Source organism: Haemaphysalis longicornis, unplaced genomic scaffold (genome assembly GCF_048455015.1).
Source record: "Haemaphysalis longicornis isolate Haplotype H1 unplaced genomic scaffold, Haemaphysalis longicornis Haplotype H1 scaffold_5, whole genome shotgun sequence".
In the NCBI taxonomy this organism is placed as follows: Eukaryota; Metazoa; Arthropoda; class Arachnida; order Ixodida; family Ixodidae; genus Haemaphysalis; species Haemaphysalis longicornis.
In genome coordinates, this window is record NW_027526385.1 from 176,368,752 (window position 1) to 176,512,930 (window position 144,179).

The window sequence follows — 144,179 nt, forward strand, 5'->3', positions numbered from 1 at the left end:
CTGGTGCAGAGATCATAAGCCGGACGGACTCAAGGTGTCCTGTAATAAGGACTCTTCTCCAGGCCTGACTGCTTTAGAAACACGTTTATTCCTCCTCCTGCCACCTCTTTTTCCATTCCTCTAGCAGACCAACGTGTAGACCCATTGCTATTGAACTTATGTTATACAGCAAACATATCGTTGTTTCCCGCAATTTTCTGTAGTACAGCAAGAGAATGATGATAAGGGCTCCTCAATAACGTCATTTCTAGTATGAACAGCCCATGATTCCGCTCTGTATTACGGACAGAGGATAAGAACGTTGATTCAGAAGTGATGGAGAAGGAATATGAGGAGTACATAGAAAAATGGCCGGAGACCAGGGATTGGTAATGCCCCTTTATGCAACATCCTCTGACGACGGACATTGCAGAGGTAAGGGCGTATTTTCGCTTGCTGCACGTCCGAAAGCAGTTGCAGTATGAGCAAAACTAGGCGAAGCAGTGTTTCGTAGAACTGCTAATTCTTCCGAGACGAGCCCATGTCCTCCGGGAGCGGGGCCAGCCGACTCTGTGGATCACCCGTACGCTCCACCCCGCGATGGCCCTGAATTGGCAGATGTCGAAAGTTTGCGACAGTTTCCGTGCGGGCCGGGATAAGGTCCATGAGCATGGAGGCACCAGTGGGCCGTGGCGAATCCAAAGTGGATGGGTGGATGGGACAAGTCTTCCCTCTCAAAAGTACCTTCAAAGCTATCCCTACCGAGAAATCCCCACCGCGGTGTTTCAGTGGTTAAGAGGCTTTGCGGCTGAGCCCAAGGACGCGGGTTCGATTACGGCTCTCCACTACGGCGCGCCACATAGCCCGGGTGTAGCTCCGACGGGTTAACCCCCAAAATTTGGATTTATTAAAACTGCCGCGTGATTCTGTTCCCTTGTGGGTATAAAAGCCCGCCATTTCCTTTACGCACCCAGCACCACCTACAGGTTTGCTTCATGCACTTTGTATTCTTTTGAACAACTGCTAAAACTACTTCCGTTTTGCCTCATTAGCGAACAAGTTGAACCGCGGATTTTGGTGCGAAAGACCTAGGATCCAGTCGCAGCAGTGTCCAAATGTTTGGAAGGCGTGTGATTTTTTGTCGTAAATTATTCGTTTAGCTCAATTATACGCACGCATTCTGTTGGCGAATTAAAGTTTTTTTTAATATCTTTTCGGTCGGTGAAGGAGCGGATCACGGCATATCAATACGTTTAATGTTCCGTCTGCATCACGGTGGGAGTACCTGCCTTGTACCTATTTCGGAATAAAAAAATTTACTGTGGCATTCAACGCGCTCAAGCTGCACCTGGGCTACGAAGCGTGCCGTAGTGGAGGGCTCCGGATTAGTTTCGACCACATGGGGATCTTTACGTGCGCAGACATCTCAAAACACGAGCGTTTCTGATTTTCGCTTCCATCAGAAAAGCAGCCACCGCGGCCGGGATCGAACCCGCGTCCTTGGGTTCAGCAGCACAACGCCATAGCTCACTGAGTCCTGCGGCAGGTTGGAACAATATATCCCACCAATACCAAATCATAATTCCACGCTTGCAGTGCGCACCATCTGGCTGTTCCATGACAGCCAGATGGCGGTCCTACGCGCCTTCTGGCTGTTCGACCACTCTACACGGGCGCGAAGGGTAGGCGTTCTTTACACTGAATAGGTAGTAAAACTTTGCCAGTACCTCTGTACCGACCGCACCAGAAACGGATGAAAGTCTGCCACAAGAGCTGAAGCGGCATGCCTAAGTTTTTATGATCACTGGAAACTCTAAATCGCCACGTCTTTACCGCAGGGCTTGGCAGCAACATTTGCAACAGCAGCGAAACCCTGACAAGTTTAGTTACACAACGAGTGAAAAGAATTAGAAACATTAAGGCATTTGGTCGGGGTACCTATTCAAGTTATGCGTGACCTGGAGCCCCTACAGCGTTCTGTCCTTCAAGGACCTCCGCACAAGATTCGCCAGTCTCTCCCTGTTGTAGGCATCCGGGACTGCCTCCAGCGCGGTCACACGAAAGACGCCATGAAAGGCCTTGCGGACGTCAAAGTACATAGGCGCCAGAGCAGGTACACGCCATGGGATTCAAAGTTGGGCCTGACTCCTTCATGGGTGGAAAGTCAGACGCCTATGCTCCCCGGAAATCTTGTCGTAGCCTTTGTCCCAACTACAGACGGCCGGTGTTAGTCGGTTGGGTCGGAAGTTAACTGGCATTGTGGCTTCCTTCGTTAGCTTGGATGTCGGGGTTGCCGCTGTGCGTTTTATAGCCGTACGCAGCCACACAAGACTTATACAAGGGGCAAACAAAGCTTCTTCTACACGCGCATAATGAGACCTTTTTATGGAAAGGTGCATATTATAACAGGGTAGCCTATACTTCGCGCGAAAAGCTCAATTTAGCAGTGGATATAGGCATCCCGCATTTCAGCCGGAATACCGGGACTGACTGAACTACTACACATTTGTTGTAGCACTATTCACAACGCAATAAAAAAAAAGCGCGCAATCGGAAGCCACTCGAAAACAACGTTATCTGCCGTATTTGAATGCCGTGCAGTACCTCCTAGTGTCACCTTATTCTATTAACAGAAAACTTCTCTGACATTCCGCCCCGCGAATGTGGGGGCCAAGCTCTAACATCATTGCCACTTAGTAATGACGTTCACAATGGTTTTGTTGTTGCTATGACATACACTATAGAAGGAAACTTATGTCGGCCCAACGGGCCATATAAGGATAATGCTAGGGATAAGAAACTAGCTGCATGAATTAGAAAGTAGACTGGTGTGGAAGTAATTCTAGGTGAAATTAAGAGAATAAAATAGGCACACCTCATGCGCATAGTGTCAACAGGTGGACTATCCATCTAACGGAGTAACCGCTGTTGCGAACCAGGGTAGCCTGGTCGAAGTGAACCGTGGTTGGTGTCGTGCCGGGGCAGTCATGATGACGAAGTCGAAGGAGAAGAAAACTTTATGTACACTGCGCGTCAGGCTTGTCTAGGGCAAGCGAGCGCGCGGCTTTGGAGCATGCTGGCGACGTCTGCTGATACCCGCTGGGTTAGAGATAGCTTGCCTTTGCGCGTGCGTGGATTCTGGACAGGCTCAGGCCGGTCATCGTTTAGCTTGGGCCTCTCAAATTTGCAGACGCCCTCACTCGCGAGGTGCGCTTCTGTGCTGCAGTGCCAGGCGTAAGCGGTGGCACCGGGAATAAGCGCGTAACTTGACGCTGTGCATTATCACACCAGGAAGTCGCGTAATCGCAGAAAAGGTTTTACCGAAAGCACTGCAGTGCATTCTTGTTGCGTGATTTTCTTTTGGTGCGCGTGTGATTCAGCAGATACGTAACTGCCCGCGGTGACATACTAGCACCCCGTCAAACGACACTTCCATCGGCCTGTCACCGCTCACAGCCGGCACTGTGGAAGATCAGCGCCCCTCGTGGGTGGTGGCTTCTGCAGATTAGAGTGGCCTATGCGAAGCAACGACCAGCCCGACCCTGCTCGACATCCACGCACGCGCAATGGCAAGCTATCTCTAACCCGGCGGCTATCAGCAGATGTCGCCAGCACGCTCCGGAGCCGTGCGCTCGTTTGCCCTAGACAAGCCTGACACGCACTGTACAAGTAGTTACATCTCCATCTCAGAGAGCAGGCAGTGCGCTCCTGCGCGCGAGATTAAATAGGCACGTTGGGTACGTTCCCTTTCGCCCTTTTTCTCGGCTGACGTCAGGGCGCACCAATTACAACATTCATGACGCTGATAGTAGCGCCCCCCCTCGCCCCCCCCCCCCCCTCTCTCTTGCACAGGGGATTTTAAGGTTGCCTCCGCTGGGGCAATCCGCGTGAGGCACGAGACCTCTTTGTCCTTTCGATGTCGAAGCTCCGGGATGACGTCTGTCGGGTAGCTGGTTGAACACATCTCTAGCGTCCTCGGACGCACCACAAAATGACATAGCAATGATGCGCAGCACGCCGCCGAAGCTTGCCGTGCGGGGCGCCAAGCGATGCTATTGTCAGCTACGCCGCTGGCCAGTTGGCGTTTTAGGGGTCGCGAGGTCACTGAAAGGGGTATTTTCCAGTGGCAGCAGAGTTCACCGCGACGCCATCATGAACACACGGGGCCGTAGAACGTTATAAGGGAAGGCACGCGGCCGACGGCAAGCTTTGGTGCTCGACCCTAGAAATATCTAAGACGGGTTTTAAAACGCTGCCAAAAGACCGTATATGCGATAAAGGTCGGCCAAGCCTCGATGGAGGGATGAACTACAAAAGTTCGGGGCAAACAGTGTACTCAGCTGGCGCACGATAGAGGTAGTTGGCCATGTTTGGGAGAGGCCTTCGTTTTGCAGTGAACACTGCCAGGCCGTTTTGATAATGCTGATGATTATGATGAAGATGATGATGTACACTGATCTTCATACTCGCAGTGGCCGACCCATCATTGGATAACGCCCAATCGGTGCACAACGCCGCTCGGTGGTCGGTTGAGCCGGATTGGTGTGGCATCGCAAGCCAACTATCACCAGCAAGAAACGCGTAAGCAACTGCCTTTTCAGTCTCGACACGTCAATATTTAAATCACTGACCACGACCGCATGGGTAGCGTCGTCGCAACTAACCAACGGTCTGAGCATACTCCGAGGACACTTAAGCTCCTTTTAAGTGTTCTTAATGCGAAAGAATCAATGTCAAATTGCATTCCTGAGAAGCTGCCATTCCGCCAGCGTTCTCGAACGCCTGACACGATTTGCTTTGACATGATTTTCTCCTCGTGACCCTGAAGACTAGTTGCTTCGCAATAAGATTCCCCAAATGCTTTCGAATAGCTTTGATCAGTATCCTGTACGTTGTGCTGCCGCTCGTTCTCTTCCACTGTGCCGGGTATCCCTGGTGTATAATGCCCATTAAAAATCCTCGCACTTCCAGGTAAAGTAGAGCCCCGCGAGTTTAGAATTTGGAAATCAAAGAATATATGTAAACTTATAACAGCTCCTCTGTAAATAAGGAGTCGCTAAGTTAAACCTAATTACAACATAATGAATAAATGGCCGTCAGATCGGTCGTTGACCGATGACGCCCGGTTGACCTCATTTGTGTACAACTCATTGCCGTTTTTTAAAACTTTCTCGTGCCTGTTGCTTTGTTAACTCCTTAAAAACTCTGCCTCCCTTGCCTTTTCTGTACGATTTCCTCCTCTGCTCACAAATCGCTAATTAGATGATGTGCGCTATATATAACGTGCGCTTTGGCTATCTGCTATCGATAAGTTAGTTTGGACTTAACGTTTTTGAGGACATTCTGGCGAAATTACGAGGGAAACACGAATGCAGTTTTGTCGGCAGCTTACACTGGGCGGAAATTGCATGCAAATTGCAAATAAGCTGAGTAACAAGCAAAAATATTTACAGAAATTTTAATAACTTCTTAATGCACGTTCACATTATGAAACTGGGCCGGTTAATGAGTATAGGTAACTGACACAACAAAAATAATTAATCGTTCTGGTGGCCAGAGGTAAGATTTTAAAATTGGCCTACAATACGTGTTGCCGACTTTGTTTATAAGCTTCCGATATATGGCTCAAGAGAAAGTGGGTGTAACAAAAACATACCAGAAATAATTCAACCCAGTGCACTAATTCAAGTACAACGATCAGCTTCTTTTATTGTGAAATCATTTCATTAGATAAATTGCCAAGATTTTTGTCGTTGCCGGGAAATATATGGCATCACTATCATCGTATTGAAGCTTATTAGATGCCAAGCATCTCATGCTCGGGGCTGTGTCCCTCCCTCCCTTGTTGTTGTCCGCCATCCGCACTCTACTGCGCATGCGCGTCTCTTCAGCCCCGTCAGCGTTTGGCCTGACGTCAGCGCAGTCCACTATAAAAAGAAATAGTTAGGCGGCGCCCGGTTTCGATCCCACGACTCTCTGGCAGCAACGGGAGGTACGTGGCGCTCTTCCCCCTGCGTTACTAACCGAGACGGGAGCATGTGCTACGAACGCGCCTTGTGTCCTTCACTCATTCAAACTACGTCAAGAAGCTACTGATACAACGAAGGCACGCGAAGCTGAACATCAACGGAAACGACGAGGCGAAAACTAATGGAAACTTGGGGCTCCCCTCAGGGTTCCCCTACGGGAAGATGGTGTAATTTGTTTGCACGTAGCGATCTTGCGACGTCACAGACACTAAAGAGTAAACAAGAAATTTCCTAATGTTGGGCTTACAATGTCTGAGAAACCAAAGCGCTTTTTACGTGCGGTAGATCCAAATAATGAACGCCCAATTGAACGCCTGTGGTGCTTTTGAAAGGCTTAGATCTGTGTCGTGTCCTACACGTTACGCGACGGCCCATTTTTCCCCCGTGTAAATGGACAGTGTACGATAGTGAGTTTCGCCGCCTGCATATTCGCCTGTTTGGTAGCGTTCCTCCGACTTTTGACATCATCTTCAGTCTACCTGCATGGACGGCCACCTCTCGCTACTGCCGTGTTTAAAAGCACGCGCTATGGAATGCCTCGCGCTATAGAACACTTACTAAGGAACCCTGTCACACGTCTTCCGACACTGACGTCAGCTCGTTGCTCAATTTCCCGTTAGCTGCTTTCGCAATATTTTATTCATGTGCGTAAACCGATCGCATCCCCCGCCCCGGACCTCATCTCGCCGCTGAAATCGCCTCCCCTGACCTCTTCCAGAATAAATCGAGCAGGCCTGATGCGTTGCCTGTCCTCGCAACCCTGACTGCATCTCCCTCCCTATCGATGAGGGTGTTCAGTCGCTGCGCCTTCTCGCGATTCCCGTGGCGGTGTCTGTACGGTATTTCATCGCTTGTTTCAGTTGTATCATTTTCTTTCAAGATACAATACATACATACGAACTACTACTTTGCTCAACTGCAGCTGCACAGACATCATTAGCGAAGAAGTAACGAAAACATGGACACGAAGAACGGCTGCGAAAGTTTCCATTACCAGCTTTCCCGTCAACAGGCTACTATAAACTTTACGCGTCTGATCATAGAAGTGTTACCTCTTTCTATGCGAGGGATGAATCGTCAAATCACTGGCCATGCCCAACTGTTATTGGCCCGTGGTCGCGTGTAAAGCCGCGTTCAGCGAATCTAACCGCCTCAACTTCTCTCCAGTAAAATATGCTCTTGGGCTAGTTGGTGCATATTCCTTCAAGAAAAAGAGCACTACAAACCACGCCTGAAAAAACGAAGAACGATGAGACAGGTGCGCATCTGTCTCGTCGTACTTCTTTTTTTTGTCGTGGTTTGAACTTCTCTCCCCAAGAACATTTGTGTAGCAGAGGCCGCGTTTCGATGACCATGACGCCACGCAGCTCAGCCTAGGAGCAGCTGCTGGACACGCATGCGCCCTGCACACGGCAACAACCACACGCTGCTACAAACCACAAAACATTTACAGCGGCCACAGGCAAGGGCATTCCTTCGTAAGATGCGAAGTTAAATCTTTGCGTTAGTGATTGATCATGCCCACACTTACGTATCACATTCGCCTGTTGAGAATCCCTGACTATACTTGGGTACGGTTGAAATAATTTTAGTGCGAAAACATTAAATCAGACGTTCAGCGAAAAAGCCGACGTTGGCGTAGGTGTTGGCATCGGAAGCCACGAAACGGCTTCTTCAGAAGGGTGCTATTGCGCGAGACGTTCCATAGCACGAATTCAAACATGGCAAACGCGCGAGGTGATCTTCCATGCAACTACACTGCAAATGAAGGAATTTGTGTTTCTGGGCACGAGGTCGCGGGTTCGATTCCCGGCCGCGGCGGCCCCTTTTCTGATGGAGGCGAAAAGCAAAAACGCTTGTGTGTACGAGATTTCGGCGCACGTTAAAGATCCGCAGGTGGTCAAAATTAATCCAGAGTCCTCCACTACAGCGCCTCGTCGCCTGCGTTGCGTCGGCGCGTCAATCAATCAATCAAATGAATCAATCAATCAAATGAAGGAATGGAGTAACAGAGCGCCGCCAAACGAACCAACACACCTAAATTTACCATCGTCGTCCACTCTACCGTTTCACGCCGGCCGGAGCGAACAGCGGTGCGAAGCGTAGGAGACAGATGGAAGCCATTCGAAAGTGTTAGAGCAAATCGAAAAGCAAATCGCCTTAAACGCAAGATTAGGAATCCCTTCGTAAACGCTAGGAAGCAGGGCCTCTGAGGCATTCGTTTCGACATTAACGCTTTCGGATTCACAGGACGTAAGAAGTGTTTAGATGTCTGCGGACTTATCTGCGTAAGATCGTAGTTATATGTTTAATGTGGCACCTTAAAGCTTTTGTCCCTGAATACCAAGCTGGCGCTGGAGACGACCATCCAATGATTTCCAATATAGTTCTACTATCAAACGGCTTGTTAATGTTAGGCCTAGATGCTTACGCTTATTGGAATGTTGACTTGGACTGCTATTTATGGCGTGAGATTTGAGTTCATTACGGCCATCAATCGATGTAGCTTTGGTGAAATTATTTTCATGTCCAATTTATTGCACCGCTCAAATCGTTTTCAGAAACTGGGTAACAAAGGCTGTTTTGGGGAATGTAAGCGCAAGAATACTTTAGTTTAAACTCTACAATTTTTACGAAACAGTATCAATGAAATTCACGCATTACTAAAGCAATATGTATCATAAGAAGGAACCCCGCACGACTCCCTATAGGAGAGATGAAAGCGACAAGCGTTCCCTGTCTGTTCGAACAAACTGAGGTGTACTTCTAGAACAGCAGCAACATATTCTACAGCTGGTGTGTTGTGCGTCACAGTTAGCATAATTTATCTGAACGTTTAGCGCAAAAAACTCAAACGAGAGTTTATTTGAATAAAATTACTGAGATACATTTTCCCATTTTTATTCATTACGAATGCAAAGTTGTTTCCTTTAAATACGTTGCTATTTGCTCTGAAATTAATCGGATGTAAATCTACCAGCTGTGAAAGATTACAATTTTAATATTTTACCGCGGGACACATATATATATAAATCTATGCCAGGGCGATGTTAATCCACATGTCACGACTGCGATTGTTAGAAAAAACAGCGGTAAACAGCAACGTAGCCTGAAGAGTTATTTCTCACCAGCTTAGTGCTATGATAAATATCCTATCCCACTTGGTGATAGGGCTGTTCACTGCTGTTAAGTAAACAAGCCCGTGTCTGTGTGAAAAAGAATTACTAGCGAAGCTGAGTGCAGTCAAATGCGTTAACTAAGCACGCTTTTTTTAATGTGCGATTGAGCATACCTCCTAGTTCATTAGCTGAATGAAACTTGCTATGACTCGACTAGAGTTTTATTCTAGCGGAAAAAAGCGTGGGGCTTTTCGCCACCCGCATGCTCCCTAAGGGTTTTACAGTTTCTGTAACACACCAACCCAAAGCGCTCGACAACACAGGACAGCATTCAGTCCGAATCGGTCTCTGAGACGTCCATTTTGAAATCTCCCATCAGCACAACGGACAGGTCATCGGAGGGTGTGTAAAGCCGAGCTAAGAGTGAATGCCTCTACCAGTGCACGCACAAAGGGGCGCCCTGTGATGTGCGCGCGCTTAGAGTGGAAAAGCAACGGCCAAAACTCCAGAAGCCATTCAAGGAGGCCGCACACAACACTAGCTCTGGAGACTAAACACTTCCGTACTACACGATTTTTCTTGCCTACACGACACGTGGAAACCAAGACGTTGACAGCTTGACTATTGTATAAACTGCGAACTCCAGTCCTTTTATATTGTACACATCTTCTGGTTAAACATATTTCATCTGTCCATCCGTACCTACCGGTGGGCGCAGACATTCCACGTAATATTCTTTTTGTGCTCCTACGAGTGGGCACTAACTTAGTGATTTTCCAGTTCATCCTATTCTTGTGTAGATTGCATCTGAACAAATACGGTAGCCACGCGTCACAAAAACAAAGAACCTGCTGCATCTGCCAGGCAGAGACTTGGCGGGCCGCTGCGCCTGTCGCGCCGCTGCGTCGCTGTCGCCGGCAGGTTGGGAAACCGGATACGACATGACGGGTGTCTTTACTCTTTCTAAGCGTTCAAATATATACGCCTGTACTCAGTGACATCGTTTTCACCAACCACGTGCGTTATAAGGAAAACTGGCAGCAAAAAACAATGTCTGTGTGCTTGCGTGCAACGGCTGATGAGCATTGGAAAGACGCTGGAAAACACTGTGCACATATGCAGTCTGTGAGAGAGATGCGGGTAGGGAGAGAAAGTTCTCAGTTCCATAGACATGTAGAATCATTGTGAAGAAAGCTGCCGGCTGCCATGCACTTTTTCAAGGTTTGAAAGTCAGCCCTGGTGCCGTTAGATAGTGTCGCAACAGGGCAGATCCGGTAAATATTGGCGATGTGCTTAGGTGGAGTAACAGGGCTCATTCGACATACATTGGTTTCACTCCAAGAAAAATGATTATGCTTCGTTTGAACCAAGCAAACATATAAAGGCTACAAAATTGGTCAACAAAGTGTTTCGTTCCGAAGCGTATCGGAGTTCAGTTCGCAGAGCTCAGTTTCCCTTGCGCGAAATTCTACCGCCAAAGTTCAAGCGTTCATTATTCCCAAGGGTCAGGTTGTTAAATAGCTTAAACTGGAGTGTCAAATAATGACACCCGGACTGACAATTCACACGCTCAAGGAACTCTCATAAGCAGCGTGTGCAGACAATATGTATGTACGATGCTTTTAGGTAACAAGCTCCAGAAATTAACTGCACTTGTGCAACACTGGCTTACGGATGCGGTAACTTACGTTACGCGACCTGCTTTCACGAATTACCCTTAGATAAAAGTAGCACCGATCCAAGGTACCAGTCTGGCCCTTCGATTGTGGCAGTCCACTTCCTTGCAACGTGTAAAAGGTCGTGTTATTTGCACAGATAATACATTTCGATCAAACAATGCACAGGGCTATATGAATTAAACATCGAAAAGCGCGCAAATGTTTGTCAGGTTGTTACTAAGCCTTACCTTTCCACAGGTTCTCGTGCGGCTCATGAAAGGCGTTCTTTTTCATCCAACATAAGCATCCATAAACAAAAGCTATGCGACGTTCTTTGAGGTTGAGCTGCAAGGCCCCCAGACACCCCGAAGCAGGCCAAGCAGCCCAAAATGTGTAAACATGGGTCTATTCCGTGCTCTAGAGGAAATCAGTTAGTACTACAGCAAGCCAGCAGTGTAGAAATTTTTTAAAGCGGAACTATCAGCCTCTCACTGATGACGTCTATACTCCAGCCAACATGCCCTGCCGGAAAGTCAAACAAAACCCAACGTCGAAGCATCTTCTGTTTTAGGCTCCTACATGCGTGGCCTTTTCACTGTTGACGATGCGTTCAGCAAAGTTTTAGCTCATTTGCAACAAGAGTATGCCACAAACAAGTTATCTGTGCGCTTGTAATTAAAAAAATAACTACAAAAGATCAACAACATATAATATATAAGAGCACACGTGCTTTGCCGCTTTCGTAATTAGTACGACCAAATTACCCGTGTGGGCCTCACGAGGTGGAACAGTGTCCTCTCACCACCATCATCAAGGTCCGTTTCCCTTCGCGCTTTATCTTCGGTTTCTTCATTTTCGAGTACTCGCCAGTACCCACGAATGGTGATTGTTTGCTTCTTCATTTTTGTTTCATTCTTCTTTGCTGGTGTATGCCCTACATGTTCCCAATAACCACAAACGGACTCTGCTACTACAGTAATGAGCATGCTCAAATTGCTCCTGTGGGAAACAATACGTCTCTAACAGACGTCTCGAAGTCGAAATCCACCCCGAATTCATAAGGCCCACCTTTGTAAGCTAAACAGAAAGAGAGCAAAACTTTATTCGAGTCACTGGTCAAAGAGGCATGGTGGCCGCCGGCCGAAGGCTGTAGCCGATTTACGTGCTCTTTTGACCACAGATTCTTGTACAGTCCGGTCTGAGCTACCCAACGCCGCCCTCCACTGTTCGCTGCTGGTGAAAAGAGCGATGAGTTCATTCTCGTATGCTCCCCACAAATGCGGCATGCTGATGATAGGACTTATGATAGATGGATGTGGTGGCGGCGGGCTCTGCTTGTGAAAGCGAACGTTTGCAGCAGCCGCATAATACGCGCCTTGCGTACTGTAATGGATGGATGAGCTCGAGTGAATGGTCGACGTCAGAGGCGGTGGCGCTCCGTTATGTCATTAAAGGTTGTTTGTCTGTGCCAAAGCAGGCCCGTAGAGCCACGGACTCTAAACTGTTCGCCTTGTGACCTTGCTGTACTCGAGGCCTTTTTCTACCTGAACTGGCTGCGCTGGTTCAAGTTAGTGCAAGCGGTGCAGCATAGTGTTCATTTTTTTACTAGTGCAGGAAAAGCGCGGCTTCATCCACCTACAGTTTTATATTTTTTAACCAAAAGTGCTGCACAGGACTGCACAACATTGCATGCTGATGTTTTTAAAAAGATCACGGAAACAGGTCACAAAAACACTGTGGGCACCTCAAATATATACCGCCATTTCGTCTTGCGCTGTGTGATGCGAGCACACGCTACGAAGGCGGCCGCGAGAAGTCCTTGAAAGATGGGATCGTTTACTGTGTGCACAAAAACCGCCCAGAACTGGAGAGAGAGGGGAAAAAATGTTTATTTAAATCAACAGGGCCTAATAGCACTGCAGCTTGAAGGAGGCGTCCTCACTCCAAGATTCCTTGAGCGCGGGCAGCATCGACAGGCCTTTGAGCCAGCCGAAGCTGGTCTTCCAGGCTGTGGCTCGCCAAGCCGGTCTCCCGAAGCTCGGCGGTAAGAAAGTTGCAGGCTGGGGGGAATCAGTGGTAATTGGTCACACCCGCCGACCCTAGCGTTCCGGGTTCTCCGCAAAATCGGCAAAGCGAGGAGTTATGGCGGTTAAAGACGTGGAGCCGGATCGGATGGGGAAATGCATTCGTGCGAAGAGCACGTAAATGTTCGTGTTCTCGGGGTAGACATTTCTCGGGGGTGGAGCGAGTGTCTGACGTGACAGCCTGTAGTGCTGCGTGATCTCCACGTAAGAGGGCAAGGGCTGCATTCGCTCGGGCTCGGCAACGCTGCTCTCGGCACCCGCTCGGTGGGTCAATTTTCGAGCGATGGCGTAAGCCGCCTCGTTTCCAACGAAACCGTGATGTGCCGGAGCCCATACAATCCTGATTAGCCTCCTCGGGGGCTGCTGCTAGGTGATGCTTAGTGTTGTTGTGTGCAGGCGTTCCCTACCGAAATTCAGACAAGCCTGCTGCGATTCATAGACAATGACCGCTGCATTAGTTTGTACAACGGTGAGAACGATGAACAGTTCCTCCGGTTGTGCAGTATTGTCGCCGACAAGAAAGGCTGAAACGGTGCTTGTTTTTGACGACTACGGTGGATACCATTGCGGACCTGCCCGGATAAGACGCCGCATCCGTATACGCCGTTGTTGATTGGTTGGTTGTTGGTTGTCAGCCTATCATTGTTAAACTCGCCCATTACAAAACGAAAGAACGCATTCTGGGATGCGGACGCTGCTAAAGGACACATATTTTGCAATTAGAGAGGACTTTGCAGCTGCAACCCGCATTGCGAGGACAAAACTGTTGCAGTTTACCCGACCCCAAAAATGCGCACCCAAACTAAGTCTTGACAACCTTCACGTGGATAAAAAGTGCTACATGTACGATCAGACTTGCGACAAAATTGTAGAAATCAACAAAAAACAGGCTATGCACGCGATAGTTGGTGAATCATCTGGTGTGACCAGCAAACCCGGCGAATGACGCCCCGCTGTCCATTGTATCCCTTCATCAGCGCTAAATATAAATGTTGCCTTCACGAACATACGAAGCATACTGCCTAAACGCGCCAAGCAGCATAGCTTTTTCGAAGATGTAGAAGCAGACATTGTATTACTAACAGAAACATGGTTACACGAAGGCATACTCGACCACGAAATCTTTCCGTCCAACTTGAACTTCACTTTATACCTCCATGATCGCACTAATCGTCGGGGTGGAGGTGTTATCATCCCCATTAAAAACACCCTATCATCCTCGCTTATCATTCATGCCGACAAATTAGAACTAACCTGGCTGCGAGTCTCAAATGTTGGCCTAAAGGCAATTTTCGGCATCTGTTACCAGCCGGCTGACTGTGAACCTGACTTTTGCAACCTCCTTTCCAATTTACTCACACGGATTAAAGAGAAGTTCTCGGAAGCCCCTATTTTCCTTTTCGGTGACTTTAATTTCCCTCAAATAAACTGGCCTGTACTGTCAGCCCCTAGTGCATCCCCGTCCAATGAATCCAAGGAATTCCTCAATCTGACGCTAGACCCGCCGCGGTGGCTCAGTGGCTAAGGCGTTGCGCTGCTGAGCACGAGGTCGCCGGTTCGATTCCCGGCCGTGGCGGCAGCTTTTCTGGTTGATGCGAAAAGCAAAAACGCCAGTTTGTACGAGATTTCGGCGCACGTTAAAGATACCCAGGTGGTTTAAATTAATCCAGAGCCCTCCACTACGGCGCGCCTCATCGCCTGCGTTGCGTCGGCGCGTAAAACCCTCAAATCAATCAAATCGATCGATCTGACGCTACATTTCAACCTACACCAAGCCATATCGTACCCCACAACAGGCAATAACACTTCAGATCTTCTTCTAACATGAACGCCCGATGACATAAAGTGCACGAAAGTAGTTCCCGGATTCAGCGACCACAACCTTATCCACAACTGCATTCTGTACTTCTGATTAGAAGGCCACCAACTGAAAAATTCATAACTGATTACAAACGAGGTAATTTTGACACTATTCATAACAAACTTGGTGGTTTTCTTGACAGTTTTCGTGCATCATATCAAACCCGTGCAGTAGATGCCAACTGGCAGATATTCAAAAACACAATAGTGAACTTAGAAAAACAGTGTATTCCAACAATTCACGTGAAATCGGATTCCAATAACCATTGGTTCAACAAACAAGTAAACAGTCTCGTTAATCGAAAAAAACGCCTTTAGGAGCGCCAGACAAAGCAATAGCCTTGTAAAATGGGAAAAAATATCATCTATGCGCCAAGAAATACATTAAGGAACTACAAAACGCTAAAGATAAATATTTTTCATGTGACCTACTGTCTATCCTCCGCTGAAATGCGACTAAATTCGGTCCTTACAAAAATCGAAGTAACAGCATAGAACATCTAGACAGACGGCGAACCAATAGACACAAAACACGTTGCAGCCGCCTTAAATGACTACTTTTCTTCTGTCTTCTCTACCTCTAACATTACCCAGTCAACACGACTACCTACCCGTCCCCCCCCGCCGCTGGTGTAGCCTCCGAAATAGCATTTAACCCTGACGGAATCGCTAAACTAATCAATGCTCTTAAATTATCTTTAGCGCCAGGATGTGACCAAATAACCACTAAACTTCTAGTAAACACCGTCGCAGTAGTTAGTCAGATTCTTTGCCTAATCTTCATACAGTCCATTGAAACCGGTGAACTTCCAGAGGACTGGAAGATAGCCCGAATAGTTGCTATTTTCAAACAGGACAACGAGCCAATTCAGCAAACTACCGCCCAATTTCCCTGGCTAGCATCCCCGCTAAATTACTCGAACATATTATTTCTTCTCGTATCGCGACTCACCTTGAGTCAATAAATTTCTTCTACACTCACCAGCACGGTTTCCGAAAGCACTTTTCACGCGAGAACCGATTAGCCGAATTTACCCACGACCTACCACAAGGCTTCGATGATAACCTTCAGATTCATGCCATATTCTTAGACTTTTCGAAAGCTTTCGATAGCGTACTTCATAATATATTACTTTGAAACCTTCGTTCACTTGGCATTGCACCGAATATTGTCTCCTGGCTTGAACATTTCCTAACTAACCATAAGCAATTCATCACTGCTAAAATCATGACTCCTCTTTAACTAACGTATCATCAGGCGTTCCTCAGGGCGCAGGCGTATCACCTCTTTTATTTTTAATATTCATTAACGACCTGCCAACAAACATACAAACAAAACTTAGACTGTTTGCAGATGACTGTGTCGTATACTCCGTCATTCAAAACATTGAAAACAGTGCTAAACTGCAGAAGACCTCGCCAGAGTTGCGGTATGGTGGCAAAACTCATCAATGCCATTAAACTTAATCAAATGCAAATCCATGTCATTCTCCCGTAAGCGCGCTACTGTTCATAATACCTACTTCATCAATTCACTTCCTCTCGACACGGCTACGTCATATAGGTATCTCGGAGTGCCCATGTACCCATCTCTTTCATTTGCGCCGCAAGTGCAGTCCATCTGCTCAGACGCTCTGTGCACACTTGGATTCCTGCACCGTAATCTAAAATCTGCGTCGCCTGAAGTTAAAAGACTAGCACCTAATATATAGGCCTCCTGTGCTGCCCAGGGGGCGCTGCGCAAGCGGCTTCCGGGCAGTACTTCCGGGTAGTACAAAGCTGCGCGGGTCCCATTGGATCCCGTGTTGACAGAAGCAAAATAAGCTCGATGCTCCCGATTGTTTTGCGACAAGGTCACCAGCCCATCTCCGACACGTCCGATCTCTTCCGGCGATCAACTTGGCATTAGGGAAATAAGCTTTCCAGCGCTAAATACGTTTACAACGCCGACGAAAGTGCCGGGACGGTGACGGCGCTCGTCAACTCCCAGGTTCACAGATCGATGGTCGTATGAAGTGAAATTTTCCGTGGAACTTCTTGTTTAAACTAATCCTCTAGGGGACAAGGATTTTTAAACAAGACCCGATCAAGAAAGAAGAGTGACGCAATCGGCGATGATAGCGCTTTAAAAAGCCAGCGAGTCCAACGGACCGCTGGCTTTTTATCGGGTGGGAGGGGGAGGGGGGCTTTGAATACAAAGAGAAAAAATACCGCGAATTGACAATAATATTTGACAATAATCTGGCGAAGTGTCAAGATGGGGGACAATTCAACTGGAAGCGACCAATTCTCTGTTTGTGTCTCGCTGTCTAACTCCATGGTGTGTCGGCGTTCAGATTGTTAGCGACGACCCCTGCATTAGAAGATACCCAACAGAGTCAGTGATGATAGTATGTAAATATTCGGGGCCGCGCGCCCTGTACGCGGCTGTGTTATATTATGCAAATATAGAAGTACACACCTTTGCAGGCACCGGGTGTGCGATTTGGTGCTTGTTTTGCGTCCTGTAATGGCGGTTCATTTGTTTATTTGACGCTATTGCCTCACCTACTCGCTAGTACACATAAACCCGGCTGTTCGTAAATAATGCAGCGTGAAACGTTACGCAAGAATCATTTAGTTTGTGAAAATACAAAACAAAATTTCCACTCGTTTTCAAGGCGGTTCCAGGCCAGCAGTGTCAGCTGAGTCGGCTGCGCGGTTCTTTCGTTCGCTTGCATTCTCCCGCTGAAGCAACCTTTTGCAGTTACCTCAGGCTATAGGACGAGCAGCGTCCCGCGTTTATGCTACTCGTGAACTTTCTTTTGTCCACCGCACGCAACAAGAAAGAACGGTAATTGTCGTCATGAAGTTAGACCACCCGACCTGGGGATACTGTCCCTAGCCGCGACGACCGCGACAGCGCGCTCAAAAGAAAGCTGATAAATCGGCTTGTTTTAGCGGATATTATTTTGTTTAGCCTCTGCAACTACTTTAAGAGCGATTTCATACAGTAGGCAGCCATTTAAACGTGCCCAAAAGCGATTAAACAAAGTACAACCAACGTTCACTCTGGCTTGTAATTGAAAACACATGGAGGGCGGCGAGGGTCGTCTGCTTTTGTACTACCCAGAGGTGTCGGCCACTACGGCCAGAGGGGCGCTGCATGTCGCCAAAACTCCAGCGCAGGGGCCCTAGGCACGTCGAAAGCTCGAATACGCATCGTCCCTTTGGAATCCATCGCAGGCATATCTCATCAACGAACTAGAGTCAGTCCAAAACCGCGCAGCTCGCTTTATAACCTCACACTTCTCTAGAGAAATCACGTCACCGCCCAAAAACAATCAATTGAACTGCCATCTCTCGCGTCACGCCGCCTCATTTCACGCCTATACCTCCTGCACAGTTTCTTTTTCCGCCCACAATTAAGACACGAACTATTAAAGCCCCCAAACAGAACGTCTTCCCGCATTAACCATTCCAACCCCATTGCACGAATCAACGACCGTACATCCGCAATGAATGATTCCCTTTTCCCCCATGCAATTAACCTTTGGAACCACCTCCCCGACACCATTGTTGCCACACCTGACCGTACATCGTTCCGCGTGAAGCTGGAATCACACTTCAAATAACAGTGACTGTAGATATGTTATACCAGCATTCTGTGCGCATATTTTTTTTTCCAAGTTGTTAGTGCCCTTAAACCTCTAATTCCCAGTTCAAGCGTTTTTTTGTTTTTTTGCTGTTCGTTTGTTTTGTTGCCATTGCTGACCAAACTACCACATGCGCGTTTATTATTGTAATTCATATAACTTGTTCACATTGAATTGTACACCCTCACAGAGTATTTGTTGCCCCCCCCCCCTTATGTAATACCCTCGGGCCCTAAAGGATACAATAAACGAAATGAAATTAAATGATTGCCGTATACCTTGTATATGGCTTTTGCTCTGGCTTCCCCCCTGTCGACGTGGTGCACGGGGTGCATCACGGGTACCGTGATGTTTTTACGGACTTTGTGCGATATGTTTCCCGTGAGTGCAGGCGGGTGGTAGAGTGGAGCCGAGAGTCCCAGGCGTGAGAGGATCGCCCTTCCCGTTTGTGTTACCCCCAGCCAGTGTTACGAATGCTGAGCCACGGCAGCTGGATGAGAGCGCACAGCGCCTTTCATCCAGCGGCCGTGGCTGAGCCGAAGAAGTCTTCGGTGGAAGTGGAGACCGGAAGTCCGAGTGCTTGTTTATAGGCTCCGGAACGATCGCCGGGTGGCGCTGCACTCTCCCCTCCGCGGAAGTACGCGGTGGCTGCCGCCGCTTCGGCACGTGCTTTTTTCGCTGTGCGCGAGCTGCATTTATCGCGCTACGGTGAGGTCCGGGTAAAATTTTCTTTCGACTTATGAAAGCATACACGTTAGCACGTGTCGAGCTAGTTCGGTTTACACGTAGTGTAGTTACTGGGTCCATTTTTGCCGGTGCTTGTCTTGTCGTCTGCTAGAGACGCGTCGTCTGCTACGCGCCGCTCGAACGGCCGAGCGCCCCGGCGGTTTCACGGGATAAAGCTTGCTCTTGGGTGGTCGTCAGCTGCCGTTTTTAGGGGCCAAGCTCCTTAAGTCATGGGTCTGTCCATCCCTTGTGTCTCGTGGTACGTGACCGCCGCATGCTTTCGAAGATGTCGCAAAGTGGTCCGCGTTGCACGCGCAAGAACCAGCTGCAACCGGCAGCGCAAACTCGGCACCGGGAGCGCGAGCTTGTCTGTGTTCGCCAACGGAGGCGCGAGCGCACGTGCACTGCGAGGGGGAGATCACGCAAGAGATCACGCCACGAACGCAGGCAGTCGTTCTCGGAGATCGAACGAGACGCAAGGACCTTTGCTCGTTTCCTCTAGTCTTGTTCGGGCACAAGTTCGCCCTAAATAAAAGTTTTTTCTTTACCGTTGTGTCCCATCCTACGTGACAAATTGTACTGGAGGTGCGGGGTAGTCCTCGATGGCGCGGGGTCTTTCACCAGGTCTGGGCCTGGGAGCATTGACTCCGAAAATAAAAGTTGATTTGTACAATGTACGCACACAGTCGTACGTCTTTCTTAATGATGTAATGGGCGAACTTTCAAGGGAGAGTTACGGTTACCGATGATCTCCCCCTCTCGAGCTTCGCCCCACTTATCATCATTCATTCCGTGGATATGGCGTGCTTTTTTTTTTTGCCGTCCAGGCGACAGCTGTGCAACTTGTCAGAGCGCATTTTTCTCTTGTTTGCAAGTTTCTTCACGTGCTCCTACTTTGAACATCCGGTTTTTATGGACGACAGAAACATTGAAGCTTACAAGAATTCCCGTTAATTCATTGTTATTAATCCTTGAAATGATCGGCTGCCTCCTATGAAAGACGCATTAAAAAGGCACATGTTGTTAAAGGGGCGCGCTGACAACACCGCATTTCTATTTTGCTCATCTTTGAAGGAATTTTGTTCGCAACGTTCGTCCCACAGATTGACCCGCTGGGAGTGAGGGTGATACTTCGGCGGGAACAACAGAACACCTTGTCAGGACTCGGGACTCCGCCAACGTTCCACGCCTGTTTTCTGTTATGTTCCCGTGTTTTATGACCATGTAGACACTGCTGCGACAAAGCATGGTTGCCTTGTGTGCAGTAAGCGGGACTGCGATAAGCTGGGACGGATTCAGATATATTTTTGCCCTTTTGTTGTTCTCGCCGTCTGCCCAAAAAAGAAAGGCAGAAGGTGCAGCTGGTACGAGGGCGATGCATTTGCGCCTGTGCAGTGTTGCCGCGTGCATAAAGGAAAACATGTGGCCCTTCAGTCGTGCACGGCATCGACCAAAGAGTAGAGAACAGCTGTGGCGCGTCCAGAACAGCTTGGCTCCCAAGTCTGCCTCCGCTGCTTTTGGTGCCAATCAGAGGGGGAAAGGTAAATGAGAAAAAAGGGATTTTGCAGAAGAGAACACTAGTTCTCTGTTGCTCGGGCTGCCTGGAAATAGATAGGGGTTGGGGGGTCCTCCCCTCCACACTTTTTTTAACGCATGCTGCCAATGATTGTTTTCCGCTATAATAAATGAACTTCAGTTGTTTAGCTGGTGCCGTTCGATATCGTCCATATATACACAATTGGTTGACATTTTGCATGGGTTAAAAAAAAATAGTTTCTGGCGATTTACCTGGCTGTAGTAGCTCTGGTCCGTCTTGACATTGTGACTTGTGCTCTGGACGTTATTGCTGCGCTGTTCGTTTTTTTTCCCACATTTACAAATACTGGTAAGTAAAAGAGGTATACGCCAAATTCTGTATATTAATACTAATTAAAAGTTATACGCCACAAGCTGTTCTGTTGTTTCCGCGAACTGTCACTCTAATCCATACTTGTACACCAAGCGGGTGACAAACATTGCGAACAAAACTTCCTCCAAGGACAAGTAAAACGGAAATGCGGCGCTGTCAGTGCACCCCTTAATTAGCGTGTGCCTTTCTAATGCGTTTTCATAAGATGCAGCTGATTGTTTCAAGAGTAAGAAATAACCCACTACCATAATCAATCTCGTTTATCTTACATTTCTTGCAAGCCTCAGTGTTGCTGCAGTCCAGAAAATCCGGATGTCCGAAGCGCGAGCACGTGAAGGGAGTAACAAACGAGAGAAAAGTACTCTGTGACAAGCTGAACCGCTGTCGCCTTGAAGACGAAAAGAGAGCAGCCGGCGACCGCCGAACAACGCGTTTCCCCTCTTAAATCGTCGGGGCAGTCTGCCGGTCAATCGGAGGGTCTGTAGCAGACGACAAGACAAGCGTCGACAAAAGCGAACTCATAACGACTCTACGTTTAAACCGAACTTGCTGGACACGTGCTGACGCGTATGGTTTCATAAGTCAAAAGAAAATTTTACCCAGCCCTCTTGCTAGCGCGAAAAACTGCAGCACGCGCGCAGCGAATAAAGCACGTGCCAAAGCGGCGGCAGCCACCGCGGACTCCCGCGGAGGGGAGAGTGCAGCGCTGCGCTCGCCCGGCAAAATTTAGCTTCGCCTCCCTATATGCATTGCGGATCATCGTGTTGACCTTCTGTGCCTGGGTGATGCTGAGCAGAGCGTATGTTAAAACGTATATATTCCTCGACAAGACAAAGGCCTGGAGGAGCCTAACAAGGTGCACCTCTCCCATGCCACGGGTTTTTGTGGCAATCCGGCGTATCATGTGCGTATCCTGATTGGTCATTGTCGTGATAAGTTTGCTAATGAGTAGTGAGTTGGTCTTGTTTGCTTGAGAGGTCATTCCGAGAATCTGTATATGCTGAGATGGAGTGAGTGTGTTGCCATCCAACTTGAGGCAGATGTTTAAGAAACTTGTCCCAGGTACACCCAGAAGTGGAGTTGCACCCGATTACCAGTGGGGCTGGTGGGCTGATATGGCAAGGAATGGAAGTCGCTTTTACAAGAGAAGGTGCGTTGCTTACGTTCGCTATGTGCGAGTCCGCGTGGTTTGAGCTAGGTGACCGCTTCGAATATTACAGCAAATTGATTTTGCTTGAGTAGAAATTGAAATGGGGCTCCCCACTCCGCAACACCGGTATGTGTGTACGTGCGTGTATGCAGTGTCTATGTGTGCGTATGTGGGTGTGTGCGCGTGGGCGTGTGCGCGTGGGCGTGTGCGCGTGTGTGCAACGACATTTAATGGTACCAACAGAGATAGCGGACGGGCTGGTTCTGTGCTGCTCAGAAAAATAGCCTGCCCGCCAAGGAGGCTCCCCAATGATGCATTATTTGCAAACGAGGCGCAGCCCTTCACTGGTAGCGATAGGAGTGGAGCACAAGGCGGCGCAGCCGCGGCTACGTAGACCCATTGTTGTCGTTTGTGGTGAAACTACGGTTTTATGAGCGAGGAATAAAATAAACTTTAGTGCATTATTGAACTAAAATAAATTAATAAATCTAAACTTGTGGCCATAAAGAGTAATTCTCTCGCACCCACACATGTAGGCAGCATTCATTGTCCCTTATAGCCTTTTATTTCCCGTCAGTTAATGTTGTAATCATTGGCCCCCATCGAAAACATTTTGCACTTTATTGTAGTCAAGCTGGCCGAGTCAACATCTGTATAAAAATACCTGCATGATGAATTTGTTTTCATACCGACAGAAACGACAACGTAGCACTCAAGAAGTAAAACGAAAAAAAAATTGGCCGTGTATCTGCTCCTTTCATTGCTAATGTCGTCAAAAGATGATAGTCTTTGTAGACACTTGACAAGGAAATGCCCCCTTTTGCTTTACCGCTCAACTCTCATGATGTTCCTGTACCGTCGCCCTCATCCCAAGGTAAACACATCCAGGATTTGCTCAAGGCAATTTGAATTTACCGCGTTCCACTGCTACAGGCCGGGTTCCTCGATGCCAGCGCTGCAGTATGGCGGTGACGCGCGTGAATCGAGGCGGCCGGCTTCAAGGTTTATAGAACCGCGTGGCCGTGCTCCACGTGCATTCCAAGCAGAACGTGGAACCTAGCTAGTGGAAAAACCGGTTGAGCCCTGCCCAATTCCTCTTATGGGTGCGTGCCAAAATCTTTGAGGACATCACCACCATCTTTCGTTGCTGTTGTCGCGTGATTTTTCGAATGCCGCCTGGAAGTGGCGCGGGGAACAGCAGACGGTGGTTTTCTGCAGTAGGTGTAGAATATCATTTGGTATCGAAAAACCAAGCATCCATGAATTTTTTAATAAAGGAATACTGTAAATATACCTTGTGTACTAACTTCCTGTCTTATAATTGCGTAATGTCTTGTTCTTGTTCAAGAAAGTTGACAAGTATGAACATATAAACCGGGCTTAGACGTTTACCTTTGGCTGTGAGTCTATAAGACTATCGCGCAATATCTACTTTGCATTGGCCGGGAGGCTCAATCGAGTCACAGAAAGACAGGCAGTCAGACAGACAGACAGAGAGACAGACAGACAGACAGACCAGACTTTCTGGGTTTAAGTAGCCCATGGAAGACTATCGTCTTTAACAACACGTTCGCATAATGCATTAACGATGTAATTCTACTGTTCTGTCTTGATGGTCCTATTGATGCCTCAGCTGCTTTTTTTCTTTTTGAATTCTGTTTGCTGACTTCACTGTTACTTTGGTACATTTTTTTTTAATTTTTACTTAAGGTATTCTTTGTTTGTATTTTCCTGCCTTCTTGTTCACCTTTTTGTTTTTTTTTTGTTTGTTCAATTGTACTCCTGCAAACCCTGTTACCCCCCCCCCCCTTTCTGTAATGCCTCCGGGCCCTTAAGGGTATAATAAATGAAATGAAATGAAACTTCTTTTCCTCCGAACCCGTTTCAACCCGTTCGAATCCGACCGGAGCGGATGGATTCTTGGGTACCGAAACAGGAACCGTACCCGCAAGCAAGTCATCTTTCAGAACAGAAACGTGACTAGGGTTGTCTATGCTGAGGCTAGAACTGTGCTGGTAATGAATATGCTACCGAGCTTATTTGCAGGACACGTAGAAAGGATTCCATGCTTGTCGCATAATTACATTTTTGAACATGGGTCATATGGACTGAGAAATAAAACATGAGTTGCATGCTATTCAGAAAAAAAACTTTTAAAATTAACACAGGGTAATGCTTAAGATGAAGTTATCGTGTTCCCTTTACACAAGTAAGAACAAAATGTTGAAAATTCCGCATGTATATATACTACCAGGGGACAATCAAGCATTGTTACAAGACACACTAGACGGACCAGGCAGATGTCTTTTTAGCCATGGCATCTTGTAACAAAAAACTGTAAAAGCACTGAGCAGCCGGTCCGTATCAGTTATTATGAATGAATATCAAAGTTTCTTTAAACACTGCACAAGAAAATTGCTCTTGATAGCCCAAAGAATTCATTAAAAGTAGTTTAATGACTTGATTGCATTAGCCTCCTTCCCAACTTCTAAAGGTAAAGCACTGCACTTTGCAAGCCTGGCTGTTGCTCACAATACTGTAAAGTGGTCAGTTATAATTGTAAGCCTCAACTGCCGACACTTTCTGCCCTGAAAATATCCTCGTTGTCCTCCCCTGGTTCATCCTCTAGGGCACTATTTACTTGCGTCAGGATCACATGATCTGTAAGGTCTTCAGAGTGCAGGAAATCAAACATCTGAAAGCACAAATTCCTCAAAAGGTTGAAAAGCTCTGCTACTTTTTAAATGCGAAAGCAACCTTCATGCTCAAGGCCATATTCCAGAAGATCTTCCACATAAGGCCCCTCTCGCATCATGCCTCTTCTAAATAGTGAACAATTGCTATAGGGAGCTAAACAAGTTGTACTTAGTTACAGGGGTGTCTTTTATAACCATGTCTATTATATGCAGTGTTGCAAACATGACGAACATAGGGAAATCAACCAACATTTTCAAATGTCTCTTTTAAACAAATGCCTCTTGCAACAGTATCTCTTGTACTGAGGTTTTACAGCGGCGTCCACACAACTCACAGCGTTATAACTACAGACCGGAACTTTAGGCAAGAAAAATCCAGGTTTTAGGCGCCTATGATAGGCACTGAGTTGTGCCATTTAGGCATATATAGGCCCCTAATACTCCCGTTTAGGCATATATAGGCTCAATTCCTTTTCGCTTCAGAAGCATATTTTAGCACCAATCTTTGACTTGCAGTGAAACCATGGACACATAATGTGCTGCGAAAAAGTAATTTTATTTTCTTCCGTAAAATAAGAAGCAGAAGGGTTATTTTAAAATTCACGCTAAATTGACGGCGATTCAACACCAAAAGACAAAGTTGAAAGCCACGGAAAGCCACACGAATCTCAATGATTTGCTGCCTGAAGTTGTACCCCCTTTCAGTCGATGATTGTGAGGGAAAAACAACGCTCGACGTCCACTCAAGTTGGGGGAACGTACTTGTACTTGGCGACGCTCCGTGATATAATTTCATTTAGAATATCACAATGTTTGCTACTTAGAACGTCCTGCAGTTATTTTAGTACGTGGGATCAAGTGAAGTGAACTGAAAGAGACTTTATTGATCGCCGGCAACAGACGTAATATCTCCACTGCGCCCGGACGTAGCCACTCATCGATCGTGTTGGCATTCTAGTAAGCAATATTTTCGCTACTCACTGCGGGGGTGGACACCCTTGTCTCCGATGGTAGGGCGTCAGCCCACAGCTTTCTCTCCGGCGCTGCCATTCGAAAGCCGTTAGGACTTGTTTGACGGCTGAGAGTTGAAGGAATCCAGAAATCGCATGTCCGGCAGATTTAATCAACCGGCCCTTCGGGGATGGTGGGGGATTTGTCCTGGACCTCCCAAATGAACTCAGCATTCTTAAACAGAGGGGCGCCAAATCTCTCAGCTGGTGAAATGCTTTCTGCTAAGAATCCTAAATAAGCACACGAATGCGCCCTGTCACGTTGAAGTGTAGCGTGGGGGCAAATACTTTTGGCTGCGATGCACTTGTCTATAGCAAAGGTGTTGATAAAACCGGAGAGTTTATGGTATAGTTTTCCGCCCTTAGCCGAGTTGTTTAAGGGGTAACGACGGGCTCTGGTTGAAGAGGTGCAGGTACCTACCTGCTGCCTGAAGACACAACTGCGCTTCAAAGAAGGATTCCGCGCGGCTGTTGAACGCGAGCTCATTTGGGCGCCCGGAGGCTGCCAGGGGCCTTAGCCGGACTTTTCTTCGTTCCGTCTGATTTATGAGGTGCACGTTCTGACCAAGACTGGCTTAGGTCAGAAGGATTCGTTGACGGAGAAGAACGAGCTCCTCAGCTCTTCACAACACAGATGAATCCCATGGATAGTACAGGGAAGTGAAATACTTCTGTGGAAATTACTGAGCTATTCTGTTCTGCAGAAGGGGATGACTTGTGAAGCTGCAGGAATAACATTATTCACTAATTATACGCTATATTCCTATTATCAACATTCGACAGCACGCAAGATTCTTTGGAACTAATTCCCTTAATGCGAGGTTCCCAGATGCCATTAGAGATTGCCCCGGCCGCGGCAGATGACGGGTGTCACGACAAGTCTACCTTGTAAAGTGGTGAGAACCCCATTCCTAAGCTCTGTTTCTTGTTCCTTCTTCGTGCTACGCGTACTGCATCATGCTAGCCGGCGGTGTACGTGTTATTGGCGGCTGACAGTGCACGTGTTAGTGGCATCACCTTAAAACTTTGATGTCTGAGATCTGCACGGGGTTTCCCGAAGAAGGCGTCTTTGAGCTTGAGAGGCATGTACGCGGCGGTGCCGCGTTAATTTTTTGTTTGCTGTCTTTTTATCCCGTTAGCAGTAGACATGGCACGTGGGCAGAAGTTTTCCCTATTAGTCCGTGGACACAGCACGTCAGCAGGACATAGAACGAAAGGGTTTGCGCGGACCGGGGTGACGTCGATGAGCTTAGCTACTGTGTCGCTGCGCACGGGTTTCTGGCGGCTCGGCCGAGGTTGCGAGTTTGAGGTGGTGGCGGGTTGGGCATGGTTTGGGCTTCTGGACGTGTTTGGCACGACGCGCGGATTTTTCACGCAATCGGCGTGAAACAAACGACCATTGCGGGCTTCTGAAGCGATAACAGTGCCGGCACAACATCGACTCAGAAATATCTAAAAGAGGCATTTACAACACAAAAAAGGCATTTTTGGGCGCCAAAAATCCCATACAGTCAAAATAGGCACGAAAAAGCTCATATAGTCAAAATAGGCACTATAGGCACAATAAACTATTGCTTAAAATGCTCCCCTTCCCTTAGTTCGCTCTTATATGTATATAGGCTTGATACGGACTGAAGGAAAAAACTGGCATTTTGCCTAAAGTTCCGGTCTCTCGTTATAACTATGCACGAACACAGTACAGGTATAAGTGCAAGGTGAGCTTGCATGTGAAGGGAAATACGTAGCGAATAAAAAACTAAATGTCTTGTGAAAGCCAAGAGCGAAAACACTTGTTTATCGAGATTTCACCGAACTCTAGACATCCCCAGATAATCGAAATCGATCCACAGCCATCCACTGCGGAACGCCTCAAAGCCAAGCTGTAGCTTCTGTGGCTTGTAAAAGCACCAAACTTGCCCTTTTGAATTTCAAAACTATGCACGTTCGCAAACGTTATTAGAAGCGGTCAGGCTTACCATTAGGCAAAGTGTCGCAGTTTACAATCTACACAAAGACACACAAAAAAGAAACAATGCTTGTCAGTATATATAGGCGCGACACCAAAAATAATTAGTGCCCTTCCACTCTGTGAAGAAGGGTGACCTGCAAAGCTGGACACAGTCCACGGACTGCACCAAACAAAACACGTTTGCAGTAATTTGCGATAGAGCATACATGCTAGCCAATTAGCTGAATGAACCTCTGAAGGATCCAAGCTTTGTTCTTGCAGACATACATGGAGCTGCCTGTGTCCCTGCCTGGTAATAATCATCTTACTGTTTCTGTAACACGAAAACCCAATCCGCCGCTCTACCACTACGAACTCTGGACAGGTCCCTTCGCGCCGTTTAACGTCCGCGTCTAAACCTCGCACCAGCACACCAGACGTGCCATTCATAATTAGGGGAATGAAACCTATTGCTGCTCGTGCACGACCCCCTCCTTCTCCCTCCTACAAACCTGCGCACGCATAAACCGGCAACCGGTCATGCGCGCGTGCTTAGAAGTGACAGACGCGGTCGAAAGTATCCACTGAAAGCCCTCTGAAAAAGTCATAGCTCACGCTGCGTTCCAAGCGGGTCAGTTGCTGTTCATCCGGGAGAGATTCTCCGCTGCTCCACGAGCTGAACTTGAGGCAGTAACGGCGGCTCCAGCAGCTTTCCGTTGTTTTTGCGCCCGTTCGCGCTTGTGTTCAGGTCAACGCTTCAATACTTGCTCGTTTTCCTCCATATGAACGGCATGCATCCGTTACACAATGATTTAAAATCTGAAAGCTCTTGAGCTCTATTCTAGCGTACAAACATGTGCAGGCCCGTTTCCCTTCCCCCTCGTAGGCATCTTAATGTCTGTGTAAGGTGTCTGTGTAACACATCAACCCACACCCGCGACAGCCGACTAAGCGCATTGAGCCATGTAATTTCTACATCTAAATCTCCCACCAGCACAACCGGTATTTCATCGGTAGAGGCATGAAGCCTCGCTGCGCGTGCACGCCCTCCTTTCTCCACCCACAAACCGTGCACAAATAAACCGCTAACCGTTAATGGCGCATACTTAGGTATGAAAGACACGGGCGAAAATATCACTCGGAAGGCCTTTTAAGCCGAAAACAAAATATCGGCTCACGCCGTCGTTCCAACTGGGCGTTTATTTTCAATCGGGAGGGGTTCGCAGCTACTTGGCGAAATGGAATTTCACCGCAAACGGTGACGGCGGCTTTCGGTAGTTTTAGGGGGCAGGCCTTTGGCAGCCGTTACCTGGGCTTCGCGCGAGCGGCTTAGGGCCGCTTAATGGAGTGAGCGAATGCAGCGGCGACGTAAGAAAACTGAGAGGAGCCTCTAAAGAAGGGTGAGGTGTAATACGACACTTGCGGCTACTGCGTCATCTTCCCTCGCACGTCTCATGCGTCCCCACCAAGGAGCGCCCTCCCCCAGACGCTGATCCATTCTACGCTAATCCAGACCGCGTGACATTTGCGCGGGAGGTCCAAACACGATTTGCAACAACGTGCTCGATGCTCCTTTGTGCGGGGCTAATTCGAACCGCGTGACGTTTGCGCGCGAGGTTGAAACACGATTTGCAGCATGCTGGCCGGCGGCAGCCACGCGCTGCGAGCTAGCAGCAGCGTAACGCACGCGGCCGGGCGTTCGCTGATCACGCGAACACTTCTTGAGACGCACCAGAAATGCGCCGTGACCGAGAAGACTGTAGCTCGCGCTCCGCACAAAATTCTATAGTGCATTTTTGCGCGCATTCGTGCTTCCCTTTATTTTCCGCCATCATCAAATCGCACTACCACCGTTAGCTGCCGACTGCGCAAGTCGCCAAAGGGGCATCGGTGCAGGCGAGGGGGAAAATAGTTGTGAAAGAGTGCGAGCGGTGGTGAGGAGGAGCACCGGTGGCGCCGAGTAAATCGATGACACAGAAATTAAAACTGGGGGGGGGGGGGGGGGGGGTTACACATATACTTCTTTGGAGTAAAAAAACGAATATTACTGGTACCTTCGGCTACAACAACCAATTTGGTTACTCGATCTCAATATGCCACTAGCCAGCACCTCCCGCATTCGTTGGCGACTGGGAGACGTTATTTGGTATCGAAGGTGCAGCAGAGACGCCACAAGGGAAGACATGAAAAACGTTAATGAAAATTTGTTTATTCAAAAACAAGACGCTTTGGCCGCCCTTGCGCCGTCAATTTACAGGCAGTGCTTTCACTTTTGTCAGCAGAAGAATTTCATAGAGTAATAAGGATAGCGCCACGTCAGACAATAGAGTAACTTTCCGCCACGTCAGACAATAGACTAACAGTCACGTTAATTTGACTAACATTATCACGTTAATCGTTAAATCCTTGTAACGTAAGGTAAACACGAAACAAGATAGCTGTAACAGAACCATAGTTTTGATAGAAACAGTGCGGGGTCCCAATTGAAGATCACGTGTTTTCAATCCGACTGTTCCAACTGCGGTAACGGGGACTCCGCTTAACGCTGATGGGGAACCGGCAAAAACCGTCTCACACAACACATTGCAGGCGCCTCCATCACAAGTATAAAAAATACAACCTTGTCTTTCTTCAAAATTCACCTGTGCTTCGGGGGTAGAACACAGTAGAACTTAATATCTGGTTCCAATTAACGATTTATGACATCAAGCCTCTGGGAAATGTGGAAAAAAAGAGGTGCACTCACTAAAGTAATTGCTCCACGTCCACCCAAAACACAAACGCATTTATATTTTGAAGCCCGTCGCGGACGGTAACGTCAACGGTTCCGAAGAGGTCCCTTACATAATATGCTGGGGAGCACAAAATGAACGTGATAACCAAATGGCCAAGCAATGCGGCCAGGCAATAACAGCCCTTCGCGTCAGTTACACAGCTACATGCGCATTTGGCACGTGAGCGATCCTCGCCCCGCCGGACAGCACTTCTCAATCCCGTTCCACAGTGGGCGTGAAATCACTGCAACGAAAACTAAACGCGGCAATCTCGTTTTTCGCGCAGCAAAGTGTGCGAAGGCCGCCATATATAGTTCCACTGGAACATATTTTAACAAGAAATCATTTAAAGCCGTAACGATCACAATCTCACTTCGAACCCCGTAAAGGAACACAGATAGCCACCCTCGCGTAGCCTCCCAGCCTTCTTCGCAGCGCGAACAAAACTGTAGCAGGTAAGCAGTGAGATTGTGTAAGAACTGAACTATAGCATACAGCGGAACTAACGCCTTACTGAAAATGTTGGCGCAACAAATTTCTACAAAAAGGGAGTGAAGCACAGGCCCAGTTAGCAATGGGCGCCGAATACAAGTTTTTAAACCCTCCCAAAACGCGGGATGTCCGATGCTCCCGGGACCTCAAGGCTTGAGCTCCTAACAGCCGCCTTCAGCGCCGCGCCGGTTCGCAGCGACCAGGTCGCGTAGCTGCTTTATTCCAGGGCAACCAGTCGGCGACAATTCCCAGTGCAGTCTTGCCAGCTTCCTGAGCGCCGGCGTCACGCCCTTGAATTTCACGCGCCGGCGTTCCACGGCTTCGCCAGACAAGCGGCGAATCTCATCAGCGGCGCGTTCTGTCGCATCCAGGGCCTTGCCCCAAGTGTACAGCTCGTGTGCGCGCTGCCGTCGTTCCGGGTCTCCACATAAGTCTAGCAGACTGAGCGCGCTGTATGACTGGAATTCGAACCTTTCCTCCTGAAGGCTTGGGGGAGCAACCGCCGAGACATTGGCAGCCAACTGCGATGGCGTGCCCTCAGGTCGCACGCTCGTTGGATGTCGGCTTGCCGTCTCTGCTCTGTAGGGCTCCTCATCGAAGCGGCCACGCGGTTCGGGCGGAACATTGTCAGGAATACTTGCGCTATCGTCGTCGATGACGATCACTTCGGGAGCGGGGTCGAGAAGGCCTTCCGGGAATGTGAGATCTGAAGCAGAACGAGCTGTCTCCTGTTGGTCGACACGCTGTTGTGCTGTTTCTGGAGGGACACTTTCGCCAACTGCGGTTGAGAAACATGAATTCAACCAGTCTTCTATGCGGGAGCGTATCTCCTGGATGGCACCTGCAGGCACCGTATCGTTGGGTGGACAAGTTGTGACATCTGATCGAAGAGGGTACTCGGATGGTCGACGTGATGCGTCACTGACGCCTGCCTGTCTCGTTTCCACCACCTTCCGTTGTCGACATTTGGAGTGGGCAGGGTTCGGACGAGATGACGAAGGCACCTTATCGACGTCGGGTCGGATTTCGTCGTCTTCCACTTCGCAAAAATATTCCTCCGAAAAAAAAGGTTCGGCAAATATGTCTCGGTCGTCTTGCATATTGTACGTAGGTGCGTAGCTTGTTGTCGAGACGCCGCGAGTCGTCATTTGTGGTTGGGCAGGCCGTGATAGTGTTGCGGATGCAGGAACACCCCGCTTTTCTTGATTACATCCTGAATTAGATAGCCGTCCGCCTTTCTGGGCGCGAACACTACCCGTCTGTTGGATTCCATTGTCGGTGGGGCTGCCATCCCCACGAGCTATTCCTAACGTTTTCAGTGAACACATACCGCCTTCAGCCACCACGGTAGAAGAGTCAGGGCTCCTGATTACGGTAGTACGTTTTGCCAATAATTCGCACATTGGGTGTGCTTGTTTAGGATAGGAATCGTTAGCGGAGCTCAAATTTGCCGGCATTTCTTTCGCGCGGCTTTGTCTTATCCCTAAATCTTCTAAAGGCGCTGTCGTGGTAACCGTTGACGCAGCGCATTCAGGCGTTTGTAGCCGAATAGTTTTCTTCTGTCCAGATTCGCTGCTAGACGCTCTTCCACCTGCTTCTTCTAGATTGGCAGGTCGCGCAGCCACAGTCACCGTCCTGCGGCGAACCTCAGAATGCAGCGCTGCCTTGGCATCAGTAACACTCCCCCTCAAGGGTACTGCTCCTTCGTTTTGTTTTATCGAAGACCTGAGCTCCTTGTGGGAGTTATGTGTCTCAGCCGATGCGGAGTTCTGTTTCTCAGTAGAAGAGTCCATACCAGAACCGCATACAACATTGGTCCTTGGAATCTTCGCTTCGGCACCGAATCTAAAGGTAGCGTTTTCCGACCTAACGGGTGCTAGGTTCTTCAGCTTTTCCTCGCTGGTGCACGGCCGCGGCTTCGGCGCAACTTTGCCGTCTGGAACAGGATTATTTCTCTCCTGCACGGGAAGTTTCGCCACAGGTACAAACCGCGGGAAATTGCTTATTTCCTCTTCCCTGCGCGGCAACGCATTCTGCGATGTTGCGAATGCCGTAGCATCACTAGGGGAATCCAGAACAGGTCTGGAAGGTGACGTTTCACGAGCATTCGGCTTTTTCGCGACTTTCGCCCTCGCAGGCGCATAGCAATCTTCAGCAGACTGTTGCCGGTCTTTCCCAAGTGGGACCCCGTAAAAACCGTGGTATGCCGATTCGCACGCATCATTTGTAGTTTCCCGATCATCACAAGGGGAGTCCCATTCAGGACAACACCGTGCGTTGCCTGGCAATGACGGGCTACCGAGGGAGCCAAAGCCACGATCGCTTCGTTCATAAGGGGGGTAAAAGCACGGCCGCCGACAAGGTCCTTCAAGATTTGCCCCAGCATGCCGACCACCGCGAAAGAGTGCCCGAGGCGGTGTGGGCAGAAGCGCTGGTTCTCGGTGGAAGCGAAACCGCGGACTGTCGGGAAATCTCGCTGAGAATCGGAAGTCATCCGAGCCCGTGAAAGGCGGCCCCCCGCGACGGGGACCACGTGGACGCCAGCAAAACCTCTTGCAGCGTTCATTTCCACTTCCACGGCCAAAACCACCGCCGTAATCTCTTCGCAGCCCGTCGTCTTCACAGGCCCCAGCGAATGAGCTTCTCTGGAAATTACTGGCCCCATCGCCACCCAAGGCCCATTCGGGTGTCCGCCTCAAGGATTGGTCTGGAGCAGCCGCTGCAGAGTCACTTGAATGACGCCGACCCTGCGAAGAAGAAATAGCATTCAATGAGGGTTTTTGAAGCGCTTGCCTATTATTTCCTGTAACTGGGAATGTCGCACGCATGGAGTGTCACAAACTCAAACCACCGCGCATTGTAAATTGATTGTTTCAAAAAATTTATCATCACAACCCTACTTTAAAGGATCAACTTATCACTCCCCCCCCCCCCCCGTTACGTGTCGTCTCGAATTGACAATTTCAGCAAAGTTGGTCTACCATATGGTCGTACTGATGGAGGAGGAGGAATAAATGTTTATTCCACGAGCGCTGGTGCTACTGATGTGTATCATAAATCACTTATCCCAAAAACCAGTGTAGTATGAACCACCTCTTTCCAGCCATCACTGCCATCGTTGATGCCACTCTCTTCAAAGCAGCCCTTCACAACGCTCCTTGTTGAATCGCTCTTTTGTAATTTCTTCGTGATTTGTGTATGTATGCTGTTTTTGTAAAACAACTGCTGCTTATGTATGTATCTTACCACTCTTTTCTGTTATGCGCTACCTGCCTTGAAAGTATTTTCAATAAATTCAATTTCAGCAGGCGAACGTGTAAGCGCTCTTACGCTCTACTTAGGCCACTCTATGTCACTGGCCTCCAGGCGCGACGCTTAAGCCTAACAGGCTAGTTTCCCCGTTTCCACGTTGACTGTTTTTCTTGCCAATTCAGTTCTCATTCACATGTTCAGTTCCCACTGAACCAGTGATTGGGAAATATACTGGGCAGTTGAATGCAAAATGATTAAAAAGGGAGCTCTAGCTTGTTATGCACAACTCCCGGACTGTTTCAAAACCAACAAGCTGTCTCAACACCGAAGCCAAAAATCGAGGTGATTGCGGGACCTACTCTAGTAAATTTGACGTTTAACATTAAAAAAAAGCTATAGTGAATGGAGGGGGTGAGTTCTGAATGTTAAACGTGCAGGGTATATTAACTACCACACTTTAATCTCTCCGCATCAGCTTAACATTGCGGAACGCCATGGTGCTACAAGCCGACAACACTGCAATCGCCCTGGCAGTTGCCCAAACCCCAGCATCCACTATCATCACGGACTACCAAGCCGTGTACAGAAAGAATTTCCAGCATCCTTCAACGCCCACCTCGGAGAAGCATAACGACCGTCTCGGCCTTAGCCTCTCTGCGGAAACAAGGCACCGCACGCCTTAGCTCGAGATTTGGTCAGTGGAGCACCGCTACAAGAAGCGGAAAGGACAGGTTACATCCTTCTCACGTACAAGGTCATCACAGAGCATTACAGGCTAGGCCAAATGCGATACCTCCAGTCTCTGAGCAACTTTCGAGGCCCCAAGATACTCCTCTTCGTCAACTCCAGACCAATACGTACCCACACATTACGAGCTATACATCCCACCGTCTACGATCCCCTGTGCAGACACAACGGCTGTGCAGACACAACGGCCTCATAAACTTGCATGGCAACTTCAAATATGAGCTAGATTGCTTCGCATACGCCTTTGAAGCAAATGGTGTTCTTCCAGAAAAACGAAGAAAGGTTGAGAGCCCAGGTACGGAATACGTGGCTGGAGTACCTGTAAGGGGGGTGGAGCGAGCCAAACAAGGGAATACTCTGTTGCCATACATATGTGAAGTTACAGCCGTAGAGGTAGCCACACGACAGCAAAGTGCTTGCCTCCTTTGGCGTACATGTAAGGAGGGTCTGATCACTGCGGCTATAGCGCACAGAGTGCACGCGTTGGTCGCGACGGGACAAACCAAGGTGGGGCCACATGGTCCCCGACATTTCATCCCGGCAGTGGGCTAACGCTTGTGTGCTGTGCGAGCTTGACGCCACACAAAAATTTCAGGGTACAAAAATGACCGCCACGTGAAGCTTCATGTGACTGAATTTTCTCCCTTGGCGATTTTCATGTTCTCTTTCTGTGTCTTTCTTTCTCAGGCGAAGTGAAGTAATTCTCTCGCTTTCAAAATCATCTTGTTGTGGTAGCCCATTTCCAGTAACAGAGGGTTAGCACCTGCAGACAGGGGAAGTAGCTGCCTATTCAAATTAAGGACAACCTACATAACAATGCACAACGCTTTTTAGCATACCCCTTACAGGTATGGAGTGCTGCCTACTTTGGAAGTAACCATCATTGCGGATACCTGAGGCTAAAGAATATAGGTCAATAACGCTAGAAATGCTCTCAGGAACACAAACAACACTGCCTCACCAAAGGCCTGACCACCCTGGTGCAGTAGTTGGATTCCACTTCCTATGACTAAACAATGAAGGCTAGCCCCTCAGTCGCCAGCAGCTGTAGAGCACCTGACCATATCGGCGGCTAGGCTAGGGATACAGCAGAGGGTGCTAAGAATCTCTGGGCCCGGACAGGCCACCATTAGAATTTGACCCGGGAAACGTTCAACGCGCGCACTTTGTCTAGCGAGGGAGGCTTGGCTGTAGCACTGAGAAGCTCCAGGACATTAAGTGGGATATTATAGCGTTAAGCGACGTCAGAAGAACAGGAGAAGGCTTCATGGAGCTCACTAGCGGGCATATTCTGTGCTACCGAGGACATTACAAAAGCAAAAGCACAGGGCGGGATTCTTAATGCACAGAGGAAAGAAAGGAAGTCTTTAGAACTAATGAAAGGGTCCCAGTGGTTGTGATCAAGCTAAGGAAGCGACACACGCTAAAAATAGTAAAATCCTATGCGCCAGCAGCTCAATACAATTATCAGGCCGTAAAGTTTCTACGAGAACGTCTAATCATCTATAAACAAGGGAACACCATTCACGGTTGTAATGAGACGCAAAGGTAGGTAAGCAAATAGGAGAAAGGGCACTCAGAAACTTTGGAATAGGCAGTCGCAACAGTCGGGGAGACACTTGCGGAAAGAAATAACTTGCAGTTAATGAACACGTTCTTCTGAAAACGAAAAAATCGGAAATTGACAAGGAAAGGTCCAAACGGTAAAAAAATATTCCATTCCTTTTAAGTGACAACCTATGTATTGTGCAGGAAGTGAAAGTGCTCGGCAAAATTCGGGGCACCAATCATAGGACGGTAAGATGCAAAAAAGGCACAGTATCAAAGAAAAAGAAGCAAACTTGTGAAAAGTAAAAACAAAGAATGGAGTCAGAGCCACAATACGGGACTTTAAAAGAAAACTTCAAAACTACTTCGCGCTTTTAACCGGGGAGAACGAGGGTAGTGTAGACATGTCAAATGACAACCTAACAACGGCAATAAAAGAATCAGCAGCATCTGTGGGAGAAGTAGCCTGGAGAAAACAAACTGACAACTCAGAAAACGAAGGAACTGATTGCAAAACGTAAGAACATGAAAGGTTCGAGTACGGCAGATCAAGTTGAATTTGCAGAGCTTTCGAAATTAACAGAAATAAAACGAAACTACATTCGTATGTGCAACTCGGCCGTAATGAAGTAAACGCTGGATATAGGAGGAAGCTTAAGAGCAACTAAAAAGAAGCAATCCATTGTCAAAGACAGAACGTAAGCACTCACAGACGAGCAGGGTGACATTACACACAAGATGGACGAGATAATAAAAGTAGCTGAACCATTTTACACCAGGCTACACAGCAGCGACATTAGACCAAAGGAAACTATACTGAGCGTACGACCTTAGCTCGTGATGTCCCACTAGTAATCAAAGACGAATAGAAAACGCTTTCAAGGCCATGAAAAGAGGAGAAGCTCCAGGTGACGGCAGTATAACCGTAGATATTTTAGAGGGAGGAAATATTGTACTGGAAACACTTGCTGCACTATTTTTAAAATGAGCAAAGACTGTAAGCGTGCCCCTACCCGGGAAAAACGCATACATAAAGGGCCGGACACATGTCCGTCTTTGCAGCCGGTTTTCGGCGCCGGTAAACGTTCCGGAAACCGCTCCCCGCCGCCGTTTGGTGGAATTGGAGACACATGGTGCACGGGTGCCGTCGACGCGTCGGGCCGCTCAGCTCCGCCCCGTTCCGTCGTGCGTGCATGCAGCCTTTGGCAGCCCGCGCAAGGGCCGCATTGACGCCTGACGGAGTTCTCCTGGGTGCCCCGCGATGCTCGTGATTTCCTCTCGTAGGAGATTGTTGCTTTAAGTAATTAGGGCCAATTATATTCATTAATAGCGTAAATGGATATAATTGGCCAAGCGGAGTTTTGAGAAACTAAAATGTACTACAAAAATAGAAAAAATAAATAATCACAACAGTGAACTTACCAAAAAAATATGTCTTACATCTGCTCGAAAACGAAGACGTAACTGAAAAAAGCCGACAAAAGAACGTTGAAATTACGAAAAAAAATTGCGGAGACGAGCCAGTCATGTAACGCCCTGCAGTTCCACAACAATGCATAACTGGCGGAAGTAACGCATTTAATCGTTGTGATAGCGTAATGAAGGTAAATGGCAAAACACAATATCCCCCCCCCCCAAATACACAATATAACCATTTCGCAAAAATGAAGACGAAATTTAAAAAAATGCATCTTATGCATGTCCTCTCAAAAACGAAGACTCAACTAAAAAGGCCCGGAAAAGAACGACAACACGAATAAATAATCGCGCAAACGGACGAAACCAGCACTACGCCTGTCATCTGCGGAAAAACACACTATTGGTCAAGTGCTTAATCAATATAATGGTGTAATTTAGATCATTGGCGAAAGGAAACAAAATAAAAAATCAAAATAAAATACCCCAACGTATTAGGCTACTCATAGCCAAATCTGTCTCTAAAAAACTCAATGAATATTAGCGGCGTAAGAATGCTACGCATTATCGACAATTATGTGGATTTCTGCAAATGCTTTTCTCATTCAATGTGGCAAGAATATGGTTTCGATGGTTGTTCTTTTCACATGAAGTTGTTCTTTTCACATGAATCAGCCACGATAAAGGAAGCCTTCGCTGACTACACGGAGAAAAAAACACTGCAATGCCGACACTTCTCAGAGATGTTGCTCTTAATTTTACTTTATGCAGCGTGGTCTTTTGCAGTTACAAGGCAAGCGAAAGCGATACGGAGTTGTTTTTTGATCCCATATATTTGGTTCTGCTCGTACCAGAGATATCAGCAGATCGTTTTCGGCTATGCGGGCCGCCCTTGAGCTGCTCATGGCTGCGGCGCAGGAGAAAGCCACCTCGCGAAATCCAGGAGCGGAGACTCCACTTTGAAACCCGCGCGAAACGTCATAAATGACGCTTACGCGCCTCGTGCTGTTATTGGCTGCCGCCCCCTGCAGCGGCGGAAAATATCTAGCAGGTTTGACGCATGCGGAGACCCGGTGTTGGGTGCCAGGCGGGGGCCGTTCCGGCTACCGGAACGGGGAATCGCGTGCACAGACGCGTCCCTCCCCGCCCATGTGTTCCCCGCTTAATCCTGATTCACAAGGAGGGAGACACCAAAGACCTTAAGAACTACACACCCTTCAGCCTACTCTCAGCTGCATATAAGCTGTTCACTAAACTAACAGCTAACCACACAAGTGACAGCCTAGATTATCCACCCAGATGGCATCCTCAGTTTTGGAAAGGATACTCAGCAATGGATCACATCTATGTCGTCAACCAGAAAAATCCGCAGAGTATAACAACAATCGTTTTTACAAGGCATTCATAGAATATAACAACCGTGTGATTCAACAAGCACACGCAAGAGTGCTGGAGGCATTGGAAGACCAGGCATATTAGGAGAATGCATAAAACTCCTAGATGACATATATGAAGGCTGTAGGGCAAGATAATCCTTCACAAGCAAAGCGACAAATTCCCGGTCCGAAAGCGCGTGCGACAGGGAGATACAAACTCGCCAAAATTGTTCACAGCATGTATGGAGGGGGTATTTCGAAAGCATGACTGGGAAACACAGAATCACGGATAATCGGACAGTACTAGAGGAACTCGATGTTTGCAGACGACATATTCTAGCAAATTGAGTGGAGAACGCCTGCAAAAATATGCTTCAGCAACTATAATCATAAAACGTGGCGGTGAGGCTCAAACTGAATATCAATAAATACCAAGTAATAATAAATATACATGCTAAAAGCACCATGCTCAGCATATGTAACGAAACACTAGAACACAAATTATATATACCTCCGACATGTTGTCTATGCTGATACCAACCACGAAAAAGAAATCCGGCGCAGAATAGGTGTGGGCTCGTGTGCACTCTGTAAACACTTTCAAATAACGAACAGTCACCACCGTTTTTTACTGAAAAGAATATACAGACAATGCGTCCTGCCGGCGATGACATATGGAGCGGAAACTTGGCGCCATATTAAAGTAAACTTAAAGGGAAAGACAACCGATTTTTGTCGAGTATATATTCTCTATCCCAAATGAAAGGGCATCACTTAAAGCACCTTGACGAGAAACGGTTTTGCTGATAACGCTCTAGAACTTTTTAAATCGAATTTTTTGATCTACGGACCGTATGTGTCCCTCCAAAAACTAATGCTGGTAACCATGACATAGAGTAGCTCGGCAACATACTTTTGTCTGTATGCGAAATAAAAAACGATATTTAAAAACTGGTTCTCAGCTAAAAAAGTTTGAATCACAGGCTTTCCTGTTCCTTTATGTGGGTTTTTAATGCAACGGTCTATTTTGCACGAATGCGCCATCTGTTGGGATAGACGATAGGTAGAATCTGGCTTCACGTTGTGGAGGCGCGGGAAGTTCGATTCTCCCCAGGCGCGATGTTTTTTTTTTTTTAAGCTGCCGTTGGCGTATTTGGAAACTGGAATCAAATATTTTGGCAGAACAAACGCCCCTGACTCGGACAGAATCGTCAAAGCTCCTTCGCTGGGTCTGTTTACTGAACGCTGCCGTTGATTCTGGGCACGGTGGCTCAGTTAGCCACGCTGAGAGCAACCCAGCGGCGGCGGGTGGCGTGTCTTTAGAATTTTCAAAGTAATGTTTAGAAATACATATACTATTTAACCTTGTACAAATACTTGTGTTAAAAGGTTTCAATACGTAAATAAACGTTTCAGCAGTTACAGTAGCTGCTAGCTTTGCAGGTCACGTGACAGGGACACATATTGTAGTGTCAAGTTTCGACACTACGAACCGCCACCCTTCCGATTTCAGGAAGTTTGCTGCCAAATTAAAATTATTTCCGCCAGTTTGTTTAGAAATTGCTTGTGGTTACCGGGCTATATAAAACGCTGGCTTTCATATGAGCTAGAGAACATATACGCGACAGAAATCGGTTGTCTGTCCCTTTAAGTCGGCTCAACGGGCAATAGAAAGACGAATGATGGGAGTAACGCTAAGATAGATCGAGGAAACGAATTTCTTCGGTACGAGAACAAACTCGGATAGAGGATATCGTAGAATAAGAAGAAATGGATTTTGTCTGGAAATGACAACCGGCGGACAATTAGGGTACCACAGTGGATACCAAAAGGTGGGTCTACAAGAAGGGCAAGGCCAACAACAGGATGGAAAGATGAAAGGAAATTCGGAGGCAAATAACGAACCCGAGCAGCGCAGTACAGGAGCGGGTACTAAGTCCACTGAGATTACTTTCATGCTCAGCAAGGCCCGGGAGGCGTGAAATAAATTGCCCGGACGCTCAGACGCGAAAGGGAGAAAAGGAGGAGTGCGAGTGGGAAAGGCGAAGGGCGCTTGGCTTTTCCGCCGTTGTGCACACTCCCCGCGCTGTGGGACCGCCCTGCCGGCGTTGAATATCGCCGGAGAAGTGTGCGCTCTGCGCTAGCCTCTGCTCGGGCACTTTCGTGAAGCGACAAGTGTATCAATCGGCGTGTTTTATTTCGCTCTCTGAGACGGCCGCGCTTTGGATTTAACGCTTAATCCTTCGTATTGTAGCGAAGTTACGAGTGCTTCAACCATGCCTGTGTTGGATATTTCGCGTTCTCTTACGTGAAGCGGCAACTGTTTGGATACGCAGTGTGCGCTCTACTGTATCCTCTCCTCATGCTCTTACGTGAAGTGCTTCAACCGTGCCTCTGTGCGTGATTTCGCGTTCTCGGGTGTTGGCCGGCGCTGTAGATTTCGAAGTGCCTCAACCGTTCGCCAGTCGCCGCGTAGTTGGAGCGGCTGTTTCTCAAACGTAGATCTACCGTTCACCCTACATGTGATCGGCTCAACCTTTGGCCCAGAAATTGCATTTTGTGCCCCGATGTTTTTCTGTGATAGCGCAAACGACCATGTTGCTTTCGTTCTTTTTTTTTCTTCACTAGCGTTCCGTGCTGACGAAACGGCAGGTGTAACTCGCTAAAGTTTCGGCAGGCGCAATGATAACTGGCCTGAGTCTTTCAGTGATTTACTACTGCTCGGACGATTTCCTCAGTCAGACAGGATGACCCTTTGGTGTGCGCTTCTGTTGCTAAATGTGTTGTTCCAGGGTTCAAATCTCTTGTGACCCCCCACCCCCCTTTTTCTTTGTCGCTGGCGACCGCTTAGGAAAGTGTCTGGTGTGCAAATTCAGTGTACAGCTGACCAATTGCAAAGCGTGGGTGTTATTAAGCTTGTCACAGAGCCTTTGAAGTGATGACTATTGCATTCCTAATGACCAGTTTCCCAAAAGACGCTTCCAGAAGGAGCATATTTAAGCAGTTCTGCTCTCACTGTGTGAATTGCAAAACAGGTGAAAACAATGTGCTATGGTGGCTGTATTTGGCTTAAGAGTTAAGTGTACATTGCATGTGTTGCTGCGGACCAGCTTATTTATTTATTTATTTATGACATACTGCAGGCCCCACACAGGACCCAAGCAGGAATCAGTCAAATATAAACAAACCGACAACACAGGGTAAAATACAGTAACTTGTAAAAACATACTGTCTCAATTTTCAATATGTTCAATCCCATCAATGCTGCAGACAACAGATACAGGCAGATTATTCCAGTCGGATATGGTGTGTGGGAAGAAGGAAAATTTGAAGACGTTTGTCTGGCGCTGCAGCATTGAGGCATATATTGACACGGCTAAGACAGCAAAGATATTTAGATATGTCGATGATTACATGATTGTTACTAGGTCGGTGAAGCCAGAAGAAGTAAACCTTTTAGTCAAGACAGTTAAGAAAACATTTCTGGAGTGCTCTGACGGCTTGGAATTCACTCATGAATTACCAAATGATGGGTCCTTGCAGTTCCTTGATGCGTGTTTTAATTTCTGTGGAACACGCGTGTGTTGGGCGTAGTAGCCCCGGTCAAAAAAGGCAATTTTGGATTATCGTTCAGCGCATTCGAAGATAGTGAAAAGGGGTATTGGCGTTAGCTGTCTTCGCGGTGCCCTCGAGAAGTCTTGTCAGCACCAAGTCGCCGATAGTGTTCAGCACCAAGTTGCACGTTTGAAAGATGCCGGCTTCCCTCAGGAAGTAATAGCAGCAGTGGTTGAAAGCCTATTGCGTGACGTCAAGTCAGGGGCATGGCGTCAAGGGCGAGATGAACCTCGCAAAGAAAGGAGGCCTGTAGTCGTCCCTTACGTGCACAATTTCTCCAACCGCCTTAAAAAGGTGGCGGGGAAATGTGGTGTCGACGTTGTGTTCTCCGCCCCAGAAAAACTAGCACGAATGTGCTCTGCTGTGAATGGCAAGAAGAAGGGTAACCGAAGAAGAGGCATGCCACTCTGTTTGTTGGTTGCAAACAAGGTGTTGTATACGAAGTGCCTCTATCTGGTGGAAAATGCTATATTGGGCAGACTGCTAGGTGCATAAATGACAGGCTCTGGGAGCACCGTACAGCTGTTCAAGCGCTCGCTGCGGGGGGCCATTTAGCTGACCATTGCCGCCGCTGCGTTCCACACTGTGTTCCAATTTACGAGAAGACAGTAACATTGTGCTGTTTTAAGGACCAAGCCAGCCGTGAATTGTTTGAAGCGTGGTGCATCATGAAAGCCGGTGAAAAGTGTGTAAGCACGGCATCTATTAGTTCATCAAAAAAAGAAATAGATTATCTGGATGCGAACTTGCCACGTGCGTAACAAAATGCACCACTTGACCTTGTCTTTTTTCTTTGTGCTTTGAGCATGTTCACGCATGCGCCCTTCCTGTATATCTTTTGATGTGTGTAGTAAAAATTTCAGTTGATGTCTAGCGCTAGTCCTGTGTGGTCTCTACTTTTGTCCCGTCTTTACTGCGCTACTCACCTAGGAAAAGCTGCTGAATATGCATGCGCCATTGATCAAAGCATTTGAAAGCCGTCCTGCTTCGTGTTGATTGTGCTAATTTTCCTGTTTCCACTGGCTGCTTTATCTGTATGTCACTAGCTAGGTACAGTACTACAGTCTCTAGTGCACCCACATGCATGTATTTTTGTGGCTGTGTTTCTAGGCGAGGCAAAACATTCCCACGAAATCGACATTGCAAGAAAGCCTGGGATGAGGCATCATATTTTATATTTACTAGCTGATGTTTGTGTCTTTTAAAATGCTCATAACCAGGAAAAGTTCTTGCACACACTCATTTTAAACTTTCATAACCCTGCATCACTGTTTGCTTCAGAAGAACACTTCGACTAGTTCCACCAGTCTTGTCTTGCCATTCGCAATCAGTGATGCCACAAGTTGTCTGCAGAACAATGTACAGGGCAGCCGTGCCTGTTTTCACGACGCTTTGCGAATTTTCATGCACTAATAAAGTACTGCTGCTGCAAGTCGCATATTATTTGTATTCACAACACTGCAATTACCGATGCTGGCCAACTTGCTTTTGCACTTTAGTGTCTCTTTAGGCGTCTATAGTGTACCGTAAAACCATTAGGTCCCTCCTGGGCAGATGTACTGAACTATGCTCCTGTGCTATGTCACTTGTGCATCCCAGTAGATTTACTTCCTCATTCTCTTTTTAAGCATAGCAGCAATTTTTGAGGTGCAAAAAGTGTCGAAACATGAAAAAGTTCAGTGTAGTTTTTTGTGCTTAAAATGAGAGCTACTGTATTTACTCTCATAATGAACCCTCCCCCCACTTTTCTTGTTGAGAATTTACTTTTTTGTCACTGAATAAAAAATGCAGCGGGAATATGTCTTATTTTAAGCATGGTTGATGATGCTGTAGGCGATCACAGTAACGTGATATCGTGCTACAGTACGCGCAGAAATGCTAAAAATGCATTCCAAGAAAAAGAAATCTCATCCGCAGCCGGAGACGTGAGCGCGAATGCCGCGGCTTACAATTTAAAAATTGCGCGTTTGCGGTGCGCCACCTGTTGAATGCAAAACAAACCTTGCGCCATAAAAACGTTGCGGTGTGCGAAGTTCGAACAAAGCACCAAACGTACTCCGCACTGCTTCCCTGCTATTTGATGTTTAGGCTGGTTCTGCCGGCGTGCGAACAAAGCAGTAAACGTACTCCGCACTCCTCTGCTCTTGTTTAGGGCTCGTTCACGACGTTCACGGCACCAGCAGCATCAGTGGCGTAGAGTTTGCTGCAATTTTACGGTTTTTATCTAGTTCGATGACGAAGTAGCAGTTAATTTCTTCAGCCGTTGTGACATGTGCGGGCGCGACCAACCTTTCGAGTTAGACTTAAGGCACATTCCCACTGGCGATGCGCCTCGTCGCGCGACGAAAAGCGACGTCGCAAAGCGACGAGCCGGCCGTCGCTTTTCGGCGTTTTGCGACGGCGGAGCCGGTCGCTCTCGGTCCGAATTCCCTCGTCGCGCGACGGCCCTGCAAAACCGGTAAGCCAATCATGGCCGCGGCGTAGGCTGACGTAGCCGGAAACGAAACGTTTCTTTACATCCGGTATGCAAACGCTACGGGCGGGCGGGGGAGGACGAGCCGCCGCCTCCACCGCCGCTGGCTCGCTCGTTCAGGCTCTTGGCCCGCTATCGCTGTACCCGCCGGGTCGGGCCGGCAAGCAACTTCCCGTGTGCATCGGTTCTTTGGTCAGTGGCATCAGCGTACGCGTGCACTAATCAACGAATAGCGTGGAACTCATCAGTGTGGAGAAGCGTGTATGGATTGTAAAAGCAAGTAATCATCGTATAGAGCTAGGTGGACAGCGAGACGGTAGGTTGACTTGCAGCCTCATCGTTCTATCGGCGACTGGTAAACACGCGTAGAGTTCGGTGGCGTCAGAACTTTGCGCCTGTGAAAAGAAGCGACATTTGTGGGCCGTGATGCGGGTGTTGTGGCGTGAAAGCAAGCGTGGGCATTTCTTCGTGCAATAATATGTTGAAAAGAGCGTTCTTGAGTTTGTTATTTTCTGCTCCTCCCGCAACCCGCAAATGTTTTCGGCATTGCTCCAGGTTAGTAGCATGTCTTTTAGTTTGATTTCTACCTGCTTTTGTCGCGTAACATCATTTTCTTTGACTGCGAATGGTTGACGCACCAACGAGGTCGTACAAGTCGGGAAGCAGCTGCGCTGAACGTAGTCGCATCATCGCGCATCGCAAGTGGGAACACCACCTCAAGGCCTTATCGCGCGACGCGCGCCGTCGCGCGACGAGACAAATCGCCAGTGGGAATGTGCCTTTAGACTGCAAAGCCAGCGTCGATAACGTGGACGTGCTTCGTGCGGGGATGCGTACGCATGGCTGACTACTACGGCGAGGCAACCGTGCCGTGCGTCGTGGATCGTCGACTGGGAGCCCCCAACCCAACGAGGTACCATAGATGCTCTTCGGCAGTGTCTTTATTTATTGTGGCAAGGTCCTGGGAGGCGTTGCCAAATCACCCCCCTACCCGACCTGGTAAAATCAAGACAAACTGATCAGTTGCAGTTGCGAAGCTACACCAGCGAGTTTTTTTTTTTTTTTTTTTTGCTACGCATTTATTACAGTAGCGGTGGCTTAAAAATCTGGTTACTACTGATCACACTTGCTTCCGTCACGCTGAACAACGCCACGGGTCAATCATCGATGCCGCCGTCTTTCACGCTCAATTTCAAAGGGAAGAACAGCTGAACTTCGTCGTTGTATGTTCTCTTGGCCGAGGTGAAAGAACATATAGCTTAAATTACATTACATTGAGTTGGGCTGGGATTTTTTGACCACGATTTGAAGCACCCGTGCAAAAACAATCCGCATTTCACTTCATGTTCAAATTTATTTATTTTTCCTTACGTAAGATTAAACAATATCAGAATAATGGGTAATGTAATTCTAATTCACAAACAAATAACGCTTCATAGTATGGTCCGAGCAAAAAGAGTCAAGCATGTGTGTCATGCTTTTAACATTTTCACATATGAATGATTTTTAGGCAATTATTTCCTGCCCCCTTCGGTCTATAAAGGGGCACCCCTTGCTGAGGAGGAAAAAAAGACCAACTGAAAATGCTTTAAAAGAGGCTTTAAACGTGTCGTGTTATTACGTGTTCAGTGGATTTAAACGTAACCGAAATGTGGGAAACATATAACTGTCCTATTTTGGAGAGAATTGTGTTATATGCAAGAGCATAACATGCAACTGTTCCGCTTCGATTTCGTGAGCGATTGAGCAAGTTTTTTGTTTTTTTTGCTTGGTACCAACACAAATTTTCCTAAAACGCCATTTTTCATACATGGGAAAATTAAGTGAAAGGCGAGTGCTAAACCTGTACAATTTCTTATTCCGCGAAGTAGATCAGAACATGACTTGGAGGCACATCTTTAATACAGTATGCGCATCACCTTGGAACTTCAGCATTTCTTAGTTGTCTGATTGTGAAACTTGTCAGATGAAGTGGGTAATTGAAGTAAAAAAAACATTTGCAGGTTACAGATTGCATATCTGGTTCTCAATAATATTCTCACAACTAAAATAATTCATAATATTACCGTTTAACACGTTTGTGTTTCATAAAATTGTAATTTAAGTAAAAAAATATATTGCAGGTTATGTATATCAAGCTTTAAATAATATTTTGAGAATTGAGATAATTTGTGATATTCTCTTTTTACAGGTTTGTGTTCCACAAGGAGTGAAGGTGTCAGCACAGAAGCTTGAACGAAACTGCCGGAAAGCATTCTACTACTGCTAAGCATTTGTAGATGTCAAAATTAGGAAGTCACAAAAGCAACTCAGCAGAACGACCCATTCCTCAACTGGCCAGTCTCGCCGACTGCTGTCATCAAGCTGCATGAGGTGCTCAACCACGAGCTCGACTGCGCCGATGGGCTTCGCCTTCTAAAACCCACATCGGACAAAAGTGCCGCATTCTTCCGCTACTTTCAAGATGATACGACCCCAGCAGCCGCACTAGCTCCTCATAAAACGAAGCTGGCAAGGCAGGAGGACGGTGAGGGCCTGCTCGCTAGCACCACTGTAAATCCCCCAGTCAGCACCGTCTACCACTGGTTCTGCGGGTGGCGGAGAGGGCAGTATGGCGACGAAGGAGTGAGCCCCCTCACTAAGCTGGACAGAAGAGCACCAAATCACGTTGAACCTTGTAAGTAGCTATGTACCCCAGCACACTCCATATATTGCTACTTTTATGTGACCTGTGCCAACGTTTATGCAAACATGGTATCTCTCTCAGTTTAATTTTCAGCTTCAAGCAAGCTATCATGCAGTGTAGACGGAAAGGTATCGCAGAAACTCTGTTCTGCAGTGTTGAATTCTCTAATTCGGGAGAAAGGCAGCGATGAGCACATGCACAGCCACGGCGCACTTAACTAGACTTGTCTGATGCACCTGTCCTAATGAAGATGGCACAGCCTGACTGTGAAAGCCTGTGCTTGTAAAACTACTTTTAAATTATGGCCCAGACGTTCATATGTCTCAGTACATACCTTCGCTCTACTATTTTTGTTCCACTTAGAAGGAATAAATGGGCGTGTGGTATTCGCCACAACAGTGCAGCTCATAATACATCTTTATACGTGGCACAGCTAACAGCAGCCTGGCGTGGGAGCAATGCGCAATTTGAATCAAATTCAATGTGAAGTGAATTTTCACTATTCACATTTGAAAATAATTCATTTGCAGTAATCTTTTGCCATTTACATTCGAATATATGTACTTCGCGGTTGGTTTCTACTATTCGTATTTGAGAATATTCGATCTGATTCACAGTCAGTTTTCACTATTCCTAACTGTTCACAGCATGTCTGGAGGGGGCATTCAGGAAGCTTGACTGGGAAAGCAAACACAGGACAACTCCCAAGAAGCCAGCACCAGCACACCCACAGGGCAAGGCCAACCGGTGGCAGCAGAGCCTGAACAGCAGCAGCTGCCTATGGATACCGAGCCACAGCTGGAGGCCCAGGGCTCAACTGGAAGCAGTCACCAACGTGAGGTGTTGAGGTGTGGCTTGTGCTCGTGCATTTATTTTAGCAAAGCCTTATAATTGTGACCATTACTCCAGTTACTGGACACCTTGGTAGCAACTAGACACCTGAACAAGATCTGTTTCTCAGCAACACACTCCACTTTTGGAAAGAGCTACCTATTTTATAACCACGTGCATGCATTTTTTCAGGGGTCTCTTGTAGTAAAATTTATTTTTACGAAGGTACAATTGCAGGAGCTAAGTAGAAGAAGGCTACAGGATGCCAAAAAAGACACTCCAAAAATTAAGGCAATCCAACATGACTGCGTAGCATCATAGCAGAAGCAAGACGAACAAGTTTTTACAATGCATGTAAAGGGGAGCAAGAATGAAGTAGTATTCATATGTCACAGCTAGTGTGAAATTTTGTATGCTGGCTGTCGTATGTCTTCCGAGGACCTTTCTGACATAGGGAGGGTGCTAAGAGGAGGAGGAATAAACTTTCATTAAACAGCACTGTGCTGGTGTTAGGGGCCCCCACCAGGTGGGACAGTCTTCAGCCCAGCTTAAAAGAAGAAGTGTTAAACAGACTCTGCCAGGATCCAATCTCATACCATTAGATACATAGTCAGTTGCACAGTGCAAGTTTTTGAGATGTAAAATTTTACATTCTGGTCTTAATGTTTTTTCTGTGTGTTTCCCTGAATAGTCCTTGTATGCCACTAAGGCCCTGTGAATAAAAAGGTGCCTTGCGAAAGCGCTAGGTCAGGGGCTCTCAAGTAAGGCTTTGAGGAACCCTGGAATTTTGAAGAGGCGTTGCTTGGGTTCTGTGAGACTAAAGTGGCTATGGTGTCGTGCTGCTGAGCCCAAGGACATGGGTTCGATACCGGCTGCGGTAGCAATTTTCCTGACAGAAGTGAAAAGCGAAAGCGTCTGTGTGTCGAGATTTCGGCGCACGTTAACTCTTCCTAGCTGTTCCTAGGTGACCAAAATTAAACCCCAGCTGTCTCCACTACAGCGCGCCTCATAAGCAAGGTGTAGTTTCGGTACTTTAAACCTCGCAGTCAATCAATCAATCAGTCATTATTATGTAACTGAACATGGCACTAAACAAAGCTTTTTCTTGTGTTTTATTTTAGTTCAATGAATGCATTAAAGGGACGGACAACCGATTTTTGTCGCGTATATGTTCTCTAGCTCATATGAAAGCCAGCGTTTTATATAGCCCGATAACCACAAGCAATCTCTAAACAAACTGGCGGAAATAATTTTAATTAGGCAGCAAACTTCCTGAAATCGGAAGGGTGGCGGTTCGTAGTGTCGAAACTTGACACTACAATATGTGTCCCTGTCACGTGACCTGCAAACCTAGCAGCTACTGTAACTGCTGAAGCGTTTATTTGCGTATTGAAAACCTTTTAAAACATATATTTGTACATGGTTAAATTGCATATGTATTTCTAAACATTATTCTGAAATTTTTAAAGACACGCCGCCCGCCGTCGCTGGGTGCCTCTCAGCATGCCTCTAGTGTGGCTAACTGAGCCTCCATGCCCAGAATCAACGGCAGCGTTCAGTAAACAGACCCAGCGAAGGAGCTTTGACGATTCTGCCTGACTCAGGGGCGTTTGTTCTGTCAAAATATGATTTCAGTTTCCAAATATGCCAACGGCAGCTCAAAAAAAAAAAAGAAATGTCGCGCCCGGGGAGAATTGAACTTCCCGCCTTCACAACGTGAAGCCAGATTCTACCTATCGTCTATCCCAACAGATGGCGCGTTCGTACAAAATAGACCGTTGCATTAAAAAAAACACATAAAGGAGCAGGAAAGCCTGCCATTCAAACTTTATTAGCTGGGAACAAGTTTTTAAATATCGTTCTTTATTTCGCATACAAATAAAAGTATGTTGCCCAGCTACTCTATGTCATGGTTGCCAGCATTAGTTTTGGAGGGACACATACGGCTCGTAGATAAAAAAATTCGATTTAAAAAGTTCTAGGGCATTATCAGCAAAACCGTTTCTCGTCAAGGTGCTTTAAGTGATGCCCTCTCATTTGGGATAGAGAATATATACTTGACAAAAATCGGTTGTCTGTCCCTTTAATGTTTGTGAAACTAATCTGTAAATACCTGCGTAGTATTCTCTGGTCCAAACTGGTTATCTAAGCTTGGCAGGGGAAGGTGAGTTCTGTGAACATTTTTCTGTCCTAATGGGTTTCCCGGTAGGCCCATAGTTGAATACCTACGGAACACCCTTATTACTTCAGCAGTGCAAAGAAGACAATAGTAAAGATAGGAGATGCAACAAATTTTGAGTAAATCTGTGGTATATCCTGAACAAATTTTACGTAGGACACTGCGGAGCTGCAGAAGATCTACGAGGAGTGGTGGCGCCAGCCTTCCCTAGCTGCTGGCAACCCATATTATGCCACTGCCCTTCAGCAGCTGCTGCGGCAGATGTACAAGATCAGAAAGGAGCCCCAGGAAGGAGCCTGCCCATGAAGGCAGGCTTCACCAGCGCCCGGAGGTGCGGCTGTACCGTCAAGGTCCAGCCCACAAGCATTGCCAGGCGTCGCCCTGGGGTCAACCGGGGACCAGGTAGAGTGCCTGCTGGCCAAGAGCTCGGCTAGCAAGAAGGTCAAGCGGTCCTCACGCCCTGAACCTCAGCGTCAGAGATGGGGTGCCGCACGCCAAAGCTCTCGGACTACAGAAGGGACAGAAGGCACCTAATACGGTGCCCCTTGTGTGGGCCTCTTCATTTAGGGTTATGTTTTCTCCGGAGGTGTGTGAATGGCACTACAAGTCGTAAATGAATAGTGAAAACTCACGGGAAATCAAATCCAATATTTTGAAATGCACATGTCTCAGCATTAAAGGCCAACTGCACTCAAATTTTTCTTTGTCCAAATAAGCAGTCTAAGCTCTTAAAATCACCTTGGCGAAATCCTGAGCTTCGCAAGCACACTGCACACTAGGTACCATCGTTCAAAGTAGCTCCATGCAGACGACGTTTGCACCTGGCGGAGAGTTGCCGAAACAAGTTCCGAGCAGCCTGTGACGGAGGTTGGGGAACCTGTCCCGTGAAGCTCGCATTTCTCCGGCGACTTGCAGGGCGCTCCGCCAGGTGCAGGGATGTGCTCGCCCGGGGTTTCTCTGCTACACCAGCGCGCTGTACCGCCGTCGCCATCACATGTTTAAACTAACCGCATAGGCAGGCGTATCCGCCATTTTTTTTTTCAATGTAAAAAAAAAAGAAAGATGAGAAGCCTACAAACTATTCACGCCCTTGCGAATGTCTTGGTGTTAGCAAACCTTTTTACTTAAAAATAAAATTTTTACTCAAAGATAAAAATAGCGCGAAATGAGCACATGCCTTACATTTCTCATTCCTATTGCATTTACCACAGAAAAAAAAAGATATTTTATAACTTTTTGGCCGCTTGCATCCCGCGTCCAATATGGGCCATATTTGGGCTGGCCCAACGCCACCTCCATCCTTTAGACCTTTTCAAAAGTTTGACGACCTAAATAGAGTTGTTGTACACGCGGCTATAAACGCTTGTGTGACTTTTGCCTCACTCGCTAAGTGAGCCAAAATCAGCCTTTCTCTAAGTAACAAATACATCAGCACAAATATCGGCCGTCGTCTTCGTCAAGTGCGAAAACTAAGGAAACTTCTCCTCTCCTAAATAATAGACTAGATTTTTAAAAGTTCAATTCCCAAGTGAAGTATTTACTTTGAGCGTTAGATTTAGTTTATTTGAAAGTAAAATGTTTTCAGCAGCACCTGTCTCTGGTTAAAGTAGAAAACAGTGGCAGATAGGAAATGTTTTCGTGCTTTAGTGCATCATTTAGCTGTGGAAGCTGGCTTATCGTTTTAGATCCGTTTTATAATTCGTTTCCCGATGGGCAGCAAGGCAAAAAATACTGGGTTGATATCCACGAGGCTGTTTGCACATAATGTATGGTAAAAATAGTGATCGATCGCAGCCCGCGTGCTGTTTGTTCCCTTCAAAGAGAGAGACGTGATAGCTGAAGCATCGGCTATAACAAAAGCTCCTTTTCGAAATCGTACGGGCAAGTAGCGTTGTAAATCAGGGTCCGCTGTTTTAGTAAAATATGCTGTTGGGCTAGTTGGTTCATTGCTTAAGGAAAATCGAGCGCTACAAACGAGGACAGAAAAAACGAAGAACGACGAGACAGATGCGCTACTAACAACTGATTTATTCCAAGGAAAGACAGCGATATAAGTAGCTTGTCTACAAGCGCACAAACATACACAAAGGATAATAGATCTGAAAAAGATACTATGAAAACAAAATAGCCACAGCTGAAGACAACAATCACACCTTTTTATCGCATGTTGTCTAGGATCCGGTACTCCTTCGAAAACAGGGATAGCGATGCTTCACTGATACAGCCTGCGCTGTTTTTTTTGGGGATAAAATACGCTTCGCGCCGTTCTTGCGCCACGGTGTCACGACTCTTTCCGATAATGATTGTCTCTGTCAGTCTCGGAAGGCATCCTTTGCCACACTCGCGGCAGTGATGAGGCAAATGCGACCCGGTGCCATTCTTCATGGAAAGATCATGTTCCCTGAGGCGGTCATTTACGCATCGGCTGGTTTGTCTGATGTACACCTTACCGCAGAAGCAGTCATCGAAGTATGTCAGGAACACCTTGGGTATCGGCTAAAATAATTCCAATGCCTTGTTTTAAATTGCTTCCATTGTAATATTTGCAGTCGTGACTGAAATAGATGCCCCCATAGCGGTACCGAAAACTTGCCTGTATAATTCGCTTTTGTGCGAGAAGCAAGTGTTAGACAGGCAAAACCGTAGCAAGGTGCAGAGCTCAGTGACATCGAACGGCGTGCGATACACTAATGTCATGTCCTTGTGGAGGAACTGCCTGGAAGTGGAGCCCTTGCTCGTGTCTTCAGAAAACGTGGTGTGCAGATCGCGCATGTGCAAGCAAGCAAGCTCACGGGTGACTTGCTTAACATAAAGGATCCTCCCTCGGCAACGTTTCCCTGGTGTGGTCTACAAAATCCCATGCGCCGACTGCGAATCGGTATACATTGGTGAAAGCGGAAATTTCTGCCGGCGTCTTAAACAGCACAAAAATGACGTCACCAAGGGCCACACCGTGACGAATGCACTTGCAGAGCATGCCGAGAAGATGGGCCACAAGATAGAGTGGGACCACGCGCGCATCATAGCCACGGAGTGGAGTGGATAAACTTTATTAAGACGAGCTTCAGGTGCCCGCCAGGTGGGGGGCCTCCTGTAGTCTGGGAAGCCCTGGTCCGCGCTGGCTGCCCTAGCCCTCTACACCAGGATACGCTGGACTGAGAGGTCGGAGCTGGCCAGCTGGTCCGCCCACTGCTCGTACGTTGGGTGAGGATTTGGGGACATACTCCCATACCATGTGGTACAGGGTGCCTGGTTGGGGACACAAATTACACGTTGAGTAGTAGAGGGAGGGGTACATGGCATGGAGGAAAGGCAGTCGCCTGTGCTCTGTATAAATGGGGATGTGGTGGCGGGAAGCGTCGTCGTTCGTGGCGGTAATGGGCGCGGATGTCTGCGTATGAATTCAGAGTAGCGGGCTTGGGAGAGCGAAGGGGCTGCGTGACTTCGCCTTCTTGAGAAATAGCCCGGTGTGTATGAACGCGGGCAGCGGCGTGTGCCGCCTCGTTCCCCTCGAAGGACTCATGTCCGGGGGTCAGATGATGTGCATTTCCGGGAGCTGGTGCACACTTTGCAGAATTTTTAAGGCCGTGGGTGTTATTCGACCTAGCAGGAAGTTGCGGCAGGCGGATTATAGTGAAGTAGTCGTTTCCAGTGGTGGCGGCTAGAGCGATGGCAAGTCCTTCTGCTGCCTCAATAGATGTCGTGTGTAGTGTAGCGGCCGTCAGTTCTGCACTGTTGGCTCCGGTGACACTCACGGCATGTTCCGGTTGTTGGTGGTATGGAGAGGCATCCATGTAACGAGTACAGGGAGAGTTGGGGAAGCGTTTTCTAAGGGCTCGTATCCGGGCTTCTCGGCGTGCCTTGTTATAGATGGGGTGCATATTTCTGGGAATGGGTGCGATTGTGATGTACTGTCGGATGGTTAGAGGGATGCGTTGCCTCTGTTCGCATTTTGGGGGAGGCCTGTAGCCGAGCCGGGTAAGTGTAGCCCTGCCGGTTGGCATGAGCTTAAGTCGCGTGAATTGGGAGATGCGATGAGCTTCTTCCAGTTCCTCCCATGTATTATGGACGCCGAGCTGTAGAAGTTTTCTTGTTGCTATTTTTGGAGGCAGTCCAAGGGCGGCCTCGTAGGCCTGGCGTATGGCGATGTTTAGCTTTTCTTTCTCTGCGGGTTTCAGGGCCAAATACGGTGGCGCAACCTGGCTAATAAGGAGGGCGTGAATGATGCGCAGGGTGTCAGCTTCTTGTAGCCCAAGTCGCTGATGGGAGATCCTGCGGATGAGGTGAATGAGCTGGTCAAGAGTCCGTTGCAAGGGAAGGATTGTCTGAGCGCCTGAGCCATCTTTTGGTATGGTGAGGCCTAATATGCGTAGGAGTGGGACATTGGGGACGCGTTGCTCATTAATGGTAAGTTCTGGATCTGGTATGGGATCTGGACGCTTCTTATATGTCCTTTTGCACAGGGTTAGAAGGGCAGATGTTTCGGGGGCACAATTGAGTCCTCGGGCTTTCAGGTATTGTTGGGTGACCTGAATGGCTGCTTGAAGTGCATCTTGCTGGTCGCCCGGAGATCCAGTGGGGACCCAGAGCGTTAGGTCGTCCGCGTATATTGCGTGGCGAAGATTCGGGATGGCTTTTAGTAGGGGTGGCAAGTCTTTCATTATGAGGTTGAATAGTATTTGGGATACTACCAACCCCTGCGGAGTGCCCTTTGGCAGGGTTTTAAATGCGTCGGATCGACGGTGCCCGATGCCCACTGTTGCTGTGTGCTGGGTTAGAAAGGAGACAAAGTATTGGAATGTGCGCTCGCCACAGTTTGTAGATGCGAGGCCTTGAAGGATGGCTTGGTGAGAAACGTTGTCGAATGCCCCCTTAATTCGAGGGCCAAGATGGACCGCTTGCTGTGGCTATTAAAGTCGTCCAGCACTTCCTCCTTAAGCTGAAGTAGTATGTCTTGGGTTGACAGATGTGGGCGGAAGCCCTACATCGTGTCAGGGAAGTAGCCGTTGTCTTCAACGTGGGGCGAGAGCCGGTTGTAAACCAGGTGTTCAAACAATTTGCCGACACATGAGGTCAGAGAAATAGGCCTCAGATTCTTGGAGTTCAAGGGTTTGCCGGGCTTGGGCATGAAAGTGACGTCTGTGTGTTTCCACTGTGGGGGCAAGGAACCCGCCAGCCAGCACTCATTGATGTAGACTAGAAGATTTTCTAGGACGGCATGGTCGAGGTTTCGCAATAATTTGTTAGGGATTTTGTCTCGACCCGGAGTGGTGTTTCGGGTGAGGTTGTACGCTGCCGCCTCGATTTCAGCAATGGAGAACGGCTCGTCCATTTTGGGATTCGGATCGCCTGTGTAGTCAGGTGCCTGGGTGGGTTGGACGTGAGGTGGGGGCGCCAAGGCTTGCTTAATAAGTTCGTCCAACAAGTCTTCTTCTGTACCCGGGTAATTGTGGATTAATCGGCGAAGCTGGTCTGCTGCGACCGCCTTATATTCACCGGGGCCCATAAGGGAACGGAGCAGGTACCATGTGCGGCGGGTTCCCAGCGTTCCTTGCAGCTTGTTGCAGAACTGCGTCCAGTTGTGCTGGCTCAGCTCACGGGCGTACACTTCAGCTTCTGCCGTAATTTCCGCAATGCGGATCTTCAGCTTGCGGTTCGTCTTGTTCTTTTTCCACCACCTGATTAGCCCTCTACGAGCGTCCCAGAGGTGGAGGAGATGGGCATCGATGGCTGGGTTATCCTGCGTAAGGGAAAGTTCCTTGGCGTGTTTTCTTGCCTCGTGAATGAGCTTGGTAGTCCATTCCTCGAGACTGTTATCCGATCAGCGGGGGTGGTTTCTCGGAAGTTCTTCCAATTTGTTATGCACGCAGTGCCAATTTTTTGGCTGCTCGCTCTTTGATGGGAGATTTGTGACTGAATTATGTAGTGGTCGCCGGGAAAGAATTTCGCAAGGAGGCTCAATCTTGAATCGCTAATAATTCAGACAACAAGCAACACAATCAACAGATCATCTGGCACTCTAAACCATGTGTACTCCCGTACATTACGTCATGCGCTCAACGCTACGTAAGAGCCTGCTGCTAAGCCATCAATCCATTATGAACAAGGGATCCATACGGATCCCGAAACGTCAATTTTGTTGCAACATTTATACAAATGCCTTTACCTGACCAGATGGCATTCCGTCGAACTCTCGACAAAGACAGAGATTGGCTTATAGGTTTATAGATGACGCAGCTACACTCTCACACCTACCGACAGTGCTACTTGGGAATGCCACATCAAAGGGAACATTAAGGCGTCTCTCGCAGCAGAGCGCACATGCAGCAAGCTACTCTGTGAAGCACAGCTCAATGGGTAGGCCACGCATCACACATAAAACAGCAACTGCATGTCACAGCTTTGCTTGTTAATCATCTGTACGGACTGTGTAGGTGAATTTTTTTGCCAATGCACTTAGTGAGAGATGTTGCTGTGCTTTGTTTGTGTGGGTGCTGCTACAATTGCTGAAGTTGTTAATGTGAATGTACTGAGTGATAGGAGTATGCATATGACTGAAGTTGTGTTTTTATGGTTCGCATAATGCCACCTTTTTAAGGCTAGGACGCAGGCTCCTGCTTGTGATTCTTGCTTTTGATGTTTTGTACTTGCATATCTTTGTGGTGCAAACAAATAAACTTTGTTGCAAGTCAAGCACTTGTCGTGTCCTTCTTTCAGGCCTGTTGGCAGCAGAAATGCCACAAGGTGTAATATGCGCAGAATGTAGCTCACTCATTTCAAGCACGAAGAATTACACTGAACTTTTTCATGTTTCGACACTTTTTGCACCTCAAAGTTTGCTGCTATGCTTAAAAAGAGAGAAAGAGGAAGTAAATATATTGGCATGCAAAAGCGACATAGCACAGGAGCATAGTTCAGCACATCTGCCCAGGAGGGACCTAATGGATTTACGGTACAATACAGACGCCTAAAGAGACACTGAAGTGCAAAAGCAAGTTGGCCAGCATCAGTAATTACAGTGTTGTGAATACAAATAATATGCCACTTGCAGCAGCAGTACTTTATTAGTGCATGAAAATTCCCAAAGTGGCGTGAAAACAGGCACGGCTGCCCCATATATTGTTCTGCACGACAACTTGTGACATTACTAATTGCGGATGTCAAGACATGACTGGTGGAACTAGTCGAAGCGTTCTTCTGAAGCAAACACTGATGCAGGGATATGAATGTGTGCAAGAACTTTTCCTGGTCTTGTGCTTCTTAAAAGACAAACACCTCATCTAGCAAACATAAAATATGATGCCTCATCCCACGCTTTGTTGCAGTGTCGATTTCATCAGAATGTTTTGCCTTGCCTACAAGCATAGCCACAAAAATGCATGCATGTGGGTGCACTAGAGACTGTAGTACTGTACCTAGCTAGTGACTTAGCGCATACAGATAAAGCAGCTAGTGACAGCAGGGGATTATGAGCACAATCAGCAGGAAACAAGGCGGCTGTGAAATGCTTTGATCAATGGCGCAGGCATGTTCGCGTAGCAGCTTTTCCTAGGTGGTGCCACTGCGGGCGTTCCTAGGGAAGCTTTGCCCATGTCATAATGCCCTGCCAGCAACGAGATGGGGCTGGGTGGCCTATTTTGCTGTACGCCGCCACACCAAGGTAGCATTAGGTAAAATGTAACAGAATGACAGAACGTAACTTTGAAAAGTGAAGGGCAATCAGAAAAGTTTTTAAGAAGGCGGTAACAACTGAATAGTCGGGCTTGGCTTGCTCTGGGCGCTTTGTGACGTGCCCTGATATGTTTCCAAAAAGCGAAAGAGAAAAAGCCAGTTCGATGAATAAAAGAAAAGGCTTTGAAAAATTGTGGTTTTTCTGGCAGACCAACTTTTACAGCCAGTTCAGCACTGTTAGCTGGCCTGCAGCAACACATGCATGTACACTTCACTCTTAAAAGAGTGTCTCGTGCGCAAATTCAGCGAGCGTACAGCAGACCGATTGCAAAGCGTGGGTGTTAGCAAGTTTGTCACATAGCCTTTGATGTGATGACTATTGCATTATAATGACCAGTTTCCCAAATATGCTTCCAGAAGTGAGCATTTTTAAGCAATTCTGCTCTCACCATGTGAACTGCACGACAGGTGAAAACAATGGCTACCGTGGCTGTAGCCAAAGAAAATGGGGGGCGAAATTTGATTAAGCACCGGACAACACATTTAGCAACGGAAGCACACACCAAAGGCCACAATGAAGACATGAGGAAATGTAGAGCGCTGAAGTTTACAAGACGACCACAGAATAAAGGGACAAACGAAACGCTTGGTGTGATTCGTTTGCTCCTTTATTCTGTGGTCGCCTTTTAAACTTCAGCGCTCTGCTTTTCCTCATGTCTTCATACCAACTAGCCCAACACCCAAGCTTTACTGAATAACACAATTAAAGGTCATCCTGCCTGATGGAGGCAACGCATGTGAGCAATAGTAAATCACTGAAGGACTCTGGCCAGTTATCATTCCGCCTGACGAAACTTTAGGGAGTTCCAATTGCCGTCTCGTCAGCACGGAACGCTAGAAAAAAATATATCTGAAGCAACACGGTTGTCTGCACTATCGCAGAAACAATCAGGGCAATTTTCGGGCCAAAGGTTAAGCTGATTCCATGTAGGGATGTAGGGTAAACGGTGCAGATCCACGTTTGACAAACAGCCGTTCCAACCACGCGGCGATTTGCGAACGGCCGAGGGCTTGAAATAGAGCAATAGTAAATCACTGAAGGACTCTGGCCAGTTATCATTCCGCCTGACGAAACTTTAGGGAGTTCCAATTGCCGTCTCGTCAGCACGGAACGCTAGAAAAAAAATATATCTGAAGCAACACGGTTGTCTGCACCCGTGGTCTGCACTATCGCAGAACCAATCAGGGCACAAAATGCAATTTTCGGGCCAAAGGTTAAGCTGATTCCATGTAGGGTAAACAGTGCAGATCCACGTTTGACAAACAGCCGTTCCAACCACGCGGCGATTTGCGAACGGCTGAGGAGGCACTTCGAAATCCACAGCGGCGGGCAACACCTGACAAAGGTTGACTTTATAACTTTTGGACGATGCTATATGTACTACGTAGTGAAGTCCCACCGGAAATTGCTATACGCACTACCCATATAGCGCCATCTATGAGGCGTTGTCAGAAACGCTCCCGAGCTTGCTTGGTGGCGGGCTGACGCGACCTCCGCTGCCCGCAACCTCCGTACGAACGGCAACGTACCTTTTCGGTCACGGCAAAGTTTGCGCTGTAGTCATGGGCGTGAAATAGATTATGGCTGCCCACAGGGTCGTTTACGACGCGTTTGAGCTTTTCATCGAGGCAGGGACAGAAATTACGCGGGCAGCTGGTGCACAACGTGTTGATCAAGATATCGTATGTTGGGTCGGGCCGGCCGAGTCATTTTTTGTTTATTTTATTTTTGAGTTTTGTATAAGCAAGTATGTGCAGCCCGAAGCTGTTCATTCCTGGGTATTGCCAACTCTCTAAATAATAACCCACGGCGGCTTTATATCGCCTTATTAAGATTTCTCAGGCGCCAGATAGCTCAGATCTCGCATGGTCTCTCATGGCTGCAGGGGGTACAATGTCTCGGGTTCGATTCCCGGCAGCCAAGGCTGCGTTGAATTTACGATGAAGGCGAAAAATTACTGTGCGTACCCGATGTTTCGATCAACACTAAAGATCCCCGAGTAAAATGTCTACAACGCTGCCCCGTGCCATCTTAGCGCGTTGTGATTTCGGCGGCGCACAAAAATCCGTTTTAATTGACTACGCAGCAGTCAACTAAAGCATGTTCTACAGGAACTCCTCAGTACAAACGGGAGAACGTGCACCTGTGCTCATATGTGTTTGTAGGACTGACAGCTCTCTTTATAACTTTCTCTCTCTCTCTCTTTCTACGTTATCCTATCACTCCCCCTTTACTTCCCTTCCCCTGCACTGGGTTGTATGCAGGTGAGCTCTCTGTCGCGCTCAAAATATCCCAAGTGAATTTCCTTTTTTTTTCCCCGTCGCAAACCACGACCACCGCACCCTGTCTCGAGCTGTTAAAGTTGGCTTTTCCGCATGGCGGTTAAGCTGTGCAAGAAAGTCACCGGGGCTAAATGTGATAGTAAGAAGCGCTTCTGATGTAAAGCAGCTCATCCATAGTCTTTAAGAAACGCTTAAGACACATTCTTTAGCAGTGTTACCTTTAAAAGTTTCACACCCCTCCTCCCACTCGGCCTTCTTTTGGTAAATAAAGGCGGTTTCAACATGCAGACACAGGAAAAGGAAACAGGAAGATGTATAGAACTTTTTTCTTTCACGTACATAATGTTACATGCTAGCAGTGCCATTTGTCCACCACGTTTTACTTTGTGCATTGTAGCAGTTTCTTACCAAGATCCAAAGACTCGCTAAAAAAATTTCACTTCACGAATGGTAAAAAAAAATTATCTCTGTAAATTATGTGGAAGCAATGCCCATCTCTTCATTGTTGACCCTTTGTAGTTTATCAGAGCTGCTGCAGCCAAGCGTCATGTTACATTTCTACACTAGAAAATACAGGAAAGAGGCCATTTCTAAGCAGAAGGAATTATATTGATTAGCATCTGCGTTGTTTGAATTGTGTTTTCCAACTGGCAGGGCAACTGCTGTTATTTCTGTGCACATAAGATGTCCACGATTTTGCTCCAGTATGTGACTCTTAGGTGGTCACATGCTGATAAAAGAATTCTGTGCTATCTTCATTCATACACTGCAACTAGTCCGTGCTCATGGTGAGCACGCAGGGTGCACGTGTGACGCTTAGCATGGTAAACGTCAGGCGACGTCTGCTCAGTTGTAACGAGAATATGTCTACTCCAGAATGCTTAAATAACTGAATCAATCGTGAAAAACAGTCAACTCAAAACAACCTGAAAAAAAAGAAGCACCCTCCACCCTAAACGAAAAAGAAGACAAGAAGAAACGAGTTAACTATTTTACATTGTTTTCAGGTTATCCAAAAATAAGTCTCCATGCAGAAGGTCCAAGAAAGACTGTTGTTACTGTTGTTTCTTACACTTTCAAGAACACATCAACACTGCCATTGTTTTACAATATAAAGTAAATTTTTATTACACCATATCCTCAGCTTCAGGTGGTGTTGTCCTTTCTGGGTGACCTGTAAAACCAAAGGTGCAATATAATTAGCAATACGGCTGTGCTCCTTATATACATGATAGAAATAGAGCAAAAAAAAACATACATGGCAAAACCCAGGACCTTTGTTGCGTTGTTTCTTCATTTTGTGTTATTTTTTGTCCTACTGGCCCAATTTCAATTCTTGAAACCAACTTTCGTGAAAAACCTATTGAGCATGATTTTCCATACCAACTCTTATTACATGAAATGGCTGCACAATACTTTTTGCCTGAATGTAAATGTGGCTAAGAAATTTCTTCATTATTATTTTGAAGCAGCCAGTTTTTACTGACAGTCACAGAAAATCGGGGCAGATGGTGCAGAACTGTATGCGACGTACCACACAGTGTGAAGTGGTGTCCAATTTTTTTGCGAATCACTTGTTAGCCCAACTGGAACCACACCACCTACAGAAGCTGTAGTAGTCTTTGACATAACCTTATAAATTGACGTGAACCTTTATCCCTCAGTTAGAACTGATATCCTTTTTTTGCTGCTTGGTGCTGTTTACAGTAAGAACCACATTTTTTTAGGAAAAAGGAATTGCCACCCAAAGAAAACCACTTCTGATTCAAAATAGCAATGTACAAGATTAGAATCACACTGCAGAATGGGAACGTATACATGTTGCCCCCCCCCCCAAGCTACCCCAGCACTTGCACCCTCCCCCATGCCCTCTGCCTCTTCCTTCGTGAAACTGGATTTGCCGGCCCCCTCAAGATAAAATTGATAAAATCCTGCTGACGCCCATGCTTATACATAAGGAACCAATAAAGTGTGCCGCTGGCCGAATTGGTTCTCAATGCATAAATACGAGGCTGATTCAAAGAGAAACGATAATAAAAAAGGGCACGGGTGCCTTCATGGTCTGTCCCACAACTTTCACTACAACTTGGAACGATATTTTGGCCCTGAGAAAGATATACGCCTCCATGCCTATTCGGCACTAGGAAGCGGATCCAAGCATCAGCACTGACTCCCCCCATCTCCTATCATTACTATAGCTTGACACTTGTTGATTAAAAAAGTGCTTGCCCTTATGCCTCATCCCACTTGTAACAATGCATGCAACGACATTTAACGAGGCGAGGGGAAACGCGCTGAAGGCATACAATACGCGTTCGCACCGTTCGGTTGCACGGGCGGGCAGGCTGAAGGACCCACGCGGCGTGCATGCATGCTCACGCATCGGCTGGAAAGGCTGGTGAAGGAAACGTAAGCTCGGTGGTCGATGCGGGTCTCCTACTTCAACATCAGTAAAGCAAGCGTTACGGGACAAACCAACGAGGCCAGAAATACCTACCTTCAGATTGGCCAAGCCGTCTTCGAACCACCGCGGTGTGTTGACGGCGCGATCGGGAAGTTGCCACGCCAGCTTGACGGCCCTTGCGCGAATCATGTGCATCAGCCCGGCCCGCCCGGCCCACGACTCAATACTTGCGCTTTATTACCGTGATTTGCCGCAACAAGATTGGTGGCACCGATCCATCCATGGATCGGTCAAAAGCGACGAAGAGCAGCCATGTCGACCGTCCGAACGCTTGAGACCACGTACGGTAAAAAACATAAAAAAAGTGTTTCTGACAGCACCCATAGATGGCGCTATATGGGTAGTGCGTATAGCAATTTCCGGTGGGACTTCACTACGTAGTACATATAGCATCGTCCATAACTTTTACAGCGGCGGTCGATCACCACAGGGTGAATGGTGTAGATCTAGATACACGCTCGAGAAACAACCGGTTCATATCCACGGCGATTGGCGAACGGTTGAGGCACTTCGAAATCTACAGCAGCGGGCAACGCCTGAGAACGCGTAATCACGCACAGAGGCACGTTTGAAGCACTTCACGTAAGAGCATGAGGAGCGGATGCGGTAGCGCACACTGTGTATCCAAACCACGACCGGCTTGATCCAAACACTTGCCGCTTCACGTAAGTGCATAAGCGGCGGGAAACACCTGTTGAGAACGCGAAATCCAACACAGGCACGGTTGAAGCACTCGTAACTTCGTTAGAATATGATTAGGCGTTCAATCCACAGCGCGGCCGTCGCACAGCGCGGCCATCGCAGAAATACAACATGCCGATTGAAACACTTCACGTAACATGAGCACAGGCTAGCGCAGAGGGCACAGCTCCGGCGGCTCCGGCAGGTCCCAGAGCGCAGGGAGTGTGCACAACGGCGGAAAAGCCAAGCGCCCTTCGCCTTTCCCACTCGCACTCCTCCTTTTCTCCCTTTCGCGTCTGAGCGTCCGGGCAATTTATTTCACGCGCCCGGGAGCCCCCCGCCTGATAAACGGAAAAACATCCCGTCTGCCGGAGCTTGCCCAAGACTGCGACGGCGACCGCTTGCGGCTTGTAACCTTTCAACTTCTCGCCACGGTAGATAACCGCGGAAGTACGGATGCTCGGGGATGTGGTGTCGCCACTCACCATAACCAAGAGTGGCCGTGCGGGCGAGCTGCGTCGGCATGCTTCTCTCGGGGTAAAGAGGCGAACCTCTTCCGCCCATCTGGAAAGCTGATGTTCTCGGTGACTTTGATCTTTTATCCAACCAAGCTACCCTTACACTGGAGGTTCCGGCGCAGATAAGGGCACTGGCACCACAGGTGGCCGCCCTAGCCGCTACCGCAGCCCAGCTTCAACAGTCAAACCGCTATAACCGATCGTGTAGAAGCCTTAGAAAGCCCAGGTGTTAAGCCTGACCAGGCATTCGCGTCGAGATAAACCCTACGCGCGACCATCCCTGCAAGAAACTCAGGACAACTCCGACATTACCAACTATGGCAAATGAACGCAAGAGGAGGCAGAAGCTAACATATTGCAGTGGAACTGCAGGACCATAAATACCAAAATTGCATCTATAATCCAGTACATTGGGTGCGGCTGCGGAACGCCTGATGGTATTGCACATCAGAAGACAAACGCGCCAGCAAAGCTTCCTGGCTATGTTACACATAGGGACACCAAAAGACATCATTCAAGCACCCTCATATGGGAGAAGCATAACTGAGATTCAACACTCCCTAATTCAGCAAGCGCAAGTAAGAATCTTGTCAAACTGATACCGAGAAAAGCAGGAAAGGCCAACAATCTCTTCATACTAGACATGTACCGCAGACAAAAGCACAGTCTGAAATCCATTCTATTATTAAACAGGTGGTCATCAAATAGGCCGGTAACCCGCTAACTGTGGTCGGGGACTTTAATCCCGCGCACCCCCTGCGGTGTTATGCCTACGCAAATGGCAGGGGCACAGAACTCAATATCGCCATCAATGAGGCGGATCTCCAAATAGTGACTGACCCGTCGGTACCTACGAGAACGCGTAAGAGTGTGAACTGAGATACGTGTCCCGACCTGACACTCGTTCGAAACATTAAAGGGACACTGAAGTGATATGTAAACATTGCGGGATTACTAGCGCAAATTGTAGCCCGGAGTCCCCAGGCTATGTTTCGACCACTCTGGACGCGTTTACGCGATTTTATTTAATAGAAAAATTATTCGAAAATGCGGTCCTCCTCTCTTTACGCTCGCCCATTTTCTGTGGCGTTTTCGTGTGACGTCGGGAGGAGCCGAGCTCGCAATTGGCTGCGCTACTGCACGGCTCCCCCGCCCCGGCCTTCAGACAGAGTCAGTCGGCCCAGCGTTTCGTCCGCCGGCCGCCGACGGGTCGTCGCAATTCGTTCGTGCAGTTGAAACGAAGTCAGGACACGTTTGTGAATGGAAGAATGTGCCTTTCTTTACTTGGTTAGTTTGTACACTGTATCTAGCTCCAAGTCAAGGTCGCTTCACACAAGCGCTGCACAAGCGCACATGCGACGCTTCGCTGACTGGTACGCCAGTAGGAAAATATATGGCCTCCTGAAGGTGGAAGAGTCTGCGAAGTCAGTATAGGTACTAAGGAAATAAAATCAACTGATATTTTTACCGTACAGCGTAAAACTAGGGTGCGGGAAGCACTTTTTTTGCGCTGGGCGAACAAGCACAGTGGTCAGCTGCACGACTACGCATCTGCGAACGCTTTTCCGTCTAAGAAATGCAATTGCTAGACGTGATATATTGTGGAAACTTGGGGGATGCTTACTGCACGAGCGCAAAACAACAAATAGTCACCTAAGCTGCTTGAAATGCCGAAACTAAATAAAAGTGTAAACAGGTTATACAATATATACCCTATATTACCAAGGTCAGGAGAGCCCGCCCCGTGGCTGAGTGGGCTAGAGCGCTAGGTATGTCATCGGAAGTGTTTTGCAAGTCGCGAGTTAGAATTCCCGCGGGTACGTGCTTTCTTTTTTTATAAGTTAACTTTTTCGTTTTCCGCCGATGTTTTCTATACTGAGTTCACCTTTTTTTGGGCCGCAACGTTCACTGCTCCACGAGTGAGTTCGCAGAACGCGCGCAGGCTGGCACTGGCGCGCTAGCGAGTTCTCGTTGGCGTGCTGTTGCCATAAGCACCGACTGATTGCGGGCAGTGGGCACAGGCCTGAATCAACAGATCCTTGGCCTGGTGCAAACACGCTTTTTACGATACAGGCATGAGTAAGGCAAGCTACAAATATGGGGGAAAAGCGCATGGCATTTGAGCGTCTGAGGGGACGCGGAGGGCGTTCATGCACTGCGTAGGCCTCGGCTAGTGAATGCTATGATTCCAAGCCGTCCTGGGAGGCTTATCTTACGCATTTTACAGCCGACAACATGGCAGAAGCGCGGTACGATGATTACTGAGATATTGAGAATGCCCATCCAACAACGCCATCGGTTGTGTTTTACAGAACCGAAACCGAAACCGAAACTTGTTTGATTGCTAACCTTGGGCATCGTCCAATCACGGTGCTCCCTCCTCCCGACGTCACAGCGTTAGTTGGTGCGGCCGCCGCAAACCGCGCATAGTAGTTTTTCTTCTTTCGCGCTGTGTAAAATAATTACCGATTTGTCAACCGGAGAAACGATGAAAAGTGTGCTAATTTGAGCCAGTCTACGCAGTGCAAGCAAAAACGGGAGCTTGACAAATTCACTTCAGTGTCCCTTTAACTAGGTTCGATGATCTGACACTGGAGAGAACCTGGGCAGTCACCACGGCATGATGTCCACCGTAATCCTCACGGACGATTACAGTGCTTAGGTCGAGGAAGCCAAACTCACAGACTGGAGCAAATTTCGAGACCGTCCGGAGACTCAGTCCCCGAAAGAAATTGAAAGCGTAGAGGAATGGGCCAGCGAAGTCAGGGCGGAAATTAAAGCAACGACAAAGGTTCACCTCACGACGCAAATAGCGAAAGTCGACCCCAGACGACTCCACATGTGGGAGGCCCACAGGAGTCTCTCTCGTCGTTGGAAGCGACAGCGACATAACCGGAAATTAAGGAACGCATTGCCTCGTGTACCGAAGAAGCGGCATGGTGCGCAGCGCAGTTCAGAGAAAAGTGGGTCGCGCCAGGTCGCGCTCTGTGCGAGTTAAGGCGGACCTTCAGTGCTTCCAAGGCACAGAGGTTGTTGAGGTACCTTATAGATCCGACAAAAAGCAAGGGTGAGTCCGCAAGATTAATGGCCACTCTTAGCACTCGCTCCTCCGTACGAAGGACGACCTCCTCCAAGAACATCAAACAAGATACATACCAACCTCTTCCACTCCACCCTTCCCGAACTACACAGGACAGCCCAACCCCAAATTGTACAGCAACATCCAAATCTTCGAAGTCAAGGCAGCACTTGCAAAAATTCGCAGGAACACTAGCTCTGGCCCAGATAAAATAACAAGGCATTGGCGAATCTTGATACGTCATCGGCGAATGCGCTAACCTCATTTATGAATACTTGTTGGAGGACCGGTGCGCTCCCCGCAGAGTGGAAGACGGACGAGGTACGCTGAACTGCGAGAACGGGGAAAAAGCCAGACATCCAAAACCTCCGCCAGATCTCCCTCACGTGGGGAAGCTACTCGAGCATATCATCCTGGACAGACTTCAACAGACTTCAATCCTGCCTGGAAGAAGCAAACAAGTTATCGCCACCTATGTTTGGTTTCTGCCGTCATCTTTCAACCCAGGACATTCTCCTGCAGATAAGCGATGTAATGGGCTAAGCCTATCGTCACACTCCGAAAGCCATCCTGGCCTTAGACCTGAAAAAGGGCTTTCGATAACGTGACCCAATAAGCGATTCTGACCAACGTGAACTTCCATTATCCTTGACTGCGGGACACGGACTTGCAATTACGTCCGAGGTTTTTCATCAAACAGAAAGGACATACTCAAACTTGGTAACTTGTCCTGCGGTACCATTGACGCCGGTGGCAGAAGCCCACCACAAGGAGCAGTTTCACCTCCCCTACTTTTAACATGGCCCTTGTAGCTTACCTACCATCCTGGGGGCCATCCCGGATCTGCCCCACTGCTTATATGCCGATGATATTACAGTGTGGACAGGCAAGGGCTGTGTAGGCGAAATGCAGGACCGTCTCCAGCTGGCCGCTGATGCTGTGGCTACATCACGAGGCGCGGGCTATCCTGCTCACCACACAATTCCGAACTTCTTACTTGAACTTTTTAGTTCTTACAAGTCCGAACTTCTTATCTGCTTGCTTGCTTCCTTCCTTGCTTGCATGGGCGACTGCGTTTGAAGGAGGCGTCCGCCAGGGCAGAAACTGTGCCAGCCGAGCAAGCGACAACGGCGCCGCACTGCTGAAATTGTCGCTGCTTCATAATTTTTACAGCAGTTCGGCCCCTGTGGTGCGACGGTAAGGGCCGGGGTCCTAACACGACTGCAACACCACTAACAGAGAAAAAAATTGACCTCGCCCCAAGTTTTCCCGACAGGTCCGGCAGCACCCCTCGGAAACCTTCAGGCACCGCCTCGGATACAGTGGAGGCCACCGGACTTCTACCGCGGCTCTAGCCATGGCGAAAAGTGGAGAACAGACTTTCGCGCCATTGCTGTCGTTGATGCGATGCCTAACCTAGCCTAGACTTTTTTTCTCACAACGTTTTCTGTCCAACTCCTTTTCTCCTCCTTCGTCTTTCACCCCCCTCTTCCGCCTCCCCCCTACACTTGTATGCAGGTGAACTCCCCGCTGAGCTCAATAATATCTCTACTGCACTTTGCTTCCTTTCTAACAGTAGTAGTAGTAGTAGTAATAGTAGTAATCGTAGTAGTAGTAGTAGTAGTAGTAGTAGTAGGTAGTAGTCGCCCCGAGTTTGCACCTTTGTTCAAAATTCTGTCGCCTGCAGCTCCGTGACAGAGTGAAATGGGTCACAATTTTTTTTTATTCTCACAAAGGCCCGAGCCATTTTCTTGGTGCATTTTGGGCCTGTATGTGTTGTTTTTCCCGTGGTTTACGAGGCTGCGGTTGCAAACTATATTTTTCTTCAAACGAGATGTTACGCAAAGTTTGATAACTTTCTGAATAAATAATTTAAAACGAAAATTCCCGTGCTATTTTACATACAGATGAGTGCAATGCATAGGAAAACAAGATCCATAAAATGGTTTTACTTTACAGCCAATATCGCAAAAATATGCGGTCTATACGCGGCAACTTCGTTTCGTCAGTCGGACATTACCTCTACATGCGGTATTCCGGTGGTCGCTCCATACTCTGCCTCGGAGTATGCCTATGCGGCGCTTCCCCCCAATCTGAGCAACAGTCACCGCTCCCCAAACGAACGCGTACACAATCTTGGAATGTAACGCAGTTGCAAGTTGGGCGAGTTGATACGTATTCATACTTAATCACAGAGCGAAGGACGGGACAGACAGAAGACTAACCACTGGACAGCACCTGTCCAGTGGTTAGTCTTGTCTGTCCCGTCCTTCGCGCTGTGATTAAGTGTGAACACAATCTTGGAGCAGCACGCGACCGTGGCGCCGCGGCGCGGCCAACACGGCAGCTGCAAACAGCCAGACCGGCCAAGGTGTTTCAACAAGTGGCGACCTCCAGATTGGACGCGCTAGCTCCAAGCCAAAGTTTCGAACGTATTCCTGCACTTTTAACACAGGAAGCGGAGCGGCGAACAGTTCGCCGAACTTTGTCGGGTAAACGTGCGAGTCGTCGTCGTCTGAGCTGCTGTCCTCCTCGGCGTCGATTTGGAGCTGCACAGGCAGCGGAGACGGTTCCCCTACACTGAATAGGAGTCTCCGTTTCAGCATTATGCGGAGATGCTTTCAGTATACCACGAGAAGCAAAAACGTCGACATACTCCCACAACAACCGCTGGCCAGGCCTCAGCGAACGCCACCGACTAGGCAGGCGAGCGGGGCGAACCGCGGTGGCCCGGGTCACGTGACCCGATCACCTCCACATTTCGGCGGCGCTCCCACTTCGGCGTCAGAGCAGTCGGAGCCGCTCGGAGTGGAGCACGGCGCTCTGAGACGACCAACCGAACATACCTCGAGCGCTCGATTTCGACCACCCGAACACGGAGTCACTTTAATCGACCAGATTTAGGGGAAATCCCCAAGGTGGAGTAAGTTTCAGTGAAGGAAAGTTTGACATCCACCTAAATGCAGCCATACGGCTACACAGGAAAGCTATACAGCTTTCTCAGAAACTTCGCAGTTGAAGAAAAATTCGTCCTGGTCCAGGACGAATTTCCTGTGTAGCCGTATGGCTGCATTAAGGTGGATGTCAAACTTTCCTTCACACGGAGGTACTTTGCGGAGCTCTACACAGCGCTCTAAAACGACCACCCAAATGGAGCATAATATTCATCTTTTGCGTTTGTACCTGCTCACAGGACAGGCCACACATTCGATTGAACAAACGCCAGCTTTCCTCCATTAGCATTTCACTATCATCTCTGCTGGCGTGACTAGCAAGCTTGACCATTTTTCGTCAGATAACTGCCAACAAATACCAACAACTCTTTTCGTACTTCCAAAGAATAAAAGAAATAAAACATGCTTAATAACAAGAAAACATCAAAATATTTTGGATTATACTGTGAGAAAGTCCGAGGATATCTGGGAAGTTTCTACGGAGTATACATGCAAAAACATCTTTGTCCAATTGAGCGCCTGTGACGTTTTGCTTCCGCCCAGCGTCATTGGCTTCTTGCCGCATCAGATAATTTTCTACGGAGTCCGCTTCCCCCTCAACGCTTTCGAAAGGATTCGGTCTGTCTCCTGCGTGTTGCGCCGTATCCCGTTCCTACCGCCGCCTATTCGGAGAATTGGCGACGATGGTAGATTTAGATGCCTGTCTTTTCGCTCACTCGAATGCGTCCTTTCGCTCCATTTTAACTTCATTTATTAATGTTTTAATGCATCGACACTCACGTTTCCGCCTCCAAGTCGTCTTAGGACAACATAAGTGACCCTGTGAATATTTTTTGAAGCCTGGCTCCATCCAGACCGACAACCTTATTGACAAGTTCCTGATTTCCTAAACTCTTTACTTCGGTAGCATTCATTAACTGCCACAGATACAGCGTTCCGGTATGTAGTCCCTTCATATAAATAGTAAAGGTTAATATTTTCTTGCTATTTTCAAATTGATTTCTGTAACAGCTAAACATGACGTTTGTTTCAATGTAGTTTCCTTGAAACGTTGACTATTCAGAAAACTATCACATCCAAAGCAAGTCAGGCACATAATATTTTAAGCGAAGCTTATTACAGATGCAAACTCAGGAAAGGGCTGGTAGCGTGCCTCTGGCCTTTAAGCTCAGGAAAGCCAAGCGAGCAGCCGTAGCTGTTTCGCGGCGCGGACGAAAGCGTCGCCGACCGCGCTACGGACCCCGACCGAAGCAAAACTGAGGACAGTACTTGGAGCTGGCGCCTGAACAGCCGTGCTGGCCACGTATGCGACGCCATGAGAGACGAGCAGCGTGGTGAGCCCCACTACCACAAGAGACAATGGGAACGTCTCCTGGCCTTGCGAGAGCAACGCGTCTCGTTTGCCCGCGGAGAGAATTACTTCGAAAAACCCAAAAAGCCCGCCAGGGGGCTGAGCGATGAACACGCCTTCACGGCGGCTCTGCATTTGAACGCCAGTTTCATCGCTTAAGGTGCCCCACTGCTCACCAGCCCTGCACCGCCGCGTCCGTAAAGCTCTACGGATCGCCCAGACACCAACGTCAGGAACATCGGGCCATTCAACGGTCAGTTAGAGCCTTTTGAAGTTCCAGCCATTCCGCACGGCGAGCTATGCCTACTCAGGCCTAGCACACCGGGCCGGGCCCCGTCGCCGGCGTAGGAAAGCACGTGCACGCAAAAGCTGCGGCGCGCCGTTTGAACACCCTTCGACTATGGAGGTTACTGTGGCCGGAGAAGAAATTGACCCCACGGAACTCAGAATGGGAGGATGGGAGAATTTCCTCCCACAGATGGGAGGAAATTCGTCACAGACAGCGAGCCTTCCACGACGCTGCAAATGCCCCAACAAGAACTCCCCCTCACTCGGCCCCTGCCTCGCCCCAAAAAAGATTCGGCTCTCAACCGCCACCCCGCCAACCTCCCACTTCGCCGCTACCGGCCACCGACATCAAAATCGTTCTGCGCCCGCGCGGTGGACTGGACCTGAGGTCAGTGGCAAAAGCTTCTCTCGCGGATGCCGTCGTGCACCAAGCCGGCATACCCTTAAACCCCGCCGATCAAGTCCACATCCAGCAGACAGCCAACTACATGCTCATCAGCACCCCATCCGAGAAACACGCGAATAAGTATGCGGCGGTAAGCTCCCTCACGATTCGGGGGCAGTGCTACGAAGTGGCTGCGCATGTGTCGGCACCCTACAACACCATTGCGGGGTGATTTTTAACATCCCGGAAAAAGACACGCCAGAGCAGGTGCGGGACAGCATCTGCAACTTCAATTCAGACCTTCGCATCCTAGAAGCCAAACGCCTAAACACATCGAATATGGCGCAAATCCTATTTGATGGTACAAAGGTGCCCTTCTGGATTCGTTATCGATCTACCACGTACAGATGCAAACCCCTACGGCGCAAGACCGAAGAGAGCGCACTTTACTGGAAATCCGGACACCGAAAAGATGTCTGTCCCAGTGCACAACCATCCCCAAGGTGCTCCCGCTGCGGCACTTTGAACCCCCCAGATGAGCATCCGTGCAACCCCTGTGCATCGTGTGGGAAGGCCCACACTGAACGAACTCTGCGGACTGCCCCCGACGGTTCCAGCCTCGCAAGCGGCCGCCCACATCTGCCCAGCTGGTCTCCAATGGCCAAGATCCGCGGAATGCCACCCTCCAAGTCCCCCATCGACCACCAAGGGGACCCGGCACCTACAGTCACGCCGTCCGAGGGCAGGTAAGCTCCGCAGGCCTGCTCCCTACTCCTCCCCCATCCACACTTCCTCATAATACCTCCCAACCACCTCCTTCATGGCAAATTCAAATGCAAAACATGCTTAAAGAGATACAAGACCTCCGCTCCCAACTCCTCCAAACCAAACATGAGAATGAGCGACTCGCCCGAGAAAATGCCCTTCTTAAAGCCGAAGCCACCACCCCAACCTCCCTACCTGATGCACCACAAGCGGAGCCGCCTCTTAAACGTAAGGCCCTAATCCAAACTACTAATATCCCACCAGCGCCCGAAATGCAGTCCCTCCGCACGGATTTTGAAAATGCTTTCACTACACTCAAACAGCAAACACATGACGAAATAGTAGTCGCTTTAAAAAAGACAGTACAGGACTTACACAGTGAGCTCCTGAAATGGGCCAGGCATTTAATGACCCTCACTCCAACATCGCCACCTGTCTCACCGGAAAGCATGCCCTTAGCAGCTAATATCGATCATGACGCAGATCTATAAAAAACAGCATGTTATATGGCTGTGGAACTGCCACAGCTTCAAACAAAAGCTTATGAATTTCCAAGCACTTCTTCAATCCCTCACCTCCCCTCCATCACTTATTGCACTAAAAGAGGTAAATACCCTCCCTAAACTGCTCAATTACACTGCCCATAAATCCCTATTGCACCCCTCTGTCGCCATCTTTACCCACCGCAATCTCGTAGCAGCCCCTCATACCTTTACCTCACCAATCCCGCACCTCCTCGTCACCATCCTACCGCCAAAACCACCCCAAGCCAAAATACACATCCTCAACATATACAGCCCCCCTAAAGACCCGCACACTAGCTTTGCCTCCCTTTTCAAACAGGCACTAACGTTTGCTGGGAAGGACCCGATTTTAATATGCGGAGATTTTAAGGCCCCCCACCTTGCTTGGGGATACCTGAGCACCACTCGCAAAGGTCGACTTCTATGGGAACTCGCGCAACTACAACTCACCACATACTCTGACCATTCTACCCCTACCCGCATAGGCAATAGCATACAAAAAGACACCCACCCAGACCTCACCTTTTCATATAACATGCACTCAGCAGACTGGCAAATACTACCACATACACGAAGCAGCGACCACTACATTATTGAACTCGCCCTTCCCTCTCTAACCTACCGGCCCCCTAAATCTAAACAACCCTCAATTACGAACTGGGTTGCGTTCCGCCAAGACAGCCGCGAAATCCCAGCCCCCTCTTCCGCGGATCCCGATGCCCTGGAAGAATGGCTTGGAGCACTACTTACCGCCCGCACCAAACATGAACACCCTGTAGACCCCGCTACCCCATCACCTTATGTTGACTCCCGCATGCAACACGTATGGGAAGCTTGCTGCGGCATAGAAAGACGCTGGAGGCAGCAGAAACACAATCGTACCCTCAAAAGTAAAGTAGCTCGTCTCCAACTGGACATGCAGCAACACGCACAAACCCTCGCCCGCACCAACTGGAACCAGCTGTGTGACTCCCTTAACGGAACGCTTTCTACTAAACGCACTTGGGCCAATCTACGTCACCTCCTCAATCCGGAAAACTCCTAACACCACACCAACGGCCGGGTACAACAACTGATGCACTTCCTCAATCAGGACCCCGATGCACTTCTTAGCACACCTAAACAACTCTATATCCCCCTGCTCCCGACGTACCTGAGCAGCCTGAATACAATGGCCCAACCAATGACGAACTCGCTGCCTCCATCACTTTCGAAGTGAAAGCCGCGTTACTCACACTCCGTTGCATTACTGCCCCCGGAGCGGATGGGATCACAAATACACTCCTCCGACATCTTGACGACCTCACCATTGACCACCTCACTACCGTACTCAACACACACTGGCACAACCACACTCTCCCCAGTAGCTGGACCCACTCCGATATAACACTTATCCCCAAACCTAATAAACCTCTGGGCATCCTGCACCTCCGTCCAATCTCTCTGACTTCTTGTCTCGGCAAATTATTGGACCATGTTATACACGCAAGAATCACCCACTACCTTGAATACAACATTTTCCCCCCAAATATGCTAGGATTTAGACCGCATCTTTCAACCCAGGACGCTCTTATACAGGTCCACCACGACATTCTACATCACCGCCCTACACGTGACAATGCGGCCATTTTCTCTTTAGATCTGCACAAAGCATTTGATAACATTTCCCACACCGCCATATTACGTCAGCTCACTTCACTCGGCCTCGGCCCCAACACCTACGCCTATATCCGGAACTTTCTCTCCCCCCGTACGGCAACGATACGCCTGGGCAGCCTGCAGTCCCCCCCCCTTTCCCTATGCCAGCCCGCGGCACACCCCAAGGGGCTGTCCTATCCCCTCTTCTTTTTAACATAGCTCTTATCCCCCTAGCTATAGCCCTCCACACTATCCCACACCTCCGCAGCACTCTCTATGCAGACGACATAACTCTCTGGGTTCCTTCGGGCAGCGACGCACACATCGAGGAAACCTTACAGGCAGGTCTCACTACCACCCTGCAATGCATCCAACCCCTCACGCTCAACTGCTCCCCCACCAAGTCAGACCTACTCGTCCTTCCACCACACAAAACTGCCCCCACACATAAATTCTGCTTATTTGCACACAACACACCTATCCCCAAACCACCCATATCCGTATTCTAGGGCTGCACATCACCTCCACTCGCTCCTCTCACAAAGCACTCGCTAACATAAAACAATACGTAGCCCAAACGTCTCACCTTATCCGCCGGGTGGCAAACCGCCAACACGGCATGGGCGAGTCCCACCGCATACGTCTTCTCCAAAGCTTTCTAATCAGCCGATTAAGCTACCACCTTCCTTTCACCCCTCTCACACAAACCCAGCACGCACACCTCAACTGCCTTATACGCAAAGCCTACCGCCACGCGTTGCTTTTACCTCCCCATGCCTCTACTACGTGCCTTACAGCTATGGGACTCTACAACACTACACAGGAACTGATCGAAGCACAGCGCTCATCCCAAATCCTTCGTCTCTCCCGCTCCTCCACTGGACACCACATCCTAGCCTCCCTCAATATCAACCCAATTGAAACTCCCTCCCCCCCCCCACTGCTTATACCCCCACACATACGACGCCTACTCCTCATCAAACCCCTTCCTCGCAACATGGACCCTCTCCACCATGCAGGCCGCCGCATGGCACGTGCCAAGCGCCACGCCATCTCCCACGCACCCTCCCCCACTACCATCTATGTGGACGCGGCTCAATACCCAAACAATCAGGCTTACGCCACTTCTATGCACGGTCCTCCCCACCCCACAACCATGTCTGTCCTCACCCCCTCTGCTACGGTGGCAGAGGAAGTTGCCATTGCTCTCGCCATAGTTCAACAGCCCCAACCCACCACCATCCTCTCCGACTCCAAGCATGCCCTCTCCAACTACCTTAAGGGACGTATCTCGTCACAAGCTCTCCGTATCATCCTCCGACACCCTCCCCAGAATCCTGTGGAGCTACTGTGAACTCCGGCCCACACTGGCTTAGGAGGGAATGAGGCAGTACATTCACATGCTCGAGAACTCGTTACCCGGGCTCCTGCTTCTTTTGCTCCTAACCACAGCATTCCCATCCCCCTGTACACATACACCGACAATACACTGCACCACAGACTGACCCGTCCAACCCTCCCACCCCCCCCCACAGCTCCCTATCACCAGAGGAGGCCCGCATGTGGCGCATCATCCAAGCGCACGCGTTCCCTCACCGCACGATCCTACAACACTCCCACCCCCACCTGTTTCCCTCACCTCGCTGCCCGCACTGTGGTGCACTGGACACGCACTTTCATTCCCTCTGCCAGTGCCCCAAGAATCCCTACCCACCCCTCCCCACCCCCCAGGCCTGGGAGCAGGCCATGCGGAGCTCCGAGGTTTCGGACCAGGTGCTAGTCACCTCCCGAGGCCTCCCGGTCGCTGCGGCCCTGTGGGCAGCCGCCACCGCCCCATAAGGGGGAGCTCTTTCAATAAATGTTATTTCTCTCTCTCTCTCTCTCAGGTGCCCTCGGTCTTTCTTTTTTCTTCTTTTTTTTTATGGTAACGCTAATGGCGGAACTAAACGCTTAGCTCTGCTGCTAAAACACGTATTTACAAACACAGATTGGGCGTAAAAGGGAACCGGAAATAATACGACAGCCCAATAATGGTGAATTCCATTGGGCGAACAGGAGCAAATGGAGCGAGCAGCCAGAGCAGCACACGGGAGTAACGGGGACGTGTGCTTTCGTTCCGCGACTGAAACATTCGCGCTGCTCCCGGAGCAGTGAAAAGAGGGGGAGGGCGAGATGTCAAGAGTCATGTGACCAAACGTTTCCCGCGCTCGCTTCCCGGAGCATTTCGCGCGCTCGTGATGTCCGCACGCAGTTATTCCTCGCCAGTTTTGCCAGATATGTGCCGGTGGTTTTGTGTCTGCCTTCCGCATGGCGACGAATGAATAAGCCGAGCGGATGTTCATGTTCATGATAAAGGGGTCACCATCGTGTCTCCCAAAAATTAGCTGCGAGCGATAACAGCGTCCACCGTCTTTTCCAGATACGACTCTACCTTCGGTCGCTGCTCCGGCGGGGTGAACAGGTGCTCGAACATAAACTCATGCAATGTCAAATCGTCGTCATCGTCGCTGCTGCTGCTGTCCGATGATGAGCTTGCGCTTGAATCCGTGGTGCTTTCATCATCTAAAAAATAGCAGCAATTCCTTGTCCAGACGGCCGCGCTTAGCTGCTGCCGTACGCACTGAGCAACTACCGCGGCAGCTGGATTCCGCCATTTTCCCTCCGCCACCCGGGGATAAAACCAGAAGTGACGCAAAAGAGGACATGTGACTTCCGCGGCGTTCCCTGTTACTCCTCCGCTGGCGACGGAGCACCGAGAACTGCTCTCGGCTGCTCTAGGCGCCAAAAAAGTGCTCCTCATCGACCAATGAAACACAACGCCCCTGCTCCTGCCCGACCACTGGAAGACGCCCGAACTCGCGAGAGCACTTTGGGTGCAGTTAGAAGTGCACCTGTTCGCCCAATGGAAAACGCTATAAACAACGACTAAATTGCGCACCCTCTTTCATGAGTCTGTTAAAACCAGTAAAAGTGCCGATTTTTAATACAGGCAAGAAAGCTGAAAAAACACCAATATGTTCGACGCGCCAAGTAAGCCGCAATTGTTTACAGATACACAAGATTTAGTTATGGTTCGTTGAGAAAACGACTCGTAAATTGAACGCAAGAAAAATTTCTTTGACAGGCCTCCGAACAGCCGCCGACGCGGCAGCGAAGCCGTTTGTGGTCAAGAACGCGAACTTGCAGACCCAGCCCTCATGAATTTTACAAAGCGCCCAGCGAAACATTCACGACACGTACTTTCTTTCTTTCTCTCTCTCTCTCTCTCTCTCTCTCTCTCTCTCTCTCTCTCTCTCTCTCTCTCTCTCTCTCTCTCTCTCTCTCTCTCTCTCTCTCTCGCTCACTCACTCTAAGGTGCCGAGTGTAATTAGCTGTGAACTCACCCTAAGCTTTTCATCGTGATTTCTGGTTCGGCGTTTGCAGCGTCCTATGCCAGCGACGCGTCGCTGCGTCGATTGCTAGAGACGCGTTCACGCGAAAACCGCGTCCAAAGCGGGGGCCTTGCAGGAAGCGAACGCCAACAATGGGCCTCCTCGATTATCAGTCCCGGATCGTCCGCGGACTGCCCGAGCCGCGATCCGGCGCTCGATTTTCCCATGTATTCCTAAGGGGCTCCCAGTCCGAATGCAGTCCTCGGACTGCCCGCGGACCGTCCAGGACTGGTAAATCGAGGGGGCCCAATATTTTCAATGACCTGCGTCCAATAACTACATCCGTACACGGCGTTCGCGAAACAGAGCCCCACAAGAACGGACTAGGCGACGCACTTTTCGACGGCACGAACGATTTGAGGCATCACACTCAAGCCAACACCTCCTGCGTCCTCGTTTAACGTCGAAACTCACCGTTCATGTTAACTGCGAACAGCATGCACAGGGGTAAAAACGGAAAGCAAACCTTGCACACAAACCCCCAAGCCGGGAGGTCACTGGCACCGAGAACGCGAAACCACCCATCCCCGGTCGACACGGCGTCGGGCAGCGATCGAGCCAACCGTGCGACCCAAGCATTCGACACCAGGGAAGAAACCGCAAAAAACAGTTGCGGCAAAGTGTCGTTTCGTGGTTTTAAGTCATCGCGTTGGTCCCGTGAATATGTTCACAGGGCTAACACGCGAATTGGCAGGAAGACGCACTGCGCTGCTACCGCAGGAGGCCGCGTCTCGTAAAGCGCGGCAAAACTCGCGAATGAACGACAGCAAAAAAGTGCGCCTTACCCGGGACGAATACGGCGACTGCATCGTGAACTTCAGGCGCGTCGTAAACTCATCCGCTGAGTCGCGATTACTGCTGCTGCTAATGCTGCTAATGCTACTGCTGCTAACGTGCATATCCACAATCCTCACATGGGCTCTTCCAGCGCAAGGCAGCAAGCACCATAATAATCCAAGGTCAAGACGCGACAAGCGACGCGGAGCAACCAACTCTGCAAACCCTCGCTTGCCCTCACGCCGGTGCGGAGTTTCAAGTCACGTGGTTAAGGCCGACGTAAATGATTGGGCCACGGGTTGGAGAGACGCGAAGCTCGAAAATTGTCTCTTTCTCACTCTCGTTCGTTCCGCTCAACCGCCGTAATTACTCGATTCTAACGCGCCCCCGATTCTAACGCGTACCCGATTTTCCTGGCAAAAAAGAAAAAACTCTTGCACCTCCGATTGTAACGTGCACGGAACTTTGTGAGCAAGAAAAACGAATGCGAGAGAAACGGGCGATTTATTTCCCGAAGTAATCTCACTCATCTCACTCCTCGTCGCTCTCCGCTCGTCCTCGGTGCAGTCAAGCGCGTTCGCGATGCAACACTTCTGAATGAACGTTTAACCATGGTCGATGTGATCGTGGCCCACGCCTCGCACGCCCATCCCGTGAGCTTCTCCAGAGGCGCACGCTTCAGCCGACCGCTCGTTTTGAACGCGTGAGAGCCGCTACCGCCATTGATGTTATTAAGCGCGCAAGTGGAACGATTTGAGGATTTGTGTGAACGCCGATAGAAAAGCCTAGGCGCCTAAGCTTCCTCCGTTCGAAAAATCGTTGCGAAAAGCTTTGGCGCCGTCTTGAAATGGCGATGGGTGGGACAAAATTTTCGCTCTTTCGGCAGTTTCGGTTTCGTATCAGATTGTAACGCCCACGCGATTTTTCGACCTATTTTTCCGGAAAAAAAGTGCGCGTTAGAATCGGGTAAGTGCGGTATCTGTGTGTCCTGGCCGTCACAAATTCTCCCTGTTCTGTGTCTTGGCTAACGGGCGGAGAGATTATAAATACTCCATTATGATTTGGCGGGAGTACATAGCGCGTCTGACTGCCACTGCCGACGCACGGCAGTTCTTAGCTTTGGAAAGAAAGTCCGCATTGAGCACTGAGCACAAGACCTTATTGTAAGCGGCGGAGAGGTCGGTTCGCCGGTCAACATCTTTGCACCTTCGCGTCGTGTAGCGGTTATGTCGCTGCCGCAGTGGTGCATGGTATTTTCGTTCGGTTCTTTCAGCTCGGCGCCGCAAAAAGGGCGGCAACTTCAAAACTACTGAGTGCAGTCCAACTGGCTGCACAGCCAATCGGGTGGCGTAAAATTGTTCTTTGCGGAGACGCTGCATGTTGGGCCCTTGTTGGTCGTAATTTCGCTGATGTCCGCGCGCAACAAAGAAAAAAAAAAGCGTCACGGAGGAGAGTGTGAGACCAACACCCGACAGCACGTGACACTACTGCTGCGCCCCGAGCCACGGAGAACGCTGATTCTGGTGGAGCGGAGACTAAGAAGTGAAGATGAATACGCCTATATAATAATAAATAAGTAACAAACAATAAATACGGTTGGGAAACGTAAACAAATAAAACAACAATGCTGAAACAACATTGACCTAAGTGCAAGTAATAAAATAATAAGTACGTAATAAATTACAATGACGAAATATAGGGCAAAGTACAAACCGTAAAGGAATTAAAATACACAAAACCATGAAACGAAATGAACATAAACTAAAATCGAATATACGATTAGCAATATAATGAATACCATAATGACTAACATGATAAATTCAGGCCTGCTAGTCGAAAAGAGGCTGGGTTCAACAAAAAGTGAATACACCGTCATCATTGTTCACGGTTTTAATAGAGATGCCTAAGCCAGCCTAATTCGCCGTTCCTGATGTTTCCCGCGGAATGCCTCTGATGTGGAGGTTATAATGATCCAAATATATAAACCACGGCCGAAAAAATAAATCGCTATAAATTTCGTGTTTGCTAAAAATCTGGGGCGTGTTAACGCCGATCCCCCTGAAGTGTACCACCCACAAGGGTTGTTACGGCTCCGACAAATAATAAAACTTTTGGAAGGTGCATTTGCGCGTGCCGGTGTACGCACAGTCTTGTCAACTTTTTCTCGACCATGCCAAAGGTTCCTGGGCCACAAATTGAAATCAAAGGCTCAAGGTTTAGCTATGACCTATTTTAGCTATTTTTGCGACAGTAAGCAAGACGTGTGTTTTCCCCAGTTTTGTGGCATAAAACGTTTCAGGGTCAACTGGGAGTTAAACATGGTTCCGCATATCTGTGTCCTATGCACTTTTGGCATGGCCTAGAAAATTTTTACAGTGTGTGTGTGTGTGTGTGTGTGTGTGTGTGTGTGTGTGTGTGTGTGTGTGTGTGTGTGTGTGTGTGTGTGTGTGTGTGTGTGTGTGTGTGTGTGTGTGTGTGTGTGTGTGTGTGTGTGTGTGTGTGTGTGTGTGTGTTTGTGTGTGTGTGTGTGTGTGTGTGTGTACGCGGGTGTGCGTGCGTGTGCGTCGGCGTATGTGTGTGTGTGTGTGTGCGTGTGTGTTCGGGTGTGCGTGCGTGCGTGCGCGCGCGCGGCCATGAGAATTCACTTAGTTTATCCTATCGTTCATTTTCTTTGGTAAACCCTACAGCCCCGATGACCATCCATTTCTGTAGGAAAGGATTACCCACCTCTTTTCAATTCCATACAGCATGCCCGACGACGGCTTCTCTTGCTACTATGACTGGGCAGCTGGGTAGCCGACAGCGAATCTAATCGAATAAACATTACTATTTTGATGGCACATGGCCGCATTGGGGTAGGGGACATTAATAATGTCCCACATGCGAGCCCGTTACACAAAAAAAAGCCTACAGCGAGGTTTAAGTCATTCGATGCCGAATCGTTGGCCCAATCCCTTCCTCAGGGGAATGAACCCATGGCATCCAGTGCCGAGTAGGTAGCTCACTGAGGCCTGAGAAGCACAAGGAGGTGGGTGCGACATTCCGTTAGCGTGTATAGGTGCCGGCCCGGAACTTTAGGCGCAATGCAGAACGTTGACTAAACTGGGTCGTAGACTGTGTTCCCTACAGTCATGAACAAAGGAAACGCGATCACAAAAATATGAATCAGAACACATAAATAGCGCGGTTTATTTCCATGAAAAAATCGTCGCGTTCGGAAATCTGGCTTTCCAAATATGCCAATTGCGCGCCATTACTGGACTTCCAGGAATGGTATTTTTCAGTTTTGTGTGTTCTGCTTCCCATTTTCGTGCTGCCATTTCATTTGTCCATTAATGTACGTTAGCCCACCTAAAATATACCAAGTCACCCTTATTTACGTTAACAGCGTACTAACTGCGAAAGAAAACGATGCAAAATATTTATAGACCTTGTGGGACTAGTACTCAAGCCACCAGCGTGACAACCCAGAACTATACTTCGAGGCCAGAGGGGCCGAATAGCGGGCGCCGTGTATCAGTAGCTCGAGAGAACAGCGGGAATCTTCAAAGCGAACCAGTAGATGGCGCCAGGTTATACAGGATGTGCCGGGCTTGCACAGTGAGTGGAACGCGATCACGCGTGGTGGGAAATGCTTGGTTTTACTATACTCGGTGACAACTTAAGAACGGCACCAGAAGTTGCCGCTGTGCCTTATCACCGTAGCCGGATGTTTCTCTGCGCGGTGCAAGTAGGGCGTTACTGGGAATATTATGAACATGGCGTGAGCTGTTCCCGTGATTTTTTGGACTTAATATGCTTATAAACGACTTCAGTGACGACAAACAAGCTGCGTGAGACAAGGCAGACGATATCACGCATTCATAGCAAACCCCTTTCAAAACGCGCGCGCACTGACGTCACGGGTCCGGCGCTTTGCCGCAGTGATACACTACATGAGGTGGTGCCGTTCTTGAGTTGTAACCGAGTATAGTGTCACTAGGTAAGATGCAGGGTACACGGTGGCCATTCTGGTGCTAATCAGTGTTTCCAGATGGCGCGGCCTCACCGCCAACTTTGACGAGGTTATTTGTAAACAACACTGCAGAAGAAGCGGCAACACGGTATCTTCGGACACACTTCTGCAGCTGAAACGCTGCGAAGCATGTTATCGTTGATTCACGTTCGCAGTCACGCTAGTCGCGCGCAGCCGCAGAGCATGGAGGAGGACGAGCTTAGGTAACCACAGTTGACCGACAGAAAACGCATAAACCACAAAATGGCAGTGCCCATGAACCGTCGCAGTGTAAACAATATCACGTAATGCGGACTGACCAAAGATCACTGCTGCGGCATGGAAGAATACGAGAAAAATGTACCGATATTCTGTAACCTTATCTAGTGGCACTATAGGTTTTACCACTCAGTTACAGACGCAGTGCTTCACTGTAGGTGGTGGTGTGAACGACAATGCCGCCGGTACTTGGTGCTCCGAAAATGGCGATCTCGGTGTTTGAATACCGCCAGTGTTAGCGCCACTGCCCGTGTCCGTTTGTGTGACAGGCTTCTGGACAATCGTGGCGCGCCAATGCCGGTTTTGCTCCCGGCGCTCAACGACGTCCCTGGCGATGGCAAAACCGGAGAGTGCACGGTAGGCAAAGCATTAGTCCGCCAGCAATTGGCCGGGCGGCTTAGGATCTGAATTCTCAGCCACCGTCATTTCGAAAGCGATGCGATGGTCTTGGCGCCGACGTCTACGCACTTTTTCAAGTCCCCAACTGGTCCTCCGTCTTTCGAGGGCAGCCCGTCCTCATACAACGTGAAAGTGACGGTCGTCGCCAACGGCGTCATCACGGATGGTACCAAAAGTCGTGTGACCTCAGCGGCGGGAACTGCTCAGTGGAAACGCATGATAGCATGACGCTGTTGATCAGCTATCCCACACGTTGATCGCTCGTCACCAAATTTAATGATTGCTTAGTGATTGATATCAATTATTACTTATGTGGTATTACAGTAGGTTGTTATAGATTAAGATAATTAAAATTGATTAGTGATTGATGGTAACAATTAGTAAGCGTGGAATAAAGAGAATTAAGGTTGTTTAAATTGAATTAAGGACAATAGAATAGCCGGGCTACGGCGTCGACTGGTCGACGTGTACATAAAAAGAACCCGTAACAAGAGCATACGCCAGGCTTTCGACTTCAAAGCACGTAAGCAGCAAGACTGTCGCAAACACTCGCGCCTATTGCAGCGTCTAATCGTCTATCATGATGCGCAGGATGCACAAGCGGGCGCTGGGCTTGAGCGAGTCAACGAGTACAAGAAGACTGCTGCAACTAGGCACCCACAACACGGTAGATGAGCTCATCGAGGCGCAGCGGAAGGCGCAGCGAGAGCGGCTATCGTCAACCAAGACAGGCAGAAACATTCTTGAGACACTGGATCAAGGACACCGAATACGCGTGAGCCCCATACCGAAGCATGTACACCCAGAATACAACCGAGAAAGGAGAAGGGCGAGAGCCAAGTACATAGTCGAGCAACACGGCGACGACCCGAGAACGAGATACGTCGACGCGGCGTACTACAGCAAAGGCATATACCTCGCGGTCACAATCAACGCAAGAACGGGAAGAATAGCCACGGCAGCGAGCGCAAGGCGCGGGAACGCCACGGAGGCCGAGGAAATCGCCATAGCCCTGGCAATGACCGAAGCCGACTGCGACACAATATTGAGCGACTCCCAAGAAGCCGTCCGAAACCTGGCGAACGGACGCGTAAGCAACAAAGCAATCAAGATCATCAAGAAGTCGGGTACCCGAGAAGACAGGAGAGTGGAAGTCAGGTGGATTCCGGGGCACGCGGGCGAATGCTCGTCGCACGCACCGAACCACCACGAGACGGCCCACAGGGAAGCACGTGCACTAACACACCGCGCCGCCAGACTGGAAAGCCGCCCTGAGTGGGAATGGTGGACACAGACCAAAGATCGGGCCCGAGGTTACGGTGAAGCATTAAAAAAGGCGCGACTGTCCAGAAGAGAATACCCCCCGCCCCATCGGGCCCTGAGCCGCGAAGAGGCGACGATTCTCAGACAGCTACAGACGGCGTCGGTCACGTCGCCGGCGGCACTACACCGTATGTACCCAGAGGAGTACACAAGCAGTCTATGCGAGGTATGCGAAAAGGGGCCGGCCAACCGGTGGGACACCATGTGAGACTGCGCCACCGACCCAGAAGGCGCCAGCTTCGAAGAGTACCCGGCACAACTAGAGGAAGCCATCAAATCGAGCGACAAGACGAAGCAAGAGTTGGCCATCCAGCAGGTCTTCACTGCACTCGAAAACCACGGACTCCGTAAAGGGGTCTGCGCCACTAAGGGTAGCGGCGAGGATGCGACGACCGGCCACGTCGGGACGGGGGTCATAACAAACTCCCGCCCACTGCAGGATCGATGTGAATAAAGTCCTTTCCAGTCCAGTCCCCAACAATCGCGCTGGAATGTCGTGATGTCACCATGGTTTTTGTTTGTACGTGCATCGTCATTGACAGTTCGCGTCCACCTGATCCCGGGTTCCTCAATCGCAGGTAGCCAATTTCGCCCCGAGGAAGCGGTGAATATCGTGGGACTTTCGCGTCTTAAATGTATTCATCGAACTGTTTCTGTTCCAGTAAACTTTTCTCATTTGAAATATCGGTTTATTAATTCTCCTCGTTTGTTATTTTTCTGTAACGTTCGATTTTCTCGTATTTGTCCTGTTTTGTTTTACCTTTCCTACATGTTCATGTTCTCGTGCCTGTACGTACGTGCCTTGCCTTTAGAAAAACAAATATCTCCATGTTTGTTTTGGGCTCAAATTTCCGAATAGTCATCTCCGCCGCTGCCGGTGAAAGCCACGCATCAGACGACCACCCCCTGGTCACCAGAGCTCTTCGATGTAGGCAGTTGCGAAACTCCGCCTCAAAAAACGGCCCGCATCTGGACCCCCCTGCTTTGGATCGTGCGTACCGTGGCGCCACAGCGGCCGCCGCATGCACTATCCAAAAAAAACAAACTAATTATCTGAACTGGCAATTTAACGTTATATTTTGTTTTAAAATGCATATTTCTTCATTTCTGTGTTTTCGTAAGTTATTCATTGCTATCTTAAGTCCAGTTTTTAGGTGGCGATTGTTTCTGCGTCCGCGCATCTGCCTCGACCAATTCGCGCTTGTGCGGACACTGGGCACAACGTAGGTCCGAGCTGAAGTACTAAATTTGCAGTAATGGTTTGGCCTACAGCTAATTGTATGCCAAAACTAATCTAGCAGCCGATCAAGCGGCTCTAAATAATCAGTTTCAGCTGGCATAAAGCCGTCAAAGCGACTTATTTATTTTTTTGCCGCCAGAAGACCGAAGAGGACGCGCAGCAGATTACAATGCGTAAGCGACGGTTGCCCCATGGTCGCATTTATTTTTACTACTTTTGCTCCGTATGTATATACAACACTTGCATAGTTCAACACATTGGGCTCCCTTGGCGTAAAGAATTTACGTAAGCACTGAAATACCATTTTTCGCCCAGGTTGTCGAGCGGTGAAGCAAGTTGTATAGTTTATTTTGTCACCAAAAGATGGCGCCACTGTCAAACACGATCCAAAGCAGTGGACCAATCTTAGGGCCACTTTTTGATACATGGGGCCTATGGGGAGTTTCGCAACTACTATATCAAGTAACTCTGCTGGTCACTGGTGATCTGTGCAGTCGATGGGTTTGTTTTTCTCGGCAGAGCTGACGACCTATTTACCGCACCACCCTGACCTTTCACCCGCCGCGGTGGCTCAGTGGCTAAGGCGTTGCGCTGCTGAGCACGAGGTCGGGGTTCGATTCCCGGCCGCGGCGGCCGCTTTTCTGATGGAGGCGAAAAGCAAAAACGCCCGTGTGTACGAGATTTCGGCGCAGGATAAAGATCCCCAGGTGGTCAAAATTAATCCGGAGCCCTCCACTACGGCGCGCCTCATCGCCTGCGTTGCGTCGGCGCATTAAACCCCACAATCAATCAATCAACCCTGACCTTTCCAGGAAACAACACACTACCCTACGGCTCATACAATCTGACTCATTCCCACACCCGACCCGTCTTCACTTAACGCACCCGATCGTTACGACAATGGATGTAAATGTTGCTCAGAAGTAGGAACACTCCGCCACATAATCAGGGTGTGCCACTTTAGCCCTGAGCAGTCCTCTCCTCCCTCAACTGCCCAACAAGAGCAATGGGAGATGCTGCTGTACGGTCCATCTCTGCCTACCCAGCTTCAGCTGGTGGACAGAACACAGGCGGCGCGGACTGAATATGGGCTACAGTGAAGAAGGAACCACTCCCCTGGGCCGCACTGTGGGCCGTTCAGAAATGTGGTTGGTTGTTTGGAGCCATAACAAGGATGGCACAAATTGTTGTTGTTGTTGTTGTTCCTTTGTATATTGGCGCATACCCAATCAGGGGATCGGCCAAACATCAGTGGTTAATTCGAATGTGATTCAAAGAAAATTAGAAAAAAAATGGTAGTTCTTCCTCTTCCTCCCAGCAGAAACCGCGACACAGACTCAATAGTGCCGAGAAATGTTAATAGATATGACTGCAACAGGAGGTAGTTGTTTAATATAGGCCATAACAGCCGGCAGAACATTTTATAACTACTGCAAGGCAAAGAGCCGGAGCCGCTTCTTTTTCGAGCGATCGACCCGCACAACTCTAAGTCACACATTGACGGTGAAAATCTACAAAATGAAGTGGCCGGACGTCACATCACGATTATGGGGATTTACAGGGGTTGTGGAGAAGCGGTTGTTTGGGGCGGAAATCAATACTGCCTCTAATTTCTCCCTGTGGGTGAACGCTGTAGTCGTAACGCTACATACAACATTCTACTCAAAGGCGCTTTTCGTTCGTAATAAAACTAAGCATCTAAATTGGTGGATGAATTGGTGAACCGCGTTGCCCTACCTGTTGGGGATTTTCTCATTTGTAGGAATTGGCGCTGGCGTTTTCGGGTACGCAGAAGAGACTTTTCTGGGTGGCGTGCAGCCTAGACTTGCTTTGCATTTATCGAATTGAGTGATTTATTGTAGTGCTTAACGCACCGACGCAACACAAGCGATGCGGCGCGCCGTAGTGGAGGGCTCAAGATTAATTTTGACCCCCGGGGAATCTTTAACGTGCGCCGAAATCTCCTATACACGGGCGTTTTTCCTTTTCGTCTGAATCAGAAAAGCGGCCGCCGCGGCAGGGAATCGAAGCGCGACCTCGTGCGCAGCAGTTTGACGACGAGCAACGCTAGTTATCTGCACCTATAAACTCGCAGTGGTTGTCGATCCACATGATCAAGTACGTGTGGTTCGATCGCGAAAATCTGTGTGGCGTAGCCGAAGCGAACGCTTAAAGTGCTGCGTAAATGGAGGCTCGTTCGTGTTAAAAGTCACTGGAGAAGGACATCATATATGCTGCCTTTCTCGCAGCTAGTCGGGCGAAAAAACGTACTTGGCCAATTTAACCAAGTATTGAGTTCTTTGAATACTTGTGATGGCCAATCTTGTCATGTGGCCAATCTTCACAATACTAGTGAAAAAAAAAAAAAAAACGAACGGTCATTGTTTTATAGTGATGCTCTTTAGTGCGGAGCGAAATTTCTGACGTAACAACGCCTTCTGGTGCAAACGAGAGTAAAATTAGCGCTGTTTTCAAGCTTGGCGTTATAAAAAAAGCAGAACCAAATGCCGCATGAGGAATACGTTACCCGTAAAAAATGCGAATGCGTCAAACATTAAGCAATGTATCAATGTATCCCTATAGGCCTCGGCGCCAGCCCCTCCTGAATAAACTTTATCTATCTCAGCAATGCGCATATATATCAATTTTAACCGTACCAACACAAGGTGGCGGGGGCGCTGCTCCTGCACGCATGGTGAGTGGCTTTCGCGCACAGCACGCTCGGCTACGCCGCTGGCGTAGATGCTAGGGACCCACGCGCGCGCGTGGGCCTGAACTCGTGACGGGTGGCTTTCCCACACGAATTTGGAGCTAAAGTTGCCCGATAAAGGCGAAAATAAAGCTCGCCAACTATGCTCCCATCGCGGAACCTCGCTGTAACGGTATCGCACAGGCAGCGAGAATTCATCTACACCTATAAGCAGAAGTGACCGGCCGACTCACTCCCTCACTGGCTCATCAGCGCCCAGCCAAAACTGCTTAGATCGCGAAAATTTCGAGAGTACATTTGTGTCAAGGCGTAGGGGCTCACTAAGGCTGGATGTTCCGAAATTATACTCCTAAGCGAAGAAAACGGGGGAATTGTGTTTTCGTGAATTGGGGTTATCTGACTTACCCTTTAACACATCGAAATGCTTTTAACACTAACGTGTTTTATACCCGCGCACTCCGTGTACCCGGGTACACAAAGATCTCGCCGGCGTCATATCCGTCACGGAAATGGCGTCGCCAAAAAAAGTTTCGTTGACGCGGCTGCGCCCAGATTCGAGCCGTGAACTCACTTGTCGCAGCGGGAGGTACACAGCGCTCTGCCCACTGCGCTACGAATTCCCGCGCAAGCAGTTGTACGAATACGTCTTATGTGTTTCCCACTACTTTCTTTATTCAGATGCCGTGTAGGAGAAGTGAAGCGAAGTAGTTCATCATGGCACTAATGAGCGCCCGGCCTACGTGTGCGCGGGACGCGGATGAATTGAGACACCCTCCGCCACCCACTGCATTCGGTTTCGGTTTCGGTTTCGGTTACGTTTTTTTTACACGATTTTCAAATGGATGTGGTTACAGTCGGATTTACGCAATGTTCCGGCGCGTGCAATCCAATTGATTGATTGTAGGGTTTAACGCGCTGATTCCCGGCCGCGGCGGCCGCTTTTCTGATGGAGGCGAAAAGCAAAAACGCCCGTGTGTACGAGATTTCTGCGCACGATAAAGATCCCCAGGTGGTCAAAATTAATCCGGAGGCCTCCACTAGGCGCGCCTCATCGCCTGCGTTGCGACGGCGCGTTAAACCCCTCAATCAATCAATCAATTAACGCGCTGACGCAACGCAGGCGGTGAGGCGCGCCGTAGTGGAGGGCTCTGAATTAATTTCGACCACCTGGGGGTCTTTAACGTGCGCAGAAATCTCGTACACACGGGTGTTTTTGTTTTTTGCATCCATCAGAAAAGCGGCCACCGCGGCCGGGAATCGAACCCGCGACCTCGTGCTCAGCAGCGCAACGCCTTAGCCACTGAGAACCGCGGCGTGCAATCCAGTGCCTAAGTGCGTCTAACGGTGCCACACCGACCAACGTTTATAGATACTTTTTTGTATCTATAAACGTTGGTACCGACGTAATACAAATAGCGATGTGCAAGTTTATATGGATGCACAATAAACATTTATATGCTCCTGTGAAGGCAAATTTCACTTTCGTGTTTTACCGATTTCGATAAAAGAGGCATTAACCACATTTTTTGCTTATATGCGTAGCCCTTAAGAATTATTAAATGGTACATTTAGGGTTTCTCTCTAAGCAGCACTGTCGGGGCGATTAGCATTTGGGTACAAAATAGGGTTCTTAAAAGTTATCGGGTAAATGTTTCGATGACTCAATTATCCAATTGGTTTTTGCTAAGAAATGTTACTCATACAAACACACAAAACCAGTTTTAAGGATTTCGCAATGCAACCCCGGTGAAATGGCGGCAAGGATTTTTCGAGATGACACGCCTGACGAGCTGAAAAGGCCTAACAGATGATGTCCACGACTAACCGAACTGCTGGTTCCAACGGCTTAAAATTTCATTAGCACATTGGGATAATGGTGCAGGAGCTCGATGTTGCTGATATTTTTAAAAATTACACCACGGAGAGAGTGAAAAGTGGTGAAATAATTTATCAGATATTTACTTTTTTATCGCAGGCCACTTGAGATAGTGAACAGGCTTTTGTTAATATAGGTAACTACTCAGGTATCTAAACACCGTCCTACAACATTTTTCTTTAACACCCGCCTAATAGCGACAATGATGATTTCGGGAAAACCGCGTGTTTTACACATTCCTCAATAACTGTACAGCCTGTTATATATCCAACTCGATTTTGCTTGCGAATGCTGCCCATACAGTTGTCCAAAAACTAGTTTCAAATTTGTCTCCTAACGCGCGTACAAAGAGGCCAGCGGAATTTTTAAAATTATCCTCCTCTGGACGAGGGAATCAGTTCAATTCACCCGTGTTCGCATAGGAAGACGGCGGCGCAAGAGGCGGCCAAGAACATCGCCTTACGAACGGAAGACGGCGAACTCATCCCGCACGTCCCCGGCATCAAGATTCTCGGCATGCACGTGGACGGTGTCCAAACCAACACCACGGCGCTGAGAAACATGATCACGAAAATCGGAATAACGACCCGCTTGGTTAAGCGAGTGTCGTCGACATACAACGGCATGAACGAGCGAGGGCTCTTGCGCCTTCTGCAGACCTTCGTCGTTAGCCAGGTCGCATACGCAGGAGCCTTCCACCGATGGACGAGATCGGAGGAGGGCAAGATCGACGCAGCCATACGCAAAGCGTACAGGAGCGCCCTGGGACTTCTCCCGGGGACGAAGACGTCGGCCTTGCTGGATCTGGGAGTGCACAATAACCTCTCGGAGATCAGCGAGGCCCAACGCATGTCCCAACTGGTGCGGCTGAGCTGCACGAGAACGGGCAGGAGCATCCTCGACATGGCTGGCATCAACCCGCCCAAAGGAGGGGAGAACAGCGACACGAGCGACAGAATACCGCTCGGAGACGAGGAGGCGAGGGGAATCATCGTGTTCCCTATGCCGAAGAACGTAGACCCGGAGAGGGACAGGGAAAGGCGCCTAGCAAGGGCGACAGCCCTGGCCAGGATCTACAGACACGACGACGCCGCGGCCCACGTGGACGTGGCGAAGTACCCGACTACAGCGAACGCTTTCACCGTAGCGCTGGTCAGATCGTCCACGGGCGAGCTGATCAACGCCGCGTCGGTGAGGGCGAAGACCCCGGGCCAAGCCGAGGAAGCGGCGATCGGCCTGGCGCTGGCGACACCCGGCGTCAAGACGATCCTGAGCGATTCAAAGACGGCGATCAGGAATTTTGCAAGGAGTACGGTATGGGAAGGAGCGGAACGAATCGTGAGACTCGGACGGGCCTCGCGGGATCCGCGAGCCCGCAGCCCCGTAACGACCATCAAGTGGTTTCCGGCTCACATGGGCCGGCTGGAAAACGTCGAAAACCGCAACGACGACGCAGACGCTGCAGCCCGCGAGCTCACCATGTGCCGGGCCGGCGAAACGCAAGTCACCGCGGATCCTGACGAAGAAGCAACGAGCGCCGTCCTGACGGACTACGGGGATATCCTCAGAAGACATCGGGAGGCGAGGAGGGAGTACCCGAACCCGCATCGAGACCTCTCTCGAACGGAGACGGTGCTCCTAAGACACCTGCAAGTGAAGTGTGCTTTGACTCCCGCGTGGGCCAGGCACGCGTGTCCCGAACTTTTCGTGAGTGCTGAGTGCAGTGTATGTGACAGTGAACTCGCGACTCTGTGCCACATCACTAGGTGTGGAAGAACTGCTAACACGGGCGATCCCGCCCGGGGCGAGGAAGCCGAAGACTGCGTGGCGGGAGCCGGGGTGCCAGGAGACCGGCTCCCGGAGGGACTAGAGCGGTGCATTCGCTCGGACAATTACCACCAGCAAAAGTGGGCGATCCAGCAACTCGAGGAGGCTCTGGCAAAACAGAGAAGAACGGGAGACCCCACGCCGGACTCACCGGCAGCGGGACCCAAATACCCCTGTCAAGGCACCCCCCTCCCTCGAGTCCAAGGCCCGGTGTGACAAGAGACTTTATTCGAATCACACTGGAGTCGTAGTGCGAGCCCTGCGTGGCCGCTGACTACATCTTGCCGGATCTATAAATAAAGTTTTTCTCTCTCTCTCATAGTGCTGTTGGGACGTTCTGCAACCACGCACTTTCGCAGGAGCCCGTGTTATTTATCTGAATACTATGACTGATGAATATCGTTCATACTCCATTGGTAAGTAGTCGCTTGAGCACACCATCCTTGTACAATCGGTTTAGGGAGGGCTCCTATAAAACACGAGTTCCAGGCGTTTCCCTTTACCACACGCCTCCGGTAGGAGCTGTTACGATTCAGCGGGCCGCTACCCTGATAATGATGATGATTGTGGTTGCTATTGGTTTCCCCTTTGTAGCGGGGTGATGACGAGTCACCAAACCAAAAAGGAACTCTATACCTATGTTTTCCACTCTTGGTTCAATACTAGCGCTGCTTAGGGCAGGCACAAAAAAAATTACACCATCTTCCCGTGGGGAACCCTGATGAGGATGCGAAGCATCGTGGCGGTTCCGTGTAGTTCCATTGTGTTGCCGTTATGTTGAGTGATCTGGTTTTTACTAGCGCCAGAGGGAATTCCGTGTCCGGGTCCACACCGGTGCCAAAGGCACGCAAGTGCTGTTGTGTTACGGTGAGTAGGCGGTGGTTCTCGAGGCGCCGAAACTCGTGCATCATGTTCTTGTCGATGTTGTCTCTGTGGTAGAATCGGTAGTCTCCGTCAGCTTTGGTGAGGTAAAGGTTGTTGACATTGGTGCACCCGCTGAGAGCAATGTACACGCCCTCCTCTTCGCAGCTTTGTCTTCTCGTTCTTCTTCTTCTTCGGCGGTTCCCTTACGGGAAGATGACGACGGTGGTTGAACGCGAACCTATCTCGTGATGGATTCTGTGGTTGGCCAATCCCTAGGGGCATCGTGCCACAGTCAGAATCAGAGGCGCTGCAGACGGGGCTGGTTGAGCTGCAAGGCGCGTGGCGCTTCCCGCCACAACTTTCCCACCGGAAATTCAACATCCTCCTCTAAAGTTTTCAGTTGTTCGTTTCCGTTGACGTCCAGCTTCGCGTGCCTTCGTTGTATCAGTAGCTTCTTGACGTAGTTTGAATGAGTCAAGGACATAAGGCGCGTTTGCAGCACTTGCTACATTTGTAGTGTAGAGGGAAGAGCACCGCGTACCTCCCGTTGCGGCCAGAGAGTCGTGGGATCGAAACCGGGCGCCACTAACTATTTATTTTTTTATATAGTGTAGTATCGCGGAGCTGTGGGTGTAAGAAGGAGAGTTGCGCATGCGCAGTGAGCGTGTGGACGGCGCCGCCATCGACGACGGAGGACCAGGCGAGCCAAAGAAATGCTCCGCATTTAAAAACTTCTTAGGCACAAAATGTTTTTTTTTCTGTTACAGGTAGTAACTGTCCTGGGCAATATTACCCTCCCTCTCTGCTTTTCGTCCACCAGCATTCTGATCGTATTTTCGTCGCCTCGACAGCCTAAAGTAAATTCCCGCGTGCTGCAACTGTTGTGTAGTGCTTCTGTGCTTTGCGGCCGAGCCTGCCTTCATGGAACATGTTACTACGTGCGCTGCCGCGCGGAGCCTGTTGGCAAATGTCACGTGGTTAGGATGAGCCACGTAACGAGGAGGACGACGAAGCACCGATGGACGTGTTGCAGGAAGTGACCCATTTTGTGCTGGTCCTCTGTGCTTTTTGTGAACTTGAAAGAACAAGGCGCTTGCTTTCATGAATGCCTAGTTTTGTGCCTCCTTTCAGACGCCGAGGCGCGGTTTTCGCACACGTGTCTCACGCGGACTCGACATACTGTCCTCCCCCTCACACTTTCGCCATTCTTTCACCCTCCGCTTTCCTGCAGGCGCACCTTCCGTGGCCTCTTCGTTCTCTCGGTTATCTCGTAGCGCGTCGCCGCTGGAGAGCGTCTCGCGCCACATTAGCATACCGCCCTTCCCCTCACACTTCGCCACACTTTCCCCTCCCTTTCCTTCTGTCTTCGGTCTTCCCTCCGTTCGCTCGGCTAAGAGGGACGACAGCGCCGTAAAATCACAGCACCGGTCCCTTAAGTGATGTGCACTAAAACGTTTACTTCTTACACGCCTTTATAGAGTTCAATGGCTCATGATTTGTTTCGAAAGTCTGCTGCTCAGGACCGGACCGGTCACCACTTCCACTGAGCTTGAGCAGGGGACGGCGCCCTTAACACTCCTAGCTTTTCTAGGAGGACCTTCGGATCTTAGATGATCGTCTGTGGCCTTGGTCTATCCTTCGTCCAACTGCTTAGTGACCTGTGAGTGCCTTTTCGCAGTCACTTCCGCTGACGAGAGCGCCGGCCATGAATGCGCCGCCAGCGATACTTCTGCAAGGACCACCCGGTCTTGGAAGATCGTCCGCTCTCATCCGTACTGAGCAGCGAATAAAGCGCTGTCTTGTTGAACCACTGCTTCAGTGTGCGTTAGTTGTCGTTTGCAGCAAGGCCGAACTGCGTGAACGAGAGTTAATGAGTGAAACAGTTAGTGAGTGAAATGAGGGCCTTGTGCAGCAGTAACGATGGGGAGGGGGGGAGTAAGGTCCCATGTCACACTGAGGACACAGTTTCAGTCTTGGGGTCCTATTCACAAGAGGCGTACACTTTAGCCAGTCAGTGGCACCAAAAGTGCACAGTCCACACTGTAGACCTTAAACGTGCATCGATATGGTCACTCCCGGATAATCGGTCAGACTGCTTTAAAGGCCGTTTTCAAGGGCGTACTGGGGATTGCTTCTCTTGGAGTACCAGGATCGTCACGGACACGACTAATATGCTCGAGGTCGGGCGCGGATGCAGGACCCACATTTACAAGCTGATGGCGGTTGCGGGCTGGTGCGGAACAAAGCCATGTTAAGTGGAGGAGATTTGGTATGCCATCGTGTATCCGAATAACGGGAAATTATTGAGGCTAGGTTTTCTGCCACGTGCGAAAAATTATTTTTAATAGATTGCTAAAAAAACAAAGTGCACTGCTGTCGTACCTGTTATTTTTAGTAAAATTGATCATAACTCTTTCGTGACCACGCCTATTCAAAATTGTTCAATTTGAACAATTTTGGGGGCGCCTTTTCATAGCGTTCCAGGCGTTGCTAGAACAATTTAAAGCTGTTTCAAGTTAGATAAGCAAATGACCTTTAAAATCGGTTTTGGTTTCCTCTTTGCTACAAAAACGTGATTTCTGGCACGACTTTGTATCACCTATGTGTGGGAAAAAGGAGTGGGCATCGAGCGTCGCTGCTACCAAAGAAGAATGCGTGCCACTCGTAATTACTCTGCGTCGACTTTTGGTTTTTGTTATCAGGGCAAGAATAGTGAACCAGGGGCCCTATTCTCGATTGCACAAATTGCCGGCATTTCGCCCATGTTTTTTTGCGTAAGCACGACGTAAGCAATCAGTGACGTGCTGCAGCTATAGCTATGACGACATGCAGTGTAATTTGACGAGTCACTCATAAAGATCGCTACCAAGGTATCAAATATTGTGCAAGAAAGATATAAAAACACTTGGCATGTACTATAAAAATTAAGACGGTAGCTGAGGCTGACAAGAAAAACACATTTCTGGAGGTCAAATTTGGCGTCAACACCACAAGGCGATCGAGTAACGTTGATCCAAAAGTGAGCGAAAGGGGGATGTCGAGCTAAAGAACATCACACAATTTTTTAAATGTGAATGCATTTCTTAGTCGGGGGTTGTCGTGCTCCGTCGGCGTGCGCCCGCAGGTGTTATCTCTCCGCGCTCCTTCTCGCCCCTAGCAACAGCTGTGGCACGCCTAGCAACCGGAGCAGGTGGTAGCTCGGGCGGGAGTAGCGGAGGGCAAGGGGAGAGGAGGAGCGCGCTCGGGCGTGTGAGGGCGCTCGCATCGCGGATGTCGGGCGGAGTAGCGGAGAGTGAGTGGAGAGGAGGAGCGCGCTCGGGCGTGTGAGGGCGCTCGCATCGCGGAGCTCCGCGGAAGAGAGAGCTCGCGCGCGGGGCGGGCGTGTTGCGCGGGCCTCTCTCTCCTCTCCGCCTACCCTCTCTCCGCTCGCTGCGCTCGGAAAATGTATATAAATGCAGTGGAGCGCACGCCTCTCTCCGTTACTGCTTGCCGCAGCGCACTCACCGGTGCACCCAATGCATTCGCATTTCCGCACGATCCCCTTCGGGGAGGTGAGGGGAGTTTTTTTACCGTATCTATTTATTTCTTTCAATCGCTTTTAGTAACATAGCTGGGCTCACTGCTTCAATGCAAGCTTTGTTGCCTTATCACCTTCCCTGCCGCAACCGCCGCCACGCCATCGTCTGCTGCTATGTTACAAGTTTATGGCGTGATCACAGCAAAAGGCGGCCGCGACCATCGCTTCTATGACACATAAGAGCACCGAAGCGCTGCGCCAGACAACCGCGGAGCGCACCGATGTCGCCGATGCACTCATTCGTCAAGCTCGACTTCAATCAGCGCTGTAATGAACCAAATAGTCACTTTTCTTTATTTTTCTCTTGAGTTCGATCATGCGACCCAACAGCTTACTAGGACGAGTATGGACAAATGCCATGCATTGGGTTTTCTTTGTCCTGGAAAGGATTGTACTGCCCTCTTATGTTGCTGTTACGCCAAACAAATAATTTTATTTTATTGCCAAACATAAAAGCAAAATACTGCACGTTATTTGTATGCTCCATGATCGCTGACTTGGAAGCAGTTTAAACTATAATTTGTTTCCGTAGGAAACATGCTTTAAACAGCGCGCATGCGAAACTGCGCCTGCTGCAAATTGCCGCACATTTCGCGGCGCCGTAAGTCGGGGCAATTTTTTGCCCTATTTTGCGACAAAAACAGCCGCCATTTTCAAGCTGTTCCGTAGCATTACGTCACTTTTACGCAGGCTGAAGTTGCCAATGCATGACGTAATCGTTCCCGCCAACTGTTTACATTACGTCACGCCTTCTCAGCCAATCACAGGAGGGGTGTGTATTACAAGCAGTATTGTTGTTGAATAGCAAAGACAGGCTTACGTTGTCATGTCCGCTGCATTTAGTCTGGTTTTTCATTGCCGGCTAAGAATTATGCGCCTTTAGTAACGAGAAATAAGGCAAACTTTAGCACTGGTGCCCGTAAACGCCATAAAACGTCAAAATGACGGCAGCACACACAACCGCTTTGTCAACCAGAAGCACGTGACCAAAACTGAGAGCCAATCAGAAAAGACTTCCGGAAAATTGCCTGAATTGACGGCAATTTGTGCAGTCGAGAATAGGGCCCCAGAAACGTTTTTCAATTGTCAGGTTTGCGCTCTCACAGTAATAATCCCAGAAATCGGCTGAAAATGTCAAGAAGAGGAGAGGAATTTTATTGAAATGAAATAAACACAGAAAGGTCGGCCTGACGGTAGTATATCTGGCCAGCTATTCTGTGTGTGGGAAGGGAAAGTGGAGGAAAGAGTGTGGATAGAGGACGAGAGAGATGAAGATGGCGGAGAAATAAATGAAGGGCTATGTATAGAAGATGCCTGTACCGATACGGTGTATGCGTTAAAGTTAAGCCGGACGGGCCTCAACTACAATATCTCTGAGAGGCCGCTGCTGCGCAGAAATGTCAGCACAGCTTTAAATGCACTGTAGGAACGCTTTGAGTCTGGCCAAGGTCCCAGCAGCACTTCCTCCGACACCACACGACAGTCCAAACGGGCCAATGTTCGCACTAATTGTTCTCGAGGTTGCGCATAGCGTGGACAGTGGCAGAGAACATGCGAAATAGTCTCTGGTACATGGCATGTCTCACAGTCGGGGTCACTCGTAAAGCCAATGAGGTGCTTGTAGCGACGGGTAAAGGCTACGCCAAGCCGTAGTCGGTGAAACAGCGTGGCGTAGTTTCGCTGAATACCAGGAGGTAACCGAAACTTGCAGTCGGGGTCCAGGCGGTGTAATCTTCTATGACGATTGTCAGGGTGGGACCAGTGATTCGCCGAGGCGTGGCGGAGAGTGGTAAACAGAAGGGCGGTCGTGTCCGTCCTTGCGAAGGGCAGACGTACAACATCTGCATTTGCAGAAACCTTCTTTGCCTCCTGGTCAGCCCAGTCGTTACCAGCTAGCCCGCAATGGCCTGGTACCCACTGAATGGTGAGGACATGTCCTTGTTGCAGTGCCAATGAGCATAATTCGAGTACTTCCGCAGCAAGGGCATAATAGGGTCCTTGCCTCATAACTCCGTTGAGGACCTGGAGTGCTGGCTTGGAATCACAAAACAGGGTCCAAGCTTGAGGTGATTCACGGGAGACTAAACGAATCGCCTCCCGTATGGCAACCAACTCAGTGGCAGTAGAAGTTGTCTTGTGGTCTAGTGTGAATCCTCGGGTAACGCATAAGCTTGGAATTACCACAGCCACGGTGGACCGGGATGCAGTCACAGAGCCATCAGTATATACATGTACAGTTCCGGCGTACTTGTCTGTCAAGAACGCTAGAGTCAACTGTTTGAGGGCTATTGATGGCAAAGAGGACTTCTTCCCAATTCCCGGGATGGAAAGGTAAATTGATGGTTTTGATAGTACCCACAGAGGATTCTGGGAAACCACCATTGGGGCGAAACCTGATGGGATCTTATGTTGGTGTTGCAAAATGGCTGCCGCAAAACTACTTCTCGAACACGTAGTAGGAAGAGCCGATAATGGATGGTGTTCATGCCTTGTGAAGCATCTAAGGTAGACTCGAAGGGGTTCGCCCAAAAGAAGTGCATCCATTGGAAAAACACGTGCCTCGGCAATTGTGCCCACAGTAGAGGTACATCGTGGTAGCCCCAAGCATATTCTGAGGGCTTGTGCTTGCAAACCCTCCAATGTGCGCCGGGAAGAAGTTCGCAGGTTTGAAATGGCTGGCAGGCTGTAACGAAGATGCCCCAAAAACAGGCTCCGGTACAACTGGAGAAGAACGCTCTCAGATGGACCCCATCTCATCCCCGCCACGAAGCGAAGAACATGTACTAGGCTTGCAAGTTTAGTCTTCAACGAGGCTATGTGTTTCGTCCACGACAGACCGCGGTCTACAGTCACTCCCAAAAATCTGTGGTGCGTGACGTAAGGTATCAGTGTCCCCTCAATAATGATAGGATACCGGAGCATCGACTTTCTGGTGAATGCAAGAACGGCGCATTTTTCTGGCGCTAAACTCAGGCCTTGACGGCACAAGTACCGAGACGTCGTTGTTGCGGCTCGCTGTAAACGGGCTCGCAGCTGCGGTCGAGTTATACCAGAAGTCCAGATGCAGATATCGTCAGCGTACATAGTGACTCTGACGACTTCAGGCATTTCGTCCACGAGACCGATTAGGGCAATATTAAAGAGGGTGGGGCTCAGTACTCCTCCTTGTGGAACACCACGATTAACCTGGTGGAGTCCTGTGTCACCGGAAGACGTGGACATGAAGATTGTCCGACCAGTAAGGTAACTGGAAATCCACTCATAGAGTCGGCCGCCTACTCCCACAATCTCTAGAGCATCCATAATCGCACTGTGGAGCACGTTGTCATAGGCGCCTTTGATGTCGAAAAACAATGCGCCCGCGATTCGGCGACGGTTTCTTTCTTGCTCCACTGAAGACACCAGATCGATGACACTGTCTATAGAGGATCGTCCTCTTCGGAATCCTGTCATGACATCCGGGTAAATGTTGTTTTTCTCAAGAAACCATTCGAGACGGGCCAGCACCATTCTCTCCATAACCTTTCCGATGCAGCTTGCCAATGCGATGGGTCTGTATGAGGACAGCTCCAAGGGGGATTTTCCTGGCTTCAGTAGAGCAACCACACGACTGCATTTCCAGTGGTTGGGGACAGAGCTGGAGATCCACGTTGCATTGAACCATGATAAAAGAGCTTTCCGACCTTCGCTGCCAAGGTTTCGCAGTACGCAGTACCGTACACCATCAGGTCCTGGAGCAGATGAACGGCAGGAGGCTGAAAGAGCGGCATCCAGCTCTTGCATCGAGAATGGAACGTTGAGGCGGTCGTCTGTGGTCTGCGGTGTACGCCTTTGTGTACGGGGAAGCAGGGCGTGGGATCCAACAACAAGAAGTTCCTGTTTGCAAAGCCACTGTATGATTTTAGTCGGTTTTATTGCCTTTGTGCACGTTGTTCTACGTTGTGTAGTAGGTCTGCTTACCACAGGACCATTTGCGAACAGTTTACAAGTTTCGGTTTCATTTCCGCACCGCAAAATTCAAGGCTACATGCCAGAGTGCCTTGATCGCCCGTGACTGATCCTCCAACAAAGCATGCCGCTCCTGATTTCACCCAACACTAACCCGATTTCTGCGATATGAACATCAGATACAAGTCAAAAGATAACACCCAGTCGCCAGATATCTGTTCCTAAGGGTAGAGCGCTTCAAACCGGCGTTACACACTGGGCCTCTTCGATTTACAGTCTCGGGCTCACCGCGGACTCACCGAGAAGCAGTCCAACATTCGATTTTCCCGTGTATCCCTATGGCTTTGGGGAATCCTCGGACTACCCGCGGGCAGCCCGCGGGGAGCCAGAAGTGGAAAATCGAAGAGGCCCACTGCCAGCTGTTCGCTTGACAGTTTCGTTTCCATACGAGGGTATCTCCGGCGGGTCTATTGTTGGTGCTCAGTTGAACAGTCTACTCGGACGGAGTCTCCGATAAGTTTTTGTACTGTTTGATTTCTAAACTGTTAGATGGCACTGCAATAGAGGAGGCTCGTTGTGCTGATCTTTTTATCGCCCAACAGCTACTCGGCCAAAGTTTGCAGGGCACTATTCTAGCGCATCGCACCTCATTCCTGCAAGCAAGGCACCAATTGCCAGTCAGAAGATGATAATAAAGCTCAACTTTCTGTTTAGAGAGATACCTGACCGTGATTGTCAACAAGCATCAACCACGGAGTTCCGTTTTCAATTTCATGCATGCTTTTCTGCATCGCGTGCTTGTCCCAAATGTTGTGCTGGCTGTAAATGCAAAGTCAGTCATTGACAAAGTCAGTCATTCACGTTACGTGGGGGCAAATTGGTGCCTCTGATAATGTCAAATCGCCACATTTATTCCAGGGAACCACCCGAAATCGCACATTTTATAATGGAGATTGGGCTTCGCCACATGGCACGAGCCCCACCCGTGCTAACATTTTTTTTTTTCATATTGGACAAGCTGTTCCGCGCAAGTCGGCATTTTTTCTAGGGCGTGTTTTTGACATGTTTCCCTACAAAAAGTATATTCTCATTTTTTTACTAGTTTTGATTTGTTATACACAACTCCTTTTTTATCATTTTTTTTTCGACAGCTTCACAAACAATTTTATTTTTTTATTTTTTTGCAACTATGATATATGAGAACATTTTAAAAACTGGGGTTGTTTGAAAGGCCATTAAATCATCTGCATTTTGTGCTGTTCTAATTAGTGCCTAACCATTTTTTAGCAGATCAAAAATGTTTTCTTGGACCCCTAAAAATCTGTCAATTTTCCAGCGGTCGGGAAAGAGATCATAAACTGTGACCTTGCCGCAAATTATCAGTGTCAATGAGCCGGCGGTTTGTAAACAATTATTGTTTAAGACGCCAATTCGTTATTGCAAAACCCTGTATAACCATCGATCCTTTTAAACCGTACAGCATTCCCATGCAAGCATAAACTGCACACCAAGGCTAAAAAACAGGTGTTCTGAAGACAGGAACTCGCCAACAAATTCGAGGGAAAAATGATTGCATAATCAGCGCCGCAAAACTACCGTGGCAGTCTTTGAGGACGTCCCCGACAAGGTGGATTTCTTTCTGCTTCAGAGCGACCCGACTCCCAAGGGGACGAGCAAGCTTTCACTTGACGTTAACCCGCGCTTGCCGCAAACGAAGCGAGAAAAGCTCTTGGAACCGTTGCACAGCTTCACCGACTGCTTCTCGTCAACGTAACGCGTCCGACAAACTCCGCTCCCAAAACACCGCATCATCACGGACGAATCTGAGCGACCCGTTTACCAACATAACTACCGCGTGTCACCAAAAGAGCGCGACGTGATACGGCGGCAGATGCAGGAGATGCTCGCTGATGACGTCATTCAGTCTTCGAAAAGCCCCTGGGCGTCGCCAGTCGTTCTGGTGAGAAAGAAAAAAGATGGCACCTTGCGATTCTGCGTCGAGTATCGCAAACTCAATCATGTGACGAAAAAGGACGTATATCCGTTGCCTCGGATAGATGACTGCCTTGAACGCCTGTGGCACGCTCATTACTTTTCGTCCACGGATTTGAAGAGCGGTTATTGAAAAATAGAGGTCGACGAGCGTGATCGTGAGAAGACCGCCTTCGTAACCCTCAATGGACTGTACAAGTTTAAGTTTCTTCCTTTTGGCTTGTGCTCCGCTCCCGCACCTTTTACACGTATGATGGACACTGTTCCATCTGGCCTGAAGTGGCAAACGTGCCTCGTGTTCTCAAATACATTCGAGGAATACCTAGAGCGACTGCCACGTGTCCTCCAGGCCATACGAACCGCTTCGCTCACACTCAAGCCAGAAAAGTGTCACTTCGGCTACGCGGAGCTGCTTTTTCTCGGCCACGTCGTTAGCAGCACTGGCATTCGCGCCGACCCTGACAAGCTTTCCCCTATTTCTCGTTTCGAAACACCTACTGACAAGAAGTCCGTTCGGCGTTATTTGGGCCTCTGCTCATACTATCGGCGATTCATTGCCGATTCGGCCCACATTACAGCCCATCTCACACGCCTTACAAGTAATGACGTCACTTTTGTCTGGTCCGCTGAATAGCAAGAAACTTTCGAGCAGCTACGGCGTTGCCTGTAGACCCCCCCCCCCCCTTCCTGTTTTAGGCCACTTCGACGAGGAAGCAGCCACTATGGTGCACACTTATGCCAGCAATGTGGGGCTAGGCACTATTCTCGTCCAATGGCAAGATGGTGCCGAACGAGCCATTGCCTACGAAAGCCGAACGCTGTCACGGGACGAAAGCAATTACTCGGCCACCGAAAAGGAGTGCTTGGCGGCGGTGTGGGTCGTCCTAAAATTTCGACCGTACTTTTATGGCCGTGTGTTCAAAGTTGTAAGCGACCATCGCTCCCTGTGTTGGCTTACGAACCAGAGAAACCCGTCTGGCCGCTTGGCACGCTGGAGTCTCAGAGTCGATAACTCGCCCGCTGATGACGATGACACCGACGATGGACCATTGATTGGAGTCGTCAGTGCGGCCACCATTTCGGAACAGCAGCAGAAAGACCAAGAACTGCTACCACTAATCGACGTTTTGCAAGGCAACGGCACTGGCCCACCCAAGTATTTTATTAGAGGTCTGCCAACATTCTGCCGTCGCAGCGGCGTGCTATACAAACGAAACTTTTTGCCCCCAATGGCCGGCTCCATTATCTTCATCATCATCATAGACATCGCAAGCATGATCATCACCGCCTAAGCCGTGAAGAAGACGAGTGCGTGCCCCTTCGTGAGCGCGTTTTCTTGGTGTGACTGCTACCATGCATCAGGCACAAGTTTCTCGAAATATATCTTCTTTTCCGCTGTCCTACTGCCCTTGATCAATTGTTGCACCGTGTGAATGTTTTTCCTTGGTATTTTTTTGTAGCGTGAGCTACACTGGCCGAGGCTGAGCAGTTTCGCGTGGCTCCTGGAGAGGCGCGCTAAACAAGCATGGCACGTGGCGGCCAGGTCTACTTGATGATCATTCGAGGGGTGGCCGGGTGAGGAACCGATGGCTCGTGCGACGCAGCAACACCGGCGTGCGCCTGTGGAACCAGCTTAGATGTGGGGCGATTGTTGACGCTGCGCCAGAGCCGCTTGATAATATATATGTGTCACATAGTGCCTATACTGTGGGTGTGTCATTGCAGCAGCAGTAAGCATGATAATCAAGCTTATCCTAGGCAACCAGGAAAGCTAAGATTAACCAGGTGAACCTTAACTCACGCTACGTATATCTTGGCATAGCCGAGCTAAGCCACTGCTAATTTGTTTTGCCCACGTCAGCGGACCAAGTTCAAGCTCTGCTGTTAAAAAGCTATTTGCACATTGCCAGCGGAACATCAACTGGCAGCTTCTCAGAATTAACAAAGCTATGAATTTCAAACGTGAAGGTTCTAGGATAGTGCGGGCCGCGTTAAGGCCCAACCACATGCACGCGTAAAACCGACGTACTCGCGCAACGACGTAAACCGGAGTAAGCGCGTAAGGAACTGGCGTGCTCCGGCGTGCGCCGAATGCATTGCCACGGGCTTGTTACGCCAAAGTCAGAGCCCGCCATACATCGACGCTAACTTTCGGGCTCACGGTGTTGACGTAGAGCTCTGGCGGTGATGTTATCGGCGGTCAGGTCGCATAACAAGTCAGCGAATTGATAAATAAGCTAACTTCTCTATTAATTATGCAATAAAACGAGGTAATTTGTAAAATACGGAGACCAAACAACCGGACAAAACACGCGAAGCAACGAGCAACTATGGGAGCAAGGCAGATTACGCCAAATGTAGCGAAGGGTTTTGTGCCTGTCAAGTATGCATACTAATTCCTAACGTTTTTTAATGTCCCAAGAACTGTTTTAGTTGTTTCTGCAACAAGTATACGTAATTTTGTAAGAATAGGCATTATTTGTTTCATTTGAGTTCATTGAACTGGTTGCCACAAAGCTGAGTGCAGAGTAGTCAAGCCACACTGCGCGGCGCATTGGTTTACGCGCGCGTTGCGGCGATATGAGGTTTCTCGCCCTCTCCGACGCCGTCGGTCGGCGTAAAGGCAGCGGCGTATGTCGCCGCAGGCGTACGTTGTTGCGCGAGTACGCCGATTTTACGCGTGCATGTGGGTCGAACAGGTGCAACTATGTAGCAGTAAGGAAGCATATGTTGAGGTAATTTACGCAGAGGCGAAGAAACGAAAGCAAAGGGACGCAACTACGATGTATCACCGGCATTTCGCCTCCAATGCCCGCTTAAACAGGCCATGCAGACAAAATGCAAGTTTGTTTTATTCGAGAGATTTCGTGTTTTACAGTGCCCCCAGCGCTTGTCCGGATACAAACGATGTTTTATTCACTGAGACATTATTCAATTTAAGTTAAAATTTTGATTTTCTCGCTAACGTGTGTTCTCGTGGTCTGTGATGACATCACAGGAACCGACCACTCTGCAGCCGATTGCGATGGCTTGTTTACCATTACTGAACCGAGATGGCACCAGCATACCGCGGCGAGCCATTTTTTGCCTTTGGTTTGTTTTTGACCGTATTTACGCCTGACTTGGTTTTGTTCAGGGAGAAAATGATCGTTTCGTGAAACATAGTGCTCGCTCGACAAATATGGTCACGTAAGACACCGTTGCTTGGGTCAATCGACCAGTGTCGTCTGAGGCAACCCCAAATCCCCACAGTTCTGTGAAGCGAAACCAAGCATAGTGCGCGCAGTGCCAACAGCAGTACGCATCGGTACCTCTATGTTTACGTGTGATTTGGTATCGACTGTTGGTCCCACCATTCTTACTGCTTTAAAAAAGAATGTTCCCTAAATTTAAGCGCAAATAGCTCGTTCGGCAAGCTTACAAGCTCTGCCTAATTTGCGTTTGCTTTTTTGGCCTCCGCCAATCGCAGAGCTGGCTGGTATGACATCATAGGTTCTGTTGTTGGAAATGATTGATGATTGATTGTGGGGGTTTAACGCGCCGACGCAACGCAGGCGATGAGGCGCGCCGTAGTGGAGGGCTCCGGATTAATTTTGACCACCTGGGGATCTTTAACGTGCGCAGAAATCTCGCACACACGGGCGTTTTTGCTTTTCGCCTCCATCAGAAAAGCGGCCGCCGCGGCCGGGAATCTAACCCGCGACGTCGTGCTCAGCAGCGCAACGCCTTAGCCACTGAGCCACCGCGGCGGGTGTTGTTGGAAATGAGCTGTGGGTCGCATGGCCATTCCCTTTTTTTAAGTGCGAATGCACTTCTTAAGCGAGCCTGAATCGTCCGCCGCCGTCGTCCGCATAGCAACAGCTGCGGAAGGAGGAGGAGGAGGAGAAACACTTTATTTGCAAACTGGGTCTAGGGGAGAGGGGTGGCGGAGGATGCGTTGTTCTCCGCGACCTGGGCGGCCCGGTTGGTTAGTGCCAACTGCACTTCCGGGTCGGAGCTCTCCAGAGCCTGCTCCCAGTGTAAGGGGGAAGGAAAAGGGGGAAATGGGTCGTAGGGACACTCGCAAAGGGAATGGTAGTGGGTATCCGGCTGGAGACATTGAGGGCAAAGAGGCGAAGGGTAGAGGTTGGGGTTGATGCGGTGTAGGAGAGTTCGGTAGGGGGTTGTGTGGGTTTGTAGTAGCCGCCAGTGGCGAGCGGCTTCGTGGGTGAGGGAGGGGTGTGGGGGAGGATATATCCTGCGGAGGAGGCGGAAGTGCTGGGTAATGTCCCGGTACGAGACTAGAGCGTTCCGGAAGCTGGGGGTGCCGTGGGTAGAGCCAATAGAAGGGCCTGCTCGGGTGACAAGAGCTCGAGCTGTACGGTGGGCCGCTTCATTGGCGTCTGTTCCCGTGTGGGCCGGGGTCCACAGCAGAGCCACGGAGTGGGATGGTGTTCTGCGGGAGAGGATTTTGAGGGCGAGTGGGGAGATTAGCCCTGCAGAGAAGTTGCGAATTGCCGACTGAGAATCCGAAAGGACAACTCTGGGTGTGGGAGACTGTACTAGGGCGAGGGAGATAGCCGCCTCCTCCGCAGCGGTAGCTGATGTTGTATGTATCGTGAGTGCGTCCAAGGGAGGGCTGTCGAGCGATGAAATGACGGTTGTGGCGAAAGCCGGCTTATCGTAGTAGCTAGCTGCGTCGACGTATAAATGATGCTGGGAGGGAGGGAATGTGCGCTGCAGATGTCTAGCCCTGGCCAGTCGGCGGTCGGCGTGGTGGTGGGGGTGCATATTGCGAGGCAGTGGGCGTACATGCAAGAGTTGGATAAGGGAGGCCATAGGTGAGGGGAAAGGGGAGGTCAGGTGGGCCGCTGCGACAAGGGCGCGGCCGGGATGCGTGCGCGATAGTCTGGCTATCTGGGTTGTGCGGTGGGCTTCGATGATTTCATCGACGGTGTTGTGAATGCCCAGGGCTAATAGACGGCTGGTGGGGGCGCTGGGAGGTATTAGAAGAGCAACTCGGTATATGCGTCGTAGTAGGCAATCTAGTTTTGTTTTGTCAGAGGCATTGAGTTTGCAGTACGGGAGGTACAACGTAAAGCGAGAGAGTACGAAGGAATGAAGAAGTTGCAAGCGTTCAGGTTCGGAAATGCCGTGACGCCGTGTGGTGATTCTTCTTAGAAGGTTGAGTGTTTGAAGTACGTGCGATCGGAGTTTAGTTAAGGTGGTCGCGTTGCCCCGGTTGGCCTTAATGGTGAGACCTAGCACGCGGAGGGAGGAGACATGAGGGACGATATGGTTGTCGACGTAAACTGTGATGGGGGGTTCCGTGGTGGGTTGCTTGCAAGGGGGGTGCAAAAGAAATAGCTCGGATTTGTGCGAGGAGCACTGGAGGCCTAACTGAGACGCAGTTGCTTGGACAATGTCTGCGCCTTGCTGGAGTGTGTGTTCGATTAGAGCATCGCTACCTGATTTAACCCATAACGTAATATCGTCTGCATAGATAGAGGTGTGGAGATTTGTGATGGAGGACCAGGCAGTGGCCATGGGGATCATCGCCAGATTGAATAGAAGAGGAGATATGACCGAACCCTGAGGTGTGCCTATTGCGGGGAATGGGAAGTTCGAGGTTTGGAGGGGTCCGAATCGTAGAGTGGCCGTGCGGTCCCGAAGAAAGCAGATGTAAGAGTAGGTACGCACACCAAGTCCAAGCGAGTTTATAGAGGGGTGCGCGCGCTCCTCGTCTTCCCTAGCAACGGGCGGAGATGGGCGCGCGCTACTCTCCTCCTCCTCTCTCCGCTCAGTGACTGCGGGTGTTGGGCGCCTCCTCTCCCCTTCGGGCGAGAGAGCTCTCGCTCGCGTAGCGGGCGCTCCGCATTCCGACGCGTGAGGGCGCTCGTGTAGCCCTCGCCGTAACGGCGGGCGCTACTCTCCTCCTCCTCTCTCCGCTCAGTGTCTGCGGGTGTTGGGCGCCTCCTCTCCACTTCGGGCGGGAGAGCTCTCGCTCGCGTAGCGGGCGCTCCGCATTCCGACGCGTGAGGGCGCTCGTGTAGCGGCCGCGTGGCGCGGGAGGGTATTAGTCGAGCGCGCGCCGTCGTCGAGAGCGGTCGCTGGTCCTGCATCTCGATAACGATGATGGCGGACCGGGCAACGGTACCAGCAATAACGAGTGAAATATCTTTCTTTGTAGTTGTGTGCGTGTGTGTAATCTCTCGACTACTCATTAAGATCACGATATCCACCGTAATCGCGCAATCAACAACCGTGCATTCGCACTTACACACTCCCCCCCTCGGGGAAGTGCGAGGGAATTTTTTTTCCTAATTAGCACATGTGAGCAAAGTTTACGTTAAAAGTGGTGTCAGTATGATTCTAACGAGGCAGTATTTTGTATGAACCAAACTTGTATTTTGTCTCGAAGTGCCCCTAGAAAGCTTTATTTACTGTTTCCAGCGGCGGCCATTTTTTAACAGTGGAGCTGTTGTTAGTGGCCGCAAGGTCACTTCTGCAGGAAGAAATACCAAGAAAGTGCCGAGCGCTCGTGACCACGTGCCTCACGGCGACCAACGAGCTCTCGGCTTACGCAGTGGCTTTAGCAAAAAAAAAAAACAGCGCTGTCGTCAAGCGCTATACCTAGCATGTTAAGTGAAAAAAAAAAAAAACTCCCGCCCGCGCTAAGTAAAAGACACCCTTCTGGGAGAGGTCACCGGGGCCGCAGCATTCTCAAGAAGCCATTATGGACAATTGGACACATGGCTACGAGTGTGCCAATCATTCCAAAGACGACTTGCAGATTTCCGCCCCCGCTGCCTCCGGCAACACTCACGTACAACAGCTTCGCCATTTAAATTATGTCTTGCGCGGTAGTGCACGCTTCACTTAATTGTAGGAGGGAAGTACCTTAAGGGCTTGGGCTGTCGACGTCTCATGTCGCCTCATGTAGTCACGGTACTCAAACACCGGCCGGCACTCGTTTACCAATGCCTCGCGCAAGAACGCTTTGTGCTTCGAGGACACGAGACTTTTACGGAAAAGCTGTATACCTCAACGCGCTAACGATTCCATTTCCATGGGCAAAAACGCCAAGGCGCCAAGAATACTCCTCTCCAGGTTTGACGTTAGTGGAGATGGCCTGGAATTTTTTCTCGACCGGGCAACTCGTACAACAGCGACGACGCTTTTTCGCAGAATGGGACGCGTTAGGGGTTTTAACATGGAACCCTAGAACATTTACCCCCAAGCAAAGAACTGCGGACTGGACCAGGTGCGGCATTTGACGTGCGCAGTAGCGTGCTCCCTCCAATGACTGGCTGTGTACACAGCACTACCGGCAGCGCTGTGCATTTTTTTTATATCTGATTTTGGATTTCGTTATGGGGCCCCGTAGGGCCGTCCAAAAATTGCCACGGCCGACGGTATTTCACGTCGTCCAGGCGGGGTATTGGGAAAAGTTTTCAACTAGCAATAGTCGCCCCTCGGCCAGGCCTCATTGGGTGCGACACTGCCTCTGCGCAAAGCTGACAACTCCTGTGCAACTTTCGGGAGCCCCCTCGGGAAACCGCGTCTTAGAAGCCGGTGATTCCCGTCTGTCGCGACAATGTTACGCCGTAATTTAAAGCCTAAATCAACTTTTTGAACAATTCTCTGCTGTAAGTGCTCCCGTGGCATATACCTTTTAAACAAGATTAGCAAAAACGTGCGGTAATAAAAGGCAATCATATAATCGGCTTAGCAGCTAGAAATTAGAGCCCTGGGGTTTGATGTTTTTGTTTTTAGTTATGCGTTGTACACGTGCAACAGAAAAAAGGGAGGCTTGATTATCGTTTTAACTGAACCACCAATAAAACAGGACGGAATAAAACAAAGCCAAAGCAGCTGGAATCGTTCTTTAAAACGCGGTGCGGGCGCGAACATTTTGAACCAAAACAGCGGCCATCTTGAAGCAAAGTCAACAAAACTACGTTGCAAACGAAAGTCGCACGGGGAATCCTACGCAAATGTTTTGAGGGGCTTTCGAAGGAGCTGTGATTGTACACCAAAAAATCGGGCTCGACGGAACAAAGCAGGCAGTAGGGTTGTAACTATCGCTTTCTATCGCCACACCCCGCCCCTTATCTGCCCTGCTAAGCCTAACGCCCATCTACTTCACTACTCGTTACCTTGATATGGGCACCGTAAATGTTTCTAATTATTATATATCGCAGAGATATTATTATATTTATTTACAATTCCTGCGGTTCCACGTCCGGAGACAACATAAGTGGACAAACATATGCAATGCAATTAAAGAGTATAAAAAATCAACAAAACAGATGATCATGCAATTCTTCGTCGAACTTTTCAGCACTGAGTCTGCTTAGAGACCCATCATGAAAAAGAGGGAGCGTTAAAACAACCAAGAGCCGACCTAATGGTACAATATTCAGGGCATCAGTAATACCCACGTTACGTGCGGATGAGTTGTTGCGAATGAAATGGGAGCGAGGACTCCACGAAGAACGATCCAATCAGAGATTATATAAAATCAATGAAAGATTTATGTGTTGAATCCTTTTTGTTGATGATGATGAGAAAACTTTATTTTGCCCAAACTGCGGGAGGGAAACGGACGAAAGGGAGCGTTCGTTGGTCCTTCCCCGTCAGATGGCGGCCAGGAGCCCATGAGCCCTAGCGGCATCATCGGCTAGTTGGACTAATTATTACGTACCTTACTTCCGATTTCCTCAAGCCTGCCACTACTAACAGGGGTGACGTTGGGGTGGTAGAGCTTAATATATTACACCCAATGGCAAAGAGGTGGGGCCTTATTAACACACGGGAGGCAACCATAAAGCTGTTGGGAGGAGACTACACAGGAATGGGAGGGCCTGAAAACCAAATAGTGAAATAGCGAAGAAAATTCTGGTTGGGCAGTGCCAGGGTGGTTCCTAGGGTGAGCAGCTAAAAATTCAGCGTGATGCTAGATAATATATTTCTGCAGAAGTTGTGAATGTTTGGCCTACCATACCTGTTAGAGTCGCGCATGTTCCGATAATGCTTTCTAAGATAGTGTTTCTTTTGTGCATTTTCATGGGAAACATATCAGCCATGTTTTACAGTATTGTTATGTATGGGCAGAACGTCGCCCATCACATTGACACAGGTACCCACATGCCGTTGCAACAGCTACCCTACAGGGTGTCGGCACCGGAACGTGGCGTTATTAGTGAGCATGTCGATGACACGCTCCGACGCGGCGTCATTCGATCTTCTCAAGGCCCCTGGTCGTCGCCTGTGGTGCTAGTCACAAAACAAAAGATGGGTCCCTCCGATTCTGTGTTGACTATCGCCGCCTTAACAAGATCACCCGGAAAGACGTTTATCCCCTGCCTCAAATAGATGACGCCCTCGATTGTTTGTTTGCACAGTGCTGAATACTTCTCCAGCCTTGATTTGCGCTCCGGTTACTAGGAGGTCCCGGTTGCTGAGTCTGATCGACCAAAAACGGCTTTTGTCACGCCAGATGGTCTATATGAGTTTATTGTGATGTCGTTTGGCCTATGCAACGGGCCCGCCACGTTCGAAAGAATGATGAATAACATCTAGCGTGTTCTCAAATGGCGGACATATCTGTCACCTAGACGGTGTCGTCGTGTTTTCTTCGGACTTCCAGACTCACCTGACTCGTCTGCACCAAATATTAACATGCCTAACTGCTGCAGGGCTTCAACTGAACCCTAAAAAGTGTCGCTTTCGTGCTCGCACGTTGGCCATTCTCAGCCATGTCGTGTCAAAGGATGTAATACTACCCGATAACGAAAAGCTCCGTGCCCGTGCTGTCGCCGACTTTTGCAAACCGACGTCAATGAAAGCCCTCCGCAGCTTCATTGGGCTGTTTTGGTACTTTCGGCGCTTCGTACGAAATTTCGCGTCTATCATTGCGCCACTGGCCAAGCTCCTCGGTGGTGACAACGGCCTGTCCTCCTGCTCCAAGGAGTGCAATCTAGCATTTACTACCTTGCGGCGTCTGTTGATTTCACCACCCATACTGCGGCACTACGATCCGAACGTTCCTACTGAAGTCCAAACTGATGCCAGCGGTGCATTCCTCGTTGCGGTGCTCGCTCAGCTCAAGCTTAACTACGAAGAGTACGTCGCCGCGAACGCTAGACGGGCTGTTACAAAAGCTGAACAAACCTATTCACTTACCGACAAATAATGTCTTGCCATCTTCTGGCCTCTTTCCCAATTTCGACTCTATCTCTACGGTCACCCTTTTGGCGTAGTTACCGACCATCACCCGCTGTGCTGGCTGTCGTCCCTCAAAGACGCTAGGGGACGTCTTGCTCGTTGGGCGCTCCGCCTGATATTCGAGTTGTTTATAGATCCGGCCTAAAGCACTCTGATGTGGATGCACTGTCTCGTTCTCCGCAGCCTGGTAACCCGGAAGGTCTTGGGAGAACCGATACACTCGTAGCGTCATTGACCTTCACCAGCATAGCTTCCTGGCAGCGAGATGATTCATGGATTGCGACGATCATCGAAGTTCTATCCAGTACACCGACTCCTACACGGCCCAGGGCTCTTCCACGCAAAGCCCCCCACTTCGCCATACGGGATGATCACCTTCTCTATCGCTTCATTATATGCCCAATGGTCGGAAGTGGCTCCTTGCGATTACGCGCAGTTTACGCTGCTAACCACGCTGATCCCCACAGAGGTCGGCGAACTCCCTCATGAGTCCACTCACTCAGACTCATTTGGACTCAAACTCACGCGTGAGTTTGAGTTTGAGTGAGCGCGAGGGTAGTGTGGCATGGTGAATTTGAGCTTGAGTGAGTTTGAGCCGAGTGAGCCCGACTGAGTTTGAGTCCGATTGAGTATGTGTACGCCGGAGGCCTAGTGAATTCTGAGTCCACTTTGAGTTCTGAGTACATTTTGAGTTTGAGTCCATTTTGAGTTCTCAGTACATTTTGAGTTTGAGTCCATTTTAAGTTGTGAGTCCATTTTGAGTTTGAGTACATTTTGAATATGAGTCCATTTTGAGTTCTGAGTACATTTTGAGTTTGAGTCCATTTTGAGTTCTGAGTACATTTTCAGTTTGAGTTCATTTTGAGTTTGAGTGCAATTGAGTTTTGCGTACATTTTGAGCTCTGAGTATACATATGAGTTTTGAGTCCATTTTGAGTTTGAGTACATATGAGTAGCCCAGCAGGCAGCTATGGTTGGCTGTTAAGTTTCATGCGTCGCTGTGGGCTCGGAATTCAGGTTACCTGCGGGTACATCACCATTCGCGTTCCGCGTAATCAGTTGGGAGGGGGGGTGTCTGGTTTTTATTACTTTCTTGTTGAATTTTCATGACCCTAAGCACTTGCTGTATACCAAGTTTTCGCGGCTGGCTCGTGAGTGATAATTGACTGGTGAGGTCATAAAAAAGGTTGTCTTAACTTTTCCTCCTGATGGATCCACTAAGAGGGTGGGAAAGGGTGGTGGGAAAGCACTCTGCGGCGCTTACTTTCTTGTTCGGCTGCTACTGTTAACGGCTTGATATACTACGGGTCACAAAGGAAGAGGTGAGAGCCGGGGGCGAAAAGCCGGCGGGGGCTGTCTCTTCTGCTGTTTCAAATGAATTAGATGAATTGACTGGGCAACGCCCCTTTAGACAGAATAATGACCGCATTAGATTGGGTGAAATGTCAAAGTGATGAAGCTAAGGCATGTAAGGTATCAAATGAAAGGTCCCAATTAACGAAATCACGCGGGGTAAAAAAAATGCTTCGTGATTGTAGTCATCAGGCAGTCATAATGAGTGTAAGATTGGGTTAAAATTCAAAATGACCCTGCGAGGGCATCTGGGGAATCAAATTCAACGTCTCGATGTGGGGAATCATTCGGGACAAGATGAGTTATGGTTATATAGTGACGTAGTCATGGTTAGTCATAGATTCGGTTAAAATAAGTTCATTGCCCTAGGGAATGTGGCGTATCAAATTAAAGGTCTCGATGAGGGTAATCACGTGCTTCCTGATTATTATCATGACATACTCAAGGTGGGTCATCAATTAGGTTACAATTCAAAATGACACCACTGGGTGTGCGGGGCATCAAATTGAAGGTTGCGATGAGGGAAATCACGTGGGACAAAAATGCGATGTGGCTATATCATGAGATAGTCATGGTTAGTCATTGATTGGTTTAACAAATTGATTCCACTAGGATGTGATGGGTATCAAATTAATGGTCTTGATGAGCGGAATCACGGGGGAGAAATACAAAAATGCTTGCTGGTTATAACCATGAGATAGTCATAGCGTGTCTTATATTGATTTAAAATTCGAAGTGACCCCTAGGGCGTGTAGGGTATCGAATTTACGGTCTTGACGAGGGACATAACGTGGTACAAATAAAAAAGGCTTTGTGGTTTTAATCATGAGATAGACATTGGGCTAAACTCAGGGTGAGGCCGCTAAAGCATGGGGGGTGTCAAATTGAAGGTTTCAGTTAGGGGAATCACGTCGTACATTCAAATAATGCGTCCTGGTTACAGTCATGAGAGTCATGGTTAGTTTGACTGGTACGAATTTCATATGATCCTGCTAGGGTGTGTGCGGTATTAAATTAAAGGTCTCGTCGAGGGGGATCACGTGGAACAAATATAAAAATGCTTTCTGATTATAGTTATGAGGATATAGCAAATGGTATCTTTCTTTATTTGCTGGGTAGGGTTTAACCAAAATTCCCTGCCAACCCATAAGGCAGTTGTGCTATATACATGCGAGGGCTTGTCCAGAGATGTCCATCAATGTGGTATAAAGTAATAAAAATATTGGCGTCTAATTGCTGAATCATCGAGGCAGGATGGCATGGGGTAAGAAAAAAAGCCATGCCAAGCTCTCGAACGTAAATCACCAGACTCAAAGACTCTCTGCTAATAGCTGCCATTTAAACGTTACTTCCTCAATTTTCCCGTGTCCCAACAAACAAGCAAATCCTTCGACACATATGGTGTTGTGGAACTTGTGGACGACCAAAGGTAACAGGGGGCATCAGAGCTCATCAGAAAGGCGAATTTCACATTTGTTTATGAATAAGCCTTGTGACCGCGTTTCGTGTCCGCAATTTCCTTCCCGCAGTGTACGAACGTGCACTCAAATCCAGAATTGGCCAATTACATATGAGATAATAATTCCTTGCTAGAGTGTAGGAGATAGAGAGGCAACAGAGCCACCAAGACATAAACAGACATCGCGACAGAAGGAAAACAGTTCAGAAAAATAGGCAAGCGCAGTTTGTGTGTGCGTTCGAACTGATTTTATTACAATGAGAAATCAGATCAAGATATCAAAACTAACACATGATGACAATGTAAAGGAAAAGAATTTACTCGGGTTCTCCAGTTCTCCAACGAATACATCTCAAACACAATGAAAGAACAGATAACTGACGCAACACACAAACACACACACACGCACGCACGCACGCACGCACGCACGCGCACACACACACACGCACACACACGCACACGTGCACACGCTCGCACACGCACACGCACACACACACATACACACAAACACACACACACGCACACGCGCAGGCAAACGCACACGCACACGCACGCACGCACGCGCACACGCACACACGCACACACGCACACGCGCACACGCAAACTCACGCGCACTCGCACTCGCACACGCACACGCACACGCGTGCATGCTAGGAATTAACAGCTGGGTACGGTGGCGGTAATTGCTTACAACGATAGCGTCGTGCTGAGCCGAGCTGCGAGAGCTCATCCCACCTAGGAAATGCTAATAAAAACTAATACAAGTGCCTCAGAAAACAACGAGGCACTCTTCTGTTTGTCCCACGTGATTTCCCTCCTCGAGACCCTCAATTTCATACCCCACATTCCTTGGCGCCACATCTCTCTGAATTTCAACCCAACCTGAGACCAACCACGACTCCCGTGTTACACGGTTCGCCATTTTCGATATTTTTTCTTCTTATTCTTTTGTTAGTTTTTTAATAGTTAGTTTGATCAATTGTCTATATTTGCGCTTTACAGGTAAATTTCCTTGATTACAGGTTGAATTTCCTTGATATCTGCATTTTTGTGTAAATGCAGGGCGTTACACGATCCTGGTGGGGGTAGCGAGAAGGGGGTGCTCCGCAAAGAATGCTACGCATTAAAAAATGAAAGCCATATCCATGAACGCCTCGCGCTTCAGAGATTCGCGGGGACAGTTCGCTTTGACGCAAGGCATTTTTTCAGGATGCAGAGCAAGAATTCACGGAACCGTAATCCAAACTGCTTCGACATAAATGAACGGAGCAGTGAGCGCACATTCCCTCGCCCAATCTTGCTTGTTTCGACCTAGGGACCCAGCACACCGTCGAGTCTGGACCACCTCTGTCATAAACACGAACACGTGGCCTACATCAAGAGTTTGGTATCCAATATATATGTACGATTGCTTGCAACCAGCGCTAGTCATCATGGGCAGCAGGTATAGCTGTATTAAATCTGCAACAAAAATTGTTTCCGATCTCACAGGAGCTACGGTGTCATGTCGTGCCGAATGCAAGAGTTTGAGTTCACAAATTTGCACCCGTAATATTTTTACCACGCGTGAATTTGACAACACTGAATGCTAATGAAATCACAGTCCATCTGAGCCACAGTAAATTCCTAGCACGATAGAGTTGTGAGGCCATTTGAGTTCTGAATTCATTTTGAGTTCTCAGCCCATTTCGAGTTCTGAGTTCATTTTGAGTTTTGAGTACATCTTCAGTTTTGAGTCCATTTTGAGTTTGAGTACATTTTCACTTTGAGTACATTTTGAGTTTGAGTCCATTTTGAGTTCCGAGTACATTTTCAGTTTAGTCCATTTCGAATTCTGAGTACATTTTGAGTTTGAGTCTATTCTGAGTTCTGAGCACATTTTGAGTTTGAGTGCATTTTGAGTTATGAGTACATTTTGAGTTTGAGTTCATTTTGAGTTCTGAGTACATTTTGAGTTTGAGTACATATTGCGTTTTGAGTACATTCTGAGTTCTGAGTACATTTTGAGTTTGAGTCCATATTGAGTTCTGAGTACATTTTGAGTTTGAGTGCATATTGAGTTTTGAGTCCATTTTGAGTTTGAGTACATTTTGAGTTTTGAGTCCGAGTGAGTTCTGAGTTTTGCGCTAAATGTGGTTATGAGTTTGAGTGAGCGCAGATGTGCTGCTCAGCATTGAGTCTGAGTTTAAGTGAGTGGTGATTCCAAAAAAAAACTTGTGAGTGAGTTTGAGTGAGCCGCGCCAACTTTGCCGAGGTATAGATCCCCAAGCCACTCACGCTGGACTTCTAAAAACGTACACTTGCTTCCGCCAACGATACTATTGGCGCGGAATGTACGGCTTCGTACGCAAACACATTCGTGCCTGCACTGAGTGTCAGCGCCGCAAGTCGCCTGCACCGCAACCAGCCGGCCCTCTCCAGCCTTTGTCATGTCCTCTTCGTCCTTACGATCGCGTAAGCATCGATCTGTACGGCCCCTTGCCATGCACTCCTTCCGGCAACCTTGGATTATGGTTGCTGTCGACTACGTAACACGCTACGCCGAAACCGCTGCGCTGCCAGCAGCTACGGCGCGTGATGTTGCTGGGTTCGTCTTGCGCTCCCTCGTCTTGCGGCATGGTGCACCACGCGAATTACTCAGCGACGGAGGGCGTGTATTCCTCTCTCAGGTTGTTGAATCCCTTCTCGCTCAATGGCGGTTTTTCATCGCACTGTGTCCGCATACCACCAACAGACGAATGGCCTGACCGAGAGATTAAACCACACACTCGGAGACATGTTCACAATATACGTCACTCGTGATCATCCAAATTGGGATATGGTGCTACCTTTTGTAACGTTTGCTTACAACACCACCGCAAAGACCACTACTAGCTTTTCACCTTTTTTTTCCTCCCCTATGGACGCGAGCCGTCTTGCACGATGGACACAATACTGCCCTACAGCCCTGATTCTTCTTAGTGCCACCCTATTTCTGACATAACCCGACAAGCCGAAGAGTGCCGGCAGCTCTCCCGCTCACTGACAAGAAATGACCAGGGTTGCCAGAAGCATCTTCACGACAACGACCACGCCTCCTCTTCCTTTCGTGCTGCCGATCTTGTGTGGCTGTGGGTCCGCGCTACTGGGTCTATCCTCCACACTGCTTGCGAAATATCATGGCCCCCTACCGCGTCTTCAAGTGTACTCCCATGAACTACACAGTAGAACCACTGACGCTTTCTACAGACCTTCACTGTCGTGGCAGCGAAACCGTCCACGCAGTCGCTTGAAACCCTACTATGATCCCGCTGTCGTTTAGTCGCGGTAAGTCGCCAGGATGGCTCCTGCTTCACCGGGGGCAATTGTAATGAAGATTGATTGAAGTGCTGTGACCGTCCAATCCCTCCTCACCGACAGGTCAATCCCCGAATGAGCATGAAGCACGGATCGACGGCTGTCATCACCGGTGCGTGATTCCGTTGCACGAGTAGAATCCTCTGGCTGGTTCACCTGGGGCGGTTTTGCCTCTTGATCCCTCTCCAGCGGACTCTGCTAAACCCCCTTGCAACTGAGGGGCTCGTTAAATTTTAAGGCAGAAATAAGGGTTGGGTTAATAATGCCTCGGACAGCAAATGGAAGAATGCAGAATGTCATTGAAACAGATGAATTTGAGACAGAAAGAAACTGGAGAAAAAATGCCCCGCCGGGTGGGGTCCGAACTCACGACCTCTGGAATACTCGTCTGGTGTGATGACCACTACGCTACCGGCGGGGCTGTTTCAAGGTATTTTTGTTTCATGCGCTTGGGAGTGGTAGCCAGCGCCACTCGGACTACTCTTGGTGAAGGGGACCTTCTTTTTAACTCCTTGGCCATGACTCAAGTGTCTACGACATGTCGAGAGTGGTTGACCAGCGTTGAACCCTCTTAAGCTACCTATGGCAGCAAGACTGCCAGAACAGAGGGCTGTGCATGTGGCGAATCGGAATGGGAAATAAGAGAGAGAGAGAGAGAGAGAGAGAGAGAGAGAGAGAGGGAGAGAGAGAGAGAGAGAAAATTAATGAATACTGAAGAGGCTAGCCCCACAAACGGCGGGGCTTGCTACTTCAGATGGGGGTGAACATAGTGAGGTGAAAAAAGAAAAGAAAAGGGGAAGGCGCGCGCAGCGACGATTAATAAGAAGCAGAGGAAAATAAAATCACTTCGGATCGTAGAAAAAATTTGCAGCACTAGGACAAAAAAATCTGAGGATCCTAAAATATAAGAACCTCGGTTAATCCCGTGTCAGACAGAGAAGTTAAGAGAGCGTTTGTCTCTCGCGCCACGTCAGCGTGATTTGGCGATGGACCAAGAAAGTGATGCAGCTCTAAAAAGTTTCCGCGTAGCAGTCGCACTAAAGTTCTTTTAGCTGTTTCGCGTTGAGTAGGGGCTCGTTGAACTAAGACAGAAAGAAGCGTTGGCAGTCATGAATGCGTCGGAAAACAAAGGAGAGAATGCAGTAGGTCATTGAAACAGATGAAGAAATTTGAAACACAGAAAGAAACTGAAAAAAAAAAATCCTGCCGGGTGGGATCCGAACCCACCACCTCCTGAATACCCGTCTGGTGCGTTGACCATTACGCTACCGGCGGGGCTGTGTCCCCGGTACTTTCTAGGGCATTTATGTTAAGGTATTTTTGTTTCCTGCACTTGGGGGTGGTAGCCAGCACCACTCGAAATACTCGGAGTGAAGGGGACCATCTTGTTAACCCCTGGGGCGTGAATCATAAACGCATAGGCGAATATACGGCGCTTGAGGTGCGTAACAATACATAAAGAGATGTGCGGGCGTGTGCACGTGCGTGCTTGCGTGCGTGTGTGTGTGTGCGCGCGTGCGTGCGGGTTTGCGTGTGTGTGCGTGCGCGTGCGTATGTGTGCGTGTGCGAGTGCGTGCGTGTGTGCGTGTGCGTGTGTGTGTGCGTGTGTGTGCTTGCGTGCGTGCGTGCGTGTGCGTGCGTGTGTGTGTTTGTGTGTGTGTGTTCCCTCTCACTATTCTCCCTTTCCTGCTTGTCTGTTTTCCCAATCCCCAACATTCCCCCAACCGCAGGCGTCCCGGTGTCCACACTAAGGTGAAACAAAATACACCTGCTGGTGGAATTTGCTTTCGATAGTTTGTTACAATAAATTCATTTAGCAAGAGTTCCATTGTAGTAGACGGTGCTTAACAACAGAACCAACACACGAAATGCAGACAAAGGGCGCAATGGATGCCTACTGGGCAAGCATTTTCACTGAATAAACGCACGGGGTAACACCACGGGTCCAATACATCTCATTCTTTCGATCACTTTATGGCAATCTAGCAACTTAAAACGGTCAAATAATATTTCATTGTCGGAAGTCTGGTGTATTGTCAAATAATTCCTTGTCCGAAGTCTGGTGTATATTTAGTATCGCGCACTCGCTAATCCAGAAGGTCCCCTTTCATTAATTAATGCCGATTCGCAACATGTCTGTTCTCAACTGCTGACATGCACGTCTATATTCAAAAGCAGTATACTTTTTGTTGCGAACTGTGCATTGGGGTTTGTTTTGTTTATGTTTTGTTAACAGCGTTTATGTTTTGTTAACCTTACGCCAGGAAACACTGGACGGGAGATGACATAAGATATTTAGTCCTCTAATCAATGTGCAGGAATATGATCGATAACAATCCTAAGCCTTCACCAGGCTTGCGTGGCGACGCCCTGAAGCAGCGATACTTCACAGACTGATAGCTTACAACGTTCAGTTAGGCCGGATTCAGGCTGTTGCTGCAACTGTCGTGATAACTTAACAGAGTTACGTCATTTCACGTCTCAGCTAACTGAACTGCGTGACATGGTGTTTTTTTACGAGCATTGATCACGATATGGCTTTTGCGTCGGTAGACTGAGCATAGCTTTAGATCACAACACAGAAACAAAACCAAGCACACATGATGAAGGTTTAGAGGAAACACAAATACAACACCCAGGAAAAACAATAAACAAAGCTGCAAGAAAATCCAACATTGCTGAGCAATTCAGCTCAGCCGTCATCAAAAAAATGTGGCCGCGCTCAAATCACCGCGCGAAGTTATAAAGAACAGGTTATCTGAACGCTCATTTAAATATGCTGGCACATACCACTATCGTGTGGCCTTCCCGTAGTGTGTTTGAATTCCTGTTGTCACATAATGATGCACATGTAGAGATAAATATGTCGTGTTACAAACCTTGTAATCGCGTTGTGAAAAATATTTTAAAGCTCACATTGTTTAAATACATCATCGAAACTAAGCGTTCCTGCGGATTTATAGACAGTGATTCATCTCGAGTAACACGTTTTGCCATATTTTTCAAAATTGATTTACCCTGTTTTTTAGTGTTGAAGAAAATTTGGAAAAACAGAACATGTCCCTAGCAGACAATACTTTAAAATAGAGCTCGGGCCAATAATGTCCCAATTGAAAAGGGCAGAAATACCTTCGTATTGTACTGTAACCACGCAACGCTTCGTAATTTCTTATAGATATACCGCATGTGTGTGTTCAAGGACAGGTCACCGTAAACGAACACACCGATATATTTTACCAAAGGTACTCTTGTTACAAGGCAGCAAGCGCAAGTTCTGCATTCGGACGTTGTGGAGATAAAAAATAGTCATGATTTGGTACTAGCTTGATGGGGTTTCGAAAACATATCAGTTTAGCTCTTGGAAGGTTAACTCTAAATAAGTTTATGTCGAACCTATCACTCAGCTTAACTGCATCTTTCTGAAGGTGTGAAAGTGCAGTGTAGTAATTGTTGTTAGACATAAGCCAGATATAATCGTCTATATAATCGTCTACATATAAACAAAAGCCAAGTATCGTCTGCGTATTAAAAAAATTAGACAGGATGCGGTCACGTCAAGAATTTCATTAAAATAAATGTCAAGTAAAAGCGGTGATAAAATAGAGCCCTCCAGCGACTCCATTCCGCAAAAAAAAGCTCTGCACTCTGCTCACACCCATGACTTCCTATTTGAGAATGTGTATGCATGTAGTTACGAAGGAGAGATAAAAATCGTCCCTGAAGAACCATAACTATACAACTTATTACCTGTAATCTTATGATTCACAGTACTCAACTCTTTCTACATCAAGGAAGAGACGAAATGCTACTTCATGTTTTTTTTTTCAAACATACCGTTTTCAAGAAAGGTTTTCAAGAAGTACTTGCGTACCCGAGACCGAAACAAAATCTTACTCACGCGTATTTCATATATTGTGCTTCAGTGAGGACGAATTTATCACCGAATGTAGATGTTTTTCTAACATCTGTTATAGGGAGAAAATGATAAAAATTGGATCGTAGTTGGAAGTGTTACTTTTGGTCCCCCCTTTAAAGAGTGGAACGATGAGAGCCCGTTTTAAAGCCCGTAGTAGCACCCCAGACTTAATAATGCCATTCAGCATAAATAACAGTACACGTTGAAACGAGGCCATGTCCCTTGAGATGTCTTCAATGTAAATGTTATCTAATCCTGCAGTTTTGTTATATTGGAGGCTGGTGACAATGAAAACTAGCTCTGGCACTGTTATAGAAAGTAGAAAAGCGGAAAATGCATGACACAGTATTCCACAGATAGGTGTAACAGCAGAATAGCTAACGCAAAAGCACGGTTGAACTCATCTGCCAAGAACAAATATAAGCCAGCAATGTTGCATTCTATAATGTATATAATAAGACTCCTTTGCTTTCCTCGTAGCTCAATAACTACAGACCGAGTTATAGCATATTTATGATGGGAATCGCTTAATTATTTACCGTAGAACTGCCTCTTTGACGCAGGCATGAGTGCGGTTACTGTGTTACTAGCTGTGCGAAATTCAGAGTGAACAATGTTCTTGTTGGGGACTTGGCGGCATCTCCATGAAAGTAAATCCTTTTCTTTATTCTCTGCCAGAATTTTAGATGTTAGCATTGACATTCGGGCTTTCGCTTTCCAACGTATCCAGTAAATTTACATTTTTCTTTCAATTTCGTTATTATCATAACGCAGTTGTAGCCAGTTTCAGTTATTATTCATAATAAAAGCACTCCATTCAAACGAGGCGACCGTTCTTTCAAATTACTAACTGTCCAAAATTTATATGGCATGTTGATTAGTTCTTAATTATGCAGGGGGAGTGTCTTTTGCGAGGTACCATATAAGATTGCGGCCTGCCAACTTCGGCGTAATGACAGTCGCCGCGACGGATGACAGGTCGCTTGCGCGGGCATTGGCATGCTCAATGCATCTGTTTCTTGGGTAGCTTCAGATATAAGCGCCTCAACACCGTGGTCAGCAAGCATGTTAAGATAGCGTGACGTTTTATATTGCTTCGCTTTCAATATTTATATCACCATGAGTACATAAGCTGCCACTGCTAAATTGGCTTTTGCACGCATAGTGGAGCTCTTCAACAAATTTGTTGCATTTTCGGTAGCGGGGCGGTATGTTAATACTAGGATTAATGACACTTTTGTCAAAACCTACAACTTCCGCTGCATTGAAGTTTACGTTCACTCTAGAAGCTCACAAAGAATCCTTAAAGTAAACACCGATTCCTCAACTTTGCGATTTTATTGTGTGCAAATATGCAAATGCAAATATGTCTACAACATGTTTCAGTGTACTGGTGATTACCCTGAATTGATCCGAGTACTTTCTGCGGCTTCTAATATTCACGCCTAAAATCGTGAATATCCCATTTTACGGGTTTACAATTCTCAACGAAAGACTTCAAAACAGTGAATTTCTTCATAGTGAGTCTTGAGCCTTACAACAGGTGATCTACGTCGGCAAGAGAAAAAGTTTTGATCGAGGGTGCGCCCTCTCCTTTTCTGGCGAAGTCCTTGGCCTTTCGAAACCCCACGAGCCTGTACGACTTTTCCCGCCCTCGGACCCTGGCCCTCCAGAGGAGGTTACTGCTTGCGCACGTCAGGTTCTCATTGAAAAGGATAGCAGGCCGCCATTGCTAGAATATGATAAATATAGACACCCTACCACTCCCAACCTATGAGCCAACATATCCTGATTATAAAACATTCTGCATATTCCATTACACTTTCAGTGATGCTGACGAAAAAACAAGTACAAAATTTACAACACATTCCTTCGCCGAAAAGCCTGTAAAATTTGTTTTTCTAATTGTGTCACCAAAATGTTTATTAGGCTTCGCCACAGTACAACAAACGTGTTTTTAATATCGATACACTTGGTTGAAGCCAGCTCGAAAAAAACGCGAGCACATGTTGGTTTCCGCACACCTGCCAGAAAAACGCCCACAGTGAACGCTTACAACACATGCCCCCACGTCTTTATGTAAGCCCGAAACACACGATTAGTTTCGAGATTATTCATCGATACGATGACTTGGCAAGCAGTTTGTGTTCAAAAGCAAAATAAATAGTTTTGATCAGTGGGAACGTTAGGTCTTCCTATTTACTTATTTATTATTTATTTATTACTAATACCCTCAGGGCCAATGGCATTACAGAGGGGAGTGGTTACATTCATAAGTCTGGCATTCATCTCTGACAAGCAGCACGTCCTGTTCGCGCAGCTTAGATTACCTGCATCCACGGAACAACGAAAGCACATTTTTAAGGCCAACAGATGCGCAAGAAATTCACTTGGCTTTCGTTTCTCTGCGCAATAGCAAATGCGCCGGCGCAGATGACTTGCAAATTGTACCAGTTAAATATGTTCTTGATATCGTCGCTCCGGTTCTTGCACATGTGTATAACGTAATTCTTACGCAGGCCATATTCCCCGCGCGCATGCAACTAGCTAAAGTCTGCGTCCTTTTCAAAGGCAGAGATAAAAATAATTTTTCTAACTACAGACCCCTTTCAATTATACCAGTCTTCTCAAAATGCTCCGAAAAGCTTATAAACGAAAGGATGACCAGTTTTTGTGACAAGAACGACATCATATCGGCAAGTCAATTCGGTTTCAGAAAAGGTCGATCAGCAGAATTGGTATTGCTAACACAGAAAGAATTCATTTTGGATGCAATGGAAAGAAAATTACTCACACTTGGCATCTTTATAGACATTTCTAAGGTATTTGATCGCATTAATCATGACACCTTAATAAAAAGCTCGAAATTTATGGTTTCCGCGAAATATTTTTGGACTTAATCACAAGCTACTTGGAGCATCGAAAACAGTATGTTACTATTTATAATAAGGAATTCTGCACTCAACAAATAAAATGTGGTGTACCCCAAGGTAGCATTCTTGGGCCCCTGCTTTTTAACCTCTATATAAATGACTTTGTCAATGCTACCGATTCAGCCGAATTCATAATTTACGCGGATGATACAAGTGTATTTTTTACTGCAGCTAATACTTTCAATTTATTATCCAGAGCCAATGATGTTCTAAGTGAACTTCATACCTAAAGCCTTGCCAATTCTTTAGCCATTAACGTAACAAAAGAAAAGCAATCTTTTCAGAGCTAGAAACAAGATAATTGATATAAATGATAGATTAATAATTGGTAGCACTCCTATTGAAATAGTTCCTACCGTCAAAAACCTGGGAGCACTTTTTGATGAAACTTTGTGTTGGTATAACCATGTTAACTCAGTTTCAAGCAAAATGTCTCCCGTTGCTGGCATTCTTACAAAGCTCAGTTCCGTCTTGCCTACTCACATTAAGTTGCTGATCTATAATTCCCTGTTTTTGTCGCATTTACAGTACTGCCACCTAGTTTTGGGACTTACCACTACATCAAACTTGAACAAACTATTCTTACTTCAGAAAAAGGCCGTACGCGCGATTACTAATTCTACATATGATTCCCACACCAGCCCACTTTTCAAGCAGCTGAACATTGCAACAGTGCAGTGTATCACAACACCATTTTACTAAAACGCTACAGGGCAGCAGTTAGACAGCATAGAAACCCTTACGAACAACTCTCCAACTTAACGTTAAATACGAACCACTACAACAAAAGACGTTCTGAAAAATGGCAAGTTCCACGTGCACGCACTATGGTTTTCAGATGCTACAGTATACGCTACCAACTCTTCTAAACACAGTTGCACAATAATCACACAAATGAATAATCGTGCATGCCTTTGAAATAGTAGAGATTGGACATTGCCCATCACGCTCGGGTGTTTCTTCTTTTTTTATTTTTTAGTTTGTGTTACCCTGGTTTCTGGCATCCTTGCTTTATTTTTGCACTTGTAAATGTTATGTGAATTCTTTGTTACCTTGTGACCGCCAGTGCTTTGTTCAATTCTTTGGTCTTTGTCGCACGTACACTGCACATTGCATACACTATGTTATGATTCGGAAAAAAAATTCTTGTTGTACTTTTTTTTTGTTTTTTCCTTTGATGTAAACCTTGCTCTCGTTTTATGTTCTGTATAATAATTTATAAGTTCTGTGCTACTCCCGCTGGCTGCTAAGCACCCTTGTTTGTTCGACTCTAAACAAACATCCGACGAAGGGGCACAGACCCTCGTCAAGCCCAGTCCTTTGAGTCTTTTTGTCTGTGCTCTGGACATCTGCAATAGGTCTGATGTCGAATAAAGAAAGATTCATATTCAGATTCAGAAAGTATAACGAAAAAAAAGCAGCGAAGGAAATGCATATCAAACAAAAATCTTATACAAAATTAGGCAAAACAAAAATAAAAGAGTCAGGTCGAACTGTGCTCTTCTGGTGGATGAGGCACGTTTTCCTTCGATTCGGCGTCCACGTGGCTGGCCGTTCGCTGCCGCAGGTTCAGCTGCCGGGAAAACTCTAGGACGCACGATGTTTGTCTTGCGTGGGCTAATCTGACGTTCAATGAACCGAAGAAGTTTTATGCCAAGCTTTCTCCAAGACTGTACTGAGAGGGATTGGATATAGTTATTAAATATCAAACGTTGCCAAAACAGATTGCCACTTTACAAAGATACCAGTTGGTGCGAAAATTTTGAACTGTTTTTTACTTGTTTTGAAATCAATGGAATATTCACACATTGCGTATACAAAATCATCCTCTTTTTAGGAATTCAAATGGCAATCAAATATATTATCTGGATGTTAAAATTTTCATCAGGCCTGCCGTAGGTATTCCTTTCAAAGCACCATCATCTGCCCAAAATACCGTGGAACCGTGGTAAATGTATAAGCAATGAATAAAATATGTTTTCACTTGATATTCGCAGACACCGGTATCTAGTTTCCAAACTGTAACTAAAGGACAAGCATTTCGAACAGCTTATTTTTCGGCCACGCTATTAAGTTGCGAAGCATGGCCAAACAAGAAAAGTCTCCCAAAGAACGTTTAAAATAAAGATAAAAATACCGAAAACAGTCCAACCCTGTACTATACACTTTGTATCTTCGGAATAACAAAAAATAATCAGCGAAGTAAAGGCACTTCATCGCTATAATGGAATACATTTACAAAAGGAAACTTACTTTCGCTACTCGTAGTCATTTTTTGGCTCCAAAGAACGCACACTATATACAACCACTATAAGAACGCCACGCATTAGTACACAGTTCTCCGAATTTCTCCAGAATTTCTCCTGCCATATTTTACCCCCGACCCACTCCGAAACCCCACTACCACAAAAATACTTTTGAGGGCTGACTCGAAAAGGTGCTGTCGGATTCCACAACAATTAGGCAAAGCTCAGGTTTTAAACGTTGCGGTGGTACGCTCGAAAATAAATGTTTGCGTTTCTGCTTGCGTAAACTGTAACGTCCTCGGATACAATCAGACACTAGGGATGGTTTTATGCACAAATTCCAGTCTCTAGGATGGTCCGCTGTGCCAGTCGTGTTGACTCAACGTAAGCGGGAGCTAAAGCTTAAGTGAAGAGCAGCCCGAAGAACCCCCTTTTTAAACATGTTCCTTTTGAAACATGTCTTAGTTCATGTTTGGACAGCACTCACCAATAAGCAGACTGTTACAATGTTAGCCAGCATGAAATCCAGGCCATCCCGACTTATCGAGTTCGGACAGTATGTGCTTCCTCCTTCTTTCTTCGTAGGTCTACTGGCCTTCTTCGTATGCCTAATGGTCTTCTATACGCTGTAACCTCGCGCTCAGCCATCCTGACTTTGCTCGACTGTCCTAACACCGCTCAGCAATCCAGAAGTTAGCGGCCGGCGATTCCGGCTTTTGAGGACCAGCGATGAGGTGAATGAAGTGCTCAAGTTACTCAAGTGAGCGGTTCCTCCCAACCCTTGTGTATCCATGCCAAATATCGGTGACCTGGAGACCTTCGAGGGTGGAAAGAGAACTGGCCTTGTTAAGTAGACCGGTACAAAGCATTCTCCTAACTAATGGGGGGGGGGGGGGGTGTAACATCTTTATTTGCATGCTTTTCGGCTACAGGAGCTATCCCCCTCTTAGGAGGGGGCAACTACCCGCGCTTGCTGGCGTTGGACCGCCCACAGCGCAAACTGCGCGGCGGACCGTTGAGAGTCCAGATCTCTTTCGCCCACCGCACGGGCGAAGTGAGGCGGGAGCGCCTCGGATGAGTCAGGGTTCACGTCGCAGTTCCACATCATGTGGGCTAGCGTGGCCCTCGCGGCCCCGCACACCGCACACACATCGGTTTCGTAGAGCTCCGGGCTCGCGTGTACGGCCCACACGGGAGTCCACGTTGCTCTCACTTGCAGTTGACGGATGATGTCGCCCCAGACAAGCGAACAGCAGTATTCTTTAGCTGCTGCGGCCAAAAACGTAGGTGTTCCTCCGCAACTTGGCCAAGCCAAGAAAGCCCAGTGACAAGACGCTGGCCCAAAATTATTCATGTTCTTGGAAATGAGCTCTGCTCGAAGCCGTCTGCCCTCGTGCAACGTTTCCGTTTCAACTAGCGCGTTCTCGCGGAAGGAGAATCTGTCAGCAAACTCATCGCATCTCTAAAAAGCCTCTCCAAGCACTCCAACTTCCGTGCTAAACTCAGAAACATGCTCCGCGACCGTATTGTGTGCGGCATCAACAACGCGGAGATACAAACAAGGCTGCTGTAAAAAGCAGATCTTACTTTTGATGACGCCGTCGAGACTGCGCCAGCGAAGGAAGAAACCAAACAACGCAGTGGAGATAACGCAAGCAAACACCGATAGCGTGATCTCTACTCACCCTGTCTCGTCATCGGGGAGGGGGGGGTGTCACCTGCTACAAGGTGTCAAACCACCAATGGCGAGGGCGTCTCACGCAAAGGTGTCCCTCCCTCAGTCGTCACCTGCGGAGCGGGGCACCTTGCAACCAAATGCATGCATGTGAAAACTGTTTGCACCTGCTGCCGGAAGCGAGAACACGTGGCCAACGTTTTTAAGTCTAAACGAAGGAGCAGCCAAGCCCACTGCAACAGACCTCCAAAGCCACGTCCGTTCTCGGCGCGCAGTCCGCCGTCGTCGAGCAACCATCGTTTGTGTGAACATTAGGCGCCACGAAAACGGCGATACAGCTTCTTATTGTGAAGTATTCGGCATGTGGAAAGTGCACGACGCGGCGCCGCCACCGCCTTTTCACAGTCACTCTTGGCATTTACGGCAAGCCAGTCCGCATGGAGGGGAACACGGGGGGACAAATGTTTTGTTCATGGCGAAGTCACGTCTTCAGCAGCTTCTGAGTTCGATTCCTCTGCAGCCTTCAAGAGGGCTTCTGCGAAGCTATTCCGGGAAACTGAAGAAGGGTCAAGGTAAAGCTGATGTCCGTTTGAAGTGTCGAGGCGCATAGACTTCACTACAAATTTTCCTTACCGGGACGGATCAGCCACTTTCCTAGTGCGCAACTGGATGCACAAGCTGGGAATCGATGCCTCTAAGGTTCAGGTGAACATCCACGCACTGTCTGACATCAAGCACTTGGTCTAAGACACTACCGAAGTGTTTCATGAACGCCTGTGTACATTCAAGGGCACTAAAGCTTAAATGCATATTCCGTCAGACGCTCTAGCACGGCGACTCAAGAAATCCATAGACTTCATACAGTGTCATTCTTTTTCCAGTCAAGACAGCAAAGTGGGCTTCATCTACTGTTCCTGTGGCCAAGAATGACGGACGCATCAGAATGTGTGGAGGCTTTTGTGTCACCATAAACCCTGGGCCAACAGTGGTGCAGTACACCATCCCAAGTATCGAGGATCTGTGACAGATGCTTGCCGGAGGTGAAAAATTCACCAAATTGTACTTGCGTGACCCATACCAGCTAGGTGTCCTTGACAGACCTCTAGGGAGTACGTCACCATTTCGAAACACATGTGGTTGTTTCGGTACAACCGGTTGCCTTTCGGTGTCTCATGTGCTCCTGCCATAGTTCAGCGCGAGATGAAAATTTGCTCAGAAAAGTGCTTCCTGTAGCAATTTATTTTGACGACATTCTTGTAACCAGTGTACTTGATGCTGATAACCTTTGCAACCTGCGAGCCGTCGTTGGAAAGCTTCAAGACTGTGACCTCAAGCTGAAACTTGACAAAGGCCATTCCCTTGTCACACAGGTGCAGTATCTGGGGGACATCATCAGGAAAGAAAACCATTCTCCTAATGATGACAAGGTCATAGCCATTCTGCATGCTCCTATGCCACAAGACGTCAAGGAACTTCAGACTTTCACAGGACTTCTCAACTTCTACAGGCGCTTTCTTTCAAATATTTCGTCGCTGCTCCGCCCGCTGTACTTGCTTCTCTGTGACGGAAGAAGTGGGAGTGAAGGCAGGACCCCCAAGGTGCATTCACAGCCGGCAAGCATCTGGTTACTTCAACTCCAGTCCTCGTGAATTTCAACTCTCACAGGCCAGTCTATTTGGGCTTGTTCGCGTCGCCTTAGGCTATAGGTGCCGTCCTGGCGCACACGTACGCTGAGGGACGTGAGCAACCTATTACTTTTGCTTTAAGGAGCCTGTCAAAGGCAGAAGAACTCTACAGTCAACTCTACAAGAATGCACTGGCTTTGCAGTTTGGTGTGGCTCGTTTACAACCAGTACTTATGGGCATACCATTTCAAGCGCACACGGACTACACGCCACTTTTTGTAGTCCTGGGCGACAACAAGCCTGTTTTGGTGCAAGCTTTGCATTGCGTGGTTCGGTGGGCTCTGCAGCTTTCTACTTACAAGTACCAACTTGTATACAAGCCTGGCAAAAAGCTCGGCCACCCCGATGCCCTTAGTAAACTGCCACTGCCCAATGATAGAACAGAATATTTTCCTCCTGCTGAGATCTTCATGTTGGAGGAGGGCAATCCACGACTTCCTGCACCTGCTGTTGTGACCCGAGCCACAAAGAATAAGCCAGTACTGGGTCACGTTGATGTTTGCGGTCTGAAAGGAGAAAGCTTCCAATGCAGACGCAGAGTGGAACCCCTTCACCACCAGAAGCGCAGAAGCCAGTCTCAATGAAGCTTGCCCACTATAGGTTTCGAAATTCGTGATTCCAAAATCGCTGCAGTGCGAAGTACTTGCCATTCTTCATACCAGCCACCCTGGTATTGAGAAGACCAAGATGATTGCCAGGAGCCGTGTCTGGTTCCTAGTCATTGACAATTACATTGCCAACAATGTAAATAGCTGAAATACGTGCTAGACCAAGCACCGAGCTACACCAGCAGTCCAGCACCCGCCGTGACTTTTTCCACGGCGGCCCTGGTCAAGGCTACTCATTGACCTGGGAGGACGATTTCTGGTACACACCTTCTTGGGCTTAGTGGTTGCTTCTTCAAAGTGGATAGAAGATTTCCTAGTCTCCTCGACATCTGCAGAAGCGACAATTTCTGCCCTGAGTAGTACATTTGTTTAACATCGCCCCCCAGTGTTGATCGTTTCTGACAATGGTCCTGCCTTCATACGGCACAGTACCTGGTGTTCTTAACATGAAACGGGATCCACCGTGCTCTTGTGCTACCACATCACTCAGCCTTGCATAAATGGTGCAGCAAAGCGGGTTGTCCAAACCGTGAAGAACAAACTCCAGGAGCTTGGTTCTGGGAATTTCTATGCTCAAATCGCCAGGTTTTTGTTTCAATACAGAACCACTCCGCACAATAATCGGACGGCCACCTTGTGAGCTGTTGACGGCTGGAATTTTGAAGGCATTGCTGGAAATCCTGAGGCCAAACTTGCATGTATCGTTGCTTCTATAACAACTCGAACGAAAATTGTACACCGACAGAGGATCCCGGCAGGCTCCATCACTTGAGCAGGTGACAACACGCGTAACGTCCGCAAAGGTGCACCGTGAGTGCCTCCAGAGTTATGGTCGCCGCTCATTTGTCAGCCCACGTCTGTTTTGAGGATGGGGCCGTGGCGAAGTGGCCCAGTGAATGTTGCGCCTGGTACAGACAGGAACGTATTCGACTCCTGTTGACGCTGCTAGTGCTGATGCTCCACCACAGCTGGAGACGCCGGCTCTCCAAGCACCAGCTGTTCCAGACGTTCTTGTGAGGAACGGCCGCATGGGAATGATTTCCCTGGACGATTTCCTTTATATATATATAGTTAGGAAAATGAGGGGCTCGTTTAGGAAATACAGAAAGATAGGTCGGCAGTCTACAACGCCAAACGAGGGATAGGGGAGTTGTTAGGCTCTTTTTTACTACGGTTACTCAAGTTGATATTTTTGAATTACAAGGAAGAAAGAAAGAAAGAAAGAAAGAAAGAAAGAAAGAAAGAAAGAGTGAAAGAAAGGAAGAAAAACACGCGCCCAGAATAGGGACCGTCCCCACTCTGGGCGCGTGTTTTTCTTTCTTTCTTTCGTTCTCTGTTTCTTTCTTATATTTGAAAAATATTAAGTTCATTAACCATAGTAAAAAAAGAGCCTAACAACACCCCTATGCCTCCTTTTGCGTTGTAGACTGCCGACCTATCTTTCTGTATAATATATATATATATATATATATATATATATATATATATATATATATATATATATATATATATATATATATATATATATATATATATATATATATATATATATATATATATATATATATATATATATATATATATATATATATATACATGAATATGCGATGTCCCGAGGGTCATAAACTACATCCGAATAAAAAAGAACAGCTTGTGAAAGCCTGCTTTCTTATACTTATCTCTTTACCTTGCGCCATCCTGCTTACTCATACAAAGTTCCCAAACCGCAAGGCCGCGCCTTTCGGAGCAATAATGAGAGTTGAGAAAAAATAGCTTATTTGTGCAGACAGGCCGTTTGCGTGTAGTGCATTTCGGCCATTTTCTAAATATGTTCGTTCTCAACAACACGAACAAAGGTCGAATATTTTTTATCGCACATTCAGTTCAATGCTAATATCGCTTGAGGGAGTGACGGTTATCGAGCTTCCTACTATTATGTTTTGCGCTTTTGCGACTTCATCGAAAAAATTAAAACCTGTCTTCGCTATGGGTGCCATAAATACTAGCCGCTCCTCGGGAGCATAGAGGCGGACGTAGAAAGCGTGAATTTTGTTTCTGCTAACATCGCTGTCAGCAGGAAAGATAAGCCCGCCACATGTACTAAATCCCTTTACAATGAGAATAAATCTGCCGTGAACTGCTTCTCAGGAAACCTTCATTTTAACTTCTGAAGCTGATGTTCTGGTAAGAAGCCAATCCGCGTCGTGGGACCGAGCAATCAAGGAGGAGTTGCTTAATCGCGAACGCGGACAACCACAACGGAGACTGAAGATCTCGCTGACTGGGGCATGTCAGAGTTTGAATTTGGTATCACGAGCTACAGGTCCAATGTACGAATCTCCAACATATTTGGAGCAACAGGAAAGGACTAGTTATTTCGAAAAGTTAGCGTTTTGAATTTATAACATTGACATGTCTTGACATATCTTCTCCAAATTATTTTCTGAGCAGATTTTTGCAGTATACTGAAAATAAATTGATTTTGTTCACCGTAGTTCACTTTATTTCAATTTAAAAGCAATAAGAGGAAACATGCGTACACAAGCTTGATGGAAATATTGGAGTGTTTTCAAATAGGTACTTCAACACGAAGTCAGTGTTTGTTCCAAAGACATGATCGGTCCATACTTGGTTCGAGTTGTTTAGTCACCTGGAGGGGAAAAAAGGAAAGCAAACAATTTGCTTTGGGTATAAGCACGCTACTTTTGGCACGCGTAAGTTAGCAGGCGCAACATTGAGGGCAGCTTGGAACAACCAGAATGGTCCTCACTATATTTTTTCATACTGAAATATTGTGCAACCAAATCTCGTGCTTGTGTCTAGGCGAGTCGCACTTCTAAGAGCATGCATTGTGGGAACATTCTTAAGTGCATCCTTTTTCGGAAAATCTTCCGGACGAGCTCGAACGTTGGCCGACCGTAATATTTTTCCTAAACTATTGTGTGAAATGGTTTCGTCAGTATGAAAGTGTTATGTTAAAAACCTTGTTCATTTATAACTCTCCGAAAGCTGGATGCAGTAAAAAAAGGAAGTTTTTATGAAACCTCGTAAAACAGCGCAGTAAGGACAGGACGACAAGAAAGAGAATACCGTATTTTCCGGTGTATAAGTCGCAGTTTTTTTCTGAAATTTTCGTTGGTGCATCTTATCCACCGGTGCGACTTATGTATGGAATAAATCCAGTTCGCGGCGGCCGCGCGTGGGCAGCGCACTTTGAGACACGGCTCTATGGTGTAAATGATACCGAAGCCCACCGCTACGGCGTTTCTCATGTACTCTCATGCCGCAACCATGTACTTTTGCCGCACTTTCTAACGATCTGATTCACTATGAGTTTACCTATTTAACAAGTGCATCTTATATACCGGTGCGTCTTATACACCGGTGCGACTTATACACGTCTTTTTTCGGAAAAACTGTCATTTTGAGGGGGGTGCGACTTATACAAAGGTGCGACTTATAGACCCGAAACACATGCAGGACTAGTCCTGTGTATTCTCTGTCTTATAACCAGCACCAGTCTTGTGTATTCTCTTCCTTGTCCTCTTGTCTGCACTGCGCTGTTTTACCCTGTTTCAATCTACAACCCTGTTTCAATCTAATCTACAACTAACTAGCCCACATTCAGGCACTAAGAAGTAGTAACTTGTGGTCTTTGTCGTTTCGTTCTTGGCGCGACGAGTGCAGACTTTCGCCTTTTTCTATTCCACGTATTTTTCTGTGAGTTTATAGCTGTTCAGCACACGCTTAGGTCCATGCACTTACCATTTTTCGCGACTGTAATTCGCCCCTTAACCAGGCGAGTATCGTTGCACAGAGTATTGAACAGTCGTCATTGCGTGGCGAAGCAGCTGGGTGGGAAGGGCGTTCTCATAGTATTTTACGTCCGTAAGGTGACGACAGAAACTCGACTATCCAATTCAAAATGTCAATTCGAACCTTAATGTGCGAGTTCTTTCGGAAATGTTGGAAAGGTTTGGTTGCCACGTGCTAATACCTGTCATTGGAAGAGCATTCCTACCTTTTACACCCCACAGCACCTTTGTAGAATAATGTGGAGGCAGCTTTGAATAACATAAAAAAAGGTACCATTGCTGATGACTGATATATAGTTGTCAGTCCTCAGACCACAGCCACTATAATCTACAGGCAACTACAACGAGCGATCCAAGATACAAGATAGGAAGCACCGCTGCGGACAGATCAAATTACACTGCTACGCTTTTGCAGACGCACGGCCTCAGGAATAGTGGCCTGGGAGAAGAACGCCACCACAATACACACGTGCCGATATTGAGAGGTGGGCACCGGTCTGATTGTAAAAACCACACCAACGAGCGTTCCTAACTACATGAACGCGTGAGCTGCCCCTATATTGCACGTATGTTGCCTCAGTTGGGCCTGTAGTTTTCTTTGCGCTTAACAACGGGGAGATGTGAGACAAGCAGAAGTGGCTCGCGAGTTTCCAGCGGTTGTTATGACTATATAAGCTGCTTGTTTTCGAAGCTTGTGTTGGACGGCGTGACGATGTTACGCAGTGGGGCAAGCTACGACGACAAGGCGACCCCCCAAAATGCTCTGCACTTAAAATGAACTGCCGATTCCGGGAGCCGGATTCAAGCTACGAAGTACCGCTTCGGAGAGCGCTAATTACACTGGTGGGCACTTGCAGGCTTGTGAAGCCCGTTTTATGCATTAACAAGACAAGTTTGGATTGCTCATTGTTGTAGTGGGGGAGGAAGCACCCTCGTCGATAAAAGAGCCGTTGAAATTTGTTACCGACGTAGATGCGGCTTTAAGGACGGAAATGAAAGACAAGAACGCTTCTGTTAAAAAAGAACTTGAAAACCTAGTGCGGGGTATGGACAACATGAACAGGACTTTTGAGGAACTACGGAAATCAAAACAGGAACTTGATTCGCTGAAAAAATAGCACGCCGCGCTCAATGCAGAAAAGGAAGAAGATGACCAACGCGTCATGGACATGGAGAGAGAAATGACGCAACTAAAGCAATTTACTAGGAAGCACAGCATTGAGATAAAGGGAATTATAAAGGAGCCAAAGGAATAGCTAGCAGAAATCGTCCAGGGAATAGGTGATAAAGATGATACAAAGGACGGACCGTCGGATATAGACTAACTTCACCGTGTGCCCATGAAAGAGCCCACGAAGAATAACCTAGCTGTTAGATTTGTGCCATGGTCAGTGAGAGATAAGCTACTGAAGGCCGCTAGGAAGAAAAGACCGAGGAAAAGCGATATTTCGTTTCCGAAACATGTCCGGTATACGTCAACGAGCACCTGTGTCCAACACACAACGCTCTGCTCGGCATGGTCTTTGCAAAAAAAAAAAAGAAATAAAAAATGGAACTTCGTATGGGCAGCTGAATCAAAGATACTTGCTAAGATGAAGGAAAACTCTGGCGTACGCATCGCCACTCGGGCCGATTGCGCTAGTGTGAACACCTATGTGGCGTTAACAGCTAACCGACAGCAGCTATGGCGGACACTTGCTGTATCCCTTTAAACCTTGATCATTATAATGCTAGAAGGCTCAATAAAAATTTCGATTATTTAGTAACGTAACGCTAGTATCCTGTCTTACGTTTTAATGCAATACAATAGCGACAACGGAGACATGGGTGCAAGAAAGAGAATTTATCAACATGCCAAATTATAATTTCCTGTCACTACCACGAAACAGAACCCGTGTTGATTTAGCGCCCGCGAGGAACGTGTGCTCGGTTGTTACCCAGCGAAAAGGAGTGCGCCGCAGTCACAACAAGGCCATCTTCGTTACGGTCCGAAAGCAGTAAAATTCTTTCATCGTGCGTTTCTTTCGATGGCAAGTGATGTTATTTTGTTTGGTGCGTGAAGAACGTCATATTACCTACTAGCCCATCAGTTCACGCTAGCCTCCAATGCGTCCTTGGGATTGTTCTGAGGCAGAACTGATGCCGGATGGTAGTTTGGAGCAGAAACGACCGAAGGGAGCATTCAAGGCGGGAGTAAATGTGAGAAAAAAATGGGCCAAACAGAACGAAAGCACCACAGAGCGCACATTGTTCTTTGTGATTGTCCTATCCTTTTTCATACGTTTCCCTACGTATCCGAGCAGTCTACAGAAACGCTGAACGCCCCCGGTATCTTCAGCACTACGACCATTGGTGTGCACTGTGTGGTTGGCTGCGTTTCAGAGGTGATTACGCCGATATGTGAAATTAGTTGGAGCCATGGAACGGTTTTCTCGTAGGAGAAAACCGTTCCCGTATAGCTACAATTCCCGTATAGCTACAATTCCCGTATAGCTACAATTCCCGTATAGCTTCCCGTATAGCTACAATGCACCTCCGTTGCGATGCATAAAGTAAACTAAACGTGTTGGTAAGACGCACCTCACCCCTACCCCGATTTAAATGGTTCTAGTGCACCCTTATTAACGAAACGAACGCGCAGAACTCAGCCAAAACAAAATTTTTTAGTGACAAATTACGGAACTTGCCCCACTCTAGGCACTGCTCGGCCGCAAACCCAAATTGTTCGCGCCAAAACCGGCGAGTCTATAACAGTTGTTGAACACAATACAAGAGTTTGAAAGCAAGCCCGTAGGTGGTGCCAGGGTGCATGCAGGAAATGGAGGCCTTCTAACCACATAGAAACTGAATCTCACGTCTCGTGGAGGAGGAGGGGAACTAGTAGCGGAGATGGAGAAAGCGCAGTTTAACCGCATTGGAGAACAATGTCCTACTCCTGGTTCCGCTTCCTTTGGAAGACCGCAGGTAAGTTCATTTCGGTGTTTGTACTCTTTAGAGCGTTCACAGATGACAACTTGCCAAAATCGTTGATGAATGGTTTCCCCAATAGAAATGCACGCAGACAAAGGAAGACATACATGTTCGCGCATTCGCAAGAGCTCTGCGTGTGTGCCTAGGGTTCGCCAAAGGTGCTTCTACATGTTGGGACTCCATGGAAATTTTGCTGCTTTTTTTCCACAATGAGCCAACATCACGAGTGGCTCCTACCATCTCTGCTCTATTTATCCCGCAGTTAGAAGCATGATTTGCCAGCCACCTTCATATATGTACCGAACTTGCTTCCGCCATACCCTGTCCGCCCTTTTAGTGAACTTTGACACAGTGGTTAATGGCAAGGGGTGTATGATAACCAAAGTTCCTCATAAATTCGCAAAATCATCGCAGTTCAGCAACCCATCGTTGATACCCGTATTTGAGCTGAAGTTTTCACTCGCTAATACCTTTTTACCGCCTATTGAGACAACGCATGCGTTTCGCGTATGGTTAGATACCGCGGACTCCCTTGCTATTGTAGTGTGTATTTCCTCCGCAGGGCAATGCTCAAAGTAAACGTCATCCACTTAACATCTTGTACCACTTCGGTCAGGCGGTCTCCAGTTATGTGGTTCATTTTATTCGGGCTATTATGCATGACGGGGATTATCTTTTCACATGCGTGGGGTTGTTACAAGCTCTTCAAAAACTCTCTAACAAGCATCAGTGCTAAGTTCATCAATACGATACAGCGGCCGCATGGGACATAATACTGTCCTTCAATGGGGGCCACGTGAGCCAAGGACACCAGGCAATATGACACCCGGTACAGCCGCTTGCGCGTATCATCTTGTATAGAACACCAACACGCTTTCTTTCCCTGGAGATTACAGTAATGTATTCGTCTCTGTATGTAAAAAAACTGTGAAATAACCGGTTGACTGAACCCTTACAGCAGATATGCACTTATTCATGCCATTATAGCTAATTTTAAATTCATTTTGTTGCGTGTTCATCAACGAGAAGCTGTTTAGCTTTCCTTTGTAGCCGTATGGCTGCATTCAGATGGATGTCAAACTTTCCTTCGCAGTTTTGCGTGGTTTAAAGGAGTCGACTCGAAGAATGCCTACTGCACTGTCAATACCGTTAAGGGGCGTACACCAGAAGTCTAAATTTTAAAACAGGGTGTAGAAGCTCAGCGCAGGCCAGAGTACTTGCTGCCTATCGATATTTCTTTCGCAGCTTTACGAGCTACCGCAGCTAGCTCCATGTCTCGTCTACAACTTTAAGGCACCCTTGAACTGTGGCACGTCCTCAGATCCGTGGGGAACTGTTGTGTTTCACGTTTAGGGAGTAATTTTCTAACTTCCTGGAGTTCTTTGGGCTTAACAAGCTTCTTTTTGGTCATAAACGTATGCAAATGGCGTTCTATGTATGCTCGGTCGCGTTGCCGTTCTGATACTTTTGTATGGTAAGGCTGTCATTCTTTACTATAGTTTTCCTATTTGCTTCACATTTTGTTTTTCATATTTACTTCATATTTTGTTTCAGCTTCCTCTGTGCAGTATTTTTGTTATGTCTTCTTTAATCCGCTCTTATTGAAGCTTCACTTGAAGTTTTGTTTGTAGTACTCGCTGCTGCTACAATCTCCTAAATTCACCCGAGTCATCCCCACCTGTTTTTTCGAAGCTCTGGTGCTGGAAAAATTGGGCTCTACACTTAGTTTTTAAAAGCTATGTGTCTCTATTTTCGTTGCGTGCACGCTTTTCAGCTTTTCAGTTTCCGTTTAGCACTTCTCAATGTAAACAGCCCAGCAAATGAATGATACGTAAGCGCAATTCGGATATTAGCAGCTCCAGATGCATTGTTTTTAGAGTTGGGGAGGTTGACATGGGACTTGGCGAAAAAATAAAAAAAATATTGTGCTATTACTTACAAAGCTTTGGAAACAATATTGCGATGATTACAAAGCCCTCCGGTATCAGTTGACGGACGGCTTCAGCAGCAACAGAGTCACAAAAGATCGCCTTTATGGTGTCTGTTGAAGCAGTCCTTAGAAGCTCATCACGGACGCACTACAATTCGAAAGAACAAAACACACCGACTCACGCTGGCAAAGGTATATACCACAAAATCTTATTGTGGAGAAACACGCATGCTGTTTTATTTACTACAAGCTTAGGCTAGCATGTTGAAATTTTCCTTAGGGGCGAGTTACACTTTGACTTAGCGAAATATATAAGACTCATAGATATTTAACAGCAGCAATCGGGATATTGGGGTTTTAGCACAGTAATATGCCCAGAGCTTGAAGTATTTCCGTCAACGGACATATACGATCAAGGTGAAATAAACTTAAGCTACATTGCCTGTTTAGGGCACCCAGAGAGTATTTTTCTGTTACAAGATTGCAAACAATGGCCATGCGTATAAATTTTTCCCCAATTTAATACTGAACAGTGTCATCTACGAAGAATACACAACTTTTCTTTTTTTGTTATCTTAACTTTGACATCTCAAGCTCTAAGTTTAGATAAATTCCAAAAACCTTTGAAAGGCAAAAAGGATTATACACAGAGTCTTAATAAACTTACCAGATCAAGCTAATCTACCTTCCTTACACAAATTATTTTCGAAATATTGCTGCCTTGTTTTGAAGAAAATGTTTGCAAAAACATTCAAAATTACGCCGGACAACTATCGGGATATCCTTGCGAAAGTGTGCACATACCTTTGTTAGTGTAGCCAGCGTGCCAGTGCCCGTTTGCTGTAAGTATGAATAATTTAAAGGACTTATTTATTTTAAAGGGGCCCTGAAAGGCGTTTTGAGCACACTAAACGAACCAGCGCAATCGTTAGATTGGGTCGTCAACGTCATCTGAGCCAAGTATTACTCTTTTACGCGCAGCGGAAAGCTCACACTTTTGTTGCAAAGTTTGTCACTTTTTTCTCACCCTTCCCTTCGTGTTTTTGGACGCCGCCATCTTCACATGTCTACGTCATCGATTCCCAGATGTTCGTCATGAGCTAGACATCCTGCTATTGGGCGACTTTCTCACGCACTTCCGGCAAAGAAATGAGTCGTCTGCTCACCGTCGGCTCGCCGGCTGCTCTGCCAGCGTAGTGCCGGAGTGCTTGGACATTTTACGACAAACGAAACAATAAACAAACGCTTAACCGTTTGTATTGAATGCAACACGGCCATAAAACGGCATGGATATTCTCTTACCTGAGTACGTTCCATAAAGAAAGCGTTGAATCCCCGTGGCACTTCTTTCGTGCAGTCGCAGAGAACGCCCTGAGCCGAATGCCCGGGTTTGACGCACACATTTTATTAAACTTCAAAACAATTCAGAGATGCGTTTCGAACGAACACAACGTCACAACATGCGTTGCAAGTCTGAACCGCGATTGATCGACGATGGGTTGCCTCCTGCCCGTCGTAAATTCGGTACTCACCTCGCGCGCGCTTTGCGGGGACGAACAGCAAGTCACTTAACTCTGGCGCACAAGCCGATGGCTTTTAGCCATGCACACTGCACATACACCATGCGAGGTTGAGTCACACGTCGCCCGAGAAAGATAATCCAGACCATGGGAAGCACTATCCACCCGCAGAAGCACAACGTCGCATTTCATCGCGAAAGAAAGGCCTGCAAAGCCGTCCACAACACACACACCATCGCCTCCTGTAATGCCAAACGCATCTCGCACTTCCCAATGGGAGTGAGTGGTACGCCTGCAGTGCCAACATGCTCCGAGTAGGGGCCCCGAACTTAACCGGGATCACGGAACCGTAACTGACCTCTAGAGTGGTTTGTGCCTTGTTACCAAGGCAACCGATGTTTGAGATTGTCAAAGAAATGGCGCTCGCTCCAGCG

At 48.3% G+C, this 144,179-nt stretch overlaps 1 protein-coding gene, 1 long non-coding RNA gene and 1 other non-coding gene across 3 annotated transcripts; 1 reads left to right on the forward strand and 2 right to left on the reverse strand.

The window, feature by feature from the left end:
- Nucleotides 1-30,593: 30,593 nt before the first annotated feature.
- Nucleotides 30,594-80,272, reverse strand: LOC144139524 (uncharacterized). The gene is made up of 2 exons (XM_077671838.1): nucleotides 80,070-80,272; nucleotides 30,594-33,816 (listed from the first exon to the last, which is right to left on the reverse strand). The coding sequence occupies exons 1-2, from the start codon at nucleotides 80,181-80,183 to the stop codon at nucleotides 31,231-31,233; spliced, it is 2,700 nt and encodes an 899-aa protein (XP_077527964.1). The 5' UTR covers nucleotides 80,184-80,272; the 3' UTR covers nucleotides 30,594-31,230.
- Nucleotides 46,320-52,217, forward strand: LOC144139523 (uncharacterized). The gene is made up of 3 exons (XR_013316245.1): nucleotides 46,320-46,409; nucleotides 47,688-49,030; nucleotides 51,349-52,217. It is a non-coding gene; the product is annotated as an uncharacterized LOC144139523 (long non-coding RNA).
- Nucleotides 80,273-111,447: 31,175 nt separating the features above from the next.
- Nucleotides 111,448-111,588, reverse strand: LOC144140121 (U4 spliceosomal RNA). Its single transcript, XR_013316333.1, has one exon. It is a non-coding gene; the product is annotated as a U4 spliceosomal RNA (small nuclear RNA).
- Nucleotides 111,589-144,179: the final 32,591 nt, after the last annotated feature.

Excerpts from the sequence above, each read along its gene's own strand:
- LOC144139524 (XM_077671838.1), bottom strand. The coding sequence starts at position 80,183 with ATGCACGTTAGCAGCAGTAGCATTAGCAGCATTAGCAGCAGCAGTAAT. Across the intron at positions 33,817-80,069 it reads AGTCGCCGTATTCGTCCCGG|GGTCGGCGTCATTCAAGTGA; the intron begins GTAAGGCGCACT and ends TCTTCTTCGCAG.